The sequence below is a fragment of the Serinus canaria genome, chromosome 4, assembly GCF_022539315.1.
Source record: "Serinus canaria isolate serCan28SL12 chromosome 4, serCan2020, whole genome shotgun sequence".
Classification (NCBI taxonomy): domain Eukaryota; kingdom Metazoa; phylum Chordata; class Aves; order Passeriformes; family Fringillidae; genus Serinus; species Serinus canaria.
Genome location: NC_066317.1, coordinates 44462369 through 44606547, shown reverse-complemented (window position 1 = coordinate 44606547; position 144179 = coordinate 44462369). Strand labels below are relative to the sequence as shown.

Genomic DNA, 144179 nt, shown 5'->3' with positions numbered 1-144179 from the left:
TTCTAGACGGTGGCAGGGTGAATGACTGCCAACCCCACCGCCTCCCTCAGCTCCCCCAGACATCTCTGCCTGCCGGGAGGCTGGAAAGGAACCTCAATGACCCAGCTCCATCTAGTGTTTGGGAAACAGAGCACTCCCTGACGCCCATCCTGCCCGGGAAATGCTGCCAGGTTTCTATTTCCTCGGGAAGAAAGTGCCTTGCAGAGCGGGCAGGAATGGCAGTGCTGTGATGGATATGGGTGCTCGCACACCCATGAGCATGGCCAGAACCACCGGGTTTCTGTGCTGAGGATCTTCTCCTATAGCCGCGGGTCTTGCTCGGATCTATGGACTGCGGGATATTGGTAAATACTTCCAAGATGAGCAGGTAAAGGAGCAAATTGTACTGGGTATGCTTGGCTTGTGCAGGGATCTGAATTTCCACTTGAAGATTTACCAGGATCAACAACATAAACCCATTGTTCCTCATCCAAAAGAGGTGGCCAGGAGGAGATGGTTTGGAAGCTCCTCAGGAATGCACCAAGGTGTGGCATTCAAAATGAAAATGCCTCTGGATTTCTAGACAGAAGCAAAAGCATCTAAGCCAGTCTTCTCTCCCTTTAACTGCCCTAACAAAGGCAAGCCTGTAGAAAGCAGAACCCAAAGAAATTTCAAGAGAAAAGGTTGTCTTTGGGGCCTTCCAAAGATCTCCTTTCTGGAACTGCTGACAGTTGCCCTCTGCTCACTTTCTCTGGCTCACAGGTGACTTCTCTTTGGCAGCCAGTAACTGAGCTCTTAGAAAATGTGCAACAGCTCAGCTGCCAGTCACATTTCTCAAGTCTGACATGTTTCAAATATATTTCCTTAAGAAGGAAATGAATTTACAGCTCTGGAAATAGGAAACTGTGGCACTTTGCTTCCAGTACTTCATTCTGAGCATTTTGAATAGTGCTGAGATAGAGCAGTTTAAATAAACAACATGACAGTGTTTTCAAGAATGAACCCACCATAAGCACTTTCCAGGAAATACTTGTAAAATTTCATTAAAAATCTCCATTCAAAGCCAGCTGCTTTTCTTTCTGGTCAGCTCAGAATCAAAGTTTCTTGCTTTTCTCTCTCCTTAATAATTTTATGTGATTTGTTTGGCAATGCACTCTAGCCAAATTTCATGGGTGATTCACAGTTTGGTCCAGCAGAATGGGGATTATTCCTACTCAGGCTCTAAAGATCAAAAAGCTATCAAGCTGTTTCTTCTGAACAGGCTGAATTATAAACTTCAATCAAACCTTGCCCCTTACTGCAATGGGGTTGCTTCACTGAATGTGCAGAAGGCTCTTTTCCTGAGCTGTAACAATAGTTGTAACGCCACAACAGCTCTGTACTCTCTGCTTCAGGGTATCTGATTTGCATCATAACTAGAGAGATGGTTATTGTGGAAAAACATGGGCCATATGCAAATTCTTGCACTGTGGGAGGATGGCAGCCTTGGGAACCAGTTTTAAAGAAGAGATTTGAGTAACTCCTTCACATCTGTTTTTGCAGGGATATGTTGCCCACGAGCTATTTTAAGGTGGTGCAGCTACAGGCCACCAATTCTCCAGCCTTCTGCTGCCTTCACAGGCTGCCTTGCTGGCCCTACCCTCACACAGTTTAGGGAATACCAAGGAATCTCAGACTGCTCCCCAGGGCACCGTTGGCTCATGCACTGGGTTAGCCTGGGTGTCTCCTTGCCCCATGGAAGAGCATCTCAGCTGCACTTCCCAAACCCAAGCAGTGCCAAGTGCCTCAGCCCCACCTCCAGGTTTCCAAACAATATTGCAGGATTATCAATGCACAAGTCTTTTCCACAGCAACGTGTTGCTCTGCTCTCCTGCAGCATGACTGGATCAGCAGCACCTCCTCCTCTACCTCGTCCTAACTCCTGTTGCCTCCTTCTCTATAGTCTCCTTTAATCAGCCTGAAACTAATCCCATCCATGCCTCAATAAATGAAAGGTAGTATAAGCTTCTTAGATTTACTTAATGGCCCATACCTCCTCCTCCCAGCTTCCTTCAAACTCTCTGAGCTAAAATATAATTCTCTTCACAATAATCCATAAAACAAAGCACATTTGTAGTTCTTTAGCCGTCCATTTTGCAGATTTCCAGAATGAGCACTTTGCCTCTGAAGAGTGACAATCAAAAAGGAACATGCTTTAAGACCATAATTTTGCACTCCTTTTCTGCTTCTCTCTAGGACTAAAGTAGCAGACAATATTTGGTCTGATTAGAAAGTAGCATGGGACATTTTAGAAAGGACTTTTTTGGGGCAGAGAATGCAGAACAAATTGCAGATATTGGTAACTGGACTTGGATTTAGCTTTACACTGACCTGCAAGGAGCTTAAGCAATGCAGAACTGAAGGACAGTCAGCATTGCTAAGCCTTTCTACTATAATATCTTTCTGCAGACATTAGCATCTGTATATTGCTTTATCTAGGGGGCTGCTGTAGGTATCATGAGACCTATTAACTCATGATTATTAGTAAAGTCATAAACCCACAGTTACATTTATCTACAGTAAAACATTTTGCCATCTATGCTATCAAAACAGAGCAGAAGTCAAAAGAAAATACATAAGTCTTTATCAGGATCTGCAATGTTTTGGAGTAATTACAGCTCAGTGAAATCCACACTGGAAAACAGCTCACACATCCTTAGGTTATTGGGATTTTACTTGCTTACACAGAAGATTCCAGGGCATAATTTTAACATGGCATCTGATAATTTTTGAGGACAAGTTTTCTTGAAGACAAGTTTCTGCAAATTTGTAAATCATAGCAAAAACCTAAATGTAGGAATAAATCTGAACCTTTAATAAGAATGTACCCAGAAGGAGTTCACCTTCCACTGTCCCCACACTGCAATTCTCTCATTTCTACACTTCTTGGGAAGAGAAGTGGTTTTTTTTTGTATTTTGCTCAGAACAGACCAGGAAGTTTCAGAATTCTAGATTTAAAAAAAAGCCTAAATATAAGCGATTTCCGGACAGATTTGTCAAGCTCAAAGTTTCAAATCAGTGTGGCTAAACCTAAGATAAGTATTTTAGCTTGTCTGAATAGTTCCCTACCTGTACCCTATAAAATTTAATGAAGTCTTTTGGGTTGGACTCTAGACTGGAGAATAACGAGTGGAAAAATCTCTTTGTTGTATAAATAATCACGATGGGGACATTTGTTGCTATTATACAAATATTTCCTAAGATCTCTGCTTTTGCATAGAAGAATGTTGAAATAATTTGTTTCAGATGAAATATTCAAACAGAACACGTTATTCTCCTATTAATAAGAAAGGTAAGCTCATATTGTGGCTGCTCAGGTGTCAGCTGATCTCCTGGGGGGCTGCTGGCCCTCCCACCTGTCCCAGTAAGCCCCCAAGGCAGAGACACTGCATCACTGTCAAAGCAGGGGCAACCTCCCCAAGCCCAGACTACCCAACACCCCAAGCACAGATCTCAAAGTACAGCAGCTTTTGCAGCATTCAAAAGAAAACTGAGGTGTTTCTAGACACCCTGAGGGGCTTAGTCACACTCCCAGAATCCTCCAGGGAAATCCATCCAATTCTGGCATATGGCACCATCTCCCAGGATATTTCTTTAAGCAGAGAGGAGGGGAGTGTTCTGTTCTTCTTTTCTCCTTGGCAGGATTGGTCATAGCTAGAGATGAGGAAAAGCATCTCCAAACCATGGGAAATAGCTCTGCAGTAACATCTGGAGAGCATGCCTATAAAGGAAAGTGCAATTCAAATCATGCAAGAAGGAAGGGCAACCACTGAATAACATTTAACTTCTGACACCTAAAAACTCTGGCTGCAGGTCTGATTACTGATATCCCCTGGGTGGGCACTAGAAGCACCTGATGGGGTGATTACTGATATCCCCTGGGTGGGCACTAGAAGCACCTGATGGGGCGAAGTTTTCTGCCATGTCAGTGAGAAGGATCAGCAGCTGATGCCAAGAGGCAGGAAGAGAGGTTACCACATTCCCAGATGGCTCAGCCCAGAGCTTGTTTCACCCTCCTTCTCCCAGCATGCTACTGGCTACTCCAGGAAATTATTGAAGCAGTATGTGATGTGGAAGCTACCAATGAATGCTCTGCTGGCATCTTGCAGTAGCAAAAGCACTGCAGTTTCAGCTACTACCACTCCTAAGCTCTGTCAGAACGAAACAATTTCAGTGGAAATTGTGGGTGGTCTCTGAGTTTTCCCATTGCCAGCAGGTCTAGGAGATACTTGGCAGAGTTTCCAACGCAAGACTGATTTCCATTGGACTGGCTGAATTGCGCTGGCCATGAGAGGATGTTTCTCTGTAAAAAATAATTTCAACCTTCACAAGACTCCTGTAATTCCTCCTCTTATGCAGATGGCAGAGGGTCAAAATAAACCCCTGTGCACTTGAGGATCAACAGAAGTTATCCATTGTATTGCATCATGTTCATTTTGTCCTGGTTCCTCATACCCACAGTAAGATGCCAAATGAAACACTTGAGAACACTCAGAGCAGCAGCAGAATATGACTTTGAGAAGCTACAAGGAAATTGGAGGTGTCTGCTCCATGACTAATGTGCTGATTATAATATCTGCCTGCTGAATTTTGCATAGGACATGGGAGAGAACTACAGAAAAGGAAGTCAATGGGCTTGGATCACTTTGCATGCAAACATCTCTGCTGTGATCTGCTGCTGCTGCTGAACTCACACAGAACTGGTCAAAATGAGGGAGCTGTAGAGCTAAGCTGGGCTGCTTCTCTGCATGTGTTTTCAGATCAGTGCTGGGGAACTGGAAATAGATGAGTGAAATTAAGGTTATATTTGGTTTAAATGTAATTATATGTTGCTGGCTTGATCTGTGCTTTACAAATGTGCGTTTATGAATTTTTTCTCATGATTAGCAATTTCTATTTGAAAGGGTGAGGAAGTGCTTGGAAGAGTGAATTACTGCTCACCGTTGCTGCCAAGTCTCATGTTTTAATTTCAAGTTTCATGATTTTTGATGCATTTCTTAAAACTTAACATTCTTGGAATAAAGATTCTATAACATTTCCAGCTTTTTTAAAATGTAAAACTTGAAGAGATTTTACCTAGGAGATTGGATCTAAAAGGCAAATAGAAAGAATCCAGAATGTGTTACTTTAAGCATGCTTTATGATGTTATGTTAATCTGGTGGGACCTGGGAGGCCTGATTCCTGAGGGTTTAAGGAAATTCTGGAAGCCTTCCTTAGCTGGTTCCTTCTATTCTGTCTCAAGCTCTGCGCACTTGCAAAAGTGGCTTATTCAGAGAAATACCTTTGATCTGAGCTAAGGTTCATCCTGTCAATGCATAGACAGAAATTAGGCTTTTATATTCCTGGGATTTGAGATTTCTATTCTCCTCCTGCCACAGATCCAATTTTCCTACTCCAACCAAGTCCATTTGTCAGTGATTACTGCAATGCATCAGCCGTTACCATGTAACTGAAGAAATTAATGCAGATTAAAGAGTACCTTGCCATAGGAATATTCCATTCAGTCCTAGAAAGACTAAAACATGTAATTGAAACAGCATCAGGCCAGTCCCAGTTTCTTGCAGCTTTCTTTCCCATTTCACTAAAGCTCAAAGCTTATATAGTGTGGAATATGCAAGAGTGTTAGAGAGGTTTGCAAAAAACAAGATGAAAGGAATGAATTAAAAGGAAGAAACAAGATGGGGGAGACTGCTCTTATCTGGGCTGATTGTGTGAACGCAGCATGGTGTGTTATAAGAGTCAAATGACTGTAAGTGTTGCAAATTTCTGCGTGGCATGTCAGATCGAGGTCAAATCCTCGCTTTCTAACAGATGCTTTACTCTTGATCAGCATTGATTCTTCATGCAAACAAGCTCAGGCTTTTTTTCTTATTCATAAAGGTCAAACATAGGTTCTGTAAGCTTTGCTTCCCTTTGTCCTTAGTATAAAAAGAGGCTCTTCTGAACTTCTCCCCTGCCATATCTCTCTCAGTGATCTTTTCCTCTAACTTCACAACATTTTTTTCCACAGCAATACTGTGCTAGCCCTCAGCTGGATGCAGTACTAGCATATGATCTAACAGGATTCTTGCTCCCAAGAGCTTGCAGTGTGGGTAAAGTGGAATTATGATACAAGAAATACACTTCCAGAGCAGTTATAAAAAAAGAAAACTTCAAGTCCTCCTTCAGTGAGGCATGACTGAAGTAAAAAGGAGACTATGTGGACAGATTTGGCCCCTGAAATACATCTGTCCCTTTTTGCTGCCTCTCTTCTCAGGAGAGAGGTCACTCACTGCTAACAGGACTCTATTTTGTCATGTTTTGGGGCATGTTCTGGAGGCTTCAGGTTTAAAGCGTTTCTTATGAAATCCAACTCTGATCTTTGACATTTAGGACCTGAAAGAAAGGAGATATGGGTGCAATAAGGAAATTCTGGTGAAATGCTGTAAATGTTTGGATTAGGACACATAAGGTTCAAGATCACACAAGAGGAAAGATGATTCCACCTGAACTTGGAGTGATGGTTTCTGCCCTGTTTACAGCGAGTCACCAAATCGTGGCTCTTATCTTGGAAAAAAATGTCCTCAATTCTACTGTTATTTAAAGAGCTGTGTCACGAAAGCAGTAGGGAGATTAAAACAAACAGATTTTAAGCTTGTTAGCTTCTCACCTCCTTTTGAACCCTTCTGTTATGTTATGAGGCTCTGTATTTTCCATTCTTTAAAGTCTCTTTTCAGCTGCCTTTTCTGTTCTGTGAAAGACCCACGCCAGATAAGGGATACACAAATAACACTATCTGTTGCACAGACATAAAAAAATTATCTTTTGTATCATTTCTCAGAATAACCTAAGCTTCATACAGCAGAATGAGGTTTCTTAGAGGTCCCAGAGGTGCTTTGAAGGCAGCCAGAGGAGCAGAACTGCTGCTTCTCTTGTCCTCTTGCCATCAGAGTAGGAAAGAGGATGCTTGAGCTCCCAAGTCCTTCCCCTAATTTCTCAGCTCCAGCAGCAACAGTACAATGAGAGGCAAAGGAAAGGGTCATAATGTGGTTTGATAGTCTTAACAGACAGACTTTACAGCCAGTGCAAAAACATATCACAGAGCAAAGGAATAAAAAGAAATTAAAGCTTCACACCTGTCTCTTTGAACACTATATTCTGTGACCTTGGGCTGCTGCTTTTTCATTCCCAGCATAACTTTCCAGACTATAACTTACCCTTTTAAGTGTATAATTACTACAGTGACCACAAATAAAAGTTTTTGATGCATGTAATGTGGAACTGAGCACCATTTTCTTTTTGAGCTTTGGTGCCTAAGTGTGCTGGGGAATGCATTGAGCTTTTGAGACAGGGAGGGGAGATCACAATTCCTACATGGCAGGATTCTCTGTCATGTTTACACTGATATTCTTGTCTGCAATTTGCTTTATGTTGGAGTGCAATAGAACAGTTAAACTTAAAGGTCACTCTGCACAAAAAAAAAAAAAAAAAAAAGGAAATACAACAGAAAAAATTCTAACCTAAGACATCAACCCTACCTGAGAATCCTCTGGTTTAAATGCACAAGACAAGTGGACTTGGGAGGAAGAAATCATGCTTGTTACTCACATCATATAAGAATATTTATGAAGAATACATTTTTAAAATGTCAGAACATTTTCTTGTTCTAAGATATATTTGACCCATATTTTGCAAAGTGGTTCTCTGTTGATCCTGTGGAGTATCAATGGAGTGACACATAAAATAAATCTGGTTTTCACAAGATAGAAATGCTCAGAGTAGCTTAAATAAGTCTCCAGGTGAGCATCCAAAATAGCTCAGCTGGTCCCACCAGTGTTTTGATGTCTACCGGCTCTGAATGTATTTCTCCCATGCCTGTTCATACTTATAGTACCAATATTTTACTTGGCTGGGCAAAGTTCACCTTGTTTGGTCTAAACTGCACTTGCAAGCTGCTGTCAGTAATGTGAAAAAAAATCCTAACTTAGGCATGGTGCTGAAAACTGTATGGCAAATATAAGCCCACATTAAAACAGTTCTTTTGCTAGCACAGCTTATTTTAATTGGCAAAAGAGTATGACCTGGACTGACAGAAAGACTTTCTTTTGAACATAATCTGACTCACAGCAAGGAAGATGTACTGCTCTTACAAAACAAAATTAAACACTTTCTAACATAAACAGGGTTTGGAGGTCAAATGCATAAAGATGCCAAAGTACTCAACTCCACTGAAATTAGGTGGGACAATTGTTTAGCCAAGTTTCTATCTGCAAAGAAGCCAAAGAAGGCATGCCAAAGGTTATTTCTCCAACCAGAAAATACTGGTAAAATAAAGATTGCAGCACACTTAGAAGTTTAAGGACATTCATTAGGAGGCCTTAAATCCTCTAACAACATCTACTTTTTGAGCTTGCAATATCCTTGCATGATCCATGTATGTTTCTTTGCGCCGTGTTAAAGCATCACAAACTGAATCTTCCTGGTGAGAATAATATTGTGAGTATCTGTGTAACCTTACCCTAGTCCTGTTGTTTCCTCTGCCTGTTCCTGCCCTAAGACTGTAGAGGCATTCACCCTTCTCTGTAACTGCAAGTCATGCTTCCTTCAGGGATGAATTTCAGACAAAAACCCCACCCCCAAACCAGCATAAACCAGCAAACAGGGTAAGAAGAGGCAGTGCTTGTACGCTTTTAACTTTAAGTCCAGCTATGTGAGGATTAGTGGGCTGTGTGGAAATGCCACCTCTGCTGATTTCTGAATGCAGAGAAGCATTTCCCCAGAATGGGCTCCTGGAACCCCCTCTGGTTTGTCAGCCCTTTCACCAAAACTGCCTGCACACCTCGAGAGCAATAAACTCTAAACTGGGCAGGAAGGACTGAAGCAGAGAAATGAGAGTAACCATGCACTGTGGCTAGGAAATCCTGGCTGAATTTAGATCTGAGTTTATCTGATGACTCTGTGTTTTCAGTGTTCAAATGTAATTTAAATGGGGAAATGCAGGTAGCTAAACATAATGCTTTTGGAGATGGCAGCAGTTGCTGGAGTCATCTAATGTGTTGGCAGTTTTGACACAGGATTTATGGCAGGATTTGTGCCCTGCTGGAGCAGCAGCTGCAAGCCAGACGGGCTTCTTGGAGCATCTAAAATGACATTAGACAGCTCTTCTTATATTTAGGCACCTGAATCTCTTTAAATGTTCCTTTCTTGGAAGTAAGTGTTTTAGCATCCATTCAATGCTACCTCTAAATTACAGGAATGGTACAGTTGTGTAATCAAATACAGAACAGAAAATTACTGAAAGAAGGGGCCTCAGGCAGTCTCAACGTGTCTTCTTGCAAGTACACATCTTGACACAGTCTGTAGGATATTGGATGATTTTTTCTGTGAAACCCACAATGCATTCAGTTTTTGGAAGGTCGATACTTATGCAAAACTTTCCACCTTTTAATTACTGTGTACCTTTCAGACTCTGGAGTGAATATGAAATTATTAATTTCCTCATGGCAAACTATTAATGAATACTAATGAATACAACTTTACAGTGCCTTTCCCTGAAGAAAGAAATGCCTCAATTCCCAGGTTACTGTGGAAGATATGATGTCAAAATCTTTAAAGTGAGAAAGGGTGGACAGGCACTGTGGGCAAAGTGCCTTGATGCTCCACCTGGGTGGTGTCCACATGGGTCTCTCTCAGAATACTCCGGGGTTCATAGATTAATATAATAAGGCTTGTGCAGTTAATATGATTCACAGTTACATGCCACATGCTATTACAGCTTAATGGTGGTTTCAAAATGTGTTTTATGTCACCTTGTCCTAGAGAGGGGTACTGGTGAAAGGGGATGATAAAGTTCAAGTCGTTACATTTACACTTGCAGTGTGAGCAAATTAGGAGTGACAAGACAAACCAGTGTGATATAGGAGTAAGGATGGGGATAAGTGATTCAGATGAGAGGAGGTGGGTAGGGAAAGGGGAGGACAGCACATGAATTGCTGTGGGAATGCTTACTGCCCATCTCCACAGCCTGGGCACACTGGGGGACCTTGTGGTGACACACACTGAATTGGTACAGAGAGAATGTTCTTAAGTGTAGAACAGTGCTCTGTTTAACCTCTGATTGGAATCTCTGTTTCCAATATTAAAATTATTAGTCCTAAAAGCCTAGGCTTAGGTCCAAAATGTGTCCTGTACTTAATAGGCAGGATGAGCCTCAGGGAAACTGAAGATGTTGAGGTGCAATCTCACAGCAGCAGCAGTGAATCAGCAGAGAGGGAACCTGCAGTGCCCACTCCTGGCAAAACAGGAAATCCTGCCTAGGATGGATGTTCCCATGTTGTCCTTGCTGCCACAAGGCCTGGAGATGTTCTGCAAGGCCCTGAGTGAACCCCAAGATGCCCCAAACAGAGGGTCCAAGGATGGCAGACAAGCTTAGTACACACAAGTCTTAAATCCTTTGTAGACTCAGTCCCAGTCCTCTGGGGCCACATCCAATAGAAGCCTGTGCTATTTGCCTGTAAACCAGTCTCCTTCACAATATGTCTTTACAGTATCTTTAGAGAATGAAATGGGCCCCAAGGGATTTAAGGAAAGTGTTGGAGAGACAAAGCAATAAAGTATGTGTGTAAAGGAAGTCAAATGAAGGCTGCACAGGAAATCTTAATTTTCCCATTTCCTGATTTATTTACTTTTTTCATAATGTGGTATTAGAAAGAAAAAAAATCCATCTCCTACTGTCACTCAAAACCAAATCCAAACCACAGCAAAAAAAAAAAAAATCCATGTTATGACTCAGGCTTTAGTCTTACCAGTGTGGCTGGGACCTTTTTAGGTCCATAGCAAGTCCTCTTCTGTTTTTACATTAAGGTGAAGAGTTTTGTCTGCCATCTGCACACCTCAGAGGCAGGAGGGCTGGAGGCTTTGCAAGGTGTCTGGGCCATTTACACCACTGTAACTGTGCAGACAGAGAGAGACATCACAGATTGGTCCTGGAAATGTTCATGCTGCTTCCTGCTTTTAAAAAAGAACAGTGCTGGAGATGTATTTCCTGATGGCTTTTATCAGACTCCTCTTTAGAAGCTTAAAGAGCAAACGAGTTCTTTAAAGCTACTGTGCCTAGTGTTTGATACCTGCCTTAGCAATTTTTCACTTGGCCATGTGCTTCAGCGATTGCTGAGGACCTCCAGGGCTACTGCCAAGAGGACCTAGGAGCTAAACCACCTCCCAGTGCTTGCCTCAGCATCACAGTATATATGAAATGATAGCTGCAGCTGCAGGGCTTGGCACACACATCCCTGAGCAGTTGTGGGAACCCTTGATGTTAGGACCTGAGCCAGCTTCCTCAGCAGAGGCTGCAGCCTCACCATGGGGCTGCACATCCCTCTGGATCACATCACAGCCCTTCTGGGGAGGAGGCTGAGCAAAGCCTGATCCAGTCACCCTCTGCTCATGGTTACTGTGGAGAGGTGGATGTACATTTCCCACCCAAAGCAGGGTGGGGCTTTGAAGATAGAAATTCACTGACCCAGTGGTGCAAATAAAGTTCCATTCCTTGCTGCCAGTTACGGATCAATTAAATCTAAAAGACAAGGTAGGAGAGGCTCTGTAGAAACTCTTCTTGGGCCTTTCCTGTGAACTAGGGTTATAGGCAACTTCTGGCAATTTATTTATTTATTTATTTTTCTCTGACCACTGAGAAAGCTGAATGTGGCTTTTAACATATAAACTGGTAGATAAATAGGTAATAAAAATCCAGTGGAAGGAAATTGGTGGTCTACTTGGTAAATCTTGAAATGTGGAATTTTTTAAAGGTGAAAGTGATTAATCACTAGAAAACCATGTCAGAGGATTGGTGAAACCAAGCATAAGATTTTTAATTTCATTTTTAGTCAAGACTACCTGTTTTCTGAAAGGGATTCTCTAGTTGAAACTAAAAATTACTTGAAAACATCTGGTAGTTTGCTCTGGTAGGTTCCACAAGACACCAAGTCAGGTGATGAGAACTGATCCTTTTTACCCTATAATTATTTCAGAAATGCTCACTGCATACTTTAATATCTCTGCTGGGTTACAGACTAGCTGTTCTTTGCACCTTAAATGTTGCTGTGTGAACTCAGAGAGTGATTTGAAAATAAGGGTGCAAAACTGTGCTTGTATTTTCCCGGAAATTCTTTAGCACTTCCTTTTGAATATCCTTCCCTTAAGACAAAAGGCTATCAGCTGCCACCTATTACATGTAAATTCCACTCAGTTCTTGATAGTCAAAGTCCATCTCAATTAATGACACTAGATGAGAATTTCTTCCTCTAAAAGAAAGTCACAAAACCTAATACTGGAGAGCTCGTGGCTTTAGGTAAAAAATGAGCAGATAGATTTCTAAATCTGATATGTTCCCCAACTTTGTAATTCTTCCTTAGATTGCAAAACTGAAATATCTCTGTGAGCAAAGATGAACGTGTAATAGCTAAATTTGCTATAGATCAACTGATCAGACATCCATGTGTCATCATGTGAACCCATGAGGAATTTCCTGAGTATGAAAGATACCATATCAACACACATTTATTATTTTGGTGAAATATAAGTGTGATATATTTAGATAATTCTTTTTTTTTTCCCCAGTAATGTAGTCCTGAAGTTTATTATATGAAATGTCATTTTTATTTGCAACTGAACAGATAAATTTTTATTTTCCTTTTCCCTTTCTCCTTCAGTTCAAGTAATGGGTTACTGCACATGCACAATGTTTGTTACTTAGCAAAATTGTACTCTATAATATTTGTAGATCCATCTATAAAATTAAAGCAAAACCCCAAAATGTGTGACATTTTTCATGACACTAATGAACAGCTGCACCATACCTGTTAATGTGTTAAATTCCACAGACCACACCTTCTCTCACATTAGAAACTGTCCTACCTACTTTCAGACAGGTTTTCTTATCTACATCCAGTTCAGTTCCAGGCCATGTGATAATTTCCACAGAGGCCTATGCAACATCTTTTTTTTGTAGGACTGCTATTTACTTGAACCAAATGGTTAAAAACAAATTGTAGCTCATGTTAAAGCACAGTTTAGGGAATAGGTGATATCCACTGACCTCCCTGGATAATAAGTGACTATTATCAAAGGAAGTGCAAATTCCCAGCAGGCAATATTAGCACAATCAGCTGATCATACTGGTTCTGTTTGGTGCTGGTGTACATCCCAATGCAGGACACACAATAGAAAGAAATGTCTAAACCATTTGATTAGTTTTCTTTCAATCTTGAAATTGCATTCAGAAATGTACAAAGTTCCATTTAAAACCCCTTTCCTCTTTCACATCAACTCAGTTGCTGGTAGAGGCTGCTGGAGAACCTGTCTCTGCCCATGATCAGCCTTTGTTACTTCTTTTAGCATCTCCACTGGCCATATTTGCCTAGTACAATTCAATGTGAATACTCTGATTGCTCCCATTTATTTTGTGTCGCTTTGGTTCCTCAAAGGAACCAAAAGCACAAGGAAGAAGGTGATGCCTGAGAAGGAACTTAAAGGACAAACTCTGTTACAAATGTAACACTTATGCATCCTTGGTCCAAGGTGCAAACATGAATATTCAGCATCATGGCATCCTCTAGGAGGCAAGCCTTTGCAAGTTTCTGTGACAGCTGACACCACAAGGACCAAGAGCCACAGGCAGTTTACATGCTGCTGACTGCCAGACATCAGCTCTTTACTGTAACTGGGCTCTCTGTGTCACATTCCAAAAACAAACACTGCACCTAAGAGAACACCTATTCTGCACCATGCCATATTGCTACGTGGGGTAAAATGGCACAGAGGCATGTTTTAAATCAACAAATTCCAGTTGGCTGTCCAGTAATGGGGCAGGCTGTTGCATAGGGTGAGATGCTGTCACCAGTACCAGCTCCAGGCCAGCAGCCCAGCACGGTGAGACACACAGCAGATACAGCAGGGTGCACTCGGAGACTCCATCCACTGCACTGCAGAGTGAGGAGCAACAGGAGATTCTTGACTTCTTCCTAAGTGCTAAAGAAAAGGAGCAGTGTTGCCAAGGAGGCATCTCTCCATCCTCCCTATGTAGCCTCAGATCTCCCATTTCCTTCCTTCCTTCCTTGGACAGCCCTGAACAACCATTCCTTTCACATCCCACCCTGAATTCCCTGCCAAGCAGAAGAGGTTGCAGAAGACAGTTTTGTCATCTTGGTACAGAAAGAATACATCACATCCTAGAGAGCTGCCCCCTTCAGAGCTGGACTTCCACCCCACTCTTCACAAAAAATGTGTTTTCCCACTAATCCTACAGAAAACTCTATCCTTGACCACCTAGAGATACACTGGGGGTGGCTGCTGGCAAGGGCATCATACAGGGGCAGGACTGCTGAGTTTGTCTGTCTGTCCTCTATGAAGAAGAGCAGGTTGCAGAAACTTTTCCACCCCTCTGAACAGGCTGCAAAACCTCTTTTGCACCTCTACCCCTGCCCCCCCTACTGCAGTAGGCATGACACAGGTACATCTAGAAGCCCATCCCAGAGGGAGCACTGCTGGAGTGAGAGGTGTTTTAGAGGGTAAGAAGCTGGAGGAGAGAGGCTAGGGAAACTGAGGCAGAAAAGGATCCTGTTTCTGCAGGGCTGACAGCACCTCCTGCCTGCCTGGTGACAGACCAGCAAAAGCCTGGAGAGGAGGAGTGAGGAGCTGCTCTTCCCCTGTTTCTCAGTTTATAGCCTATGTTGCCTTCTAAAATTGTCTCCCTGACCTTAGGAGCTATGGACAACAGTAGTGCCCAGGATATTGAGTTTTTCCATTTAAGCATTCATGAATGTAATGAAAATTGGGTGAGAAGGCCACTCACTTCTCAATGGCTTTCTGTTTTTGCATGTGGGATGGGTGCACAGATTGTGTTCAAGCCAATTTTGGGAAGCTAGTCCTTGATTTTTACTGTAACAGTTTTCTCCCATACATGCTCCTCTTTCTTTCATGCATCTGGGAAATCTTCTGCTGTGTTTTTTAATATCCTTCACAAGTCTAACTCAGCTTGACTTTTGGCAATACTCCTTTTATTGAACACAGATTTCTTTGCTGATCAAATGCTTTTGCAATACTTCTGAGCTCTCTGCTACTCTTCATGTGACTTCTGAGATGCTGACTCAGCTTGCTTATTCTGGAGACCTTTCTGACAGATTTTCTGGTTTTGCTTGGGATATAAGCTGGAGATTCTATGGCACTTTTGGCTTTAATGCATTTCTTTCCATTCATGTCTTCTATTTCTTCAGCTGTTAGAATTCATTTCATGACACAAAATTACCCTTTAGAAAATGAAAAACTTTAAAGTCTTCCAGTGAATTTAAGCAGAATCAGGTTGTAATAACAAACAATCTCATAATTAGAGAATATAGAGGATACTTTCTTCTTTTTTTCTGAGAATTTCTGTATTATATAAGCACCTTTCCTGAGCAAAATAGTCCAGAGTCCCTTTCCTCCCTTCCTTCTTCCATTGCAAGTGGTCCAGGCTCCCCTGTGTTTCACTCCTCAAGGGTGTCCCATGAGTCTTAGCTTTTCACAGAAAATCCTGCCTATCAAAAATCCTGATTAAAAACCAGCTGTCCTTTCCCTGGCTGTAAGCTGTGAGATCTCTCATCTGTATGATGCCTCTCCATAGCACATTTCCCAGCTGCAGGCACCAGCTGCAATCCATACTTGCCTGCAGACCTGAACCCCTTGGTCTCGGAGCACTGAGCCACAGGAGCTGCCTTGTTCCTCCCTGCAGGTCTCCGACCCAAACATATCCTTACCCTGGCTTTTTCTGCTTGTTTACTGCAGTCCAGTACAGCCAGGTACAGCTCTGAGGCAGGGCTGGAGCCAGGGCTGGGAAGAACTGAGGACAAGCACTCCAGCTGTAAGACAATGCTGAGGGCTCAGGACATTTTTATCTTATTTCCTGATGCATTTACTAAGTCCCGACGGAAGATTGTGATTCTGAGGATGATGTCTCATCATTAGCAAATTAGATGCTGTAATCTGCTTCTAAATGAATCTTCTTAGGGGGTATTACTCAGGGTCAGATTAAAATTAAGTGAGAGAAAGACTGATTAAAATGTAAGGTGAGCTTCCGTTTTCAGCTTCTGGCGGGTGCAACACATGAAACCCTTGAAAGGGCAGAAGTATTCTTAAACCTTTTTTTTTTTTTTTTTTGTGGTCTACCCTGGAACTGTCTCTAAATCCTGATGACTCACAGATCCCATGGTGATGTGCATTTCCTTCTCTCTTCTAGGTGCCAAAGGGTGTCAGAGTAGGAGACCAGGTCTTCACTGCTGGATGGGTCCTTCAACAGCTGCAGTAAAGTCTTGTCCTGGGGGTGCAATCAGCAGCAGTCCTTCCCATACTTGTCTAGCCACTCTGGCATGCAGGGCTGTGGGAACTTGGGCTAGCAAAGGGTTGTGGCTACACTAGCAGTGTTTCCTTCAAAATAAAGATCCCAAGTTATATGCTTAGGGAGGAACAGCTCCAAATATCTTCTTGGCCTAGATGTTCATTTGTTCAGTCCTGCTCTGGTTTCTGAGAGGGAAATAACCAAAACCAGCAAACAAGAGTCTGTGAGAAACCAGTTGCACTTTACCAGGGACCCAGATTATCTGGTATTGTATAATGGCTGTTTTTTTGGTCCTTGTTTCCATTAACCTTTATTTACCTTTTGTCATCTAAGATTTATTCTGTCCAGGTTCAGATGTCATGCTGATGCCAAGGTAAAATGGAGATCTGCAAATGGACCAATATAATGTGTTTTGTTTTAATTTTTACTGAAATAAATGACTTAGCTAGCTACCACATATCAAAGCTTTGCTATGGCAGATCAAAACTGTCCTGTTAATTAGCTGCCATGTTAATTAATTGGACATGTGTGAGCTGATGTTAAGTGCAGTCAAATAGCAGCGTATTTATTTTTCTCATGGTGTATAAATTTTTTATAGTTTTTAGTTTCTCATCTCAGAGCTGCTGCCTAATTTCATGACTGAACATGAAGGCTGTTTATGATGAATAGTGCTTTAAACTTTTCTGGCATGCTCTCCTTTCTTCTTATTTTCCATCCCATAGGACCAGGTGCACAGGTTTCTTCTGCCCCATGCCCACTGCCTGCTCATGTGGCCCCATTGCCACTGGATGCCCTCATAGAGTATACGAAAGGGGAGCATCTCCAAAAGCCTGAATACAGCCTCCTTTGCCCAAGGCACTCACCTCATTGCTCAGCTTTGCACTGAACAGTTTCATGTCTTGTGTTCCAGCTGCTAAAGCTCCTTGTAGTCTTGGTAACTGCAGGGGGCATTGCCTTTCCTCACTGCCAACTGGTCTGCACCGGGCTCTCCCGGCTGGTTACCACTGTCTTATTCAAAGCCCTCCTAATCTAATTAGGTGTCTCTTGTGAACATACTGACTACAGAGGCCACACATCCAGAACTATTATTTGATGCACAGAACAAAGTCCATTTGGTAATTTTTCTGTCAGGGCTTCTAATAGCCAAGCTCCAAGTTTACTGTGTAATATATTTTAGGTTTTCACGCATGAGCCAATTCCTACTGGCGTCCATATAAAGGCCCCTGCTGACATTTGGCTGGGGCTCAAGACCTACATCTTTATCAGAAGGCTTCGTTGTCTGCCAGCATTTTTGAGCCTAATGCACAAATACAGCCAAAAGCAGGGACAGCTGTGAGAATCATGCTAGTGAAACCAGACAGGTACATCCATAACCCAGCTTCAGTCTTTTTACCTGAATACCTGACACAACAGATTTTAGCCTTTTTGTTGAAATATCTGAAAAACAGATTTAAAATCTGGCCAATTTTCTAGATATCATGACAAAATTACCATTTCTTTTCAGGCCAGAGAATAATGTTGTCACACTTAAGACAAAGTCTTAAACAATTTGTGTGTTGTCACTAGGTCTGAAGTGAGGCGTTAGAAAACAAAAGAAGATCTTGCCAATAAATGGTGATAGCTATTCAGGATGCAGTGTTTTATTCTCAGATTGGTGGAAGTATTTCACTGGGAAGTGCCCAACAGCTTCTGGCATTTCTGTTGCTTTTCCTTTTGAAGTTTACTGTATCATAATCATGCACATATATACATAAAGCACCCATAAGATGGGATCAGACATAAAAGTAGCAGATGTAGAGGGTGTGCGTGTGTAAGGGTGGGTGTGCTGTTGTGTGTTGGACATAAGTCTCTCTACAGCTCATTTTGAAGTATGAAAAAACACCACAGGGATATCAACTATCAGGATAGGACAAGGGCAGTTTTAGATGAGCCTGTGCTCATGAAAGTGGAGAACAAACGGAGCAGTCTAAGAGAGGCTGAACTCAAAAAGCAGAAAAGTAGTACTTGTTAATAATTTTAAACATGATAGACCACTAAAAGCATAGCCACCAAACAAGTGGCTAGATAATAAGGGTCCCATCTATTGTTAAATGATAAAGAGGAAAGATGAAAACTACTAGGCAGACACATTCAAAATCTTAAGAGACAGCAGGAAATAAAGACTTTAGAAAGATACACTTTAAGAGAGTAGCAAATGAAGCCCCGAGTGGGCAGTTATGTCCTGCCAGCTCTATGCAAAATGAATGTAGCTTTATAAAAAAAGCTTTTTTCAGGTATTTTTTTAATCCTAAGTTTTTGGGAGTATATTGAAGAAGGCATTGGGAGAAAACAGGCATGAAGCTTTAATGATCAGGTAATAAATGGTCCAGGATGAATTAATTCTGGTAAATGATTGGAAGGAGTTATGGATTGGCTCATGTCTGATTTCCACTGCTACAAAGTAAGAATTACTGCACAGTTGTCAGCGGGATACATTAGTGAGAAAGGGAGAATTAACACCTCAAAAATGTTTTTCAGTTTCAACATCCAACTACACTTTAGCAGTGCTTTGGGATCCAGTGAGATAAAATGTGCTGTACAAATGTAGATGTGTCTTATTAAGTGTCTGCTAATTTTATTCAGGGAAATAACCCTTGCTGCTCTGAGTTCAGCAGAGATTTGCATAATCTCAGGTAAGTGAATCCAAAATGTCTTTTAAAAAGGAGGCTCAACCCTAAAGAATTTAAAACTAGAAAGGACTTTATTCAAACTCATCTGAATTTCTAGGTGATTTTCTTTATATTTTATCTTTCCAGGGGCATCTCAATCCAGCTGCGTGAAAGAAATGAAGGAGAGGGGAAGGTAAAAGACATAAACAAAACCCAGAACATTTGAAGGAGAAGTGGCATAAATGAAGATTGAAGAACTACAAAGTAAAACACACCTATGAGAAAAAGCATTTCTCAGTGAGTGTTTTAGTCTGTCACAGAGAAATTACATTTACAGTGTCACAGATAGATGGGGAATTTTTTTAGATGCTAAAAATACAATCCTTGAGTTCCATTCTAATGCCATCATTTTTGCTTTGGAATGTTTTACATTTTTTTAGAGCATAAATACGCCTTGACCATCCTTCCAGGTTCTGCCTCTTTGTCTGAAATGTGTTGACTAACAATAAGCATGAATGCATAAAAGAACACTGAAAAAAACCTTGAAATCACAGATGATACTCACCTGAACTTCACTGAAGCAAAGATCTCATCCAGAGAGTAAGATTGCTGAAAACAGCACAATCCTTCATGTGCCCTGGGTGTTTCTGCCATCAACTAGTTTCTTTGTATTGGTTTCTGCAAATTTTACAAATGACAAATACAAGCCATGGGAAGCCAGGAAAGAATTGTCTGGCTTCAAGTTTTTCTTCAATGGTCTTTTAGCCAAACCGCCCCCCCCAAGCCAAGATTTTGGGTTTAAGTTAAGAAAGGTGTCCCTGTCTTGATGCTCGAAATAAGCAAGCCTGCTCTTTTGGGTTAGTAATTCCATCATTGACAAAGACCTTCTTGTCAACAAAATGTTTAGATTACCTTTTTGCCTGCATTATTTTAAAAAGCAAATGCATGATACACTGGGAAGCTGACTATTGTCATTCAGTCACAACAAGCTCATTTTAAAAACCTTAGCCAATTTGCTTCCTTACTCCAATCAGATAGAGCATTGGAGGATGAGAACTTACTTTTAATTCCCATTCCAAATTATTCATTGTCACTTTCCTCTCATTTGTCCTTGTGCCAGTGTTGTCATCTTACTTAAATAACTTTTAATTCTTTAATGACTACCTGGTGATTAGCCATTTAACAGACATATATAGAGAAATCTTAACTCTGTATTCTCTGTATTCTAGTCTAAACCACCCACGCTCTTTTTTTCTGTTCTTGGGAAATGAGAGCTCCACTTCTCCTTTCTTTTTAATGACCCTTTTTTGCCCTTCTTTCACCTGGAATTCATATTTTTGAGTATGAGCTTTTACAGAGTAGATGGGATTCTAAAAGTCCCTTTGCAATGGCATGCACACATCTCCCAACTACAAGTAACACCTCACAATTATGTCTTTATTTTCCTGACTGCATTACATTGATTGATTGATTGATTGATTGATTTCATCCTGTGATTGCCTAAATACCCAGGATCTTTTTTCTCAGTCTCTTTACTCTGAAAGTTTTGTTTTCCCATGCCCAGCCATTTAATCAGAATGACATGTGTGCAATCAGTGAGTTAGATCCTTTCACACACATCACCCCCAGTAATCTGTCTTGAGAGTTGAACCCAGCCTCAGAAGAGGCTCACCATGGAATATGGTGATTCCCGGAGGAATCACACAACAGGAGAAAGTTTCTGTGATGGCTACTCCAGCTCTTCCTCCAGCCAGTGCAGTGGTGTCTCCTGATGCTTTTTTTTTGGCTGCACAGCAAGTGTCTGGGGGGTTCCTTTGCAAGTGTTCCTTGATTATTTTGGTTCCTACTGTGCTAGACATGCAGCTCCACCAGAAAAACATTCACCTCCTGCATTTGCAATCAACCTTCTGCAGTGAAAACCTCCTGTCCATCTAGCTTTGAGTAGTCTTGTCCCTCACCTGTTTTTATGGCTTTGGGTCCTAATGTAACTCCAAGAGGAGTTTGATTTTATGACTGAAAAATACCTGTTATGGGAAACTGCAGAAGTCAGCCAGGTTTCACTTAACTTTCTCAAGGGGAATTGCAAACTCATGGGAAGAACCAGAATACCTTCACTCAGAATGCTCTATAAAACCACATGTACCTAGACAGGTTTCTACACAAGACCACAAAGAACTGAACAGGATGTAGTATCAGAGCCTGCTGGTTATTTTAGAAGTCGTGCTGACACTCAACCTGTCCTCAATTCTGTCCTTAGACTAAGAAATAGGAGGAGGTTCTTGACTGTAAGACACTAGGAATGAGGATGCTGTTTGCATGGATATCTCTGGGTCCTGCTGTCTGTTCACAGAGGTCGACCTAGTGCCTCACTTACTTTGGGAGTGTTCACACTGTTTAAAACCACATACATGTAGTGCCTGCATGCTGTGCCTGTTAAAATCCCATGGCAGTGCCCCTGGGGCTGCAAGATACTTGGTTGCTCAAATATGTTTGAGAAGATTTCCTGTTATCATCCTCCCTTGCTCCTGCTGTTTTGCTACCATGTTCTTAAGACACAGGAGGTTTCAGTTTTTAAAAAATTAAGGAAACCGTTATTAAACTTTGGAAAATGTCCAGCATCACTTCAATGAATGTTATTTAGAGCAAGCTTCAGGAATCCAGTCCAATCCTAGTGTAAGTCAAGGAAAACTTAGATCTAGCTGATGTACCAACCCAAAAACAAAACAGTAACTTGCAGTTAACGGCACACATGGTGAAGGCACACAATGTCATCAAAACATTGATGACAAAGATAAGCTTGAGTTTCTATAGAATAAATCTCAGTAAATGACAACCTAAGCAGGCACAGTACAAAGCACAAATCTCAAAGGAATAGCTGCTGGTTTTTACAATATCTTTTATTTATCCAGCCATTATATGGACAGTTATGACAAAACAGAAATGATAATGTCTTCCACCTGCAGCAATGCCAAGCATGAGTTAATGATAAGGAATTTGATGGGAAGGCCATTTTGAAAGGAGCTTATGGATGGACAGGCTCATCTTGGAGCCTTTCCATCCATATGGAAAGATGGGGTCTAGAGTACCTTCCAGACCAGAAATGAGTCCTCTGGTGTGGATTTTACATGATCAGATGTAGACAGCTACAATGAAAACACCTATGGCTGAGCTGGTTGTTGGAAGAAAAGAATCACTTTGGGTATATGAGCTTTTTAATATTTAGGCAGATATAAACAATGTTTGCAATCAATTGCTCCTAAAATCCCTGGTTTTCCCTGTCAACTCTTAGGGGTTCCTAGTCTGGTGGCCAGAGGGAACAAGCTTATTTGTACTGGAGATATAAATATACATGAGATCAGCTCACCCTGTTGCCTGCAGCTCAATAACCTAAAATAGTAATTGCCATTCTACAGGTAATCTGCACTGTCTGCCTGATGAACAGTATGACTGTGGGATGTGTACAAGCTCCTTCCACTATTTCTGCTTCTCCTGCAAAGGGACTGATGAGCTACAAGTCATCAGATACCATGACCTAATTCATTAGTGCATTGTATCCAACACACTTTTCCATCACCCACTGAGACAGTAATTTAAATTCTGTGTTGGGGCAAAAGGAACAGACAATATAGAAAAGGCAAAAAGGAGTTTATGCAGCTTGTAATCAAACCAGATCAACATTATTTTGCATTTAAGATGTGCATTTTTTCAAAGGATGTTATGCTTTTTTAAAACAGCATATTAGGTGTAATTTAATTTAAGGAAACAGAGGTTAAAGATGTGATTCCACAGTATGTCAGGCTGAGTACTGCACTGAGAGGAAATGCTGCACTGGGGTCACAGAAGCATGGTCCTGGGTGGTGGTGCCAGTGCAAATCTACCATAAAACTTAGGCAGGGAAAGATCAAGTTACTCTCCTGCAGCAGAAATCACAGAAATAGTTACACTCTTCAGCAGGCCACAGTCAACTGTTACACTGCAGTCCAAAAACACAGGTATCACAGGTATTGCAGCTGCTTGGGATTTACAGTGCTTGTCTCCATAAAGTAGCGGAGGAAAAAGAACACACATGTCCTACCAAAAGCAATGGCACTATGTGCTAATGGGAAAAGCAACTCACCACAAGAGAAATCCATACTGGAAAATACTGACTATGGCTGAACAAGGGTCCTAATGGTACCTACACGGGAATGATTTGGGCACGGGGAAGCTACTATACTGTGAATAAACCTCAGAGAAAACAAGCCAGGTTTGTTTTTTTCTCATTTGTTACAGATGCAGCAGGTAATGAAAGATACTTGTCTCTAAGCATGTCGTTTACCTTCCTTGCCTCGTTTTCCTTTTTCGCTGGATTTCCACCACATTTCAGGGGGTATTTCCTCAAAACACACCGATATTGGAGAAGTGTCCCTTGAAACTTTAAGCATAGAAAGAAAAGCGGGATTTTTTTGTACATCTGGAATAGCACCACCTCAAAGTCAGATCACCAGTTAGAAAAGAGATGCTGTCCTTGCAAGAACAACATTGCGAGGGAGTCTTGGCAAAGCTCACTTCAAATGGTGAACAAACAGGTCTCCTATCAGCTGAACACACTCACTTACTTGTCAGGAATGGACAGGCAGCAGGAGCAGGTGCTTGCAAATAGTGAGTATGGTGCCAAGTCTTACCACCAAAAAAAAAAAAAAATCAACAACAACAAATTATAAAAATCCTCACACTGAAAGAAAAAAAGTTGCTATAAAGAAAAAGAAGTGATGTTGAGAGGATGCTGTCTTTAAGTTCCCAATACCAGCAAAGCAGTGACATATTTTTGACCAATGTTGTGCTAGGTTATGCAGGACAAACATTACCTATTCCCAAGTGCTACAGAGACATGAGGACCGAACTGACTCCAGCAGCCTTTGCCCCAGAAGTCGGGGTTCACTCATATGTCCATAGGCAGGACTGAGGCCCCACCAGGGGTACCTCTCCAGTTGTTCCATCAACCCCAGAAGGTGAGAATGGCCTCATTTTCTGTGCTGTATGTGCTGAGGAAGCAACCCCAAACTGAGGGATTGCAAATAATCAGCTAAAAAATGACAAGCAATCACTGATCTGCCAGGAGCTATAAAATTAAGGCTCCTGTTTGTTATCCTCTTCTTTTCTACTCTTTGAGGATTACTGTATATGCACAGCCCATATCCGAGCTTTTATCTACAGCCATTAGGACTGGAACTTTCCTTTTTTAATGAATGCTGAGATTCTAACATAATGACAAGAGCTGTGGAAAGCATCAAATATTATGAGACATGTGAAAAACATCTTAAGTTGGCAGTACTGCACATAAAAAGAAACAGCTCTTGTCTTACAGAGCTACAGTCTAAACAGAAGACAAAGAGTAGTAGAAAGTAGCACTACCATAATTTTACAGATACAGCAAGATTAAGGAAAAATTTGTCAAAGGAGAAACTGAGGAAAAAATCTGAGATGTCTGTTTTTAGAGCCCTGGTAATAGGGACACATTTCTTCTTCAATATACAGCCTTAACTTTCATGGGGAAAATAGAATATTTTGCATGTTGCCAGAGGATTATGTCTTCCTTCCTAAAACAGGCAAATTAGGCTATTGTTGTGACAAATCATACTAACATATTGCTTCAGCAGGCCATAAGCTTTGCAAATAGAATTTGCTGTGCTCTGGCATATTTGTATTTTCCAATGAAATGAATGAAAACAATGTTATGGCACCCACAAAAAGCAACTTTGAAATATATTCAGTGACGATGTCTTGGATTATTTGTGCAAGTGTATGTATGTGTGCAAAAGCAAACAAAATCTCACCCCCTGCAATTCCTCAAAGCATCAGGAAAGTGACAGACTGTGACACCTCTTCTTGCATTGCTCTGCAGAATATTATCTATTATCGCAGCACTGACCACAGAATTTCATATAGTAAACAAATTTTACCCATCAAAGTGATGGCATCAGTTTTACTACAGGGTTAATTTGCTTCTGTTTGACAGATTATTTTAATCAGAAACCTAGCCAGTTCTCAGCTGTAGCTTATTTTGACAGTCAGTGCCAACAGAGTGTTCCTTCAAGTTGTGGGCACATTGATTATGGTGGTTATGAGATGAGCTAAAGCTATATACACTTGTTCTCTATTATTTAATGAGTCATTGAAATTAATAACTGCCATCTTCTTATCTTGCATTACAGTTGAGAAAAACACTGGTTTTAGCCAAAAATAAGTTGAAAGCTGGTTGTTTTGTTAATGGATCTGCTGTACTTGTGCACTGTAGAGTTGTCATTCAGTTCCCAGAATTTTACTGTCTTTGTGTTCTTTAAAAATTTCCCAGTACCCAGAGGCTATTTCATAAATACTAGATCATACCTTGTTTCAAGTTAATGGAAGCATATGCATCTGTGCTAGTATTAACATAATTCAATTAATCATATTGAAATCTATTTGCTGGTATTTGCATTAAATAATGAATTAACGTGGCAGCATATGCCTTATTCATAAATTATTGACTTAAAAATAAAACCAATACTGAAGTGAGACTTTGAAGCTTTAATTGAGTAAAAATGTCTGAGCATTTTATTGAACAACAATCTTGCAATAAAACTATTGAATCAAATACAACCTAACCCTAATTATACTGTAGCCCTTCATGGCACTTGTAATTCTGGATTTTGTTGCATTCTGACCCTCTTCCACCTAAGCTTTTATTTTAAACGTCAAATGATGAGTGTGTGAACTAAAACTATGTAATAATTACGTTGTGCTGCTTACCTTGTTCACATTGAAAAAATTGCCTCTTAGCAAATGGGGTGACGGTGTCAGAGCCTGTGCTGTGGTGTATGAAATGCAGGGAATCTCCTCTCCACCAGAAGTTTGGCCTGTGTGACACTAAGTCTGCTTTGATGTCTTCATTCAGGGGAATTTGATATTTTGAAACAGTCCATTGCCATATCTTTCCTTCATGTACTATCCTGCATGAGTAGGACTCATGGCTCCACTCTAGAGTATCTGATAAAAGCATGTAGAAAAAGACTTTTAAAAATGATGGAACACTTTCAAGTCCTTACTGAAGCTGGCTTTGTCTTTCTTTTTACTTTCACTGGATAAGTACTTCAGAAAATTGTCTCCTCAGTTGCCATAGAAAAGTACCATAAAAGATGTCCCACAGGTAAAGATAAGTTCATACCAGTGCTCACTTGCCCTCCCAATTTGTTCAGTCCATAGCTATTCCCTCCTCACTGTCCCCTGTACACACAGCAATACTCTGGTCAGCCAGGAAATCTCATTGCTACAAGGAGGCCAAAGAACTCACTTTCCTCAAGTGGTCAATCTGATTGATTTTCCTTTCAGTGTCTACTGATAGCAAACTTTCAAGAACATTGCTATTGTCATAGATGCCTCAACAAGGGAAGATGTAAGGGAGATGTAATAACAGTCTTCAGGTATGTGAGGAGTAGGTGGGAAGAGGACAGAGCAAACTCTTCCTCTCCTCCTAGGTGGGCAGAGCAAGAGTTTAGGGCTTAAACAAAACCAAAAGTGATTTATGTTAGACAAAGGAAAACTGTTCTCAGTGATGAAGCATTAGAATACATTGCTGAAAGAGGCAAAGGATCCCTAAAAATTCAGTTGGACAAACTCCATTGGTAAATTGTTTAGGGAAAGCTGTACGTGTCTTTGCACAGAAGAATGGTATAAATGACCTTTCAGATTTTTTCCAAGCACTGGTGCCCAGTGGAAGACAGACTTCATTCACAGACTCTCCTGAGGTTCCACTACAAGTTGATGTCAAAATGGACATGACTCACTTTCATCACCTGAGATCAAATAATTTTGTTGAGGTGCCTCTATGGTGGCTACAGCAAGCAGCAGTACTGGTGGCAGTCAGAGAGCATGGCATGAGGGCAAGGAGGTGGCTGCAACAGTGTTTACAGGCCCCCCCAGCTTCTCCTTTCCTGTGGACAGACAATCTGCTCCTCCCACAGCACCTCTGCACTCTGTGTCCCAATGCCTGCACAGCCAAGTGCAGCATCATGACCACTGCCCTCGCTCTAGACCTTCAATGCAGCCACTCTGCTTCCCACTCTGGTTGTCACTGACTTCCACAGACACTGGACAAGGAATCTAATGGAAGTCATTACACCTGTGGTCTGAAAGACAGAGAAATGTTGCTTTCTGCAGTGAACCATCTCAGCCCTCTGAGGCAGCATGTATGGCATCAGAACTCCGAATTTTTCACTCCACTCCACTACCCTTCTGTGGCTGATGGCACTGGCACAGCCCCACGGACAACATCAGCTGGCAGCCAGGCACCCTCTCCTTTCCTGACCGAGTGCAGTGCTTTCCCACACCTGCAGCATCAATGCTAACATTTCTCCATGTTAGACTGCAGGATGTTTTCATCTTCAAGGTGTCCTGGTTCTGGTAGCGAGAGTAGCTTCGACTGGGCTGGTGCAGGGGCTGTTGTCAGATGTCTCCACGCTGTGTGCTGAAATGACATCTCATCATCACATGCAGACAGGAAGCAGCAAGCAGGCGAGAAAGAAAATACAACAGAAAGTATTTCTCTGTCTGCCAAGGGAACAGTCCGTGCACAAAATCCTGGCTGCTAAAAAGGTAGCAGTGTCAGTAAATGATAGCTTTGGATTTTTAGTGCCATCTTCTTACCTGAATTTTTATTGCATATCTATTAACTAATAACATGGACTTGAATGAAAATGTCATGTGAATATTTTATAGGTTTCCACCAGTTTGTTCTTCCTAAACATTATGTTTTTACTTCTATTTATGCATCTAGGTATTAGTTACCTGTATCACATTCAAAATACATCATAGCTTTTCTCTGTTTTTCAACAGATATATTTTTTAAAAACTAGGTACATTAAAAATCACTCCTTTTTTACAAGTGAAATAAAAATTATTCTCCATTTATGTTTCACCCCTGGATTTAAATTCTCACATTCCTCTTTTGCTCTTAAAAAAAAAAATCCATAAATTTATTTTGTGGCAGTTGTAGTAAACTGTAGCACTTTAGAAAAGACCTTCTGTGTTTTCTTTTAACATGGATCCTGTTCCCAGAAAAATTTATGCAGAGGCTAAAAAGAAAATCACGCTATATTTTTTTGTTAAAATTTCCCTCTGATTTTAAGCACTAAAGTGTTCATAGCCTGGAAACTTCTGAAAAATTAAAATCTCATGAGTTTCATCCAATTTACAGCCTTCCAAAAAATGTTGGCATTTTTTTTTAAGCAGCCACTTTTGAAAAAAAAAAATCATCTACGTAAAACTCCATTTTCCTGATAAAAAAGACTTGGAAGTTATGCTTTCACATGCTTATCCAGCTCCTCAGGCACATTAGGAAATTATTCCCTTTAGAGAGAAACACTGAGGGTTTGGGACAGGAATAAGCAATCCCACTGCAGAGCACACTCAATGGTGCTGGGGCTCAGGACTTTTCTCTATGGAATGCTATGTGGTGTTATGTTGCTGTCTTCTCTACTCTTTATCTCCCTCATTTTATTTCAAGATTTATTTGAAGAGGACATTTTAGTCCCAAATAGATTGGGTTTGGGGTTTTGTTTTGTTTTGTTTTGTTTTGTTGTGTTTTGTTTTGTTTTGTTTTGTTTTGGGGGGGGGGTGAGGTGTTTTATTTTTTGGTAGTGTGGGCATACTTCTCTTTCAGTTCCAGCTGGAAGACAGAAAATGCCATTTTGTTTAACACAGAGACATTCAGACATGATGAACACACTAAGCTGGTGTTTGGCCAGGGAGTATATCTGCAGCAGCAGCCATGCAGCACAGCAGGAGTGAACTGCAAAGCAAATCAGTTCGGGCAGAGGACCTGATGCTTGTGATATGCAAGTTTTTGAAGGTTTCACTTCAGACTAGCTGTAGTTCTACCATCCCTTTGGTAGATGGAAGATCAGGAAGACCTGATCTGCAGTGTCTGGTTTAGGTTAATCCCAGAAGAACCTAGCTAGTGTTTTCCAGCAGTGCTTCCCAAAGCATGCAGCTGAAAAGAACTCCTGATCCAAATAGAAACACTAGTGAAGATCCATCCTGAGCTTCCTTGGGTTATACCTCCATGCAGAACTGCTGGGACCACCAGAGGACTCTGGCTAGACTAGATTATTTTATTCATTTCAGTGATCCTGGGAAGAAGCACTCTCTCTTCCAAATTAAGCTGTGCCTCTCTTCCTAGAGTTCATCAATACACATGTGCACTCTGTTAGTGGCCACTTTCTTATGTCAGGAAAGAGCCTCAGCAGACAGGGGTTTGTCTCTATCTCCAGCCTCCAGGGATACCCACGGGAAGCTGATATAAGGTGCCCAAGTACCTTTGTAGATCTCAGACATGCACCCTTTGGCTGGTGTTAGGTGCTGGCAGGCAGTGGTTAGAAAACTAGAGATGTAACCAACCCTAAACCTGGGCTTTTCAGACCCATGAAAAGTAAAATGAACTCCACATCTCCCACCTTCATGGTGGCAACTCCCAGTCAAGGAGCAGACTTTTTAGGTGCCTTTGATCATTTGTGTCCATTTGACTGTGGAAACAAAGGTATCAGCTAGTGAAAACTCTCAGCTGAGACTGAGGGGGTGATTGCTACACCCACCAGTGAATTAAATACAAATGCAATAAGACCAATTTCATTCCACATGAGAAAGTCCATACAGGATGAACTAGAATTCATCTACTTTTCTCAGTTTACAGTTCTGGTGAGTTTGGACCAATGTAAACCAAACACCTCTATGAATGCATGAACACAGGCTTTCTCCCATCCTCTTCAGTGAGGCTGTATTCATGCTAATTTCCTCTGCTTTCTCTGGCAGTGGGGAAATGCAGCCCTTCTGCCACAAATTAAATGAATCCTTCACAGATAAGATAGTCATTGGAGCTTCCTGCATAGAGCCCAACATTTTCATCCTGTTTAATAATCAGACACTGTAAAATGGCATTTTAAATGTGTTCACAGCTCTCAAACATCTGGTGATACTGCTGGTGTGCAGCAGACGACTAACTCGTATTTATTTCTGAGCATAAGGCCATGGACTATTTAAGAGGGAATATATGAGAAAGAACATCCCAAAGAAAGGCTTATTGGTGAACTTACCTGCCACTGCCTTTTACTCATTTGTTGGGACAGTATTTGCATATTTGCATAACTTGAGCTGTTCAGCAGCAAGCAAAGCCATCACTGTCCTGCTATCATTTGTTTTGTGTCATTTATCCATTTGCATGGGTGAGCAATATGGGTCTTACCTTTTTGTGTGTTTCAAAATTATTAGCAGAGGAGAGAAGGTTTTGTCAGAAGTGTTCAGTCTTTTTGGAACCTTTTCTATAGGTTTTGGCTAAGCAATTTGAGTATTTATTTAAATTTTGTGGTCTCAATCCAAACATGAAATTTCTCATGATATAGAGTTTCTGCAAAAGTGGTAGTACCATGTCATCTCCCTTTACTTTAATAACTTGTCTCCAGCAATGGTCAGTCTCATTACAAAAATATATTTTAGTTTGACAAGGTTTTTTTTCCATAAACCAGTTTTGATTTGAAACAGCTTTCTTTTTATCCTTAAAATCAAGTCCTAAACTCACAATTCAACATTTTGTTTTGCTTCCAAATAGCTCTGATATGCTTGTAATATCCAAGCTTCCTGCTACAGGTTTTTAAAATACTGACATGCCATTGACTTTCTCCCAGTCTTCTGGACACTGCTGGAAGTTTTCCAGCAAGCAGAAAATCACCATCTTTGCTCCTTGGTTAGCTGTGTTAAAAATCACAGGTGCAGGTTATCCAGAGCTGCTGATTTAAAATGTTTAATCTTTGTAGATGCTGTTCAACATCATCTAGATCCATGCTTGGAATGACAGTCTACAGAGGGAGCTGTGATGTAATCAAATTTTAAGCAGCACAAATTTGAACACACACTGGCCCAAAAGGCTTTACCAGAGGCAGTCTGGTTTCAAGATAAAAGGCTTAGTGGTATTTCTGAGAGCTTAGACTAGGCTGGTACACTGACCTACAGAATATATACATACACACACACATATATATACATACACACACACATCTCAAAATCCAGCTGGTGTTTCATTTTTATCAATGAGTAAGGCTTTTGCTGTAAGAGCTGAAAAAAAAATCTTGCAAACACTAAATGGTTGAGTGCCTGGAGCTATAGGAAGCCTTGGACAACTACTTGGAGAAGTCAGAAGTATTTTTCTGTCATAAAATGTGAACTATGATGATGAGGGACACTAATCCTTATCTCAGCATGTATAATGAACTTGCTCTGGAAGAGGAAAGCCTACTTGACTTCTGTCAGAGTATTATTAAGAACTCTCTTGGCAGTACTTTCTATGAAGATAAGCCATGTATGAGTTATGTCCCCAATGTACTTGACACGAAGCCCTGTCTCCCCTGGCATATTCTGCAGCTGCCTACCAGCAAAGCAATGACTTTGAGCAGACATAGCTGAACAATTTTAAATGTCGTGATTTGGAGAGGGTACCTCACTTTCACAAACTATTTTTGATGGTGGTGTCTTTTCACCTTCTCTTCCTGCCCATCTTGGCAGGTTATCCTAGGACAGTGCTAATTTTTGCAGTAGGCAGGAGGAGGCATAGGTAGGATCTGGTTATTCTATACCATCTGACTCATTTTCTGGGGACAGGCCACAGGGTAGCCTGGTGGAAGGAGCAGTCAGTTGTTGGTGAGAACTCACATGCAAACTGTTCATTTCTTGTACATGCTTTTATTAGTATTGTTGCTGTAACTCTTTATTTTCTTACCACATTGCTGTTTCCAGTAAATTTTTCTTTTCTCAACCCAAAATATTTACCTTTTGTGCCTCCAATTCACCTTTCCATCCCACCACAGGAGGTGGGAAGGTGGGGAGAAAGGAGTGAGTGAGCGGTGCATGGTTTGGGGTGTGTCAGTGGGAACACTAAACTGGGGAATGCCTTTCCTAAATCAGGATGCAGGTGTATTTTCCTACAAGAGAATGTAGAAAATTGCACATGGCTGTCTTTGCCTCTCCAGGGCCCAGACCTCTACTTCCAACATAACATGGGAGTCGGCACATGTCCAGAACAAGACATGTCCAGGTTTCCAGACTGAGATAAACACACTAACAAATCAGCATGTCAACAGCTAACACCCCACCTCTACCACACTCACACACACACACACACACACACACACACACACACACACACACACACTCTGTTTTATTTGCAAGCAAATACAGGGAATTTAGTAAGTATATGGGTTTAAACACTACTCTGGACAGTCAACACTTTGATGACACTACAGTTTATGATAAGACAAACAAAGATGGCTCTGGGTCACAGTTCAGGCAGTGCTAAATCTTCCATACTGTTGATGCTTTTCTAGTTTAATGTGGTTTACCCATACTTAACACTGGGCATTATGTGCTGTGTAGAACCCAGCCCCCCCAGAATGACTCCTTTTAACATTTGAGACAAGACATCTGACTTAGAAATTTCCCAGCATGCAGGTCTCTGGCACAGTGCTTGCCTTTGAAGTGAAAGAAAACTGCAGCTGACAGGGAATGCTTTGATGAAACAGTTTCTCATGAGAAAATGTGGATTCATAAACATGGAAAATTTTCATGGAAACACATGAGGGAAGAATATAGCTTAGAGTGAGGATACATTCTGGGGTACAGGGAGACTCCCTCAATGGTTGATGTGTTGGCTGGGATGGGAGGGATGAGTGTCTTTCAGGTAGTATTCTCAAGGGTATCTCAGGCAGTAAATACGCTCAGGCAGAGTCAGAGCAGTCAAGTGCTCATTCAGTGCTTGAAAATGGCAGTTAAAGTATCAGATGGAAAGTTTTTCAGCACAGAATTTGCTTTATGTGTTGCTGATCAGGGGGTGAATTTGTGGGTCTCACAGCTGAAGTCTAGTGAGGGAATTATAGAGCAATTCCCATGGATAAGTTGTTGTCCCCATTCTGTCTAGAGAAATTTGCCATGTCAAGGAATGTTTGTCACCTGCAGCAATACATTCCTTGTCCAGGTTTGCAAGTCATTCAATCACACATCATACCAAAAAGGCTGCATATTATGGAGCTGGAGACCATCAATCAGAATCAGTGGAGCATTAAGGTGTTCATGGAAAGACCTACAAATTAACAGCACCAAAGGTGTTATGGAAAGCAAGGTGGGAAGAAGGGTCTTTGGATTTTTGTCTTACTCATCAAAACAAGTTTCTCCTCTAGCCAGGCTGCTGTCATACATGCTGGCTCAGCCCATGAACTGCTTACTTGCAGCCATAGAGGTGGCTCAGCCTCAGAAGCACAGCCAGGACTGCACCAGAGCAAATAAAACTATTTGAAAGTCTAGCAGACAGCTGAATGACCCCTGAATTTTGTTCCATCCTGCTGGCCCTGGGTGCAGATGCAGCTAGTGTGTGACTGCCCTCAGCAAGCTGGCAAGCCCACAGGCATCTGTGCAATGAGATCCTTCTGAAAAATGCTAGAGCCACAGAAAAGTCCATCTGCAAAACTCTCCTCCAAGCTTTGTATCAATGATAATCAAAATAGGAAGTGCTGGGGAAGATGAAACAGGAAAGCCTTACAAATATGATTGCCTGGCAAAAGATTTTAAGAATATAGAAACTATAAGCGAGACTGAAATGAAAGCAAGCTTTGAGATCCCTTAGTTACTGAACAACGGGAAAACAACAGTGTGGCTGGCTGAAGGTAATCCCCTCTTGATGAAACAAGACCCTCTTCAAGCAGGCAGGTCCAAGGGTCCGAGCAGACCCTGCCAGCTTGGCAGAAGGGGTCCGAAGAGTAGTTTTTAGGGTTTAAAATGTACCACAATATGGTAATGTAGTGATTCTTACAGGATGTATGTAAATGCTATCGGATTTGTATGTTGTACTAGATTGGTTAGTGAGAATCAGAATATTCAACACAGAAGATGATTTACTGTATTGTAACGGGAATTTCGCTCTCTTACTCTTACTCTTACTCTTGCTCTCTTACTCTTACTTACTTTTCTATGCTCTTAGCTCTTGCCTTTTGCGTTATTACCCTCTCACCCTCTCTCTTCTCTCGGGCCTGCTCCAAGCTGCAGCTGGCAGCTCCCAGCAGGGCCCTGTACCCACGCCCTTTGCAATAAACCGCAACTTCCACGACCTGGCTTCAGAGATCTCTCGTCTCCATTGCTCCCGACTGTGCTACCCCCCGTCTCGCCTACAAGGAAGCACCCAAGGGTGCACATTTTTGGAATCTCAATTAGAACAATCCTTAGACTTCATAAAACAGTCATAAAGCATATTGGTAACTTTTCTCACGGTTGGCTTTTATTCACATGAGATCTCACTGCTGAACAGACTTCAAACGGGTACTAATAAATGTCTGTCCACATTTGAAAATCCATTGGTCACGGCAAACTCTCATTTCCTGAGACATGTCTGTTCCCTGAGATGTTCCTGAGCAACATCCCTAATCTAAGCAGCCTGAGCTGGCTCACAGTGACATTTCCAGGTGGGCAGAGGGGGTGAATGCAGCTTCATGTCCAGCCCCACCAAACTTGTCCTATATCTCAATGATGGGCTCTCAGACAAGCTTAAAAGACTAAGCTGCTTCTGGAGGTCAAAAAGTCAGTTTCCAGACTCAGGAAGAATTGACCCTTTTGGTCTCTGGGCTGTACAATACAAGGGCAAAAGTATTGTCCTCCTGACAGCTTCCTTTCCTCTTTTATTTTCCAAGAGGATGCTTTAGAACACAGTTTGTTTTCTCACCTCCCAAGACAAGGCAATTAGCCTTCTCTAGGTAAAGCCTCTTTAACTGGAAGCAGTTAATGTCAGTCATTGTAACGCTGAGAAGCCACCTTGCCTTTACCTGGCATTGGGAATTCTGTCCTGTTACAGCCTGTACCAGAATGGAGTGCTCACAATCCATATACTTGCCTTACTTATTTACATTACAGAAGGGACTGAATAATTCTGAAAACATTTCAAAGATGAGGAATATCCCTTTTATTTGCTGAAGTTGTGAGTTCTGTGCTGCAATGTATGACTGTCCACAACAGTGACACCTGAAAACACATATCTAATTTGATATATGTTCATAATAAAGTATATTTAACTACAAAGATATATGTGTCTGAATGTACACTTGCTATTAGAAGAACATCGGAGCCTTATTGCCACCGGCTCTAGAAATGCAGAAAATGCTCAACAGTCCAGTGACATAATATTGATTAATAACTTGCATTTCTAAAGTACCTTTAACATACTTCAAAGGAGGTTGCTGCAAAGGCTCTTCCTTTGAAAGTTAGGGCTCCTCTTCCATCATGCAGACTGGAATAGAGGGGAGCATGTCTAAATACTTGGCACTCTATGAATAAAACTTATTTATTTATACCAATCATAAATGGTATAAAAATAATTCTATACAATTAAAACAGGATTAAGCAAAGGAATCTGGTGTAGTGGATTTTGAAGCAGCAAGGAAAATTAATGAAAAAAAGCTGCATGTCTGTCAGGGAGCTGAAGACACTCCAAATAACAGAATCCTGGCAAGCCTAGAACTCCCAAGGGGTCAGGCAATATTGATCTGGCTGAATTTCATCATATAGGAAATCTTACTGGCCTGTATGTCTTGAACAGTTACAGAGCTGATAACATTTTCTAAGACTTGAGTTCTCATGTCTGGACCACAGCTCTAGGAACAAAGATTTACTGTGTTTTGGAAAGTTTTTCCCATGGAGGACAAAAGGCTTTCTGGTTGTGAAAACTTTATAGATGTCCAATTTGGTTATGCTTCAGGCTCACATTTTTCAAATTGCATAGCAATTTTTATGGCCAAGCTATTATAAATTAATTTTAAGAGCAAGGCTTTTCAAGGCACTGTATCAAATGTTGTTGCTGTTTATAATTTAAATTACCCCTACCATGTTTTTTTCAGTTGCTAATTTATCAAAAGAATTAAGAGCCAACAAAGAAAAGCTATCAGGTTTCTCAAGCGAGATTTGATCTTTATGAGAAAATGTCTGCATAAGTTTCATTCTTATTAAACACTTGTGAGCATCCAAAGATAATGAAAATTAGGCTATGTCTTCCTGATTTCAAATGTGTAACTCAGGGGCGAAAGGCGCTTTGAGGATGCATCACAGAGAGACTAGATCTGTGAGCTTGACATTAATCATATTTTTCATGTCATGCTTCACGGCTGCTCTATTGCTACATTATTTGCATTATGCAGTAAGCCTCAGTCACAAACAAATATATCTGAAAATCTGTATTGTGAAGGTTCAAGAACTGCTTGAAGACACAGTTCATACTGCAACACTTAGGTACATTGAAAACTGCTGGTAATTGCAGGAAACATTTTGAACTTTTTGGTAATTTCACTTCCCCCCTACCTTTTCACTTTCCCTTCTCTTTGATTGAAACTCTTAATATTTTAGAGATAATATTTTTGCATTCTGCAAAACCATCTTATGAAGTTTTCCTACCAAACTAGGTTTGCTGGAAACATACAACATATGCTGATGAAAAGTTAAATTACAATCTGAATCCAAATACAACAGGTAGTGCCTGAAGAAGCTGTGAATGCCAGCAGGATCTTCCCCAGCACAATATAATGCTGGACATGTTTGAATCAGAAGTTCAGTGCCTTTTCCAGACAAGTGGAGGAGAAAGATACTTTAAGTTTCTTTAGGAATACTTCTGGAGGAATTAGATGCTGCAGAATCAAGCTGCCCCAGACATATGACCTCTTAATTGGCAGGAAAATATAGGAATTCAGAAGCTAACCAAGCTTTTCTCAGGTCCTGTGTTGTGCTAGACTTGGGGCTTGCTTACTTTGCTGACAAGACCCAGAGAGCCCAAAGTCAGCCTTGAACAGCATCACACGCATCTACCAGAGCTGAAGCTCCAAGAAAGGCTTTTGAAAAGAATCCCCCCTCACATTTTTCTCTCTAGGAATTATGAAAAGTCTTTCAAAACGTGACCTTTTTTGGTGCAGGAGTTACTAGAAAAATGAGGAAAGACCCTACATGGTTCCCACATACAAAGTATTGCCACCTTCCCATGTATGCACCTCTATCACGGGCAGCAGACACTGGCCCATCTCATTAAAGAGACACTGTAAAATTTAAATCAATTTGAGCCAGGGACACAAAAGCAATGTGCCTGCCCACAGGCTCCACTATCACATCTGGAGAAAAAAATGCAATTATTAGCTTCCTTTATTCCAACCTTTCACTGGGGTATCAAAGGCCAGGACAAATGATCAGCAAGCCATCTACAGGGCAGCGCTGCTTTCCAAGCTCGAGTGAGCTTGCAGCAGCTCTTTGCAGGGTCACCAAACCTGGCAGAAACTCAGCTGTTTATGCTAATATTTGGGATTGCAGCAGGATTCTCAAGGGGAAGCTCCCTCAGCTCTGTCATATGATAGTAACAATGAAACAAAAGCTGCTGTAGTGCATCTGGCAAGAATAGCAGCTGCTAGAATAGTGATTTCTATAATCTGACATCATTTTTAGTAAACTTTGTCTGTCTAATGTGCCCAGTGGGATTTTACAGAGGTTAAACCCTTCTCACAAAAAGCCTGCAGCCTTGGGCTTTGCTTGCAATGAAAAAAAGTGGGACTAATGTAATAGTTTTCTAACTAACTGGCTCCTAATCACGTGCAGAAATTGCACCAGATCCAGGTCTGTGTTAGTATGATTGCAATTTTATTTTGTTAATAAATTGGTTTTGGTTCTTTTCATCCAATTTGTGTGCTACCACTTTAAAATATGTGTTATTAGTAGGCAACTTAATCTTGAGCACATTATCCATAAGATTTAAACACAATGCATGCTCTCTTAAGTTTGGTTATATCTTCTGTGACATTTATATTTACTTTCCCTTTTTCCTATGCTGATAAGTTAAAGATGCCCTCAAGCATTTTTAGTTTATATCTGTGTATTTGTTTCCATGGAATTACACATTTCATGTTGCACAAAAATATGCTTATCTGGAGACTGGGATTTTTGTTTCTTTTTATCTTGCAGAATATCAATAAAACCAAATCTCTCTGTTTCTCTTCTAGGTTAATAAAAAAAAAAGTAATTGTCTTCCCATTAATGAACGTTATTAGTGATGTTTTCAGTTTCCCAATTTAATAGTCACCTCCTGTGTTGACAACTCTTTCTTTCTTCACAGAACAAGGGCACAAAGCATCTCATATAGGGAGAGCCTATGACAGATTGGCCCTTCGCTAATGGGGGCTCCAGATATATGACTGAAACATTTACATCAGAAATGGATTGCCTAGACCTAAATTTTTCCCACTTCAAAGCCTGAGGGTGACCAGATCAATTCACAAATACATCTTTCTTCTTTCATTTCCTTACTGTGTCATCATCATGTGAAAGTCTTAAAGGGTTAGATCAGAAATAATTAGGAAATTTTTATATATAATGGAGTAGAGAAGCCAAAGGGAAAAAAAAATTAAAAAGGAAAATAAAAGATGAAAGAGACCAAAAGGAAACTGGGGGAAGTCCCAGTAAGTCTGCTTAATAGATAGGAAATAGGTCAAACAAAGAAGGTAATTTGTGTGTGTCTGGGAGAGATTTCCTAGGGTTAGCAGAGATACGATTTCATTGGCATATCAGAAAAAGTGGAATTTACCTTCTCCTACTTGGATGTTCACAGTCTGGATAGGGTGTCAGTATCTCACATTCAGCTTAGTGTAGCATCCCATTCTGAACACCTGCAGAGACGCTCCTAATTATCTAAAGTTGAAATAATTACTCACTATTTTAGCTTTCAGAAGTCCTTACTGTCAGTAAGGCAGTGTGACAGGAGAAGGGGCTGGAGAGGTAGATGGAAGGGTAGGAATGAGAAAGGATAGGCTGGAAACAAAAACAAATCACAGTAACATGAGGCAGTTGGTGGAGGAGAGGAATTCATAGCTCATAATCATCAGTAACATCAAAGTCTGAGCTCAGGTCATACCCCATCATGGAGCATGGCTCTCCATGTCAGATGTGGGAAAAGACATCTTCCTGCAGCAGGAGCTGTGGAGACCCAGCACAATGCAAGAGAGAGCTGAATGACCTTGTGAGTCTCCCCATGAGCCATGGAGAGTATTAAAGGTAGAGATCTAAGACTATAGTTTAAGGCTTTGAATATTTGACTCTTTCTACAGTTAAACAAGCACACTCATATGCCTCTCATTTAGCTCAAAGCCAGACTTTAATCAACACTGACATCAAAGTTCCATATACTACAGCCTTCCCCTGGGTCACAGGTAATGCTCCAGCTCTTTACTATTGCCTGGGAGAGGAATTTTACACTTGGTCTTCTTGCACACTGAGCATCATTCTGAAGACAATACATCTTCAGGGGCTGAGATTCTGTCCTGAGCCATTAGTGGCTAAAAAATCTGCACAATTTCCTGAGGACTTTAGTTAAATGAGATTTAACCTTTGTGTGCCAGCTGGGTGTAAAAAACTGCAGCGCTGGTTGCAGCAAGAGCTACTGGTCATAAACCATTTCTATGTCTAGAAAATTTATAAAAAAAGTTGCTTTTAAAAACTTCATATTTTGCCATGGGATTCATTCTCAGAGAACAAAGACGTGTTTGAAGAAATGGCAGTGGTATACATATATGTATATATATATATGTATATATATGTATATATGCAGTGTGTGTCTCCTTAAAGGTATACTGCAATGGAATTTTGGCCCAGCATGTAGTTGGAACATTGGTGTATTTACAAACTTAATATTCTATAAGGAAAATATACTTGTTACATATTTTCTGCATACTGTTTCCATGTGTAAAATGGAATGTCACTTCTGTGCTAGTTCTCTTGGTTTATGCTCCTAATCACAGCTTTAGCTGAGTCCAAAATTTTTGATGAAATAATGATGTCAGGGTGGAGTCAGTAATACACAGCTCTCAAAAACACAGTCGTGCTTGCAAATGCTGGGACGACAAAATTGTTTTTGGTATTGGTGCTTCTCTTCAGAAAACTGGAACAAGCTCTAGTGGGAAATCACTTTATTTTGGTGCAAGCAGTGATTCTTCATGAAGGTTTGCCAGGATTTCTTTAGAAATAAAAGCACTCTTCTAGCATAGACAAAGACTTTGCAGTTGATTTTTTTTCTTTTTTGGCAGAGATGTCTTACAATTCCACGTTGTATTTGCATGTCTTGACTCTAATGACATTCTAGTTAAAAGTAAAAACATTTCTTGTTGCCTGGTTTGATTTAGCACAGAAATTAGATACAGTTTATTTAAAAAAGAACTTTTAATTGTAGCTCAAAATAGAGTGAAATGGCATAAAAACTGATGTCACGGTCCAAAAATACTATTCTATTTTGAACATCTAAAAGATGTCTGGTCTTATAAATGTTCAGATTATCATAAAAGTAAAAGAGAATCAGAAGAAAACTGAAAGTGCTCTTTTATAGATTGGGAAAATCTATAATTTGCGTAACAAAAAGATGCCCTCTAAAGATATGCTTGCTGTTAAAACTGAGATACTGTTGCATACTTGTTTTAAAAGGAGTTAGCAAACATTTTCCTTTTTATCCAGCTGCAGTCAATCAAATAGTGCAAGCAGGCCATGAATGAATTAAAGTTGTTTGTGGGAAATACAACATGTAAATTGAGCATTTAGTTCCTGAGAATGTACCCGGGTCTAGCAGCAACTTGTGCACAAAGAGTTTGTTTCCACGGTCCTTTCAACACGGGTATATTTCTGCCAGTGCTCTTCAATGTAGTGACATCAGGGATGTAACATTTTTGTCAAAAACTGGGGTATCAGCTTTGTGGTAGTACCCCTTGCAAAGGGGACCACGTGGACAAGTCACAAGTAGCCCAAATCCTCTGCTCCCAGCCCGCCAGTGAACTGACACAGGTGAGAGAGCTTTTGGTGTAAGTTGGAGAGCACTCAAGAGCTACTCCCTGGAGGAAATCCCTTTTTGAAACATAATAGTGCAAAGCTTCCTGAGTTCAGACCCTTGCTGCCACTGCAGGAAAGGTAATCCCATACTATCTCTGACTGCCTGGGGAGCCTTCTTCACCCCTCACCTGCTCTTGCCCCAAAGTGCATACTGCTTGATGATGCTCCACAACTGTACGGTAGATTCAGTGAAGATGAATCCAGAAGAGCATTCCCCGTCTGCCCTTTAGTTTGTCTGTGAAAAAGTAGATGCAATTTATCTCAAACATCTTCTGCAGAAGGAAATTAAATCTATATGAAACCTCAGCCTAGCTAAAGGAGCTGAAAACAGGGGCAGTGGTCAGAATTTGCCAGCGCTGGGAAACAACAAAGACCTGGAATACAGCTGCTGGGGCTGCACTCCACAGCGCTCCTTATTGACAGTGATGCAAACTTAATCAACCCTGTTCTCTACCTCCCTTTTTGTATTACAGTAATGCTTCAGCTCAGCTAGTTCCCTGCCTAGATCCACAATGTGGCCCCACAGAGCTGTGCCAAGCACAAGGGAGGGGAGATAACCAAGTCACAGACAAGGCAGCAGCAACTTACTGACACCCATCTATGCCCTGTCCCACTGGGTTACAAGCACTCCTAGACAACTGTGACAGTGTACACCAGTGGAGGAATTTACCTACAAATAGAGTTGCTAGGCTTGCTGCCTCCATCAGGACATTCTATTCAGCCCCCATCACTGTTAACAGCAGCACTGTTGACTGCTCAGGTAAGGTACTTTGGGAAGTACAGTGGGATGTTTCAGTGGAAGAGGGCATCTACAACCCACAGTCTTTGTGCTGTGTTGGTTTTGATGCATAGAAAACAGAGCAGCTTCAGAGAGCAGTATGTATCACCCAGCTGAGGAGGCCCTCTGGAAATGAATGCAGCACACTGGAGATGCTCAAAAACTGTTCTGGGAGGCTAATACCTAGCTCTACATTGCCCTCACCAGCCACAAAACACAGAGAAGGTAAATACACTTTATAGCTGGACACACTGTGGCACAGAGAAACTTCACCAAATTTCTCCAGTGGGGCAGGGCAAGTGGGGTCCAAAATCCCACTGCCATATGGCAGTTGCAGGTTCCTTTTTTCCCACCGAGAAAGGAGACTTGCAGACCTGTTTAAGACTGTGCTGGTCACAGCTGAAATCAGCAAAGGGGTATGAAATATAGCTGGTAGTGATAAAGATCTGCACAGCTCTGTGCTTGTAACTGAGTCTCTATGTACAAATATTTAGTTAGTTTTTATTTAGATTTATTTGCAGGGAAAATTCATTGCTTGTATTTGTCCACCTTATTGGTTTTTAGGCATTTAAAAGAAATGCCTGTTAACCTTTAAGACTAAACAGCATATACAACTTTCACATAATTTCAGACAACTAAAAGTGAGATATCTCTCTAAACCAGCTGTCTGCATACCCTCTGAGGAGGAGAAAGACATCTCCAGAGGACAGTTCATCCCACCTGCAACAGGTTGGGTGACTGTCACTCCAGAGGTGCCTGCATTTCTGCACTAGATATAGACAGCAACAAATAGTCTAGCTTAGACACAGGTGAATTTTAGCCTCAGCTGGCTCATTTCAATAGAGATCCTGTCTTTATTAAGTAACTAAGAGAAGCAAAACTCAATGAGCTTTGAATCAATGATATTTTATCCACTGTAGCTGACCACAGAGCAATATGACATGAATACAAAATGAATGTGACGCCCAATTGATTTTTGCCTTTTTTCTTTTATATATTTTCTATATTCTTTACACATATATTTGTAGCTCTGTAGCCTATCATACCATTAGTAGCTAGCATTTTACCTATTTTATTAGACAGAAAGACAAGGTAAACTCCCCAGTGGCTCCATGGTTAGATTCTCAGGGGAGGTTGAAACTAGCTCTCTGAGACACATTTTCATAAACAAAGAAAAGTTCCTATCTAAAAGAGGGGGAATTCAAAGAGGGCTGAACTGAGGGTAATTACCTCACTACTTATGTCTCCAATTGGGGATTTTTGTCAGAAATGCTAATGTGCTAAACATATAAAAATTGTATATGTGTTATGCTATGGGCGCATCTTTGGTGTTTTCCACCTGGCAAATTGTGCACCTAAGAATCCTGATAAAAGTAACTCCTTTTTATCACCTAACTGTGTCTGGCTCATGATTTTAGGACCAGCAAAAAGGCATCAAATGGACAGTTGATTTCCTGATCCAAGACCCTGCTATTGCTTTGAACACAGACTGCAGTTTTCTCCTGTATCAGTGACTGATAACTGGTTAGTTTGCCACACTAAACCAAGGACTGTGATGTGTTGCAAGGTCTGTATGCACCCAGTGTTTATTTGAAGGATTCCTGAAATGACTGAAAATCAACTTGACATGTTCATGTTCTTTCAGGCTTTTAAGGGTCAAATAGACACATCCTTGATCATATGATTATGATAGAGAAACCAAGAAATCATCTGTAAAAGAAGATGAAAGAAAACTTCTAAATATTGTTTACATTTTGTGTATGTTTCTGTTTATCAGCTGAACAGCGGCTGTGCAGTGAGGATTATTAACATGGCATCAAAGTTGTACAGATAAAAATGCCCCAAGACTTGACCGCAGGTTGAGACTCTGACTCAGATTCAGCTAACAGCCCCTCTTAAATTTGCCCTTGAAAGGAACTACCCTACCATGTTATTTTGATTTCTTGTTGCTGTCATAAATCCAGTGCATGTTGTCATAGACTATTGAGCGGGCATTTGCCACAGCCACATCCTAATTACAATCCTAATTTCATCTCCAAAGCCCCAACCCAAATGATCCACTTCTGACACAGGAACTTGGGCTAAATCTGGGAGGGAATTGCTGCCTGCTCTCTGAGGTGTAGCAAGAAAAGCAAGCTGCTACAGGGCTGACATGTGTGTTAACAATGGGCCATATGCAGGCTGTACAGGGAGAGCTGGTAACACACCCAAGATCATGCATTTCACAGATTGTATCTATTACTGACATCTTGTATAACATTTAATGTAAGGATAAATAGAGGCAGCAGCCATTCGGACTGGGCACAAAACAATCAGCCAGCCAACCTGAGGCAAGGGAAACAGCTCCAAGATAACCAAAATAAAAATTCCTAGCAGCAGCTGACTGCTGCCTTCCATTGTTTCAAGCACCCTGGCTATTTAGCTGTGCACCTACAATGGGGAAAATCACCTGCAAGTACCTTCACATGGCTTCAGACAGAGGAATTATGGCATTTACTTTGGTATTTTGGCTCCAGTAGAAAAACGTGTTTGCTTGTATGAGATGCTACCTTTAGCAGCAAGCCAGTGTAATTTCCTTCTCACTGCTTGTTCTCATTGCTTTTCCTCCCTCAGTTTGGCAGTAGACTTGTTCACAAAGCCACACAGTAAACCAGATCACAAACAAGATTAGGGTGGAAAGTAGCCTTTTCTGTGGTTCCTCAAAATATTTGTGACAGCAAAACAAAGAGCTAGCAAGTTAAAGTGCCTCAAAAAGGGACAGAAATAGGGCAAGAAGGGTCAGGAACTCCCTAAGCCTATTTCATGGCCAGTGTCTGACAAACCAACGTAACAAACAGACCAGAATGACACAGGAGTAGTTTGGGATGGACACAGACACAGAAACCATGCTATCAGCTGTGAAAACCCAGTCCCAGTGGATGCATCTCCCCTCAGCAAGAAAGGCCTGGAGGGGTAATGGGCTCATAGGATGCAAAGCTGACATTTACATTTGCATTATTTCCAACAAGGAGCAGATGGCAAAGGGATGCTCTGTAATTTCCATCTGAACCCTAAAGAATCCATAATCTCCATTTTAGCTGGGTACTTTTGGGTCCTAAATCAGTGCTGTGTACTGCCAGGTGACAACAGCTCCCTCCTCAAAGGCAGCTGCCGTTCAGCAGGGGATGGCTGTACAGGCAGTTAATTAGGGACCCTGACTTTCAGATATAAATGTCTGTAAGATTTATATCAGGCAAAAGCAAAATCATGGCTTTGCCACTGCAGGTACAAAAAGCTGGTGAGCTCTGAAAACACAGCTTGGTACAGCTGATGCAGGTCACCTCCTAAAAGGTGAGTGTGGGAACCTATACACAATTTGTAGCCTGGCATGGTGTCCACAGCTGGGATCAGGGGCTTTCCAGCAGTGCTCTCAAATTGAGAAGCAGAAACAACACATAAGAGGGAACCAACTTAACATACCATGACAAAAATAGATATGGTCTTCAGAATTTTTTTTTACACTAATGCAGGTGTATAAGACAGATCTGCATATAAGACAGATTTGTAGGGAGAAATGTTTAGAAACATCTCGATAAACTGAACACCTAAGTAACCATCATTTTAATGTCAACTGCCTAAAAGAACTGAAATAAAATAGGAAAACGATCACAGAAAATATATCCTGAAACTCATTTGTCTGAATTTGAGCATACTGAATTGATATGACCCTAGTAAATTTGGAAGAAGAGGAGAAAAAATGATGAGTAGCCATCTTATTTAACAGACTATCCAAATTCTCAAGTCTTCTAAATCTCGATGATTTCATTAGTATCAGCAGGATTTACAATACCTGTCTCACAGGGACAAATACCATTTTTACTGCTGAGCATCTTCACTAACTCTTTTTTCCTTCTGGTTATCCAGACAAACTAAATCATCAAATTGCAAATTTACCAAGGTGCAATCCCTTGGTGCAGGCCTTTCCAGGTGTTGGGCAGCAAGCATTCATTGTGGAGCAAAGTGTCTGCAAAAGCTCACTTATGCTACATAACGGGCTGCTGACTGAAATTTCCATCTCATTGCACCATCCCATTTTGAAAACCCTTACCAAAAAAACTGAAAAACCTTCCACAGGTGAAAAAAGAGAGGACTGGATGATAAATGTGATGGGCATGACTTTCTTAATGAGGGGGCATTTTTGACAACCCTTAACTGTTCCAGTGTTGTGCATGCCTACCAATACTGTGGGCATGGGGTTTATAATATATACTGCATTCACAAATACACAGTGCTGGAAAAAAAAAAAAACAAAACATCTCAAAGCCTCTGGCAGTACAAGATAGCTGTAGGAAAATGGAATAAGACTGATAGGAAAATAATCTCTTAGAAACTTTTGGTTACCAAGGACTGTGAAGGCAGATAGTAACGAGAGCCTAAATACATACATACCTGCAGTGTGGTTCCCTAAGACACCACAGCACTGCCTTGGTAAGGGTCAGCTACTCCAGAGGGAGGGGCAACAGCATTTACAGCATTTTAATTTAATAGGGATTACTCAGAAAGGTTGCAGGCGCAGAAGTGAGAGGCAAAGTTAGCTCTGTGGATACTTCACCCATCTGTAGTGCACTGCAAAGCTAGCTTTCTCAATGATGGGAGTTACCCTCCCAAAGATGGAGATGCTAACTAATAAGTGTCTTGCTCTCTAATTAGTTCAGCTGCCCATAGTCATCCTGGGAACTGAAAAAAACTGAGCAGAAATTGAGACAAGCTTTGTGGAGAGGCAGCCAAGAGGACCAGGCTTCTGTGTCTTTCAGTGAAAAACAGCAAATGGGTCACAACTCGAGTCTGTTTACTACTCTAAGAACTGTCTTCTCTGAAATAAATACCAGCTGCTTTTAAGGCCAAACACTGATATCCTTGTTCCAGACAAGGTGGTAGCACTGTGACAAATCTACCTTGTTTTGTACAAGGAGACAGGCAGAGCATGCACTGCAGATGGGACGAGCACAGAGCAGGAGGCTCATGTGATGCTCTTCTGACAAAGCCTGAAGGCTCCACAACAGACATGTGAGAGCAGCACTAACAAGGGGAGTCAAAACAGGCTGCTTGTCCATAAAGTACAACCAAGTTATTAACAAATTTTGAAGCTGAATATGGGGGAACTGACACATTTCTTCAAACTACACAAAGCTATAAACAAAATGGTACCAAAAGAGCTTTGAAGATACTTTGCAAACCTAAAAAGGAGCCAAGCAATTTATGATACACCTAAAGAATGCTAAATTAAAATATGTTAAAGAAAGATACTTTGAGAGGCAAGGTGACAAACAAGACATGATAAAAACCCAAGCTTTTTAGTTCATCTACTTAGGGAACACAGGCAAGAGAAATACCCTCTTCTCCACATCATGCTTTTGACATATATTATCTCAATCAAGGCAGTTTCTTTGCCTTTGTTTTAGTTCTCTTCTTATTTGATCCACAGATTTATAAGCAAAATAGTGCAATTTAGCAAATATGTCAAAGCAGTCAACTGGATCTCATGTGGCTTTAATCACCTCAGAGAAAAATGCCTGACAAGCCTCTCTCTAGCCATTTATTTAGATTGCAGATATGGCAAAGCACTGTAAGAAAACACAGAAGGACTCTTTATAAACTGAAAAGCAAAGTTAGTTCTCATCACGAGATTCAGAGCCTGGATATGGTTTCAGCAGCCAAAACATTAATATCCTGTGGGGAGCAGGCAGAGAGGACAGGACAAGGCTCTCTGGGTCTGCAGCCCAAAGCTGCTGTATATGTGAAGGCCGGGGAAGAATGGGTAGGGCAGCAAGCTGGGAAAAGAGAATGCATTTGAGGAAGCCACATCAGCTGTTTCACCCCAAATATTTTGATATGCTCAACTCATGGAAAAAAAAAAAAAAACAACCAATAACAAAACAACCCAACAACAACCCAGCAATAAAATTAAGTAAGACTAAACAACACTGGAAAAGACCTAGGTTGCTGCACTGAGTCAATTCTCAACAGCGGCCTGTTCAAATAAAGCTGCAAGTGATAAAGGCAAGAACTACACTTGGCAGGTCATAAAGACAAATCTCTTTTCTTAGTAAGATTGCAGGCTATAAACTAGCAAAAAAAAAATACTATCAAGAAGATTAGAGCCTTTATATTCCACTTAGGCTTAGACTGATAAAACAGTGTTTACAATAGTGTGCTATGCATGTGATAATACAAGATGTCTTCAAAACCAGCATATATTTCAAGCTTCAATGACAACTATATCTAGGCTCTCATTGACATTCAGTGCTGGAAAAATCTTTAATTAACTAGGATGACAATGCTGGTTTAAGACCACAGGCACAATGGGATTTAGTGAGTATTCTCTACAATTGGATTAAAAAGGGAATAAGATAAACCTCTCACTTTAGTAATACTGAATGGATTCAGTTTGAAGATTCATATTCCAGGGGGAATGAGATAAAGGTGTCCACTTTATCTGAATTTATTTTAGTGTCATCCCTCTAAAATAACAGACGTTTCATCAATTAAACTGCATGAAGACATTATAATCCTGCCATCTACAGATGAAGTCTTAAGACATGTGCCTATCAAATGCTACCAGTTTTCTCCACTTACCCACCCTAACACATCAGCATGAAGAGCAGGAGACTAGAGATTAATAAAAACAAGGCAATGGGATGTCCCAAAATCTCAAGGTTTCTAGAAAACAGGTCCAGCTGGATTATATTTTCCTGTACCAACAGTTTAGCAGATTACACAGACTTTTTTTTTTTCTAATTAATAAAACAAGAGGCTGAGAAAATTCACAGCTACAGTTTTGCTGATTAGGATCAAGATACAGCAGAGTGCTGAGCATATATTTTTGCACATGGTCATATGACATTTCTAACAGTAATTCTTCAGAAATGATGTTTTAGATGAATGCACGAGGCAGAAATTTAACCACTTTTTACTTTTTAAAAGCTTAACAAACTTTTATGCCTGTGATTAGATGGGTTTTACAGCAACACTGGTAAATCAATATATGTTTCAAACTCTTGTAATTTCTCAAAGCCTTCAGGAATCACAGAGGAGTTAATTCTGGAGCTGTCTGATTTGCTGGGGCTGCCAGTTTATATGAAAGAGCCATGTTCCAGCCTAAAGTCTGTCAATCTGCAATTTAGAAAAAGGAAACTACAGCCTTATAGAAAAAGTTGTTATCGTGGGCTATCAGGAAGGATTCTAGCAAGCATTGATTGGCTGTATCAGAAGAGTATTTCCTCTCTTCTCAATAGATACATTCTGTCATAGATAAAAAGATTCTAAGATTATATATGCTGTAAAAAAGGTTTTTATAGCTCTGACAAAGAAATTGTTTTAAACCATGAAACTTGCTCATTTCCAAATGCATTTCCATTCAGATACAGAAATGACAAGCCCTTCATTAGAGCAGCAGTTTTTTGATGGCATTAGCTTAATCTTACCAATATTATTGACCTACTCAATGTTTAGTTCAGCAAGCATTCCCATGCATATCTAAAAGCAATATTTTGAATTGACTTTTCAAAGGAGCGCGTCCACAAATTTTAAATTGTTTTCAGTCTTTCAAGCTGAAGTGAACTTTTCAAATATAATTTCACATATTTCTCCGAGTTTATCACTCTTATCTCCAAATCTGTAACGTGTCCAAAGGCTGTAGATCTCTCTTGTCTCTCTCTTCATTCTACACTCTCCCAAATGTCAACCTTCAGTTGTCAAACTGAAGAGAGGAACATGTGAGGCTAGCTGCAAAGCCAAAGAAGAACCTTTCTCGTTTATGATCATGTATTTCGGACAAAGGTAGTAAAATGACCTAAGAGAAACCTCCACCGCTTAAGAAACTTTTTTTTGCTTCTATAATGCAAACAGGATATAGACAACAGAACTTAGAGCATTTGGTGCAATCCACTGGAAAGGGCAACTGCACTTATTATTATAATTATTAAAAATAAATGAAGGGGCAAGGTTAAATGCAATTCACCTTTGTTTCCCACTTACTGTTGCTATTTTTAGTCAGTCAAAGCACGTGGAGAATACTGTTGCCACTTTGATTTTGACATCTAACATTGAGCTAATGTTTGTGAAAATGAGGCATATGATGCAGAGCCACGCGGAGTTCGGATTCATGTGATCAGGGATGTGCAGGACCTAAAGGCAGGCCACTAACTGAAGGAGCACTAATCAAGGAGAACAGGGTAAAACCTGCCACAATAACAACATCACATGTTCCTTGATAATGCTTTAGTGAAAACCTCTTACAGTATACAGTGCCCTGACTTTGCATCTTTAAGAAATTAAACGCTCCAAGTGTTTACATTAAAAAATTCCAGCTCACTTTTTTCTCTTACAGAAATAAAATCCAGAGACACCAGGAAAATGAGTGGGACAGTAATAAATTGAGTATTTCAGTAAATTTTTCCTCCCTAAGATTAATTTGATGAGGCTAGCACCTAGTAAGAAATATGATTTTAAAACATTATTTGATTTTGAAATTGTTGGGTTGCTAACAAAAAAGTATTCCATTTTGCAGCAGAGGAAGGATTCACCTATCAAAAGAGACTGGCTGTCGGAGATGAAAGAGAGTAAAGAAATGGAGAGAGCCATTTTAAACATGTAAGACAAGACTTTCATCTCATGCTGGACCAAGTGGGACAGCGCTATTAACCTTGGGAAAAAATCTGACAGGAGTGAAAAAGAAAGGAAGATGAAGAAAAAAAGAGGAATATTTTACCTTCAATAGTTTTTCTGATCTGTACTGACACATTTCAAGAAGTCTACATTTATGCTTTTCCAGGGGTGAAAGTTTTTCCATGTGTCCTCTACATCTTTCTGTACATCCAGAAGCATTTTTATGGGTATTCTGACAGTCTGTGTGTCCTTCACCCACCTGTCTGTTCAGGGGCTGCCTGTGGATACCTTGGGCAGAGCGTGGCTGCTGAATGCATGCATGACTCCTTTGCCTGGGTCACTTGGTACACCTTTCTTCCACCTCAACAGGGTGTGACACTGACTGCCAAAGCAGTGTTAAAGCTAGAAATTTGTGTAGTTTGTGTTATTTCTGCCTGCAGAGCAGCTCCACTCCAGTTCTGCAGCTACAGAAGTGAGTGCTCCCAGATCCTCATCAATGGTCTCATCGGTGCTTAAAAACTCCCTCTGTGGGATTCTACAGCCCCTTCTTGCAATGCATTTGTAGTCTAAATCCTCCTTGCTCTTTGCAATTGCCTTCCTTACATTTAAGCGATTTTTCTTCCTGAGAACTAAGTGGATAACTTTTTATCTTGCCCTTGAGGAACATGAAAAACAATTGCTCACAATCCTTTTCTTAAGGACCATTTCCCCGTTTAAGCTCCCTGTCAGTTTTCTCTTTTCCATACCAAACCAGCCACTTCTTTCAAGTCTTCGCTTTGTGCCACAGCACACACTTTTAAGTCTCACTCGAGGTGCTCCGGCCCTTAATAGGTGGTGGCCCACAGCGGGCTGAGTCGAGCACTCAGCGGGCCAGGGCGGAGGCGATACCTTTGGTGTCTCCAGAATCTGCTCTAACACCTCCAGGAGCGATCAGCGAGGATTTCAAAGCTAGACAAATGGCTTTGTACCTGCCCTTTAAGGGACGCTCTCTCCGTTTCCAGCTCCCGTGCCCAGCCCGGCCGCTCCCCCCCACCTTTCTCCGGTCCACGTTCCACTTGGGTTTACGCGGCCCCGATCCCTCGGGCGGTCGGCACGGCAGAACGCTGCCCGTGAGGAGGGCGAGTTCGCCCCCACGACAGCACCATGCGCACATTCAGCCACTGGGGTCTGTCCTTTTTTCTTAAACCATTCTGTTTAGGGGCTTTACGGTGAGCCCGCAGGAAGCACCCGGCGCGCTGCCCTTCCCCGGGGGCGGGGGAGCTCCTCACCTGCGCCCATCCCCGCGGCGGCGGGGCGGGGGCGCGGCGCGGGCGCGGGGCGGGGCCGCCTCTACTCCGCTCCCTCCTGCAAGGGCTCGGGCATCTCCGCGCCGGGCGCTGCGAGCGGCAGCCGCGCCGGGATGGAGGGCGCGATCCTCGCCCGGGAGTTGGCGCACACCGTGGTGCTGCTACTGCTGCTGAGCCTCTTCCCCGCAGGTGGGAGCCGCGGGCGCGGGCGGGCGCGGAGCCCCGCGGGGCCGGGGTCGGCACGGGCGGCGGCGGGGAAAACTTCGGTGCTGGCGGTCCCTTCCACGGGGCAGCGCCGCGCAGGGGGTCGGGCGGCAACCCGCGCTGTGCCCGGCATCGCCCCGCGCTGCCCTTGTGGGACGCCCCGCCGGGGAAATAAAGTCCTTTGTTTGCCGTGCGCGGCTATCCGGGGCTGGGAGAAGAGCGGGCAGAGAACCCCTCCACCCCCCTCCACCTCCCCGGCCGGACTGTTTTGACAATAAACTATCCGGGGATCAGTACAAAATGTCCCCGCGGTTAAGTGCTCGTTGAACAATGGGCAGGAACGAGCAGCCGGCGTCAGGTGTCCAGCGCTGTGCAGCGAGGGGGAGCAGGTGGGCTCGGTGCCCTCTGCGTCCGCCGGTGCAGCCCCGAGTGCCGGGTTCGCCGCGGGACAGGACATCAGGGCTTGTCTCTTGCGGCACTGACGGACCTTTGCGGTGAAGAGGAGGGCGATAGGAGCCTTTCAGGCCTTTGAGGGGTCAGCTGGTGCTAAAACTTTGATGTGTTGTAGGTTCCCTTCCACTCGTTTCTATAAAGGGCGGTTATTTGTTTGACCTCTCAGCCCTGGAGCGCAGGTCTAACGGTTTGAATACTGTATCTGGCTGCAGAGCTGGGCAACTTCGCGCACGCCTTTCAGAGCCGCCGTGCATCTCCTTTCGTGGTTTGTGGGCTTAGGAGGCGTTTGGCTGTGTCCAGGGAAGGTACTGGAAGGAGGTCGCTGCTAGACCTGGGGAGGAATTTGGCCCTGGGCACTGAAGTCTGAAAGGAGATAACATGAAAGGTTCTTCCGCTGCTTATCTGAGAACGAGCTTAGGATCCAGGGAAGCGATGCACAGCGATAGGTGTTTAACGTCTGCTGCCCCCACCAGAGAGGAGCCTTGCAGAGCACCCTCTGTGACACAGACGGGGAGGGTTCCGCTAGCCTCTGCCCACGGGAGCAAATACCGCTAAAACCAGGAACCAGCAGTAGCGACAACTTAACCTTCTTCGTTGTAAAACACTTCAGATGCCTTAATGGTTTTGTTTAGGTAACTTTTTGTGTTTGCTGCCTTTTGTTTATTGGTAATCTGAGTAAGTGTGGTGTCTGGCAATTTGGGCTTTCCTATTTAGAAGTACCCACATAAGGCTGGAAAATGCTGTGGCCACGGGAGTGGAAAAGTCTCCTACCGATAAGTTATTCCTAGAAAGAAATTTTGAAAATGTTGAAATGATTAGTACCTGCCAGCTTTCTTTACTTCATTAATTTCTTGTCTGCACTTTAAGGTTACCCTTCATTAGTTTGATTGTCCTTAAGGAGAGGGAAACAGGTCACACTGGCAGCATGTCCTGGAAAACAGAGATGCAATTTCCAGAGTACTGGAGAACCAGCGAGAACCAATGAGAATCTTTCTAATGTTCATTCTTCTTGTTCTGGGTTTATACACTTATTTGTGAGAGACTTCAGGGTCACTTCAGACAAACTGAACAAAACTTGTGTGAACAAAACCACACCATGCTGTAAGAAATAACTTGCTACTGCAAAAGACTGCTGTCCTTATGTATGTGCATCATCTGTGTATCACACAGATGTAGGAGTATTCTGGGCTGGTTTTGTGGTTCTGGGCGAGGTATCAGTGTGATGGTTCGAGTCCTGGCAGCAGCATAGGAACATCAGAAGTGACAAGCTGGACAGAGCTGGTGTGCTGTTCTGGATTGCTCCGGAGCTAGTTTGACCCTGTGCTACTTCTGGTTTTCCCTCAGCGTAGAGGCTTGGCTGGGAGGATCTCCTTCTTGAGACCTATCCTGTTTATCAGTGTACAGGTTTATAATAAGTATCTTTTTTTGGCTGTTGGTCAAGAGCGTCTTCCTTTGGTTGCAAGCTGGGAAGGAGGATGTAGAAAACAGCTCAATGTAGCTTCTCCAAGGGTAAACCATTCATCTTTTCTGTCCATAGTCCCTTCCTACCTTTTGTTTTACTTGCAAACTAACATGCTTCCATACTTCCTTCCATTTGGGACTTGCCTCATCCTCATTTTGACGCAATATTCGGGAATGATCTTTTCTCTCTTCTTCTCCTTTCCTCCCTCAAGGCTTGCTTTGTCCCCCATCATCCAGCACTCTGCCAGAGTCCCTTGCATTTCCATCCTGTGGCATGGAAGACTGGACATGGTTCCCTTCAGCAATGCAACTTTTTTTTTTCTTCCCCCAGTCAGCTGCAGAGTAATAGGAGACTTTCCCTTGCCCAGAGGGAAGAATGTCTGTTTTCATGATGCTCCCTGCTGCCTATCAGCCATGAGGGAGGAAGCTTGAAGAAGAAAGATTGAATTTGATGAGGATTCTGATTGCTGTCATTCAGTCACTGCCTTGACCCCCGTCAAGCCATCTGAGTATCCTGCCCTCCCTACTCACATTTCCATCTCTGCTCTCTCCTCCTTTTCCTCCCTCCCCTGTGGCAGTGCAGAGTCTCCTGTGCAGAAATGTAGCCTAAGGCCACTGCCAGGAGCAGAATGGAAATGTCAAAGCTTGCTCAATATTCAACTCTTTTTCCTTGCACTGCCACTGGGAACCTTTTCCCTGCAAGTGCATGAGTGATTTTTGTTCGGGCTTTATAATAAAGAATGTGACAAATTTGGCAAGAAGTGAGACTCCCATTTACATCCTGTTTAAATACCATTCATAGAGACTGAAGGCATTTCCATGTGCTTATTTTGCCAGAGAGAGCCTCTTGTCAACAGATGACTGCAGCTGTAGTACTGTTGGGTTGTATTGGCTCTCTGTGGGTTTTCCATCTCTCTCCAGCTCTCACAGTGATTGTCCAAACAGTAACGCTTCTTTGCAGGTGCCTGAATTAAGCAAAGAATCCTGAGTCACCTCCAGAAGGGACGTGCTGCACCAGGATACAGGTGGAATTGGAAGGGATATGTCTTTAGCACATGTAAACATGAGCTAGGACAGGTCTTGGGAGAAACATTTGAGTCATATTCCAGACAGTAGGAGGCTCTCCTAGTGAAGCTTGTCCTTTTCGCTCTCTGGTCTCTTCTGAGAGACTAATCCATCTCTATAGTATTTGGATTTCTGTCTGAACTATAATTTGTTGTTACTGCAAGCTATTAGAAAGATTTTTAAGGACTGTCTGGAGCTGCCAAACTAAATGCCAAATACTAGGCATTTGTAGTTTGAAGGAGAGCTGCTTTCTAGTCTGAACAGTAAACAGTCTGATGGAATCTGAAGGTAAGGAACAACAAATTCTGGATAAAACAAGAACCACGCAGCATCAAAGAGTTTCAACAACATGTATGTTTATCTACAATACACAATGACTGATATAATCTCATATCAATCTTGTAGAAGAGAGGCAGTAATTGCTCAAGGTTAATAAGCCACTTTTCAGCTTTTTTTTTTCTCTGTCTATGAACATGAATGCCATTGCAGAGATCAAGTGTTACACATTGTCTTGCTCTATGGATGTGACACATGATTTTACAGATGTTGTTTTCTTTTTCATCTAGTACAAACATCTTCCAGGATTTTGACTCATTTCCTTAAGTCTCTTTCAGCTGTTCAGAGAATGGCTAGAGGAAATGAGGTCTGATATCCTAATGCATTGCATTTACTGTAAGTACCCTCTCAGTTTAAGTACATAACTTTACCTTTCTAAAATTTTGGAATGTCTTTCTGACTGTTCCCATGCACAAGAAACAAGTTGCAGATGTTTCTGTCCCTTGAAACCCAGCTTCCCTCAGAAGCCCTTGTTGGGGCTTCTCCGCTGTAACAGAGCTTAAGGTGTTCATTGTAACTTTAGGCGGGAGAGAAGAGCTGATGCTGTAGCCCCTAAGGAAAGTGTGTTGCATCTTCTGGTCATTTATTTAAAACAATCTGAAGAGAATCCACACAGAAATTATGAGAACTTGGCATAAAAAGAATTTTAAAATTACTAGTATTCTATATTATCGTCTTCTATAGAATTGTGCTAGTCTTTTTCAGTGACTTTTAGGAAACTAGAAGGCTTTTCTTTCCATCAGGACCCTGTTTGACAATGAATCCTGCAAATAGTCATAAATGGACGTAATTTTACGTGTGTGAGCAGTCTCCTTGGCTGGCTGCCAAACCTAATGACAACTGAAGTGTATTGTTTGTCCACTGGCCAAGATTGCTGCCGTTAGTGATAAAAGCATAAGGAGAGTGTAAACATCTGTGTTTGAGGGGAGAACGTGACTCCTATTTTCTAGGGGATACCAATTAGAAAGCTCAGTAAATGTTATTTTCTCAGTGGATTTCCTCTTGGGGATTATATTGATTTATTCTGAAAACACCGGTTTTCAGATTTAATGGATTTTTAATGATATTTTTCACGTTGCAAAAGACTTTTTTTACAGCATGTCAGGCTCTTGACTTTACCAGCAAAGAGACATGTAAATAACAGAAAAATTTCTAATGTTGCTACCATGCTATGCAACTTCTGGGCTGCTCCATAGGGATCATTTCTGGAAATTGAGCTAAAAAGGAAGCATCACTGGATACCATTAAGAGCTACAGGGTTTTTTGTCACTGGGGGAGCTGACTGCATTCAATGTCTATAATTTTAAATGTCATCTTGGCAGTTGAATCTGTAATCATGTAACACAATCAAATATCTGATATGGAGAAGAATTCTCTGGTCAACTAGGCACTGGCAGTTGTAAATCTAAGTGATAAAGAGGATACGTGGGCTGATTTAAGTTAAGAAGAGATGAACACTGTGGCAGGCAAATGTGAAAATCAGAGAGATGCATCTCTTACAGATTCTTTGGAAGCATGGCAAATGCCAGGTTAGTCCTACATCTCCTGTGTTTTCCCATCAGTCCTAAGCACTTGTTCTCTGCCCATGCTGGGTGAACGTGCTCCTCATGAGGGACCAGAGGGCTGGAGCAAGTCTCCTGTAAAGACAGGGGCTGAGAGAGCTGGGGCTGTTCAGTCTGGAGAAGAGAAGGCTGGAGTGGATTTGTTTTACAGAAAGGCATTGTGCAAAAGCCACACAGGAAAAAGAAATCAAGCTCGGTTGATTATAACCTGTCATTGAGAGCCTGCATGCTTTGAAGGGGTGGAAAATCCCAGTGAGCTGTGTAATAGAAATGTTTTGGGTGTTCACATACCTAGGCCATTCAGTACTAACCAGATTCCTGCTGACAGGTATCATGAGATTTAAAACTTGCTCTTGGCTCTCTTATCTAATCTGTTTTTTGTTCAGGAGTTAATGGCTGCACTGGATGTCACATGTTAAAGGTTTTGTCTGCAGGCCTCAGAACTGGAAACTTCATTCTTTGCTGTGAGAAATCTGACTTTCTCATGCATTCATCTTCTTCCTGCAGCTGGGTTTTTAAGAGACACAGCAAGTCTTTGGAAGCTCCCATAGAACTCTAGGAGTAAGGCTGGAGGAGACCTGCAGAGATCTGCTCTGTCCCCAGCTCTTCCTTTTAGTCAGATGGAGCAGATCTCCCCACACAGATTTTTGTTCTAACCTGCTCTAAGGCAGATTTGTGCTGCAGACTCTTACCACCTGTTTTTTCTAGTAAAGAGGTATTAAAGGTCAAAAGCTTCTGATACCTAATCTCCCTTGCTGGTTGCCTAATTCCATCCTTTTATTGTCCTGGTCTTTTGGATATATGAACTACTCATCCCCACCCTTTTTCTAATAATATTTTACACATTGATATAAATCTTGGTATATTATACACATTGATATATACACATGATATAAACCCTTTGGCTTCTCTTTTCTATGGTAAACCTTTTCAGACATTTTCTTTTGGAGTGTCTTTGCAACTCCTTCCCCTCCTGCTCTTCTCAGCCTTCTCAGACTTGTTTACATTTCTTCCAGAAATGATGTGTAAAACTGACATCTGACTGCAGATGAGAAATGCAGTGTTTCCAGGTTCAATAAAATGGTCACCTCCCCTTGTCCTATGTGCTTCAATTTGATTCAAAGCATTGTAAATCTGATTTTAATAATGATTTAAATCAGCCAACAGTAAGCCTCATTTTAACTGTTTTGCATTTGTACTTAATCATTTTGCAAAGAAAGGTTTAACCTCCTTTATTACCATTGAGATAGAGTTTTAATTAAATATAGCCTTTGCAGTTAATGTTATACTCACTTTGATTAATCACTGTGCTTGTATTTAAGCAATTATGTAGCTTGTTATATATACACTGATCCTGGTTCTTCATGTGTATGTTTTAGTATGAAAATAGAAAATGTTGACATTTCTTGTATTAGATAATTGATTTTTGCTGATGATTTGCATCGATTACAATGACGGAAACAAGAATTCTGAAATGTTCTTCCGATAGATAAAAAATAGCACCACATAGAAGCCAGCCAATTCAGAAGAAAAAACTCATTGAGAAATGTTTGGAAAAAAAAGAATTAATGCCTGAAAGGCCTATCTGTAGTCAAAACTGGTGGCTTCTAATCACTGTGCTACAAAAATTTTAGAACTAGTCCATGTCATTCTTTCCTTGTTTTTAGAATAGCAATGGAAAGAAACATTCATGGGTTTTTTTCAGCTCCAGATCAGTAGCTCCTCTTTGAATGGACTAGTTGCTTAATTGAGTTGTGCTGAATGAATTGAAATAAAGAAAATATTTTCTCTGCACCTGCTAGGAAACTCCATGTGTCAAAGGCTGGTTTATTGCTGCAGCACAACCTGCCTGAAGGTGCTCAGGGGCTGACTTTGATGAATCCAGTAGTTATATTATCTTTAAAATGTTGACAGCAAATCTACAGCTTGAATAAATTTTTGCTTTTATTTTTTTTAATGATTAGAGGAGCTGTAAGCTTAAATTTACATTGTTGTATTTTCAAAATCACTGTTGAGTATTTTTACCTTTTAAAAGGAAAATGTGCATTATAAGAATGCTGTGGTTTTACTTTTTCATGTAATATTAAATTAAATATGCAGCTTAATAGGGTATTTTTACCTGAAATGGTTCTGTTTGTATGCCTTCTATACAGTTCTATGCCAGGACCTAATCCTGAGCATTCATTTTTTGCTGCTCAGTGGCTGGCTGATTCTCTTCTTCACTTTTGATGCTGGTTTGCTATTGTCTGTATCATGGAAGTGCTTTCTATACCTGGGTGAGCATAACTTTTATACTTTGAAAAGAAATTGTTACCTTCCACAAAATAAAAGCTTCCTCTCAGTAGTGTTCATTTTAACACAAGCTGTTGAAGTTTCCTATTCCATAGCATGTCTGACTTCCAGGTATTATACATAAAATTGCTGACTTTGCGGGAGTATTAATGTTATCATACCTAGGATTTGAGGTATGCAGCACAATAAAAGAGGTCAAATGGAAGGAGCAGAAGTAAGCCATGTGTTTCTGGTCTCCTCCTAGAAGCTAGATCTATTCAGAAGAGTGCTGGAATGGGATTCCCTGTTTAAGCAGGCACTCAGGCTGCACTCACATTAAGTAGTCCTCTGTGTATCTTTCCTGGAGCAGGAAGAAGGACTACTTTTCAGTAAGCAGCTACCCGTGTATTTGTAATGTATATGCAATTTCTGATAAGGCTTATAAGTAAACTAGAAAATAAAGTACAATTTAAAAGCAAAAAAACTACAAGTTGGACTTCTGTGATATTGGAGGGTTATTTATCTCATTGCCAGAAGACAGGAAATGAAGCTGAATTGTCAGAAATGTATCCAAGTCTCTATATTCAAAGCACTTCTGTGTAAGACAATATCAGTTTCAGATGTTGCTGGGTGTTAGTGAGATTGTCTGAGGTGAAATTTTTCATCTGAGGATGTTCTGAGAAATGTGCCAATGACTGCCCCAGAAACTGTCCCAGTCATAGTTTGAGGAGGCATATGCAAAGATACATATCTAATATACTGGGTACCTCACTAAAAAGCGACTTCTTAGATTTGGTATTGTCTGTAAAACAATGCTTTTACAAAACTTTTTTACCAACATCTTAATAGAAGAGTTTAAGTGTTATTTAGACAAGAGAAATCTAAGTTCTTGCAGGCTTATCAAAAATCTCTGAATAGATACACCTAATTTATATGGACAAATGATGAAATATCCTAAAATCTGTCTCTTAAACACTGGATCCTGTGCCATGTGCCTGTATGACATGATGGAATGACTTTTATTTTGGTAACATAACTATATAAATATTCTATCTTATTACTATACCCAGAATTTTTCTCATTAATCTGTCAGTTCTTTCAGTGAAGGAAAAGAGACTACAAAGTATTATGGACATAAAAGATAGCTGTGTCTTTTCTGCAGAATTTGGTGAACATGTTAATCTGAAAGTCTTGTTTATTGCTGTAATCTTCTAGGAAAATGTACTGAACTAAATATCTAGAGAAAGTAAAAAGCAGTGTTCCTCTTTGTGGTATTTAATGTGGTCCATCATAAGAGCAGTGATAACATAATTATGCAATTATTGGGATATTTTCCCCTCTGGAGGCCTTACGTAGATGATTACCAGTGCACCTTTTAATGAAATTGCTACTATTTGATAAAATTACTGCCAAGACTTGAAATAATTAGAATTTGCATTGCCAAAAGTCTTACATCTCCTTCCTCAGTTGAGCCTTTTCCAAATAGGCATTAATTCAGATTGCAAAGCGATTTACTGTCCTCCAGTTTTCTTGTTTCTCTTCATTAAAATTACCTTTTCACTGCATTTCAGAAAACATGCTTTCAAGCCTGTGTTGCTCATTACAAGGAACATTCGTTCAAAATGGAAGTTGAAAGACACTGCACCTTTTAATGTAAATGTCAGCAAAGAGAAGTGAGAAGAAAGAGCCATTAAAGAAATAGATGGGGCACATGACAGCTGAATATGAATACACTATGCATTAGTGTGCTTTTTCATTCCTTCTAATCATTCTCCATACTTACTTCATAATTTGTTTATTTATGTGTCTAACAGCTGACAAAACTAACCATGGGGACAGCTGGTTAATAAGTAATTTTGGAAATTAGAGGAAAGAAGGCAGTAATTCAGTAGGAGTAAGAATCAGTCTAAATGTATAAATCTCAATGCTGACAAGCACTGTGGCATACAGTTGCTCATTTTTTTGCAAATCTACTTGTGTGTGTACGTACATATTTAGCTGTACTCTGTGTTTCTCTTTGAATAAGAATTATCAGGTAGTTGTTGTAAGCATAGACCATTTTAATTTAAAAAAAAACCCAACCTGGCAGGTCAGTCATGCAGTGGGTTTGGTTTTATTCATTAATACATTGCCTGTAGATTCCTTCCATGGTGGGAAGTTTAGGTATAAGAGACCACAGTGCGTCAATGTAATATAATGAAATGAATTAATCACCTAGAGTAGATTGTCACACATAGTGCTTCAAGATAAGTGACTGGGCTACTGTAGTGCATGTGGTACTCCTTCAAAAAACAGACCCCAAAACAACAGAAAAAGCCCCAAAGCCATGTCTTTCCAAAAAAGGAGGATTCAGGGAGGTACCGTACTCAGTCCTGAAAAGAAATGTGGTGTTTGATTCTGCTGTAGCCATTTAGTATGTGTGTTAAACTAGAATTATATTCAGCTACATGTCTGCCTTTGACAAATGGCTCTATTTGCAGAGTGAGGGATGCCTGTCAGAAAGGGCAAGCTGCTCAGCAGGCAGGAACAATAGCCTGCTTGCATGGCTGCATTTTCCTCATCCCAGCAAGGGAAGGAAAGCCAGCAGGGAAGAGGAAGGTGTGTCTCTGTCTCTAGAAGGTCCAGTTGCTTCCCCCAGCCCCTGGCCTTGAGCAAGTGTTGCACTCGCATGCTTAGGGCAGCTCTCACACGGTTGTGGAGGTCATGTGAGGAATCTGCTCTGCTAAGCCTGCTTCTGAAGTACTGAAGCAAAGTGCTGTCAGTGCTGCATCACTAATTGGTGTGACAAGACCCCCTGCAGGAGAACCTGCTGGTTTCCACCCACAAGCCAGGGATTGTCCCAGGTGCTCCCGTTTAGCCTGCCTGAAGATTCTGTGAAGGTTTCTCCCGGACACTGCGAGGTACAGGGTCTATAGAGCTGGCTGGATTTGGCTTCTTGCTACCTGTCTCTGATACTGGCTCTTCCTGATTCACCACATCTTATTCTGGGGGTGCATAGCCTCTTTCCAGGTGTAGCTGGGTGTCCCCTCAGTCTCCTGAGCTCTTTTCTCACTTGATGCTTTGCAAGTGCTAAGCATCAAGTGCCTCTTACTTGTTCTGTGAAATGCCCTGCCAGGGCGTGAGGTATATCTTGGGGCAGGTCCATGTAGGTGCAAGTCCAAACTATGGAGCTCGAAGGTTACCATGGGGCCTCACTGCAAAGGGGGTGCCTCACAGCCACAGCCTCTGTAGTTCCTCATGCTCATGCCTCCACAGATGATAAAGACAACCTTTGTTCTAACCTCCTGCCACTTCCTCTCTTGGGTTTGCCATGGGTGGGAATCAGCTGGCTGGTTCCACACTTGCTCTTTGTGTGGGAGATCTTCATTTCTCCTTGATGCTGTTTGCAGATGGAGTCAGCTTGGCTGTGCCTTTGAGTGCTGTGCTGTGAGCTCCCGTCTCCTGCTCTCCACAGTGCCCTTCCTCTGCCCCCTTTCCCTTTGGGGGTGAGGGGACAAGCAGGGCTGGCTGGGGAGACCGGGGTTGCCCTCATGCAGCTGTGTAAAAGTCAAAGCCCTCATTAATCCTCTACACTGGTCTACTGCTCAGTAATACACAGCTTCCAAGAATCCTAAACTTCAGAGTGAGCACAAGCTCGCGAGCTCTTTGTTTCTGCTTGGAAAACATGGCATTCAAGAGTCTGTTGGTCAGCAGATAGCACTGACCCTGGGAGATGGGTTGGAAACAAACTGCTTAGTTCTGCAGGGAAGCCTAATCAGCCTAGACTTAAGTATGTGTCCAGTGACAGATAATTTTTCAGTCTCTGAAAAGAAGTTGGGGCAGAGGAGACAGTCAGCAAGGATTTGTGTCGTTCAGATATGCTGAGAGTCTGTAACACTTGCAGGGACAATCAATCATGTGTTGGGTATTTTTTGGTCTATGTCTTTGAGGAAGATACTAGTGTGGGTGTTGGTATGGATGGTTTCTTTTGCTAGCACCTTTATCCCCACAGCCTGGCTGAAACAGGATCTGATGTAGCTTTCAGATCAAATAATTTAAAACCGACATTTGCCATTGCTAAACTTTTCATCTAGCATAAGGGAGAGTGTCTGTTTAGTGAAATGGAACAAAACAAGCATATGATACCATCTCTACTTTGAAAAATCTCTGAGATTTTATACATCAGAGTAAATTCAAGTTGTTTCAGTGCAATTAACATGAAAGTTTGACACTTCATATTTTTCCTTGGGGCATGAAATGGCAAGACAAAGAAAATGTAATTGAAAGGATCTTACATTCATGTCCATCATAGCATATGTCAACTGTCATAGTGGCTTTAACAAATAAGAAACAGAGTTAGAAAGGTGATATTCCTCAATTAGACCTGTGTGTAAATACTCTAGAGAGGATTAAGCAGGCTTCTGGCTAGGACCTCTACACTTGTGTAAAAGAGTTGGTTTTGCTTCTGCTCTTCTTTCAGACCTACAGGGGACTTGTGTGTCTGAAAACATGTTCATTTTTTCCAGCAGTTCTGGGTGTGCTGAAAGAGGATATTACTTCCCTGCAAGCCATGTGTTGCTGATATCCCTGGACCATTGCATCTACAGCAGTGCCACTACTTTAACTGATAAAGCATATCTCTTGTTTCTGCTCTCTTATGTTGCTGTAGATGAAAAACCACGGTGAGTGAGGTCTGTGTGATAGCCCTTGAAATAAAGTCAGTGCCCAGAATGTATAGGCACTGAAAAAAAATAGTCACCCCAATTGTACCCAATCCTCACAATCTTAGACAAAAGTTGTGGACATTTTGTCTCTTGAAGTTTAGCTCCTCTGTGCATTAATGATAGAAAAACGTTAACTGCTTTAGAAATCATGGTCAGGATCAGGTCACGGTCAGGTCACTGTTTTCGTTGTGCGCTGTTTGTACAGCTTAAATGATGATGACTATGAAGTTTATGGACAACTGCAAGGGGAAAAGGCAGAGCTCAGAAGAGCCTGCTATGCCCTTTCAGTGTGTCCCAGCCCTTGGGGAGGCAGGGTGAGGGATTTGCCCTTGCTGAGCAGCAATGAACCTGTTGGCAGGGTGCTGCCAGTGCCGTGGGCTGGGCAGAGAGGCTGGCACTGGATGTCAGCAGGTTGTGACTGCGCTGGAAAGCAGCACTCTGCCCAGGGACATATTCCACACAACTTGAGTAGAAGGGCGTGGGATAAGGCACAGGGTTTTTTGTTTTATTTTTCTTTGGAAGCAATCTGTTGTGTTATAGAGCTGCCACAAACTTCTTGTTCCTTTTAATGTTTAGATAAGAGTTGAAAGAGGAAGTGGCCACAGAGAGACCAACCTGTTGGCCTAAGGTTGTGCAGGAAATCTGTGGCAGAGCTGGGAATAAAATCCACAGTGTTTGACTCTTCATCTTACTCCATGGCAGTCCCACATCCTTTGTTTGCTTGGCAGCTGGAGATGGTTTCCAGTTGCTTGTGAGCTTGATGTGGACTTGCACCTGATGTGCTCTTCCATGCTACAACAGTGTTGTGCTGAGGCTGAAAAGCTCCAGCATAAACTGTATTTTTTTCCCAGGATGGTTCACTCCTCAGCCAGAGCTTTTGTTGTTTGCACATCCCTTAATTGTTACAGGAACATTCTGCTGTCCTTAATCATATCCCTGCAATTTGACCTGCATTTCCTATGAGTATTATCTACAGCTGTTTGATTTTCTAATTCCTGCAGCTTGGTTTTCCAGATGTTCCTTCTGCATGCAGAATTCACAACTGCTGTACTCCTCCTCTTTCCTCCCTCTCCCTTCATTTTAATATATTTATATATTCTTTTTTTCAGTTACACAGCCTTGTTCTCAAGTGATTGTTCCCAGCATCATAGTTTTTAATCCAAGTCTTTTATATTACAAAGAGAAGTTAGGGTTGTGGAAGTGAAGCTCTTCAGCTGTAGGACTCAAATTTAGTACATCCAGAATTGAACTTGGGCTGTCCAACTCTGAGCTTATTAGTTTATTTTAGGTTTGTTTTTTTTTTTTAAATTGTGACTTATTTGCCATTATCAGTGTATTTTTGTTAGCATATAGTAATTACATCCTCTAGTTGCCCTTGAGGACAACTCTAGAGGGTTATCCAGAATCCCAGTGTGGTACTCTGGCTATGCAGCGTGTGGGGAATGTTGAATGTGTCATGGTGGAATCCACAATCTGTGATCAACAGTGGGATCATCTGCACCACTTGAGACCACAGGACCTATTTGGGCAGAAGACAGGTTTCCTCTCTTCTTGTCCTGGGTTGTTCCTGTTGTCAGGTGAGCCTTACTGAGATGGGGACACTCAGCTGAATATTGAAGCAGTACTCCACCTCCTTTTCAAAGGTGTGAAGAGGAGGAGAGAGGGTGAGGGCATGCCTTGGTGTGGGGTAGGTAACAAAGTAAGGATGCATACCCACACCTGGAAAACTTCCTGCATCCCATTGCTCAGAAACAGTCCTGCTAGTGACTGGTAAAGCTAGGATCCCAAGTGGGATCATGAACACAGAGCTCTGGGAGGAGACAGCAAACACTGTTTCCCATGGGGTTTGGCACTTGGAGGTCCCTACTACCTCTAGCATATATACTGACAACACAACTGAGTCCTGAGTTATGGGTCTTGGTGTCGTGGCTGTGGTTACATGGTTGATGTTACTGGAGTCCCCGGGGCAACAGGGGACCTGGAAAGAGCCCCATCACTTGGGTGCCGTACAAATGGAGCAGTCTCAGACATGAGTCTGAGAAAAGATGAGCAGAGAGCAGATGGACACATGCTGTGGGGATTAGTGCACCAGATTACAAATTGTTAGTTAAACTCTCAGATTTCTGTCACTTAATTATTCCTCCAAAAAGAAGATACAAAGTCATTCTCATCTTTCTAAACACCATTTTAATTCCCTTTTAAAGACATGATATTTTGGTACATAATACGAAGCAAATCTAATAGTCATTCTGTTTACAACCGGTTGTCCCTACACTGTCATAGTTTTTTTGAAGAGACATGATTTTCAGAAGGCAATAGAAAAAAACCCTTTACACTCTGGGAATAGTTTGCACAAGGTATTATTGAATTTCTAAGTTATTTTGCTGAGAATTCATAGACTGCACAAAAGGAATCATAGCAAAATAAACTCGAAATATGAGTGATACTTCACCACATTGTTCTAGTTTCCTCATTTTTTTTCTCCAGCTCTGCTACATAGTGTATTTCTTGTGCCTCTGGACAGGTCAGGCTCTGCTGTGTTGTTTACTACCTTAAAAAATTTACCAATAACTTGCTAGATAGTCCTGCTAGTAAGTGTTGCAAAGACTTGAACTCCTAACCAGAATGGATAGGATTAGGGCTAGGGGAAAGAGTAGATAAGACTCATAAATGTTCCATAAGAATATGAAATGATGTTTTTCTAATCTTTCTGGCAATTATTTTTTTGTGCGATACTTTTTTATATGTTCAGTCATGTGAGTTTATATAGCAGATTAATAGAATTCATGGAAAATTTCTGGTGGTGCTGGAAAAACAGGCACTGGTGGACTTGTCTATTGGTTTTAGCACTGGTAAATCTCAATTGGAGGGAGATGAGGAGAGAACAAGGGCTTCCTCCAAAACCCAGACCAAAAAGTAATTAGTCTCTGCAGGTGGTCTGGCCATCCTTTGCTTCCTACTCTGTGGTGGATTTGTCAGGAAGAGCAGCAGTTACCTGACCTGTCTTAATCCGGTATATACCTTAAGAGCGCCTAAAGCTGTGAGATGAGTGAATTAAGTCTGGAGTGTATAACCTCATCCCGAGTAATTATCCGATTGTTTTTCCTGAACGTCTGTTGTTATCTGTGTGGGTAGGGAGATTCAGCCTCTGCATGGAGCTGCAGAGTGTGTTTTTGCATGCAAGTGGAGTTGGGTTTTGAGAAGTGTCCCCCTGACTGTGGCATGGCTGTTACACCTCCAGTCCAGCTGTGCAAAGCTGTGCTGTGCATCAGAGGGACACGGCCTTGAGTATTTGCAGGGCTATTGAGCTGGCCTTCGTAAGGGGAAGGGTTTGTTACTGCAGAACCTGCCAGCATTTACACACAACACAGTAATGTGTACGGTTTGACAAATCCATCCTCAGGTCACAAGTCAATTATGACATTAATCTTTATGCTGCTACCTGTAATGGGTCCTTTTTTCCTCTGCAAACCTGTTGGTGATACCCTACACTTGACCTTCCCACAGCCTGTGCCCTAGGGTTGGGTGCTTAGGTGGGTTTGGGAAGCAGAAGGCTGATGTCTGTCTGCCAGACTTCACAGGCCGGTGTTGTCTGGGCAGTTTGGAGCCTGCACTTACCCCGTGTGTCATTCCTGGGCTGGGGAAGTACCCAGGAGGGAAGTGGAGGGAGCAGTTCAGCCAGCCAGGCTGGCTTGGCGTTTCCTCAGGGGCAAGTAAATGAGTTTGTTCTCCGTGTAGCTCTGGACACTTGGAATGAAGTCTCCTCCTGCTGCAGCTGAGGCTGCTGCTGAAAGAGGGGAAGCACAGCTCAGGCTGGCTGGCTGGTGCGCTCATCCCGCTGCCTGCGCCCTGCCAGGGCTGGAGTTGAGGCCAGGCCCCAGCAGCACTCACCTTGGGCTGCTGAGGGAGGCTGCCCTGTGCCCTGGTTAGGGCACACACACGCTGGTGTTTGCTCCATGGCAGGGTCTGTTTCCCCTGCCCAGGTCTGTGCTCCTCGAGGCACTGGCAGTGGGGGCCATCCCAGCCCAGCAGCTCCCTGGCAGGGCCCAGGCTGAGGCCTTGCTGGCTGCAGGCGTGGAGTGATGGCAGTGAAGGTTGTCCACATCTTCTGCTTTCTCAGTGCTCCCTGACTGGTCTGCTAAGCTAGTGCTGGGATAGCTATACCACACCACACTTCTGCTGTTTTATGCAGCTCATGTGCTTTGTCACTTGAACTGCCCTGTGGTCTGTGGGGAGCGAGCAGGTAAGTCTTCCAAAGAGGTCCCCATGAAGGACCTGTGTGGTTGTTCAGGAGCCCTTCTCAGAGGTGTTTGCCCTCTGTCTTCTCACATGCCAGAAGTTCCTGGCTCTGAACTGAAGGGTTTGAAAATCAGAGGTGTTCTTGCCTCAACCCTCCTGTCAGGCACCTCTGCCCAGGGCAAAGGATTTTTCCATCTTTCCTGTTTACCATTCCACTGCTGGCTGGGACTCATTCTTCTGAAATCTTGGACTTTCACTCTTTGTGTTTGAGCTACTGTACCACAGCTCACACACACACCTGCACTTTGAGATAGCAGATCTGAAATTAAAAGTTGGTTTTTTCTGCCTTTTCTGGCAATTTTTATTTCTAGGATGGTTGTTTATGCCTTCAGTCATGGAAGCATATATGCAGGATTAGTAGACCTCATGTGGAAAATTGCTTGGTGACACTGGAAGAATGAGTGCCAGTTGAGTTTAACACTGATAAATTCTAATTTCAAGGGGGGCTCCTTTCAGACTGGAAACAAACAAAGTAATTAGTCTCTGCAGGTGGTCTGACCATCCTTTGCTTCCTACTCTGTGGTGGATTTGTCAGGAAGAGGAGCAGTTACCTGACCTGGTCTTAATCCAGTATATACCTTAAGAATGAGTAAAGCTGTGAGATGAGTGAATTAAGTCTGGAGTGTATAACCTCATCCCGAGTAATTATCCGATTGTTTTTCCTGAACGTCTGCTGTTATCTGTGTGGGTAGGGAGATTCAGCCTCTGAATGGAGCTGCAGAGTGTGTTTTTGCATGCAAGTAGCATTTTCAGTGGCATGACTCTGCTACTACACATGGATGTTGTACAGTCTTGTACAACTGTGTGGCATGAGCAAACAGCACTATTATTGTAAGCTGAGGATTACTCTGAAAGGGGAGGGGTTTGTTACTGCAAGATCACCTCAGTACTCACCTCAGTACTTACCTATGTTTTTCTGATATTCAAGTAGGTCCAAAACAGTGAGAATTTTTCTGGATTTTTGACTATGAACTGCATTTTTGTAGGTGCTCTAATACTTTCAAATAATGGGTATGCTAACTCAGCAACCCCCTGATTGGCTTGGCCTAACAGTAGAGCCAAGGAAGCCTAAATGTGCTCCTTTCTCTGTGTAGACAGCTGGGGAGTGGTTGGGAGTTGTGATCTGGGACTGCTAATTTTACAGAGGTTTATTTTGTGAGAACATTTAAAACGTTGTGTTAGGCTGTGGTGTTCAGTGGAAAAGCAGCTAAATTGTCAATTAGAGCTGCTTTGGTGACTGGGAGATTGGTGCCTCAGTGAAATTAATTTGGCAGCATTGGGATGGAAACTTGAAGACTATTTTGCATGGTTTTTTTATGTAAGCAATGTTGATTTGGCACTTCAGGTAAAGAAAAAAGCAAGTATGGAAAGCATGTTCTGATGCCTTCATTAAACTGGACACTTCTAATTCAAGGGTATGAGTAGAGCATCTGAATATATGAGAGAGCAGTTATAAAAAGATAACTGTTGAGCAAGGAAACTTTAGTTCTTGGCAACATACTGAGTAAATGACAAAGAATGATTAAAAGTGCTGCCATGTAGGATCAGACTCATATGTTCTTGAATTTAATTTTTAAATAGCTTGGGTCTGTTCCCATTCAAAAGCCAAAACATTGCAGAGAGTGCTGCATCTGAAACTTTAGTTTCCAAAGGTCTTTTAGAGGCCAGTTTCCACCTGCACTGGTTATTTTCTCTGTGTGCCAAAGGTGCTACAAGCCAAAAGTTGTCTGTAGAATTGCACAGTGCTGTTGCAGCTTAGTATTTTTAAGAAATAAATCCCAAAATATTAGTTGCACATACACAGCTATAAATAATAATTTAGCTGCAGGAAAAAAGGAGAGTGTTGTATTGACAGACGTTCTATTTTGTCCTTTTTTTTTTTCCAGGTGGTGCAATGTCCCATGTGGAGTCTTTACGGGTTGTGAATAAAGGAGAGGAATTAAGGCTGACGTGCAACGAGGAGGGACCTGTGACGTGGAATTTCCAGAACTCGGACCCATTGGCAAAAGCAAAGAGTTCCAACGAGAAAGAGTGGCTCACCAAAAATGCAACAGTCAGAGATATAGGCAGATACACGTGCAGAAGCAAAGGGAGTATTGTCTCCTCTTATTATGTTTTTGTTAAAGGTAAATATCAATGAAGGCATTATTTTTGCTTCCCACCCTTCCCCCCGCCCCCCTTCCACAATAGATATTGAAGGACAGACTGAATTTGAAGTACAGTGGGAGAACACAATCTGGTAAAATAAATCTTCCTCCCTGACCAGTAGGAAGAAACCTCATTCTCTGCTTTGCTTGCAATGGCCTTTGTCAGCAGCACAAAGTTCTGGATGAATTCCTCTTTACATCCCCATTAATTTTGTGGTAAAGTTTATCCAAGCTCCCTTTCTAGATGCTACCTAAGTGACCTCATTCTGTTGCATGAGTCAGTTATACAGTGAAGAAGCAAGAAATATGTAGAAATGTCTTTTTAATTCCATGACATCCATCAGCATGGAGTCATGTAAAGTTTGGTCTCAAGCTTTTAATTTACTGAGGCAGTTAGCCTAAAGGATTTGGTCTTTTGAGACTGTGCTCCCAGGCCTGAGCCAGCAAACATTGATGAGTCCTCTGCCATCAGCTTCTGATCTACCTTGTGACTGATCAGAAATGTCTCAGACAGGGAAAAAAGTGCTTCTGCTCTGACACATTTCTTAATCTTTTATTGCTCTTTGTGCAGTGGTTTCTTCAGATTTCTTCTCTGCTGATGTATGTCTACATCAGCTGCCTCTGAGCTCACAGTTTACCATGCCTGGCACTTTCCCAGGAAAATGATTTTTTTGCTTCTCCTTCACATAGCTCTGGTGGTCTTCCTAACCTGTTGATGGAAAAAAGTCCTACAGCATCACTGTTGAAGACAGCATTCCTTGACCAGCAGGGGTTGTCCCAAAGAGCCCCTTCTGAACCCTGCTAGTCCTTTGAGAATTACTGCAGGGTTGTTCTCCAAGACAGGGAGATACCAGCACAGCAAAGCACAGCACAGCATAGGTTTTTTTTATGAGGGAAGATGTCTGGCATAGAGGCCACACAATTTAAAGAGTGCTCCTTTAACTGCTCCTGAGTTCTCCAAATAGCCATGCAGGTATCATGGATAAGTTTTCTTGACTTTCTGTTTTTCTCTGAGACTGTGACTAAAGGAAATCTGACATGTATTTTACCTACATGTGATAAACAATCTTCACTTTACCTACCCTGATTTTTTTCCTGAATGTTATGGTAATTATCTCAGACAGCTATGATCGTAGAGATGTTTTTGCCTTCCGTTACATGAGTGACTCCTTCATGGCTCCTTCACCTCAGGATTGGAGGCAACTCTCCTGAGCATGCTTGCCAAAGCATCAGTGAAGTTGTGTGGCCCTCATGCAACATGTTATTATCTTTTTTCTCAAAATGTGCAACCTTAACTTTGACAAGATCCTGGCAGTAAAATAAGTATGTTTGTGAGGTCGACCATCATTTTGCATCAGGCATGGTTTAATGACATCTTACCTCACCTGTAAGATGCTGCCATATGCTCTGCTGCTTGTGGGGTTGCCACAAACACCCCATTATACTTTTCTGCTTGTAAGGTGGAGTGAAGAGAGAGCAGGACCAAGAACCTCGATCCTACATAGTGACACCTAAAATGGTGGCATCTGTTGATATCTTATGTTCTTCTGAACATATTTAATCCAAATTTCTTCTGTTTCTGTGACCAAGAATGACACAATGTTGACAGGCTGTGGATGTGTACCTGCTTCACCTTTCTCTTTTGGTAGAAAGTACCTGTGTTGTATCTGAAAAGCATATTTTTTCCTGATCTAAGCAAGCCTAGTCCAGACTCCTGCATAAGAGAGAAAAATTTCTTGGTTTTGATTTCAAGTTTTTTCAGATGGAAGCACTGATAAGCACTGTCATATCTTGTGTTGAAAACTGTGTTCTGCAGTATGCCCAGAAGGCGAGTGCAACCCAAGACATCCATGGGGTAGAAGGCCATGAAAGGAAGAACATGACCGTGTGCAGCCTTGTTTGTGTCTAGATACTCTGTAGGAAGTCCTTTCATGTCTTCTCACTCTGCTGTTCCCTTCCACATGGGGATTGAAGATGCAAGGGGAGCACCTCAGCAATTCTGTTTGCTCTGGTCAAGGCCTTGCCAGCAATTTCAGCTGTTAGTGAAACAGGTCTTTTGTTCATGCTATTTCAAGAATTTTTCATTTTTTGGTAGTTGCTGGGAGCCATACTTTCTGCTTAATGAAGATATCTTGGTTCTGTCCATACTGGAGAAAGAGGGAGTGAGTAGAAAGCAATTAGTTATGTCTGTTACCAGGGACATTTAGATGAGCACTTTTAATCCATCTTCTTCCTGCTCAGAAGTGACAGCTGGTCATAGCATTTCTTTTAAGATCTCTGTGTGCAAAATGGCACATTTTGCTTCTGTTCAGAAATGATTTAGATTTTTTTTCATCCTCTACTTCCAGACTGATGCTTCAAAACCTGTAGTTTGTGGGGGCTTCTTGGGTGATAATATCAAATTCAGCTAAAGCTACACCCTCATGCTAGGGTAGAAACCAGCCAGTAACTTCTCTGTTTAGTGATGAATAAACCCTGATGTAGTGAATTGCTTCCATAAACCTCCCAGGCTTCATTTTCAGTCTGGTACTTCTTGTCTTAAACCAAGTGCACATTGTCCATCATCTTAAACAAATTCTCTCAGTCTTCCTTGGTAAGCCATGGTTTGTTGATCTATAATCATTCAAGTTGCAAGTATGTTTGCAAAAAAGAAAGAAAACTTTTCTCTATGTTTTTGTTTTTCAAATTCATTCTACTGTGTAGAAAGGGCAGATGGAATCTCAAATAAACTTCTACGGAGTGTTTGTCTCACACATTCCTTTTTTTGTGTGTTTGCCAGCTTTTTAGCATTTCAAGGTCATGACATATCATAGGCTTGAACTTTGGTTGTAGAAGTGTTTAAAGTATTATATGTTTGTGTGCTGTGGTCGGCTGAGATGAAATGCTATAGGAAAATTACCTTGTGAAAGATTGCATGATTATTTTTCAATCAGATGTGCTGTTTGTATGCCCAGTTTTTCTTCTAAGGAGGCTAAAAATAATCTCTGCTTTCAGGGAGCGGAGAGAAAGAGAGAAGTTGTTTGCTGCTTCCTCTGGTAGCAATGTGTGTTCATTTAGATTATGTATTTTACAGAAGTGAAAACCATAATTTAGGTGCTTTTCAACTTCCATTTGCTCATAAATTTCTTTCAAACCCTCCCGTGGGCATGAAACCTTACAGCCCTGCCACTAGCTAAAAGCAAATTACTTCTAGTGGTCTGTGAAAATCTGTTTACTGTTGTGGGGATATTTTGGACCTAAACAAGGCAAAAAATGCCCTTCATCTCCAAATAAAAAAGCAGTAAGATTATTTTTAGTGCACATGATTCTTTAATGTATCTGGTATGGAATGCTACTGCATGTCTCCTGTCGTGCTACTCTTTTAGGAGAAAATTTTATGTCTCTTGGTAAACATGAATTAGGCAATACTCAGTTTTACTGGCTGAAAGTAAAACTTTCTTTGTTGACAAGTTCCCAATTGTAGAGTTAGGGTAATCAGAAGTTCCCATGCCAGCTTGTCTGACAGAACTTTGTGTTTCTTCACAGATCCAAATGTGCTCTTCCTTGTTGATTCTCTAATCTATGGAAAAGAAGACAGTGACATCCTGCTAGTGTGTCCACTAACAGATCCAAATGTTACAAATTTCACACTGAAAAAATGTGATGGGAAACGTCTCCCCAGAAATATGACGTTCATTCCCAATCCCCAGAAAGGCATCATTATAAAGAACGTACAGAGGTCATTCAAGGGCTGCTACCAGTGCTTGGCCAAGCACAATGGAGTTGAGAAGATATCAGAGAAGATTTTCTTGAATGTGAGACCAGGTAACACAGGATTTTTGCTTTCTTGTAGAGAACCTGATTCCCAAGAGGTGTAGAGAAGGGCTGTGAAGCCCCACTGCTGTCCAAAGCAAAGTGGTGAGCTCAGAAAACTTGTTTTGGGCAAGTTGCATCAGGGCACGGATTGATCTCGTTACACTTAGCTTGTGGCTATGCCTGGAAGGTTTGGCCATGATGAGTTTTATTTTCTGTTCCTGGTGATTTCCAGACATTTTTGAAATCATTATAAGAAACGTGGGTTGTGCAGTGTAATTCTGAGGGCAGATCAGCACCCTGAGTTTTGTACAGGTTTGCACAGGCAAAATTATTTCAGTGCCTGACTCCTGTTTCTGTTGCCCACAAGTGACAGTAGCAGGAACTGATTGAGGGCATTGAAGAAGAGGGATTTGGTGAACAGGCAGAGTTTATGGAAGGAGAAGGTCTTTGTCTTCATGATATTGAGTGAAGATGGTCACAACAGCAGCTGTGTGCACAGATGATGATGGGCAATGCATTGTGACTGAGCTGTTACATGCAGCACTATGCTTGGCAAACCTGTTGGTGATACCCTACACTTGACCTTCCCACAGCCGATGCCCTAGGATTGGGTGCTGGGGAAGTACCCAGGAGGGAAGTGGAGGGAGCAGTTCAGCCAGCCAGGCTGGCTTGGCATTTCCTCAGGAGCAAGTAAATGAGTTTGTTCTCCTTGTAGCTCTGGACACTTGAAATGAAGGCACCTCCTGCTGCAGCTGAGGCTGCTGCTGAAAGAGAGGGAGCACAGCTCAGGCCAGCAGGCTGGTGCGCTCATCCCGCTGCCTGCGCCCTGCCAGGGCTGAAGCTGAGGCCAGGCCCCAGCAGCACTCACCTTGGGCTGCTGAGGGATGCTGCCCTGTGCCCTGGTGAGGGCACACACACGCTGGTGTTTGCTCCATGGCAGGGTCTGTTTCACCTGCCCAGGATTCCATTTGGAGGTTGAGGAGTGAGGACCATCTCAAGCGTGGAGTTTGCAGTGGCAAGTTTACGTCTTTGTTTTCTGATGATTTGGAAATTCAGCATTGTCACTCTGTGACAATATTGTAATTACTGTGCTGCAGAGTTTGGTCCTTACTGAGTTCACCAAGTAAAACTCCCACTTACTCCTTGGCTCAACTTTTAAATGCATTGGAGATGCTTTGGTGGGTAATGTTTTTGTAGTTATAACCATGGCACTCAGACCCTCAGATGTGAGCTTCTGGTACAGAAAGACTGAAGAGGCATCTGGGAAACAGGGAGCTATGCAGGAGTACTCAGATACACAGCGACTATGATAGCACAGGGAGTGTTTATGTACAGCCTTTCTCAAAACCATGAGGGGCTTTATGGACTTAGGCCTTTTTTTTTGGATGTCCCGAGATGTTTCTGGCAGATGAGAACACAGAATGCCTTCTGCACTGGCATCCTTCTGTCTCTTGGGTATTGCTGATGCTAAGGGGGATTTTTGTGTGAGCCTTTATATCTAAAGAGAGCAAACATATTTCTTTGTTCTCTTCTGTAGCCTCTTGCAGCAACATGAGGAAAACATTATTGTTAAAGTACAAATGGCTGAGAAGCATGGGGTTTTCCTATGTTTTGTACAATTTACCTAAAATAACTACAAAAGTTATGTCAGAGAACGAGAGTCTGGAAGACCTTGTCTGATACATGCTACAGTCTGATATATTCACAGTCTGTCTTCCTGTGTAAAAGCCCTAGAGCAAAGTTAACTGGAGTATAATAAAAGAAGAAAATTTGAAGAAAGAATAAAGAAAACAGAAAAACAAACTAGGAAGGGAACGCAGGAAGAGTTGAAGAGCTTTGCAGAAGCAGGAGACGCATAGTCCTCAGATTCACCTGACTGTTGACAAAGACATCCTGAAGCAGAACAGGGTACAGCTACCCCATGTCTGCATGTCACCACCTGCTTCTTGGGTGACAAACTGTGAGCCACCACTGTAAGCAGAGATTATGGTGCTTTCAGGCACAGGTTTGCAGAATTCCTTGAGCTGTACCTGTCCTCCTTAGGCTGTCCATCAGGGACCTGTCAGTCAGTACTTTCTGTTGGCTGAAATGTTTTGTAATTAAAATCTGCAGTTAGTTCTGGGCTCCTGTTCTTCAGTGACTGAGCCTCACTGTGTTTTCAGTTCCAGAGTGCTACTTTTTAATCACTGTCACAAAATGAATCATCTCATTCATGGTTCAACATCATTCAGGTTTCTTCATGCAAGTTGCTATGCACTAACAAGTATTATCTAACTTTTAAATGTAATTTGAAGCAAAGTTGAAGCAGAAATGTGCTTGTTGTAAAGGAACAACTGTGTAATATGTTAAAAAATTTGAATACATCTCAGAGCCTTGATTTTATTGGAAAGTTAATTAATGACTGTTGATTTTTATCCCCCCCGGAAGAGCTGAGACTAATGAAAAGTAATAAACTTCTAAATTGTTTTCCAGTTCACAAAACTCTTCCTGTCATCACCTTATCAAAAAGCTATGAGCTTCTCAAAGAAGGGGAAGAGTTTGAAGTTACATGCATAATCACGGATGTGGATAGCAGCGTACAAGCTAGTTGGATTCCTCACAAAAGTGGGGTAAGTTCCTTTAATTCATGTATCATGTGTGCCTCAGCACGGTACACAGACTCTCTGTAGACAATCCCATGCTTGTCTTGGGTACCTGATGCTGTGTTGATTTGGATTTGTTGCGTTTACGAAGATTCAGTATCCCACAGAATGGTGAGAGGGTAGCAACTGTCCTGTGCCCTTGAGGATGGCTGGGAGAAAAAGCATCTGCATGGGTTTCTCTTCCCAAAAAGAAATTAAAGTTAGGCTCTTCAATGTGAAGTTCAGGTGACCTCTGTTGGGCTTCCTAAATACGGAAGCGTGGAGTGCCTACACATCACATTGCAATCAATGGGAACTGCAAATATCAACACATGGACTGCAAATTACATATTCTAGTTGTTATCATTAACAGTAAAATACCTGCTAATTAGCATGGGCTTGTGCGTGACAGGAATAGTAGTAGGCATTCATAGGAATGATTAATTCATTTAAATTACATGGTGTGCCTCACTAACTGGAAAAGCTCTGAAAAATGAACCAGTGAACTGGCTTCTGTCTGCCGGTGATAGATGAAGTTACTGACTGGCATCATGAAATTAAATTATCTAGAGGCTCAGTGCTCCAGAAGTTTCATACTGGCAGTGCAACTATTCTGCAGAAAAGGGGCAGAGAGATCCCCTTCCCTGCAAAGCCAGTGTGCTGCCAGCTGTGCCTTTGAAATGAGCAGCAGGCATGGGGTTGTTCTTGAGAACGCTTCTTGGTCTTCTGGGTATACCTTGAAATTTAAATTAATTAAAAGCCCTTGTGAAGACTTTTTAGTAACTCCTACCATATACTTTCCCATGCTAATTGACTGATCTTTTACTGCTAATGTTAGTGCCCAGAATATGTAATTCTCCGCCCACGTGTGTGGAAGACTCCTGTGGTATTTGGATAAATCACATTTCGGGCACATAACAAACAGGAGTCCTGTTCCCTGGGGCTGGGCATGCTGTGCTTAGCAAATCCACCAGCTCTGGCAAAGTTGTTCTTGCTAAGTGCTCACTGCTCCAGAAATCCCACCCCACAGCTCTGAATGTTGAGAAGGCCTAAGTGACATGAAAGTGGCTTGCGACATGCAGATCTGCTTTTGTTCCTTTCCAGGACCTTCATCTGAGAATTTAATTTCTTCTCTCATTCCCCTCCCTTTCCCGTGTTACAGATTGATGAAATTGAGGCCTTCCCTTCAGTTTTTGTGCTTTAGAACTTTTTATTTAATGTGTAAAAGCCACAAGGAAAGTATTTTACCAATAAGTTCGACTTTCCTGTTCTTTCTAATAAATAGTAGGGGCTGCTGTCTTTGAAATACTGACTATCAAATTGAATTTTGTATTGAAAGAAAATGCATAAATCTCATCTTTAAGTAGATTCAGAATTATATTTTGTCCTGAATACATGAGGGAAAAAACACCAAAATGCTTTTTCCATGTATGACTGAAGTTAATGCCACTTTTGAAAATTAGGAGACTGGCTCTTAGCAAGCACATCCATGCTGAATATACTTCTCATGTGATTTTTGCAATTCAGGAGGAATTAAAACTGCATTGAGGAGCTTTAATTTGCCTAGAAGCTCTTGGAACATCCAAGAATTACAATAATTAAATTAGAAAATTATAACAACTCCAGGTCTGCATTTGGTTTATTCAGTGTTAATTTTATCAGCCTTTCCAACCATACTGGAAGTTCTCACAGAGACTAAAGTCAGCATCACAAACCATTTATTTTTTCTGTGCATATGTATAGAATCATGACATATTTAAGAGAATGAAGTTTACAGTTTCCTTTAAGATTAATAAATTTATATTGCTGTGGACCAAGAATCAGAGTGGGTACCAGAGGGAGGATGCTGTGTATAGCCTGCTGCCAGCTGGGCTCTCTGCAGCTGGGCTCTCTGCAAGCAGGAGATGCTGTGGCCTTGGAACATAGAGCAACATGGCTAAAATGAAGCCCCAGGATGTTAAATTCTCTTGTCATTTGCTGGGAAGCATTGCAACTATTAGAGTTGCTGAACTTCAGGCACCGTTTGGGGGATGAGCCACACTTCTGAGATGCAATGACTTTGTACAAGAGCTTCAGCTTCTGAGCATTAGGAAAGTCAGGACCTAGTGGTCATTTTAAATCAAGCCCTACAGTTAAAAGTGCTGTTTGTGCAAATAAAACTTTCAGTTGGTTACTTGCCTTCTCACCAATACTCACCTTAGTACTGGAAATCCAGCCAGAATGAGCTGGGTCTAACCTTGGGCAAGACAGCCTTGTCAGGTAATGGGAACATTTGATGAAGCTAGAGGTTTAGTTCTTTTTGTCTTGGGTTGGCCTCCTCCATTTGGCTCTGTTGGGGCAGGTGAGCGTAGTCCCAAATTCACCCCACCCCCACCCCATGTCGCTCCACATTCTTGCCTTGGAAGGGAGCTTGAGGAGAAAAAAAAAAAAAAAAAAAAAAAAAGAAGGGGAGGGGATAGGACTTAGGAGAGGACATTATCTCCAAAAGGCAGCTGATCACACACTTGTTTTGCATGGAGAGACTCTAGTGACAGGTTTGTCGTGCTGGCTTACTATTCCAGTTTAAAGTTATGAATATTAATATGGCAAAGTTATAATTACTTCTATTTTTAATTTATCTAGGAAAGATGATGCATACACAGTGTTTTAGATGTTAATTGTTTTTTACCGACAGATTGTTACAAGCAAAAGCAGAAATTTGCGTGATTATGGATACGAAAGGAAATTAACATTGAACATCCGTTCAGTGGGAGTTAATGATTCTGGAGAATTCACATGCCAAGCAGAAAACCCTTTTGGAAAAACCAATGCCACAGTAACCTTGAAAGCTCTAGGTAAATACTTCTTGTAGAAATCTTAACATTTCTAAGAGCAGGTGATGAAAAGTGAGAACACTGGGGAGTCTCTCCTTCCTTCTCTCTCCTTTTCCCCAAACCTCAGCAAGTTAAGTTGGTTTTCTGTAAAGGTTTTTGCTGACTGGTACAATATGGGATGGCCCAGGAAGTTGTGGTCTGTATGACTGCTTTAATTTCTATAACCCTTTGCTTGTTATTGGAAAGTAATACTAGAACAACTACCCAGCAGTGTTTCTGTCCCTCTGGTTTGTCTCATCCTTCCTGGTTTAATCTAAAATTTAAACCAGTTTTACAAAGCAGCTAATTTCCCTGCTCCTGGTACTGTCTCTATGCCCAAGTAATTTGGCAGCACAAGTGCAAAGCACATCTTCAATACCTGCGTTCCAAGCATGGGGAATCTCATTCACAGTGTGTCAATGCCTTGATGTAGAAGCTGTAGTTGTACCTCTATTTTAAGTAATGCTGTGAGCAACATCATGGTGCACAAAGACAGCATGAAATTGTTCTGTAGGTCACCCCCTTGTTAAACCCCCTATCCATCACTTCTACATGTTTTGGATCATGTCCCTAAACTGAGCAAACTCCCTTCCTCCTCTTGTTTAATAACAGATGTGTTTAGAGTCTGCTATATATTAACTTGGGTGACACACAGTGCCTTTTGAATTTGAAAGCTGCTGAAACCTGCTCATTTGAAAAATTGAGTACAATTAAGGACATATTGGTATAGTTAATAAGATCATTCTGGTTTGTGTAGTTGCTACAATCGTTTCAGTTCCATTCAAGGGTGTAGTAACTAAGGGAAGTGTAGCCCTGGATTCTTTTTTTCTTTTTCAAATCCGTTTTTCTGTTGCACAGACTTGCACTCCAGCCACACTGCTTGTTTTGCTTTCCCTGGTAACGTAAGGAAAACAGAAGTGTTTGACCTGTGTGGGTCAGATCTTCAGCAAACAGGCAGAGGTTTGAGTGCCCTTAACCTTGCTGTGGTCGAGGGGGTAGGGCTCACAATGAAAGGGATGTTTTCCTCATTTTTTTACAGGAGAGACTACATTCATATGTAAAAGAGTGATACAGTGTGAAGTATGAAAGAAAATCTTCTCCCTAAGGGGATCAATGTGAAAGCTTTTATTATAAGAGGAGGGAAGTTCTTCACTACAGAAATTCTTAGTACTACTACATATGCAAATGTAGCTTTAAAAAGGATTGACTTTGGAAAGTCTGGGGTTTAAAATAAAGCATGTTATTATAAAAAGTAGGAAATAAAATTTTTGTTTAGTAAAATACAAAGTTTGTATTTAATAAAAAATGCCAGAGAAAAAGTGCAGTGTTTCCTTTCTGAGATAGTTTTCTCTTTCCACCCTCTCAAATTTGACTTATTTATGGTCCAGCTTTTGGATACCTTTCACCATTTATTGTCAAACTGACTATATTTACCTGAACTGTGCCAGCTCCCAGGGTCCTGGGAAGTGGTGTATGGTGCGTACCTAGAGATCTGGGATTGCAATATTTATTAAATCACTGTGGCATTAACATTAGACAAAAGTTTTACAAGAAATAATGTGTGTTTTTATGTAAAATTCCTAATTGCTTTTTCTGTCAGGTAATTTAACTGTAGAAGGTACTAGAACTGCATTACAGGGACTGATAGCATTTTAATAAAATTTTATTTGAAGGGAGTTGGGTCTGATTTTGAATATAGCTTGCATAGGGAATCCTGTGTTTATACAGAGAACTGAAAAAAGCACTGCAAAGGAACTGCAAACCTTTGGTTTCCAGATTTAAAATCTTTTCCTATTTTCTAATGCTGGAGACCATTTTAGAACATCTCTGCCTGCTGCGAATTTACTTCATCCTTTCTTCTTCAAAGCATCTGTCAAGCGCTCTGGCAGATCCATATGCTTTCAGCAAGCCCCACTGGCTCTGGCTTTCCCAAGCTCGGGTGCCCAGCTGGCCACAGCAGTTTGATTACTAGAAAGTGGGAAGAAGCAGAGCTCTGAGATTGACTTTAGGTCTAAATTCAAGCTCTCAGTAAATGTGTTTCCTTGTAATTGCAATCTGCCTGTCAAACTGATGATTCCCTTATGAATTTCTGTAACAGGACTAAAAACTTGTCTTTTTAAAGTGAATCCTCAATCTGATGAGTTTATTAATGAAATTAAAACCACTACAGCAAGGATGTTGTTAGACATGATATTTTGGAACGGAACTGCGCAGTGATAAATGGTATCTGCCAAATGAAAGATTAAGACCCAGCAGCAGATGTACAGAAATGCTTTAGTTTAAGATGATTGGTATCTAGGCCTGTGGACTTAGCACATTTTTCTCTAATTACAGTTTTTAATAGCTTAATTTGTAATGTTGTTCTTAATTACTCTTGACAAAGAAACCTCTAATACTCTAGTATACTGTAATAAATGATTTTATCTTGTTTTTTTCATAATGTTCCTTTCACACCAGACAGTTAGCCAGTCAAATTTTTGGAAAAATAGAAATACCTGAGTAGAATCAAACACATGCTTGCACTTTTCCAAATGCATATAGAAGGTATTTGCCACCAGAAGATGGAATTATTGGTGCTAAGGCACTCAAGGCTGCTTTAAGTTCTGTGCTGCATGCTACATGTAGCTAATAATGTTGGTTTTGGCAGGTGAGGGTTTAAGTACTGCTTTGCAGATAAGGTCTCCTGTTTCACACTTGGATGCTTGATTACTTGATCTTGAAGTCATCTGAGTGTGGTTAGAGGCCTCACAAACTTCTAAATGGCCATGAAATTGTGTTTCTTCTCTTCTTGCGACCATCAGCTAAAGGATTTGTCCGCTTGTTTGCAACAATGAATACCACAATAGATATAAATGCAGGACAAAATGGAAACTTAACAGTTGAATATGAGGCATATCCAAAACCAAAGGAAGAAGTCTGGATGTACATGAACGAAACATTACAGAATTCCTCAGACCATGATGTCAAGTTCAAGACTGTGGGCAATAACAGGTAATATGCTTGGCTGTAGTGTTGATTTCACTCTGGAACAGCAGACTAGAGTCTGCTCTGGAAAGAGGAAAGTGGGGATGGTGAGAAAATTGTGACTATAAAAGATATAGTACGTGTGGCTTGCCACAGTAACTGGTGCAGTCTGCCGACCTACATTTGGAATAGCATCGAGCTAACCGCACCATCTGAGGACCAGCATGCTGTTTACTCACAAAACTACATTTCTGTCCAATAAGCAAAAAAGAGAATTAAGGTTCATTGTGTGCAGAAACTTCCTTCACTGCCACAGCAGACCCCAGTGCTCTGGAAAAAAGCTTATGTTTTTATTTCTGCGGAGCACTCTTCTCTCCTGATCCCTTGTCTTCCAAAACTCCGATGAAGCACCTAGAACATGTGGCCTAGGTTGAGAATCTGTGTTCCTTCCTCAGTGAGAAGAGGAGCAGGCTCAGACTGTGATGCATGCGCAGTCTGAGCCTGATTCTCAGCTGCCATGCAGGCACATATCTGGGTGTTAGAAGTGGCCAAACTTCTGTATCTTGGCAGTGCAATGGCAATCATAATGTAAGATGAGAGTGTTTGCGTGAACGATGTCTGCAGAAAATTCCCGCCTTCTTTTCCATGCAGCAGTTGCCTGTTCAGAGCAAGTTGTGAGTGTTAGTAATGCTTAAATTTTTGCTTTGCAGTTACACAAGTGAACTTCACCTTACACGCTTAAAGGGAACAGAAGGAGGCATTTACACATTTTTTGTGTCCAACTCTGATGCCAGTTCCTCTGTAACATTTAATGTCTATGTGAAAAGTAAGTAAAGTGAACAGTCTGAAATATTTCATTATCATAGTCATTGTATTTTATACAACATAATGTATGCACAAGATGTCACAGTGTGGTTCAGCATATGAGAGGCTTTCTGAAGTGAAGCACATGCTGGAAAACTAAATGTCAAGATATAAAAGTGCAGAGTACTCACACAAATCCACCTACTATCCAGCATGACCTTATATTCTAGTGAATGTATTCCAGAGATTACCAGAGAGCAGATAGGTTGTTTATACAGAAAAAAAATCCTGTAGCACCTGGAAACATGATCTCAAAAATAAGTATGTATCATAAACCTTTTATAATGTGAGGTGGAGCAGGATATAGAGGGATTATAATTTGCATTTTTGGCAACCAAGTTAAGCTTTTAATTGTCCTTAATTTGTTTGAGTTGTATGCAGAGTTTGAAAGCTTGTCAAGAGAATTATTCACATTTAGATGCCTTTTGGCATCTAAGTACTTCTGTATAATAGTAGAAATCACCATTGTTTTAGAGAAATCTGCATAGCTTTACAAATGTGTTTGTTGTCATCTTTGGGACATGCTTGTTAAGACAGAGCACTGGCCTCAGTTCCAAATAGCATTCTTCAAGACAAAAGCTAAGCTTCAGAATTAATTCAGGGAAACCTTCAGAAAACCCTGTGCTAAGCAGAGCTGTCTTCTTAGAGCATTTCATGCACTCAGCTGACAAATATTGGCTGCTGCTAAAGGCCAGGCTTAAGGAAAATTAAACCAAGAGGGACTTTGAGTCCAGCAGGAGGAACTGTATCAAAAATAAGTGGATGTGCTGCAAATGGAGTTTTGTGTGGCTGCTATACTTTAGAAGCAATGTGTCCTTTTTCAAGCACAGTTTTATCCAGAGGATTGTCAAGACTTCCACAAATGCATCAAGTCCTTGCTGTTAATTTCTGAATTCTTCTCATTTATCATTGAAGATCAACATTTGTAGCATCTCTATTAGCAGTGACATAACTTGTCTAGAAATGTCACTTGGGCTCCTTTCAGAACATGGTATTTCTTCCTTCATCTGTGAATGATGACACTTGCATTTTGCCTTTTATGTTTCCTAGCTCTGATTTCTGAGATAAGGGCACTGGTGATCTCAGATATCCTTTGTCTCAGTGAGTGAACGTGGGTCACAGTCATGAGGGATACTTCTAGTGTTTAAAAGATTAATGGAGTAAAATGTTGAGCCAGGAGTTTTAATTTCTCTGAAGGATTGAGAGAAATTGCAGGTTGCCTGTAGTCTGGGCATAAGAACTGAAAAACCACTATCTCACAGTTTTGGCATAATCAGGTGTCAGTTCTCAGTGCGGATCTCCATGTTGCCTCTTTTGAGAAATGTGCTACTTAACAAAAGCTGAAAATCCCTGTGGATCATGGTTAGGAAACCAGGGCAGGAAGAGAGAATAGAGAAGCAGAATGGACAAGGCAAGAGGGAGCACAGACACTTCTGTTCTTCTGAATGGCTTATCCATACAACTGGCAGCATTCTAGTCTTTTTCTTTCTTCAACTACTGGTCTTGTAAGTAGCAAGATCAGTCTTGGGATGCTGTGAGGACACTTAAGCAGTCTCATAGAGCCCATGCTATCGTGCACTGTGGCCCTGGGTGGATTGCAGCCATGGCTAAAGCAATTGGATTTGATGCATTTGACTCAAAAAGTTTCTTTTGGCATTTTGACTAAGCTCCTGTAAACATTTTTTCATTTTGAAAAAGAGAGATTAATAGATTGATCTTTCTAGAGGTTGTTTTTAACAACAACAACCCCTAGAAAAGTGGTTTTCTCTGGCTTATAAAATGCTCATCATTTAGCTGTGAAACACAAACTGCATATCAATGTACCATATTATTTGACATAGCAGAGAAACTCCCAAAGGTGAGTCATGTCTGGGTGGGTCAGATCCTGATCTATTGGTGTGTCCTCACCTGACATTGTTGTCAGGGATTTTTCATAAATTGCTTAGATGTAGCTCGTGATGTTTACATGTCTGGCTTGGGCATGTAATCAGCAGAAAATAACCAAACAGGTAAAACAGGATTCATAATCAGGAGAGTGTCTTCACATAAACAAATACCAGTGCTGAAGCATTTGCTAAAAGACATGACAAACCCAGTGCAGAAATACTTGGCTTGGATTTAAACATATTTACCAATTGCATATGCTAATCTAAAACAATACTAAATTGCTTTTAAAATAGTGTAGTAATTCATAATAAAGGTATAGATGCAAGCAGCTCTAAAATTAGGAGCCAAAAAGAAAATTACAGCTTGACAAGCAGCATACTGTACTCAATTACAATTAAGAAGCTGTAGAAATCTCCAGAGTGGCAAGGTATTGTGTATGTAGCAATTAGCAGAGGGATCTTCCAACTAGTAACTGAATTTAGTGCAAAATAATATCTCAGCCTAATTACAGTCAACAAAACATTATCTATGCAGTTAGGGCTCCTGCTGCAAAGAGAAAACTGGTCATGGTATTATAGATCCCGTGAAGCCAAGCTCAGTTATTTTCCTGTTGCTGGACTATAGAGTAAACCATGAGGAATCACCATGATATTGTAAAAAGAATTGTTACAATCCAGAAAATGTAGCTCCAGCAGGAAAAAGCTCTCTTTTTGTCTGGGATGACTGACAATACCTATTAAGTGTTACTTTTTAGACATTTACTTCATTAACAATGAAGGAAGGGAAACTGGCAATAGAAAGCAATTAAATGCAGAATTCCATTATACAGAACATTGAATTAAAATGGAAGTGACCTCTTATATGTCGTCTTTGATATATTCAGAATCAACATTAATAAAAGTTGAAAACCAATTAATAAACTTAGTGAAATTTGAAGTTTAAGACATTTAATGCCTGATTACAGAAGGCAGTATGTATATATGCTGAGCAATGTAATAAAATATTAAATATTTAAGGGGCTAAAGTCAGAACAGTTAGCAACATCTAGTCATTAGAAGTCTGATAGCAGGAGGGCTGATTAGGCAGTGCAAGCCATAAAATCTGGCACAGTAAAATCCCTTTTAAAAAGAAGACATGTGGTGACAGCGTGGCATGTCTTTGTGAAAGCCAGTCCATCTTTGCTCCAGTATCCCCTGAAGGACCTACACTGGTGGCTGAGGAAGGTACTCTGGCTGCCAGAAGGGGCTGCAGGTGCTGAGACGCGTGGCCTGAGCTGGCAAAGGAGCAGCCGGTGGCGATTGCAGTAGCAGCCGTCTCAGTCCCCTTGGGTACTGGTGTGGGGGGCTCTTTGCTGCCTCAAGTGAAATGCATCCCTTAATATCTCTGAGCCAGAGGGGCTTGGGGAATCTCAGTGCTGGTGAGAGAGGCTGATCGTGCTAATTGCCACATCAAAGTGCTTCACTAGGCATATGACAGGCAGAGCTGCTCTTAGGTCAGCACTTCTCAGAGGCTGCTGCAGCTCAGCTTCCCGTGGCAGCAAGACTGGACCGCTCTGGCTGCGCTGCACAGGCTCTCATCTCCTCACTCTTGCAGGGTGAGTCCATGTGGCCTCGTGGCCACATAGACAGGCTTTTATTGTGCTAGGTTTTTACAGTGGAAAGAGCCTAACTAATATGGGCATTTTCATTTCCCTCACTCAGCTTCAGATGTTACATGGACACCAACTCTGGCACAGTACTTTTTCCATGGCTTAATGTGCAGATGCCTCTTATATTTGACTTCTCAATTCTCTCATTTCTTGAGTTACATTGTGCTGTAATGTTGCCTAAAACACAGCATATACCTAAACAAATAGCACATGGGTTGCAGTTTAGCTAATTACAATTTCACAATCCAGCCATTTTGATTGGAATTTCAGAAATGTGAAGTACATGTGTTCTGTGAGCACTGAGGCTGGGTGAGATGCTATGTGCTCTCAGAAAGTTCTTCACCAAATGAGTAATGCTGAAAATCAGTCTCAACATTTTGCAACAATGTTTGGTTCTTGGTGTTTTGTATAAAACACAACATGCGGATTTAGAAATGAAAGAACATTCAGTTCCTGTAACATGAGTCACGAGGAGGTGGTATGTGATTGAGAATATACGTGTGCTTTGTTGACTCTAATTTAATCAGAGAGTAGAATATTCATTAAAAACTAAGCCTGTGCAGTCTTTGTGCATGGGTTTCATCTGAAATACATCTATGTTTTCCCACTGCAGCCTATACAGCTTCACTACTTTCTAGAATTAGGAGTTCATCTTACATTTCTGTAAAGCTATATTAACTGATAATGGGCTCTTAACTTGTATCTATCAGGTGAGCAGAATCATTGCAATGTAGTCTTTCATAGTTTCTTTCCTTCTGTTTGGGTGATTTTGCAAGGAAGCTAAGGTTGTTAAGGGAAGTAAAGTTTCAGTTTCATCAGGAAAAAACCTTGCTGTGTTGGTGGTACTCCTGGCTGAAGCCTATAACACTGGACTAATGACTCTGATGTCCACCTGACTGCATGGGTTTCCTGCCATACTTGAAACAGGAGCTCTTAAACTAACTGCAGGACTAACTCCTCTGCAAGATGTGACAGAAGGCATTGGCTGGATTAATTGCTTGGTAAACTACCAGAGCAGTCACAAATTCTCATTTGGAAAGCTAATACATTCAGCCCAGTGTTGGCTTCCTCTACCTGCAATGTTTCAGAGAATCAGGCAGTTGGGCAGCTCAGTATCTTAGAGGGATGTATGTCCTCTCTTGGGAGGTCTGCACTGGTTGCCTTGTATTGTAGTTCCTTGCCTGGCTGCAGTGGTAATATTGAATACACAGGGCAGATGTAAGAGGGATGTGGTTTGACAGATTTAGTATGCTTTTACTGGGAAGAAACTGTCCTTTTTACAGACGGGTAAAGTCATGCTGTGCAGGACTGGGAACTTTACTGTAGTTCCAAGGACACACTTCTTTGGGTTGTTTAAGCTCTTAGTTTTGGTGGTTTAGGATCTTTCATCAAATCACATACTCAGGAGATATGAGGTATTCTTCTAATGTCCAGCCCAAGCATTCAGTGTAAGAGCTAATATTTTCACAGATGTTAGATTTTTGCAGGACTCCAGTTCAGACCCAGACATCCTTGAGTACAAGAAAGTCTTGCTCACCTAAGTGATTGCATGGATTATGAGGAACACAGGTTGCTGGTGTGAAGAGCAAATAGCAGTGTACATTCTGTGTTCCCCTAGTGGATGACTGTTGCTTTTCTTTATTGCAGCAAAGCCTGAGATTCTCACTCTGGATATACTTAGCAATGGTGTTCTCCAGTGTGTAGCAGCTGGATTCCCAGCCCCTACCATATACTGGTATTTTTGCCCAGGAACTGAGCAGAGGTAAGTTAAGTAAACAAGAGTCTCCAAAGGTTGTTTTAGGTGCAACACATCCAGTTGCTAATTACAAATTAAGAAAATGAAATGACTTGGTAATAGCTACATTCAAATGTTGCATCGTGGTTTTCATCCTGTTTGGCATTGCATTTTTTGCAGAATTTTGTGAGAATGCAGGGATACATTTCATTTTTCTCTTTTGTATCCTCTCCTTGAAAGGGGAATAACCAACGCTTTTGCTGTGTAAAAGTAAAAGCCAAAGTTTATGCTGCAAGCTAGCTATGGCTTTTACCAGCTTGGCCCCAGATGACACATGTTCTATATGCAATTTCACAGAATGGCAATCACAGAATCACTTGCGAATATGGCTGCTATAATTTGTTTTATTATGTGATGAAGTAATTTTTCCAGACATAATGTAATTAGATTTCTGTTCACATGAAACATATGACAAGTAAACAAGTCCAGTGTTGTTATGGATGAAGTTGAATGTTTTTAAAACCAGGTGTTTATAAGAAGATTGTAGAATTTCACTGTGAAGTGAGTGAGCATTTGTGAAGCAAGTTTTAAGGTTTTGCTAGACTTCCCCCATGGTTATAGATATCATACTAGCAAGTAATGGGTCTCCACACCGGTGCAATTTTTTTTATGTCTAAAATAATTGTTATTTTCTTAATGATTTCAAATAGTACCTTTTTTAAAATCTTAAATGTGTGCTCATGTAGTAAATATGTGACATATGAAGGAGAAGCAACATCTTGAGAGAAAAGAACTGGCTATTTTCTGTCTGTATATAAGCTTCAGGGTGTTAGTATATCATGGACTTCTTTTGTGCTGTAATAAGATTATGCTTGGGGAACATTTTCAGAAGTGGGTAATAGACCACAACTGCTTGATAATGAAATTGAAAATATATGTTGAATGGTATAAAACCCATAGAGAAGTTACAGACCTGTAGGTATGTCTAACCAAAAGCAAATGCAAAGACATCATGGTCTCCAGTTGGGCAAGGCTAAGTGTATGTATCTTTTTTTTCCACTACATACAAGACATGAGTCACCGTGAGTAGGCTGATTCAGGGTTTAGATCTTCAGCTGAATCCATTTGTGGACCAGAGTTGTTCAGTTCTTTGTTGGTCTGGCACTTCAGGTAGCAATCCATTGCAGGTAACTGTCAGTATTGTTTCTCCAGGTGTTTTGATTCACCAACAATATCCCCCATGGATGTAAAAGTTGGTTACACGAATTCATCAGCACCGTCATTTGAGCGGATCCTGGTTGAAAGCACCATTAATGCCAGCATGTTCAGGAGCACGGGCACTGTGTGCTGTGAGGCCTCCAGCAACGGGGACAGGAGCTCTGCTTTCTTCAACTTCGCTATTAAAGGTAACGGTCACAAAACATGGGTGGTGTGTGGCTCTTTCTGGAAAAGGATTTTAAGTGGTTTAGCTGTAAGAAGGTTTACAGTACTGTGGTTGAGCACATGATAACATACTACATTGCATGTTCTGCCTGTCAGTCTTGCTTTAATTTTTCAATGACTATTGTAGTACTGTCTTTTTATGGCACCTGTTCTGCAGTGGAATGGGTAGGTGGGTTTCGTCTGTCTGTGCAGAGCAGAGGAAAACCACCTACAGCATTACCCTGACTTTCCCCCCTCTCTCTCTCTCTTTTGTTTTCTTGTTTCTCTGTTTTGACTATTTAGGCCATCGCTTCTTTTTTCAAAGAAAGATTGCATTTTATTTTAGGTTTTTACAATGTCTCAGGAAAAATGCGGTCCCCAACTTGCCTGGAGCCTTAGTGTCCTGCTGCTATAAAAGAAGTAACAACATACTGCAAAAGGGCTTATGAGTTTTGTAGTGGTATTTGTAGGTTTGTGGGGGAGAAGAAAAAGCCACTAGAACATAGATGATTTGAAATGTGTTTGTAAAGCTGTACTCTTCTGTGCAAAACCAAATGTTCTGCTTCTTTTTTTTTCTGTTACACCCAGATATAACATACAAACAAATACACCAGATTTGGGGCAGATGGGTTGTAGTAGAATGGTATTTCTTCACTACTTGGCACAACCTCTCCTTGTAAAGACCCTGCTGCAGTGATCATGCTTAGGTGGAGGGCAAAGGGGAGGAGATGAAATTGGGACTTCAGATAAAAGCTTCTTTCTTTAACCTGACTTGATTGAGATCATGCAAGCCCCTTGCATTAAGTGATCTTGGTGCCAAACCGCCTTAATTAATGAAGCTGAGACTCCGAAGGCATCGAACTGCATGGTTTCTGTGCCAGCTCCATTCTCCCACAGCTCATTCAAAAAAGACATTCTGATATACCTGGGGCACATCTGTGAAAGTCAAAACCCCAAACTGTATTTCACAAAGAGAGACAAGGAAAGGATTTCCCCTGCATCTCGTAATTTAGTTTTTCTTGTTCAGTATTTTTAGGAGAATTTTCTGGGTTTTTTTCAGAGCAAATCCGTACACATACCCTTTTCACCCCTTTACTAACTGCATTTGGAGTTGCTGCAGGACTGATGTGCATCATAGTCATGATCCTGGTGTACATATATTTGCAGGTAAAATCAGAAGCCCCTTTGCCCAAATTAAAAAAGCGTGTGAGCTGCTTGTTGAGTCTTCAGTAGTAACATCAGTTCTCTTTCTTTTCCAGAAACCCAAGTACGAAGTTCAGTGGAAAGTTGTTGAAGAAATAAATGGAAACAACTATGTTTACATAGATCCAACACAACTTCCTTATGATCACAAATGGGAATTTCCTAGAAACCGTTTAAGTTTTGGTTAGTTTAAATTTATTTAACTTCACCTGCAAGATGGAACCTTCAGGTCTCATACTTTGGTGAAACACAGCAGGGTTTTGTCACAAAGTTGTTGCACAATAATGCAGATAGTGATAATTGCTTATTCTTGCCTTGGGACAAAAGGCAAGAAGGCGTGTCTGCAATAGCTTCCTTGATATAATAAAATAAGATGTTGAGCACTACAGGAGGAAGTACTCAAAGTTGTTACAGAGTATTTTGTTTGCTTTATTAGGTAAAACCCTTGGCGCTGGAGCTTTTGGGAAAGTTGTTGAAGCCACTGCTTATGGTTTATTTAAGTCTGATGCTGCTATGACGGTAGCAGTAAAGATGTTGAAAAGTAAGTTGCTGTAGTATATTATACCATGTTTTCTCTCTTCCATCTGGTGGGTGTGTTACGTACTGAGGGCTGTGCTTTGCCTTGCAGCAAGTGCCCATTTAACAGAGAGAGAAGCCTTGATGTCAGAGCTCAAAGTGCTGAGTTACCTTGGAAACCACATTAATATCGTGAATCTGCTTGGAGCTTGCACTATTGGAGGTGGGGTTATCTACAGATTATTGATTATTTCTGTTCTTTTTTAATTGCCAGGAGGATGGACTTTTTGAGGAAGAATCCCAGGTGCAGTTCTAAGTGTAGAAATTATAAATTTCATCAAATCTTATATTTCATGCTTAGACAGGTTGCAGATCATCATGATTATCACCTGTGATTTACTGAATCTAGATTTTAGGCTCATCGTAAAACCAGTAGTAAGACCAGTGTGGCTGCAGCTAAACAGGATGGTTGCTTTTAATCTCTTTCATGTGAACCTTTGGGTGCTTCTTGAGAGATGACAAAATGTACAGTATAAATTTTTACGTCCACCACATTAATGAGAACTAGTTCCTTGTTGGTATCCAAGGTGAAGTCAACAGGCTTGTCTTGTCTAGTCTTTCAGCCTTCTGTTTAAACTGCAAGTGTACCTTAAGGCAACACTAAAAGTACAAATTCTAAGCAGCAGAAAGTTGAGTAGAGTAATTTGCCGAAAAAACTATTGCACAAACATAATGTTTCATATTTAGTATTAACTCCATAAGTTTGTTTTCTTACACAATAAAACTACAAAACTTACAGCTCCAAAACCTCCTGAAATGTCAATAGAGAGAGATAGAAACCTGTATTTTTAATTGGTATGCATTTTAATATGAAAGATGGTATTCCTTCTTACACAGTTTTCAAAAAAAAGGAACTTGTAAAAATTCATAGTTTAAGACTAAGGCAAAACATTTCTCACAATTAATGATTTAAAAATAGTATAAAACAATTTTGTTCAAGTGTCCAACTAAGACGACTCACTGGCCCAAATGCATGTCTCTCTCGGTGGAAAAAAATGTGGTGTCTGTAAGAAAATCACACCACAAACACTTCTTTTGCTATTGTGAAAACTATAATTTTTAACTGCAGAAAAATTGAAATAAAGCGATGGGGTTAGGAAATGATGGTACAGAGTAAACTTAGAGTTGAAATAACATGCAGTGTAATTACATATTCGAGGTCCGTAGCTGGAGTCATTCACTCAAAAGACATATACTTGATCTATAAACATCCATGCTGAAGATGACTTGATTCCCTTCTCTGATTTCATTTTAATATTCTAAGACCTTGTGCAATGTAGTTTTCTGTCGCAGCGGGCTGTTCTGTTTGAATGATTTTTCCTATTATACTGCAGAATATAACACTCTACATCATTTCCAAAACATTACTGAAGGAGTGTGAAGCTCTACTGTAAACAGAAGTGAATCAAAAGGATTAATGTTTGAAGCTTGAGTTACTCTTAACGTTTGGAACAAATAACTTCCTTCAGGAAGTGAGCAAAATCAAACAGATGTGTCTGGCCAGAAACATTATCACATGAAAAAAGAGAAAAAGACTTATTTGTTTAATTTTTATACAATGCAATGCTATTGAGGGGCAGAATATTAATTGGGACACAGCTTTAGCTGGACCATAGTTGTTCATCTGTGAAAGGGAAGATGCTGGGCTACTTTTCTATAACTTTTCAAGTCTAGACAGTGCTAGACAGTGTGATTTTTTTAATAGTCCAGCCTGTGTGCTTCACTGAATGCTAGCTTTATGTAAGATTTTCTGCTTTAAAAATGATACTCACAGCTTTCTAAATCTTACATACATCTACAGGTCCCACTCTGGTCATTACAGAATATTGCTGTTACGGTGATCTTTTGAATTTTCTGAGACGAAAACGAGATTCATTTATTTGTCCAAAACATGAAGAACATGCAGATGCAGCTGTTTATGAGAACCTTTTGCATCAGTCAGAGCCTGCAGCGTAAGTATGACCTGCTGAAATGTACTTGTGTTTTTGGAAGATTGGGGAGGAGGAGAAATCAAAGTTTATCAGGGATAAGAGGTGTGGAGAAACATTTAATGCAGCAGGCTTTGAAGATTCTCTGCTGCACAAGAAAACAATTTAATTAAGAGGCTATTTGTTCAGGGGGTGGTTTATTCCAAGAGTGTCATTGTATACAGAGTGGATTGTATGCGCTCTTTGTTTTTCTTCTTTATCAAATTTTCTGCAGTTGTTTCATGCACCTCCTTGGCTCCAATTTTTGCACATATTTGTGTTTATTGTTATTAAACCTTGGTAGTGCTTATTTGGCAGCTTGAATGACAATTTCCCCAGTGTCAGACCGTTAGTACCCTGAGTTCTCCCAAATTCCTGCCTTCAGAAAGGACTTTTTAAAAAATCAAACCAGTGTCTTAAAATGTCAGTAGCAGGCTGCCACTGACAGCTCACTGTGTTTTGTGGTGAAACAACCTGTGTTGTGGCTCTGAGATTGCTCTTGTACTTAATTCTCCAGTATATTTTTAACTGCTGTGTTTTATATACCATCCCAGAGTTCTTTCCAAGGGCGTTTCCAAGCAGATTTCCTTCCGTTTGCAAAGTGAGAGACAGCTTACCAAAACCTAGGGGCCATTTAAATACCTGCCCATTCTAAATTTTAGTCTTTTTATTGCCCCAGTGGGCCCATTACTCTGTGTTGGCAGTAGCAAAAGGAGCAGGCGGACTCTAGGAGGTGGAAAAGTTCTTTATCCCAGCAAGGCATAGTACTGGTGAAGCTGTTTGTGCCGTGGCAATAAATGGGTAGCTGGGGACGCCCCAGAGAGGTTGGGACCACTGTGGTGATGAACATAAGGCTGTGGTTGCCATTGGAGGTGTGCCCTCTGTTCAGTGAAGGGATCGTGCTGTTTAAGCATATTGAGTTACTGTAAATTGAGTTTACAAACTGCAAATTGTAAATTTAGTTATTAACAGCAGAGTATTTACAAGATTCTTATGTTAGTATTTACTGCTGCTGAATGTGTCAGATGTGTTTCTAAATCTATTGGTGATCTCATTGCTCCTTCCCATGTTAGCTCTGTGGCTGCATTCCTTGTTCTTAAACTAAGCAGATGTTTCAGGCTAAGGAAGTATATGAATTCTAATGGTAATGAAGTGAAAAATGCCAAAGTACATCCATCATTTCTAAAGGTGCCTAACTGTATATTTATAAACCATATAGTATGAAAATCGGTACATTTGAATTATATATAGCAATAAGAAAATTTAAACTTACAAGATATAGCAGATGGCTGTCCCAAGCCTTGGCTGATCTTTTGAAGTACATATGGAACTTGGGAATTTCTGAATTCAACATTTTTTACCATTTGTCTTCTGCATTTCAATTGCTAATTGAACTGCTGAAATAGTCTGGTAGAAGCTGGCCTAAGCAGAAAAAGGAAGGACTAGCAGATCCTGTGAAACATCTGGATGTTAATATAAAGAGGATAAAGTCTGTATAAACAGTATTTATGTGAATGGTTGTGTTTGCTCACCTGAGCCAAACTCCAAACTTTGAGGTGTACCATTAACTGTACCAACAAACCTCTCTTTCTGTACAGGCATTTCCTCATTTTTTTCACACACCCACGAATTTTCAGTCAACTGATAATCTGTAAATCAATTATTCAGAAGCTTTGCCTGATGTTGGCTTTTTGTTTGGTTAGCTTTGAGACCTTTTTCACTAAACTATGTTTCTTTTGTTCTGCTGCCTCTGCAGTGATGTTGCCAATGAGTACATGGACATGAAACCAGGAGTGTCATATGCAGTCCCACCAAAGGCTGACAAGAAGCGACCTATAAAGTCTGGTGAGTTCAGTGACAAGGAATTTTGTTTGCTGATGGGAATGCAGGAAGACAGGCTTCATAGACTTGTTCAGTTTTAGCATATTTGTCCTTTGTGAATGGGAACGCTTAAAACTCAGTAATTGATGTGGGAAGGCTTGAAAAAGAACAATATGCTAAATTACAGTGTCCTGTATTTCTTCACACTTAAATGTAGTATCAGTATTTTTTTCTTTTTGGTGATGGGCTATTTATGTGATTCTAGACTGGTACTTACTAAAATTACTGTTTTGTTTAATGTCAAAACAACTCTGCATGATTTCTACATGATTAGACTTGCTTAACTCAAAAGCTGTTGTTGTTTACATTGTGTAGGATCCTACACTGATCAGGATGTTACCCTTTCTATGCCGGAAGATGATGAACTTGCTTTAGATGTAGAAGACCTGCTAAGCTTTTCTTACCAGGTGGCAAAGGGCATGAGCTTCCTTGCCTCCAAAAACGTAAGTTAAAAATTTTTCAGAGATGAACAGAATCAGTAGGTTTTTTTGTCACTTTCAGTGTTTTAAGGTGGTCTGTGTGTTTAAATGCTGAATATTTCTATGTTCTTTTCAACAAGCACTGCAAACTGATAGGCTCCCTCTCATATCTGAAGCTTTACCTGGTGTTGGAGTTGTGTACAGAGCTTATTGGCCAAAAGTGATGTTTTATATCCCCTAAAAGAGAGGTCAATGTGAATCAGTGCTATTGCCTATCCACTGCTGAGGGTAGTAGAATCAGTGCAAAGGTATCTATTTGCATGAGTTTTAAACAACGCTGCACTTGCTACTTCTCTCATGCAGAATATTGCCTTAAACAGCACGCATTGTGTGCTCTTTTTTCTAAGCATGGTTTAAGTCACAGGAGATGTCTTGATTTTTAGTTTTCTGGAAAGATAAGATCAGCTGAGAGACCCACAAAAAATCTTCATTGGCTAACTGAACATTATAGACATTCCTCTGGGTTTCGTCGGAGAAGTATTGCATAAAAGAAGGGGATTTGTAAAGAAGTCTTAAGCACAGCATAATTAGTATCTCCCTGTGGTTATTCTTGCATTTTATTGCAAAAATGGCATTTAACATGTAAACATTATAACTAATGTAACTACTACAGGTGCATCTTAAATAAAGTGCAAAACCAAACTTAGGGAATTCAAGGAAAGGAAGACAATCCTGGAGTCCTGTGTTACTATTGGGAAATGTATCTCGAATTCTGCTCTGAGGAAAGTGCACGTTAAAACTTTTTGCACTTGTGTTTTTTCTCCCACTGTTCCTTCTTCTAAACCAAAGCATAAGCTTCCCTTTAGTTTATTTTTCATCTATCAACGCATTCAAAACAGTCCTGACATGCAAACATATCATACTACAGATGATACACAGATTCACCACACTCTCACATCCTTCACTGCTGAGGACATGCAGTGCTTGGCACACTCATTCTGTATTTCTTCTGTTTTTCTAGAGACTAGCCCCTGGATCCACTATGTATTATTCCTGGTGACTTTTTCTTTATAGTCCTTCCATTTTTACAGACACAGTGGCGTTAAATAGCAAAGGCAGTAAAGAATGTAACATCAGCTCACCTTGAGGATGGGAAGTAATGCAAAGCATTGCTCTGGCAGCACCCAGTTAACACCTGTATCACAGAATTAAACTGCAAGGCACTAAGGTGTTACTGGTCCTCTTTAGTTGTTGTATACTTACACTCTTTTGGCTCCAGCAGTTAAATTAGTTAATGCAGACTGCTGTGGGCTGGTAGATAAGGTACCTCAGGTTGCCTCACATCCTTGAGGCAGGAGGGTCCATGAAGACCAGCACGCAGAGTGCCCAGGTGCTCTTCCACAACTTGTCAAGGCTGTGCAGGAGTTGGGATAGGAGTTTGTTCTGGGAGGGCAACTGCCTTAAGCACTTGGTGCCTTCATCAGAGCTTCCTCCCTTGGACAAAGTCTCTATATTCCATGCAAACTGTACTGATTCTGGAGAAACAAGGCAAAGCCATACTGACTCTTGGCCATTCCTTTGCCATACTGCTTCAGTGCTGTATGACAGCTTTACATATGCAAAGTGCAGAATGCATTGTATACAGAGGTGAATGAGAGCCTACCAAAACAGTGGAACTACTAAAAATTGTTCCTCATGTAAGCATGCTAAAGAGACAGAGATTAAGTTACTTCTGCAATCTGCAGTTACTTTCTCAGCTTGATTTTCATAACCTTTGATATTTTAGGCCATTTTTTGGCTAGAAATTCCAAAAGTTCTGTATTTCAGAGAAAAAAGAAAAATTGAACTGTCTTCAGTTATATTTGGCTGTGGCCTGCATGGTAAATACCATCAGTAAAGCTGAACCTTAATACTCTTCTTTCCAGATGAAAGAAGAAATCATTTAGTTAGAGAATTACCTCCATTTTTTAACAAACATATATGGGCCAGTGATTATTTCAATAAATCAGAAAAAAGGGCATTAAATTTTAGCTGAGAATGTGAAACACAGCAAAATTCAATGACTGTGACTGGTATTTTCTAAACGAAATGCATTGACAACCTTATTATTGTGGATTGATGTAATTATTGTAAAGATACGAGATCAGAATGTTTACTCATCTGAGTAAGCTTATTAGAACATGGCTTCATTGTGATTTACAGCTTGCCTTAAAATGCATAGTACAGTAAGTTACATTGCTAAGTAAACATGTAACCAAGCCTGTTAGGGATATCATCAACTAGTTTTGTTTGTTTGTCCATTATTTAGTGCATTCATAGGGATCTGGCCGCAAGAAATATTCTTCTAACTCATGGTCGAATTACAAAAATCTGTGACTTTGGCTTGGCAAGAGATATAAGGAATGACTCAAATTACGTGGTCAAAGGAAATGTAAGTATACAAGATACTTAATACACTTGTTTTAAGCTAAGCAAGTTCCTGTTGTCTTGATGTGCAAATAAAAGTCTTTTGTACTTAGATGGAAATCTGGATTTTCCAGTTCTGGTGTGTATACATATATCTATATATATATATATGTATATATCTCCATGTTGGCTGTGAGGGGAAATTTCTGACATAGATGTGTGTGCTGAAAAAATCCTTGGTTTATACTTTTTATACTGGAAAATATGTGCTCATAGCTGAATGTGTGTTGTAGTGGAAGAGATGTTTTTGCTGTACCAGTATAATGTCCAGTCTTGTTATTACACATGAATGTACCTTTGAGTACTTACTCTGTAAGTAATTGCTAGTTTTGACATGGAAATTCTCTAGTATCCCAGTCCTAAATTTTGGAATTATTTGGAAACATTTCCCCTGGGCATTGGACTGTTTGTCCATTATAGTTTATTTTAAAAAATATGTAAATAATCAGGGTTTTCCAGCTTCTCCTTTTCTGTAAGGGAGCACTCAGACATTGAAAACTGAAGTATGAATTTACTGATTAGAGCATCAATGGGAGGCAAAACCATCTTGATTTCCTCTGATTCAATAGAGACATCCTGACCTTGTATGTGTAACAAACACAGCTTTTGCTTGCAGCTGTAGTTCAAACCCTGTAACAGGGTTGGAGCAAGACACTATATTTTGATGAGAAAAGTTTAAAACCTCCCATGTAGAAGAGTACCGACTTTACAAGTACCTATTAAACCTCTGGAGGGGTACAAAGGCACTTTGAAGTGATGCAAATTACCTTGGCAGCACTTGCAGCCCCCTTTAAAGTGCCAGAGCAGTAAAAAGAGCCCTACTACAAAAGAAATTTGAGCTTCTCTGTGGTTAAGCTGGGGAAGTGTTTATGAAGTATAGGTATTTTGCATCTCAGACTGATTTATGCTGCCTGGCTTAGTGTTTTAAGTCTGTGTCAGATAGGTGCAGCCAGCTGCTGCCTTCAGAGTATGTATACTTTCACTTGCACAGTTTTTCAAAGGAGAAGATCCCTGTTCAGCAAGGCAGCCCTTGTTCCCATGAGGCCTCTATGATCTTAATGATGAGGGGCTGGTCATTACTTAGGGGTTTGACGGTACATGAAGTAAAGCTTACCTGTCCTGGCTTCAGCAAGCTGATAAAGAGAGAAAATGCCACGCCTGAGCATCTCATGGCAAACCAAAGGGATTTGCCATGCAGTTAACTTCAGTCAATCCATGGTACCTCAGGTATGACATAACTCTGATGTTGTGCTGTTACCCAGCAGGCCTTGATGTCTCAAGTACATACAGCATCCTTATTTTAGGCTGTGAGACAGACAGGTTTATTGGTCTTCAAAACAATGTCAGTACCAGCCCCTGGTTCAGGTTAGGGAGCAATAGGAGCTGAAATAATTCATGAGTGCCTGCTGTGACAACATATTGAGTAGTGTTTAGTGTAACGAAGCTACTTTCAGGCTCAAGGTCAGGTCAAGAGCTGCCTGATCATAAAGGGTCATGGGAGTAGGAAGTTTAGACCAACACTTTAGGAGGGAAGTGTGCAACTGTCTAGGTTATTCTTTAAGTTCATGAGTTCATAGAATCACAGAATCATAGAATGGTTTGGGTTGGAAGGACCTTCTAAGATCATCTAGTCCAATCCCACTGCCATGGGCAAGAGCATCTTTCACTAGATCAGGTTGCTTAGAGAGCCGTCCAATCTGACCTTGAACATCTTCAGTGTTGGAAATATTGCCCAGATGAAGTATCCACAACCTCTCTGGACTACCTGTTCCAGTGTCTCACCATTCTCTTCATAATTTTTTCCTTGTTTCCAATCTAAATCCATGCCCTTTCAGTTTAAAACCATTTTTCCTTGTTCACTTATCACAGGCCCTAGTAAAAAGTCTCTCTCCATCTTTGAGAGCCTTCCTGCCCTCCAGCAGATCAACACTTCTGCCCAAAATATATATATATTAATATATATTATTTTATTTGAATTAAAATTTTTCTACTGATAGACTAAGGAGCTAATGTATTGACTAAAGCCTTGAAGCATCTTGACTGTGTGAATCTTATCTGGCTGCCTGTGCCAGCCAGTCCACCAAAGTAGACTTGCTTACATGCTTAAGTAACCATGCCATGAGCACTTATATTATTTTCCTCCGACTTCCTGATATGCTAGGAGTCAAACAGTATTCAGAAAATCAGAGTGCAAGGAATAGTATTAGCTTGGTAGACCCACAGAAAAATGGATCACTAGCAATGCAGCACTTGGAGACTCTAAAATGCTAAAAGTTTGGTTGGATACTTCTTGATTTTAAAAATATTTAAAGCTCATAAAAAACCAGAAGGAGTTGATTTTACCTTGTCAATTCTTTATTCCTTTTGTACATTGTCTTAATTTTTTCCCTGTCCCCTGGAAAGGCTCGTCTTCCCGTGAAGTGGATGGCACCTGAAAGTATTTTCAATTGCGTCTACACCTTTGAGAGTGACGTCTGGTCGTACGGGATATTGCTTTGGGAGCTCTTTTCTTTAGGTAAGCTCCTTCATGGTGTGTACTTCATATCTGTTTCATTTTGGGGGTTATTGTAGATGCAGAAATCACATTGCTCACCTGCTCTCTCAACAGGAAGCAGCCCCTATCCAGGGATACCTGTGGACTCCAAGTTCTATAAAATGATCAAAGAAGGATACAGGATGTTCAGCCCTGAGTGTGCACCACCTGAAATGTAAGTGAGCAACCAGCACCTCCAATCATCCAAACATCAGTAAAGATGTGAAGAAAGGGAAGCTTCTGTTCTTGCACTGAGGCTCATTGCACTTTCCCATTGTAATTTTTTGAAGTTCTTCTCATGTTTTAAATAATTCATGTACTCTTAACTAGCAGAATACATGCCTGTGTTGTCACAAGCAATGAAATACGCTCGTGCCTTGTGCCATCTGATCACTTTGTCATGGCACCTGCTCTCTGTCAATAAATTATTGACAGATCACAGAACATAATTCAACATTTTTACTTCAGATAAAGAAGTCAGTGAGATGTATCACCAGACTGTAGAGCATCTGCATTTGTGCTTTACTTCCTGACAGCAAGAGGACTGGCTACTGATTTCTTTATGAGACATTCCTAATTCACTATTTTGTAAATGGATTGGTATTTAACAAGCTGCCAAAGAACACTGTGTCCAGAGTCTCCCATTAGTGGTGAGTTCTCTGTTTTCACAAACACAGGTGTTAGCAGCAACATTCCTGTTCTTAAAGTCATTTGAAGAAGATGCAATGATTTTGTTTCAAATAATAATGCAGGAGAGATAAGAGCTAAGGATTTCTTCATGACCAGTATTTAATTTTGGTATCTTTGCAGGTATGACATAATGAAGAGCTGCTGGGATGCTGATCCCTTACAGAGACCCACATTTAAACAAATTGTACAGATGATAGAGCAGCAGCTTTCAGATAATGCCCCCCGGGTAAGTTATGGATTAAGCAGTTTCAAGCAAGATGTAACACTAGAGCTGTGAGAAGCAAAGAGCCCAGGCACTGCATTTCTGGTATTACTTATGTAGCTTTGCAGCATCAGTCTGGGTAGTAGGAATGATACTTGGGCTATTCCTTTAGACAGCATCTATCTAAGCCCATATCCAACATTTATTAGCTGCAGAACATTTTTTGCATTACTGATGTTTCTCGCTCACAATAGACCTGTCACAGCGATTTTGATGTTACAAAATGCAGTGGTACTGCATATATTCATCTTACCCTAAACTATAAAAATTCTGTTAATCTGAGAAACATCTCGTAAATAAATACAATTAGTTTTTATTAGGAAAGCCATTGGATGAATAGGTGGAGCCTTTGACACTCTTCTGTATCTTCTCACTTCCCTCCCCTAATACCATTTACATAACCTTGGAGGTACATTTTCACAAATTGTGTGTGCTGCTCTTTCAGCCATTTCATAGTGAAAGCTTATTCTGAGCAGGCAACTGGAAAAAACTGTCCAAAGAAAAACTAGAGGCACATCCTAAACTTGGATTTTCTCTCTCCATAACTTCGTGTGTTACTGGGGTTTACAAAAGTACATTTAAACCTCATTTTAAAATAAAGCTTCCTTTTACCTTCTGGATGCCTCGTTTGGGCAGAGAGTACATGGCTTCCTGACAATTTGAGAAAAGAGGAAACTGAAAGCTGCTGGTGTTCGATTGCATCCTGTAGAGTATTTTTGGCAGGTGCAGGCATTACTAAAACAAAAGAAAGAATCTGAAGGAATCATTAGTGAGATTTTTGGGGGAGCTTAGTAATAACCTGAGCTATTTCTTTTTTTTTGAGCTCAGCTGAAATTTGGCATGCAGTTGGAAGGTAGTGTTTTTAGTAACTGAGATTGAACTTTGTGATTCTTTAAAGTAGCAGTTAAGCCCAAGACCTTGTGACACTGTTTTGATTTGCAAAGAAACTCCTGAGCTGGAACCCCTCCACAGCAGTGCATAGTACACGGTGGGAAAAGGCTAAGAAAGGAATGCTCTTCAGGAATGTGTGAAGGGAGCAGACTGCAGAGTATTGACACCAGTCTTTGGCTTCTGCAGGTTTATGCCAACTTCTCAACCCCAGCTTCCAGTCAAGGAAATGCTCCCGATCACTCGGTGAGGATTAACTCGGTGGGCAGCAGTGCTTCCTCAACTCAGCCTCTCCTGGTACGCGAAGATGTTTGAGTGGCATGTGAAGGAGAGGAGATCAGATGTGTTAGCTGTTTGTCTTGTGCAGGGGCTGAGAGAGGGACAACTTCAGTAATTTCTCTTTCTTTTACTCACTACTACCACTGTGTATCTGAAACGTTGTTGTAATACTGTCCTTTACCATGCACTGTTATACATAAACTTTATCTGCTGAGCACGGTTACAGGCATCATTGCAGTGTTAATTGAAGCTGTATATATTTTGCTATATTGTGTGTATTTGCAGTAGAGAGCCAGATGTGAAGGAAAAAAACATCCGACAAAAGAAATCCTAAGCCAGGGTGTGGAATTAGATGACTGTAGATCAAACCAAATCTGCAGTGATTCGTCTCTGGATCTGTGCCTGGAATGCATACAGTCATTTTCTAGTTAATCTTGTTTTTCTGAATTTATGAAATAAACAAGTATTAAGTTAATGGTTTTGTAAACCCCTTTCCACATCCAGCCATGCCTGAAAGGCTTTCCCAGGCAGGTATTACAGTTTGGAGGCCAGTGAGGGTGCTATATTTACCTGGGAAAAAGAGGTGAAGGAACCAAGACCCTTCCAAAGCTGATTTGCACAGCTGGAAACTCTCCTGGGAGCTCTGGGGTTTAAACCAGAGGAGAAAGGAGGAAGAGCATGGATTTTCATTTTTATGAAAAATGAAAATCCATTTATCCATTTTCCCACCTGAGCTGTCAGCCTTGCAGACCAGTTGCACTGTTTCCATGGATATATGCACTACTTCCCACTGGTGCATTCCCTGCCAGCATTAAGCTGCCCATTGCTGGGTCTCACACCACCATGGAGCCTGAACTGCTTCTGTGGCCCTCTGCCTGGTGTGCCCAAAGACTTTGACATTTGTTTTGCTAATAGTTGCATCTAAAAGTGTTCACCAAAGATAGGTGGGCCCTGCCAGATTGGTCAAAAAAACAGGAGGAAGGCTGCTTCCAGTAAACTGTGTGTCCGGAGAAGAGGTCGTTTAACGAGTCATCTTATCTAAGGGAGACAAGAGAATAATAATGCTCTCCTGGGGGCCCTTTCTTTATCTTGTCTTCCCAGGTGAATCTTTCCCACAGGCAGTCTTGGATAGTGTTAACTGGAAAGGACTATTCTCCTCCACCCCAAGTTGTTTCTCTGGTAGTCTGGAGATGATAGTGAAGAAAAGTCTAACTGAGAAGTGCCAAATTTATAAATGGCATAAAAGAAAGAATCCTTTCAGTCTTCTTTGAAACACATGAAGTTTTGGGGTCAGCATCAGTTGAGCCCAGGGTTATGCCTAAAAGTCTTTTCTAACCCCTTTTCTTCCCACCAGGAACACTGCTGGTTCTTTTCTTCCTTTGTTTCTGACCCCTAAAAATAAGTAAAGGCATTGAGAGAAGTATTTCTCAGAGGCAGAGTACTACTTGAGTACCAATTTATTTACAATGCACTTAAGCACTCTGTTACTTACTTTACCAGAATTTTGGTTGAGTTTACATGCAATTCAAATGTGTAACTGCCCAAATACAAGGTAATTGTAAATACACACGCTGGTAGTATATTTTGGGTTACGTGGAATACCGCGCTCCTTCTATGACTGTGCATTTGGTTTGTTGTTACAGGAATCCGTCTTTCAGAGTTAAATAAAAAAAAATTAGCCATTTGCACTGAACTTAGGCTGTTGCACCTTTCCAAAGTTAGCCATTTGTTTGGATGCACTCTTATGCATACTAGTTGTTGAGCATTTTCAGTTTAATGCTATAAAAGCTCTTTTGTAACGTGTTGGCTTTTGGAGCAACTGTAGACAAACTAGTTGTTATAGATGTCTCGGTACTTTACAGACACTTAGCTGAAAGAGGTTTGGGTTTTTTCGTTCTTGAAATTTATATTTTTATAATTTTGGGGGGTTGAAACTTATTTTGCAATGGCTTGGTGTTTTGAATGGGTTTATGCATTGTTTTTGTAAATATGGAAATGTAGCAATAATGTCCTTTTGACTATTCTCAGTCCTTGAGTCTCAAAAATATTTTTTTATATATATATATGCAAAAACTATATGTATAAATATGTAAGTGTTTGAAAGTTTATGAAACACTTATGGATATGTTGCTCAGTTGTAGAATTGCAGTTAAGAAAAGTTCAAATAAATCTGTAAATATGTATTCAAATGCTAACAATGTGTATTATGTTAAAACTGAATATTTTCATGTAAGTTTTAATAAATTCCTGGGTTGAAGCAAAACCTCAGTGTCTGGCCACACACAGGTCAAGTCTGGCATTCTGAAACACTTTTGCGAATACATGCCAAAAATTATTTGCTCTATAAGTTCTTTACCTGCGAATATGTGGGACAAATACTTGAAAATTCCAATGCAGCTTTGTTCTGGAAGAAAATTGCAGTTAGAAGATTGATCTTGTAGACTGTTGGTGCAGTCTGTATGACATGCATAGTATTTAAACTGAAGATCTCTCAGTATTGCTAAGGAAATGGTTGCAGAGGCAGTTGGAGCCACTCAAAGGCAGCAGTGATGCTGAATATTCCCCCTTGCTTTAAAAACTGTCCATGCACTTGGCCCCTCTTTCAGGCTGGCATGAGAGCTCGTGCTGGACTGGCCGAGATCAGCACTGCTGGGAGGCAGCAGGAGATACCTGGGGCTGCTGCAGTGGGAGGGTCACAAAGGGAAAGCTGCCCTTGCTTGAGCAGGTACTCTCTGTCTTAGTGAGAGACACTCTGATGTAGTTACTGCAGGTTTGAAATCTGTGACTCCCCATCTCACATTTGTTCTTGTGCTGCTTAAGGGTTTTCCTGTTTGGTATGTGATTTAATAGTAGATATAGAACCTATAAGTCTGTAAAATTACCCTACTAAAACCCCTACTAACTTATATGGGAGACAGACCTCAACTGTTTTGGTTGAACATTCCTGTTCTGTCAGCAGACCACCTTGAAAAGCTCCTCTTCTTCAGCTTCCTTTGTAAAACAGCTTCCTTTTATCTTTTTTTTTTTTTTTTTTATTCTTCCATACAGGTCTTCACTCTGCTTGTTAAAACTAATTAAGGAAATTATAACCTGGTTTTGTCAGGAGCCATGAGATACAAGCATTGTTAAAACTGGCATTGTCATTGTTTTTAATAGTGCTTCAGAAGATGGTGTCTGATATGGAACCATTTTTTTTCTTGTCCACCACCCCCACATTCAAGCACAGTTCATACTGCAGGATTCCTGCAGCTAAATTGTACAAATAATTTGGGAATTCTCATTTAGCGTAGCCAAAGGAGCTATTTCATGCATTTATTTGGTTAGCACATCATTAATTTTATTTTCCTGAAATGTTTCCCGTTCTGAAACACCCTAGGATATTGCATCTCTGTTATCTGAAAAAAAAATCTTGCTTTTATTTTCTTATTGCAAGGCTTGCAGTGATTACCACTTCCATTCCTGCTCATGGTCAAACAGCTCATTTCCTTCTGAATTATTTTATTGTGCCAGTTCTAAGGAATAGCTTTCATGGAAAAGCCCATATTGACATTTCATGTCTTTTATCTGCCCTTCAAAGCATTGTTGTACCCAGCTCTAAAGCACCATGTTATCATCATGGACCATCAGGGCCACAGACTGTCATGGACCAAGTGTCTGAAGGGAGAGGGCAGAAGTGGCTCAGGCTCTTCACAGTGTGCCCAGTGACAGGACCAGAGGCACTGGGCACAAATGGAAATGTGTAAGTCTCTCTCAACATCAAGAAACACTTTTTTCTTTACTGTAAGGGTGACTAAGCACTAGCACAGATTGTCTCAGAGGTGATGAGGTTTCTGTGCTTGGAGAAAATCAATAACTGTGTGGACATGGTCCCAGGCAAGGGGCTCCAGGTGCTCTCCCTCCTTAAGCAGGAGAGTTGGCCCAGATGACCTGCCTTACAACCTCAACCCTTCTGTGATTTTGCAGTCAGCGAGGGGCACTTTGGAGAATCTCAGCTGTAACATGAACTTGGCTAGAAGTAGGAGAGAAAATCCCCCCCTGGATTTCACTGAACATTAGAGTGTGATTTGTCCTCTGTTCCCTTTACTAGCTAGAAAAGAAAATACTTGTAGGCTCTGTGGGAGAGAAGAGGAAAGATCATGGAAGCACTAGGGTATACATGGAGTTAATGATCAGTATCATATGCATCTCCACCACATTTTTATGTTTCTGGTTCTTCTTTAGATCTCTACGTAGCTCTTTGGGAAGGCAAATGGAGACATGGTCCTGGGCTAAGTCACCAGGGTATGACCATTAACACCCTGGACCAAAATGTTCACACTGGTCGCTGGAGAAGCTGGACAACAGTATCCTTAATTCTAGTGTGTTGTAGGCTGAAACCCAGAGAGAGAAATGTTTCCCTCTTCCTGTATATATTCCTATATATTAGGGAACTTCCTACTTGTCCTATAGGGAGGTCTGAGTCTCAATAGAGGAGAAGGAATAGTTGCAGTCTTTTTAGCTTCTGGTTTAGAACGTAAGTTGTAACAAAAATGTGATAATCTACTCTGCAGTTCAGTTGTGGCTTACAGAAATTTCTGTAACTATGAGTAATTGTTAAATATGACCTTCAATTGCCATATTTCCTGTGCACTAATTTCTTAGAAGATTATGCTGTAACTAGTCATTTTCTGTCCAGAAATTGCTCTGAAGCTATGTTTCCTGAAAGATTGTCCATATTTCTTAAATTGATTATCATTCACTCTTCTTGGTGAGGATCATTATCTGTCAGTTTTCAGCCAGGCAGCAGAGATTATTTACTAGCAGCAGTAGCTCCAGTCACTTGATTTTTCTGTCTGTGCCCTAGAAATCATTTTAGCTAAGTTGTCACAGGCAGCAGAAACCAGTATAGCCCAAAGGGGCCGCTGGGCTTTGAGCGTGCTCTCCCCCCTAAGCACTGTCAGCACCATCAGATAAGGGCTTTGCACGGCACATTTAGCACTATCCAACCATCAGGTCCCCACACGGGAAGGCACAGCCTGTAGCTTCCCTTATAGACCAGTAAACATCAGTGGGTAGCACAAGTTACCCCCAGGACTTTCTTTCTCTAGCTGCAGAAAGTGCCAAATTTGTTCATTTTGGGATGTAGGCGTGCCAGTGGCTGGCTGCTATTCTGTGAATTGTACTGCTCATATTTGTAACTGGTTCAGGTACCATTACTGGGCAGGGGGCCTTGCTCTTCATGTGTGGTTGTGGGGGGAGCTGGTGTGGCCATCAGAACCCTTCTCTATGGCCTAAAGGGTGCCCACTTGAGAGAGAGCTCCTCTCCTCCCCTCCAGGGGGGTTACCCAGCAACAGAGCCTTTCTGTGCATGTGCTGCGTGTGCTGTTACTGCCAAGGCGTGTGTCCTTCTGGTACTTTTCCATTTGATAATCAAATGGCAGATTTATAATCCACAGTTCAAGAAATGAAACTAAACAATGTTGAAGCATTAATATTTTAAAATTAAATCAGTTCCTCACAGCAGTGCAATATAAAAGGGCAATTGCAACCTCACAGATGCTGGTTTTGGCATTTTCTCTTTTGAGTTAAAATAGCAAAGCCGATTCAAACTTATTTATGAGATTAAAGCATATTTGTATTTTCCCCTTCAGCCATTTTTCATTCAAAAGCTGTTTGCATTTTTCTTCTTTTGCTGGGACTAAACACTAGCTAGTTACTTCCAGAAATTAGCACTATTTGAAATTTCCCATATTGTTGTGTAACATATTTTGGGTTTCAAGTCACTGGTCAATAGGATGTCTCTGAGCAAAGGACCCACAGGGAAGGACTTGGACTAGAAACAACAGATCAAAAGTGGCAAATGCTGCACCAAAAGCAGTAAGTGGTTGCACAGCCCCTGCTGTCTTGGGACAGCCTGGAGTTGCTGCATTGCTAAGAGAAGCAGAAGCCTGTCAAGCCTCTCGGTCTGGATACCAGCACATGAGCAAGCCTGGCTGCAGCAGAGGAAGAAATGGTGGCCTTATCCCTTCAGAAGTCAGGCCTGTAAAGATTTCCTCTCTAATCCTGGTGCTTGCAAAGCTTCTCTTTTGAGGGAAGAGGGAGAAATGACTGGTGTAATATATTTTAGCTGCTCAATCTGAGAACACTGACACTAAAAAGGGTAGTAGTGGGGAATTAAGTGTATTTTACATCATCTTCTCTTTTAATAATGAAAACAAATGTTTGTAGGGAGTGTTTGTCTGCATCCTTTGAACTATATTGATGAAATAAAGTAGGATAAAATCTGATAGCTTCATTACAAGCAGTTGTCTAAATTTTGAAGTTTTATTTTTTCCTTTTTGAGCTTCTATCATTATGGGGCATGGAGAAAATAGAAAAATATGTGCAGTACTGATAACCCTTCCCTCCCCAGGAAATTAATCGAACACAAGGACTACAGTTACCTTTCAGAAATTTATTGATAAACTCCTGGAGGCTTCAGAGGCCTGGGGCAATAGCAGGGAATACCTGAGCCTGGTAGTGGGGAGTTGCCATTCAGAAGTAGAACTCTGGGTTACAGGGAGGCAGCTCCCTCAGGAGCCAGAGGACATGACTGACCAGTGCCTTCCTGCATCCCACCTGGCCATCTGTCAGCTCCTGAGAGACTTCCTAGCATTTCTCAGACCCCTTTGAATGGCAGCAAGCAGTTGTTTTGAGTTTCACATTTAAGGTTGCAGCAAAAAGATCCAAGCTGATTTGATTTTGGTCATTTGGGTGGAAGAAAAAAACAAAACCTTTTTTTTTCATCAAAAAAATATTCTTTCAAGATTCTTCCATTGACTGCAAGTAGCATTGCACTGCCTGCACCCTGCTGTGTGGCTCCTTCTGGGAGGCACCGGCAGGACCAAGGCAGCAGGAGGAGTGGGATTCCACCACGGGGATGAGCATCCCCACCAGCACTCACCAGACAGCTCCCTGTGGAGCCACATATGGCACTTCAAGGGTCAAGAAGAACATCTGCACTGTATCCCATTGGCCCCTTGCAAAGATGCCACCAGCACCGACAGGGCACAGTAGCTTCTCTAGTACTGGGAGGAGTTAACCCAGAGGTTTTGCTTCCCAGGTAGTCTCTGTTACTCTGTCAGTGAATCCCAGCAGGAAGCATATTATCCACTTCTTTACAGCCTCTGCCCCAAAGAGCTGGAATGAAAAAAATATTTTAGGATCTTTGATCCTTCTTTGGTTTTGGTGGTTTTCTTTCTTTGTTTTTGTTTGTTTGTTTGTATGGGGTTTTTGTTGGTTTTTTTTTTTTTGGTTGGTTTTTTTTTGTTTGGTTTTTTTTTTTTTTTTTTTTTTTTTTTTTTTTTTTTTTTTTTGTTGGTTTGGTTTGATTTTTTTCATTAATCCTTTTAAAGTTTTCCTGCCCCCCTCAGCTCTTGCTGGGTTCCATATTTTTGATTTTTCTGTGAAGGAGTACAGTCCTGGAGAGGATCCTGGTTTTAGGCAAGCTGCTCAAGGGCTCTCTCTAGCAAAAGGAGGCTCAGCTCTCTCTTTGGGGTGTGTGTGCTGTGCAGGGCTGTAGCTGCAGCAAGCACTGTCCTGCAGGCAAGCACACTGCCAGGGCAGACAGCTTGTGTGACCCAAGCCTCTCTGGCCTCTTCTTTGAACAGCTTTAGGAACAAATCTGCTTTTGATCATCTTTGTAAGCTGTTGCTGCAATTACGCAGGATCCTGAGGCCGTGTGATAGTCATGTGTGCCAATCACCACCCCAGTGCTTTTCCAATCACAAGTAATAGATTGATCCACTTCCTTGGGTTCAGAGCAGCACTGTCAGCTCTGCCCTGAGCAATGGCTGCGTGAACAACCATGTGACAGTGGTTTGGATGTGCTCTTGTCATTTGTGCGAAGCAAAGAGCATTCCCCCCGAATGGAAGGAGGGGAGGGAAGGGAGGACGGAAGAAGAACCATGTTTTTCATGGCAGCAAAATAATTCAGACTGAATGCATGCCTGCTTCATTACACTTTGCCCTTAGTTCAGAGTTAGAGAGACAAAAATGAGGGCCTTGATAGAAAGTCAAAGTATTTTGCATTATACATTACAGGATCATGTAGTAATGTAGTTACATGTTAGTAATGTAGTTACAAATGATGAAGAAAATATCTGTGAACCAGTTGGAAAGCAAGAATTTCAATGCTTTCATTTACCATCTAGTAACTGGACAGTCCAAGGAGCCACTTATGTGACAAGAGAAATATTTTCAGAAATAAAATCACCCAGGATGTTTTGCTGCCCACACATCTTGTTGAGCACCACGCGTGGCTGGTATCACCAGCCCAGAGAGCGCGTGCAGATTCATCATCTTTTCAAGATTTTTTCTTCTGATATCAAAAGCCTCTCAGAAGCAGAGCCTGATTTATGCCCAAGCCCATGGATATGCACAAATGAAAACTGTGGACAAGTATCTGCACACCTTGTCTGCCTACCCAAGCCTTCTTCTTCCAGTCAAGAACAGACAGGAAGAAACTGTAGTTTTATACATGTGTGCAGCCAGTTCCAGAGCAAAGATGGCACAGGGAACCACAGACCCCTCTTGTGCTGTGCCATGAGATCCTTACAGTCATATGATGAGCTATCTAGATAGTTTGGCACCCAAATTGTAATCTGTGGTTTCATGTAGGCCTAACCACAGCAATACCTGCAAATATGGTCGAAGCCGATCTACAGCATATCAGCTAGATAAAAAAATGTATCTGCTCCTTTGCACAAGGAACTTTAACAAAAACTGTTTTGTTTCTTCTCCATGACAAAAAACAGCCTCTGGGGCTCAGTGGAAGTTTTAGAAAATAGGCTAAAACCAGCTTTCCTACACTGAAGCATTGTTATCCTCTGGGATATCTTTTCCTCCAGTAAAAAAACTGAAGAGCTCAACCATCAAGTCAATTATAATTTTAAATAAAAAAGAGTAATTTTTCTGGTGGCAGATTAAACATGAATTGCACACTAGCACATATTTTTCTAGGTTCAAATTCATATCAAAATATGAAAGTTTCTCAATGCATCAAAAAGTGGGAAGGAGAGGAGACAGGAAAGCCAAGCATTGTGATGTCTGAGCTGACTGGCTGGGCTGAGCCTCTCAGAAGGCAGTTGGACCTGCTGTGAAATCCAGTGTAGCTGGAGCTCATTCCTTCAGTGAGAAGGCCAGGACAGACTTTTTGCAAACTGGCATGAAAAGGGAAGGCGAGACAGCAGCAGTTTGCAGGAGTGAAGGAGTCCTGCAATAAGGCTGAGCATCCTGAAAATGTGGTGTCAGACACCCAACAAAGACCCCAAACATGGGGAGATCCAGCCTGAAAGCTGATCATCTATAGAAACTTCATCTGTTTCCCTGAAAAGTGATTTCTGGTATTTGGCATTGCAGTCTTGGACAACAGCTCCATCAGCTGCTTCGTGGGAGGTTGGAAACAAGTGGTCCATCACTGCACCTCGGGAATAGCTGCCTTATGGCAGGGATGTATTTTCTTAAACCAAAGCAGTGACCACTATTTGGTACTCTGCACCACAAGGCTGGATATTTCTTTTAATTTTCCATCCTGCCCAGTGTCATGGTGAATAATTGTGATGAATCTTTTCCACTACATTTCTTTTTTAAGAGCCTGAAAGTAAGAAAAGCCTTCTTCAAATTAAAACTAGTCAAATATTTCCCTACTTCCCTGAGCAGTGCTGTGCAGACTTGATGCAGTTGGTAATGAGGTTCCAGGTCATTTCTTATTTTGGGTACCATCTGCTGCAATGGGAAATAACAACCAAGTGTATTTTATAAACACCATATGAATACGGTTCATTTTGTCTAATAATGTCCAAAGCCTCTCTCCTGACTAAGTATATGCTGAACTTGAAAAGATCATTCCTGAACATCCGTAAAGCTTCAGAAAGTCTATCACTTCCAAGCAGACAGACTCAATATAATTCTTTCAAAATAGATGTTAGCATTTTACCCCAAGTGTAGAAAGTGGGCTCTACAGGGCTGCTGTGACAGCCAGATCTACGTCTATGCATCATGACTTATGCATATTATGCATATTATGACATGACTATGCATGGCAGACTAAGCATGGAGACTGTACAGGAGGAAGAAATACTTTGGAATTTGCATTGTTCTTTCATCTGTCCTTTAGGTGCAGCATTTTTAGTCTTGCTGTTAGAGGCCTTTTGTCGTGGAAAAAAATCTGATTATTTTTGTCAAGTGTGTCAAGTAAACTATTTCACCAAGTGCCTGCAGATGCAACTTGGTAAACTAACTGTTTGCTTCTGAGGATACTGATTGTTACTAGGATAGCTCCTGCCAATGCATCTTCTTCATTACATCCTTACCAGTGCATTCCCATACCCACCTGCAGTCACTGCGCAGCTGCTCCTCTCCTCCGTGCCTAGCACGGAAGTATGTGGGAAGAAGTATACAGAAAGGATAAAAGTAGATAGGCTAAATGTGTGGAAGGCATGGATTCTGTGCTATTTTGTCCACGCAATCTGAACAAGCTCCTGAAGCAGTCTGGCACAGGCAGCACTGTCAGACACACAGCTCCCTTGGGAGGCACTCCACAGGGTTGATGGCACCCAGCTCCACTGCCTGGAGGAGTTGCTCCCAGGACAGGGAGAGAGAGCAATTTGGGGTAATTGCCCAACTAATTTTGGCTGGAAGGAAAAAAGTCTTCCTGCCAGATAAATAGTTTAACTACTGGCAGCAACATAGTATGTACCTTCCAGTTTTGTTTGTTTTTCAGCTGTAATTAATTTACTACTTTGTAAAATTCTACATCATAAATTATGAACTATATTAAATAAGCCCAGGTCTAATACTGATGCTTGTGCCATTCCTTTAAGGGCTTTATTGAAACAAAGGTAGTGCCCACTGTTGTTTTTCTTAAAGAAGGCTTCAGTTCATACTTAGGCACCACACAAACCAGCATCTGGAGCTGGAGCAGGTAGGATTTTGTGCTGCATGGTATGAAGAACCAGCTGAATTGAAGAATTTCATAGCCTTTGCCTCCCAGTTTGCTCTTTAATCTGCATTTGCCTGTTGTTCAGGGAACAGTGACCTGTGCCTGTGACTGGAGGTGGATCACTCACAAGGAATATTTTTTAACCACATTAAATGTATTCTAAGATTCAAAATCAGGTAGATAATGACTGCAAAATTACCCCTTAAATGAGGTGGTTTATAACCATGTAGATTACCTCTATGATTTTTTTAATTTAAGTTCATCTTCCAAGATTTAGCATTTTTATTGCACTCTTTCCCACATCCTCAGTAGACTGGGCAGAGGCAGCACAAGGAGGAGGCAATGCCACCAGGCTGGGACAGATGCCCACAGCAGAAGTGGTGAGAGTGTCTCCCTGTTGCTTCCCACAGGAAATGTACAGAGTCATTTCTGAGCACTGACCTCTTTCACGCTGAGCACAGATTCTCTTTTTGATGCCCTTATCTTTAGTCTGCATGCCATGACCAGCTGTACCTTATGGGATGTTTTCTTCTGCTTTTCCAGCCCAAGTTCCTGTTTAGAAACAGATCTTAGTTATTCTATCACTAACCAGATTGGCCACTTCTTTCTTCTATTTTCCTCTTTGCTGTGACATTTTATTTCAATGTCTTATTTGCAAAACTAACCATAGAAAAGATCATTCTCCCTCTTTTAGTCTCAGACATTACTTCATCTAATTGCAGCACCCTAAATGAGGATCTGGTATGTGGGATTGAGTAGCAGGGAGCCCATTTACACTACTGGCTACATCTGATCACAGCTCGCTTCCTAACTGCCTCCTACCTCAGGCCTGGCCATAGTGAAAATGTGAACAAGGGAGGAGAGAATGTACCCACAAACATGTGAAAAATCACAGAATCACTAGGTTGGAAGAGACCTTCAAGATCATCAAGTCCAACCCATGCCCTAACACCTCAACTAAGCCATGGCACTGAGTGCCACATCCAGTCTCTGTTTAAACACATCCAGGGATGGTGACTCCACCACCTCCCCGGCCAGGCCATTCCAGAATTTTTTCACTATTTCTATAAAAAACTTTTTCCTAATATCCAACCTATACTTCCCTTGGTGCAGCTTAAGGCTGTGTCCTCTGGTTCTGTCAGCTGCTGCCTGGAGAAAGAGACCAACCCCCACCTGACTACAAACACCTTTCAGGAAGGTGTAGAGAGTGAAATAAAGCAATTTGTTGTTTAATAAAAAGTAGCTGGCAAAACCAAGAACAGGAGCTTTCAGACTTCAGTGAAAAAATCAGCAGTCCGTGGTGAGATCTGATTTTCAAACAGCCTCCTCCTTGGGGCAGCAATGTCTGTAAGTGGGAGGCTCAGCCTCACCAGGTGTCCTGAAGGACACCAGCCATGCTGTCCTTTGGCATGAGAGTGGATGCCCTCTCTGCTCAGGCTTTGCCCACCAGCAGCATGCTCTCCTTGACACTCTTGCTGCATGACACCACACCAGAGGTGGGAAAGCTCCTTCTGCAGGGAGCTTTGCTCTTGAATTTGCAGAGTAAAAGGATACTTATGCACTTGGTAGGAAAGCTGGTCTGCACAGACCTGTGAACTGGGACCTTCACCACGCCTTGGTCATAGTGGTACTGGCAGAGGGCAACAAATCAAGATGGAAAAGCTAATAGGCTGAGATAAAGGATGATGATCACTTACTAATTACCATCATGGCAAAGAAGACTCTATGAGGAGTTGTGGTTTAGTGGTGATCTTGGCAGTGCTGTCTTAATGTTTGGACTAGCTAGTCTTGAAGGTCTTTTTCAGTCTAAACAACTCTGAGTCTGTGAAGTCGGTGGAAACAGTCAGTTCAAAGTTTCATTTTCTTCGTAAGTTTTGCTCTTTTAGTATTTTCTGTGCTATTTTTTTATCCCTAGATGTATGTTGGATTGGTTCCATTTCAGAGGCCAGGTTTTGCTTAGTCTGTTACTTTCCAAAGCATTACCCACCCAAACAGGTTTTCAAATGCATTTGAGTCTAGCCAAGATCACAGCTTTTATTTATTAACTTTTATTTAGTTACCTATTTACTTTTATGCATTTGTTTTCCTTTATTTGAGTATCCATTTATTTATTTAATGAAATAGCCACATACTTTGTAAAACATACATAAAATACTGTTATTTTGGGGCATAGAAGCAGAATCAACATTTAAAAACAAGGTTTGAAAGACAGCACATGTTTTTGCATGTGTGTGTATGAATGGATGCTCTCTGGGTACATATTTTGTCTGGATTCGAAGGGTGTGATGCTAATTGCAGTGTGCTGAGTTCTTTTGAACACGGCCTTTGTGTGTGGATTTCCCCCTCCTGAGTATAAGACTATTTAGGCTGCATGTATTTTTAAAGTAAAATTAGATATCTGTGGAAGATTTACAGTAATTCACTTTCAATTTAGGGCTGGTTTTTGAACCAGAACAAATAGCTGAGCATCTGTTACCCTGAAAATGTTACAAAATGCAGTCACCAGGCAAAAATCAAGCATCTCTGAAAATTATTATTTTGGCTACATAATCAAGCAAGCAATTACTGCATTATCTACAAAGTATGATCATACATTATTAATACATTTTCAGAGAAAAAGGTTTCAGTAAATGCAGTTTTTCTGGCTTTTATGATACTCCAAACCCAGACGTAATTCTAGCTGACTGAAAATACTTCATGGCTTTTTCATTTCCCAGTTTAAGGCGCAGTTTGGTTGGACACGAGAGACAGTAAAGGAGGGAGCAGGAAGACCAGAAGGATATGGACATTTGTGTAGGTGATTACAGACATCCTTCCTATGTGTCATGCATATCCAAAGCCAGAGAGCCAATTTTCCAGTGGAAAAGGATTTAATAAGTGCAAACAGTATAGTGTGCTGTGCTATATACAGGACTTTGTATTTACATGTTCAGATATACAACCGGGAAGGCATTTTTCACTGAGCACCAGAGTTTCATGTGATACAAGAGAATATTTTCAGAGCTGAGAGAAGAGCCCAAGAGAAGTGCTCACTGACCTTTGATGTTCTGGGCTGCCATGACTTTACAAACTAATTCCCATCTTCAAAAGCATCTTAAAGAGCGATTAATTTCTGTTAATTTTGGCTGTCTGAACGTTAGGCATCCTAGCCAAGCTCCTGCCCTGGTTTATTTCTGCAGCCAGCAGAGAGACTGTTTCACCTGTCTTGGATGCTTACCCTGTGACAGGATGAATCACTCAGGCTCACAAAGAAGGCATTTATACTGCTGAGGCTGTGGGAGGTGAATCCGTTAAACATTAACAGTTTCAGTCAGTTTGTAAATGACTTTTGGAAATGGAAATTAGTTTTCCAATTGACCTGGGGAAACGAGTGTTACCTCAACCCTGACATGACGGAACCATACGTTCTTGCTGAGTTGCACACCATAACCTTATGTCACCAGCTAGAACAGAAAGATTCACAACCTGGTTTTGGACAGGTTCTCTCTGGATTCCTTTTCTAAAAGATGGCTGAAAGTGTATCCTGAAATGTCACCAGGAAATACTTTTGCCTTACCGAGAAACAGCCCAGGTTGCTTGGGAACTCATCTGTCAAGACTGTTTTAAAGATAAAGAAAACATAAGTGAGACCTAGCTGGGAAAGATCTGCTCAGAACTTGTGCTAGTGCCAAGAAGTCTTCTAGAAGGAAGTTGGTATAGAGGGGAGTGTGTGTGTGGGGGGGGGGGGGATTGAGTGTGTGTGTGAAAACATTGGCAGGCAAGCAGGCATCACAATAATTAGTTATACAAATTACCACTAATGGGTGGCAGCACCGAACACCAGGGGATAAATTTATCCTTGGCATGAAGAGGAGTAATTAATCCTAAATGCACCCTTGTGATGTAGGTAAGTATTACTATTACCCCAGTTTGACAGATGCAGAGAGGTGGTGTTTTGCCCTTGGCAATTCAGCTTTCCAGAAGACTGACTAAGATAATTTATGGTGGAGGATTACGTTATGCTCTTTAAATGACATTTCTTATAGCATTGCAACAGCAGCCCATAAAGAAATGCATGGGGTTGTCAGAGATTTTGGAAGCTGATCTACAGCCAGAAAATTCAGCAAGCAGGTTCATGTTGGGGTGATCTGGAAAACCTCTAAATACACAACACAGCAGTGTTTATGCTGGCACACATGCGTCAGAAGGAAAACTTGCTTTTCAGCAATGGAAACTTTCTGAGTGTCTTTTTTCCTTTGAAAATTCACACTTTCAGTACGTAAACAACAGCACTGCTCAGCTTTTGAGGTTTACTATAAAACAGTCCCTGATTGGGCTATAGGCCTTTCCCTGCAGCATGTAAATCATCCTAAGGCAGTGCCTGAGCCTGTTCCCCTCCCCAGTTTATTTGCTGGTAGAGACTCGATGACCATCAGCTCAAAGAGCTCTGCTGCACATTGGTAAATCTCCCAAGGAACATTTTAAAGTCACTCCTTCAAAGATGTGCTATCCATAGCGTGAGGAGACGTCAACTGTGTACCATATGTTTAGCATATAAAGGTTTCAACACATAGCAAGTCACAGCTGGACAGACAGATTGCATGTTGAATTTCCTCCATACTGATCTGTAAAGCCCACAAGCTATTTGCATTTCCCGTATGTTTTCATTCTGTGCAAATAATTTTGATAATAAAAATCAAAATCTACTAGGACACAGAAATCTAGCTTTCTTGACTGAGAATAAAGCTTTGGAACAAACAACAAGCAATCTAGATTGGCTGGAATTTAAACAATACTTTGGGCATATGCTTCTAATGCTAGGATGGTGGGGAAAAGAAAAGCATCTCATTACAAGACAAAAGCACAATCAGGCTGAATTATGGCTGCACAATGTTTACTTCATTACACAGGGGAAAAAAAGGGAAAGTCTCCATTTCTTATGCCTATTTCAGCCTTTAATGGTCGAGCCAATGAGTTTATCCCTTAAATTTTGCACTTCCTTATGTTATAAAAATAAAAAAATGTTAAAAATACAAATTTCTGGTTTCTTTTCTCAGAGAACTGTTGCTTGGGACCATTCTGAAAGTCTCAAAGGAAAATAGTATTTGAATGCTTTCTTAATATTGAAACTCCTGGTACAGGACACCAGTTTTTTGGACTAACGTGCATTAGTAGAAAATGTCTTACCAAAAATTATTTGAGACACCACAAGGGACAGCTCATCATAACATTCTCATGAGTACATTCCTTCTGTGATGTACACAATCACCTTCATGTGCAATGCAAAAAAGTTTTAAGTTAGTCTTTGGAGAAATCTTAGGAGCTGTGAGCATTTAGAAAAATATTAAAATATATTAAAATAAAATGTCTTCTTAAACATATAGGTATCCTAACAACCTAAACCCTGGCATTCAACATTTGGACAAATGCCCATGTCTAAAAACAGTGCCCCTGGGCCGTGCCCCCCTGCCCAGTAGGCTCTCAGGAGGGCAGGGGGCTGAGAGGCTCAAGTTCAGGCTGGGGCAGATTAGAGGGATGAGAAGTGCCTGGGACCGCTGAAGATTCCACCTGCTGGCCCCATCAAACACGTGGTTGTCAGCAGGAGTGCCCAGGCTGGCCACAGTCTCCTGTGAGGAGCAAGGCAGGAACTGCTGCCCAGAGACCACATCAGGCTTCAGAGATAAAGCTATCCCTTAAACTTCTCCTTAAATAAGCTGGAAACGAGGCTTTACGTGCCACAAATGAGCACCTGACAGCAGCCAGGTTTTCCCCATCTCCAGCTGGGGTGTCACTGCCAGCTGCTTTCCAGGGCAAGGTGAAAGAGCCCTGTGTTGAGAGCCTGAGCACCAAAAGGTAGCCCAGCTCTGGCTTCTGTGGTCCCCTCTCTGAGCTTCCTGAAATCATAGGGAATGGAGCCACCTAAGTGCCATTTCTGTCCCTTTCTGAGTCTCTGTGGTCCATATGTGGGACATTTTGCAGCCTGCAATATCAAAGACTCCAAAAATGCTGGCTTTCCATCCATGCTCGGAAAAAGCCAGGATGCAAATCATTCAAAGGTCTTCAGAAACTCTTGGGAGCAAAATAAGAGTTACTGCTTCTCTCATGGAGGCACTCTGGTTAAAGTTTGAGCTGTGTTGTGCAGTGAGGAAAGAATAAAGGTCCAAAATGCCTGGTAAAGAGAATTACAAGAGACCTCAAACTGAGAAAAAGAGTGTAGGAATTGGACTATCTCTTCTCAAAATTATATCCCACCACTGGGAAAATCACCGCTGCACTGCGCATTTGTGTGCACTCACACACACACACGTGTGTACACAAGGAGAGAGGAAGAAGAGAAACCCAGCAGGCGGTTTCAGTTTAGCCCCATTGCAAAATGTAGGTGGTTTATTATATTTTTGTCTGGGTGGAAGGGAAGCAAACGGCCCTTACTGGGAAGGCGGTGGGGCTGCCTGTCCCGTGCGCCGCAGATGCTCAGGAAGCCGGAGCGCTGGTGCAGCTCCTGCATAGGAAGCGCTGCCCTGCCGAGCCCCCGAGCCCACCGGCCCCGCTGCCGCTGCCCGCCAACCCCGGCGCTTATCTAAGGTACGGCGGCTTCCTCGCACCCCGCCGGCTGCTGTGTGGCAACCTGCTGCTGCTCATTGCATAACAAAGCGGTTGCATAAGAGGATCTTAAGAAAGGATCAAATAATTAACAGTGAATAACTGCCACTGCGTGTTTTGACAATCTGAACCCGGACAATAGTTAGGGGCAAAATAAAGCGGCATGAGAGAATCTGTTTCCTGAAACGGTGCACGGCTGATTGAAATCCAATGTCACTTTTTCCAGCTAAAGACCCAGCCTTAATTAGTCCAGACCAAACCAGCTGAGGCTTAACCATTAGCCTATGTATCTAATGTTGGTTATCTTTCACAATCCCAAGGAAAAACACAGATCCTTGCTCTTGTGACCTCTTGCACATCCTCTGGGTTCTAGCCCAGCACAGCCTGATGTGCCCCCGGTGTCATCCTCACCACAGGACCAAAGTGATGCTTGGTTGGTCCACTGTGAATTATTGCACTAAAGGTACCCAACCATGGCTTTGTCAGGTACAACTTTCTACAAAGAAAGAGATACAGAAACTTGCCCAGAGATAGGGTAGATGGCATCAGGAGGGTCTTCTCCCACTGAAGCAGCTGCAGACAAGAGCTCCCCTGTAGCTGCTCAGAATATGTATGAACACAGGGGACAATTTGCAGAAATCCTTACTTTGCAGGTAAAGTACCATGGGGGTATGAACAAGCAAAGACTCTCTGTGAGTCCTCACCCAGATGACAGAACAGGAGACAATTTCATTTTTTTTGTTCACTGTTGAATCACCATATCCTAATTCTGTAAGATAATAATATCCCCAAACTTTGTGAAATTAGGCAGGTGAGCATGCAGGCAGTCAAAGAGCAGTTAGAAACCCTAGAATAGATAACAAACTGGGAATAAGATACCTAATACATGGGCATTCATTAAGACTTGTCCACTACCACATTACAGCAACTTTTATTTGCAAATTAAAAAAAAGATTTCTCATTGAAGAAAGCATTCTAAGTCCTCGAACAAGGAGCTTTAGCTCACAGTTCTTAACAAGCGCTGCCAACTTACAGCACAAAGAAGAAACCCCTCTTTTCTGCTAATGAATTCCAAGTCTTTGGATGGGATGGTCAATGAGGCCTATTGCTAGGAGCCTGAAATGGCACTACCTGGGATCAGTCAAGACCTTGTAGTTGTGTTACTCACATTTAGCACCTGAAGCCCTGGCAGAGGATAAGAAGAGGTTTGGGAGCCTTCTTCAGCCTTTTGGCAAGGGCAGGGATAACTCTATCAAAAACATGTGCAGGATACTGCCCCTGCCTCAGTGCTAGGTGGCAGATGTGTGCCAGGGTGCTGGGCAGGATGAGTATTCCTTCCTTGGTATCCTAAGGCAGTGTTCAGGCACATAAAGAAAATTATCTGTTATTATTCATCATCCATAATAAAATGGTATTAAGTCAGAATCTGCTATTAACTCTTTAGTTAGACTTAGATTCTTCCAGCATGAGTTACACACTAATGCAAAATGCATTATGCTTTTATGGCAAAATCCCACTAACTGCACCAAGAGGTTAATTAAACTGGGGAGAAAAAAAAAAGAAAAAAAAAGAGGCTTTTAGAATGAATTATTCAGAAGGTCATTAACAATGAGGCACACATGAGAAGCATGATACTTAGAAATCCTAAATGTAAACACACATTCCTGGATTTATGTGAGATTAAGAAGATAAAGAGAAGTTGTGTTGCTGTTAACTATTGTTAAACAGCAGAGTTAGCCTGCATGCCTCTAAGAACCACTTCATGGAGGACATTTCTGGTACTGAGGGCTAAGAAGGATGAGATGGGTGCTCTAAGGGAAGAAGTATCAAACCTCAGAAAGCTTCCTCATTCTGTCACTTGGGTTTCCTTTTGTCATGGACCTCCTTGTCCCTGCTTCAGGTAGCACAGGTTGGGCACAGTGACTGCAAATGCATCCTAACTCTAGTGACCAAATCACCAAGTGCCACAATCCCTTACAGCACCTGGCAGAGCCCTTGTGGGGTGTAAGTGGTCAGTGCCTGCCTTTGCCAGCCATTGATCCCTGGATGTGCAGACTCAGGGGTTCACACAGCCCAATGGCACTGACTGCTCCTCAGTGGAGGAAACCAAAACATATAGAGCCCAGGTTTTCTTGGGGGAGGCAAAAAAAGTGGCAGTAGCCTCCTGCTGCCTTAGCCCCAGCATGGACACGACTCTAACAATGGGCCATTCTTCCTTCTTCCCACTCATGTGACTGCTCTCTGAGATGATTTTGACCAAAGCTGGCCAGCTTAACTCTACAGCAGCCCCGGCATCCCACGGTGTGTGAGTCACCTCCTGAGCTGTCTGATGAATGAGAAGTCTCAAATGCTTTTTCTCTGAGAAGACTTTTCTCGATGAATGCTGTGGAGATCAGCAGATTCACCAAGACAGGCCCTTGCAATATTTTCTGAACACTGAATACTTTCTTTGTCTCCCCCTATGAAGCTACAGTGCAGCCACTGGTATTTTCAGCTACACAACTGCCATTTCACACTTTGAAGAAACAACAAATGGATGAAATAATGTGAGCTTTCTGGGCCTGAGTCTCATAGTTAGCAAATCTCCACTGGGGCAATGAAAAGTGAAGCTATATAGGCTATATAATATAAATTATTCTGTATTTGTGGTCCCTTTTTACAGTCAGAAATATACCAAAACGTACAGGAACATTAGGCTCCCAGTCTAGATTTCATCTGTTTAAGTCAAGGGGACCAAAGGAGTTTGCAGTGATCAAACATGGTGCTTATCTCTGGCTCTGTGAGGCCCTTTGTCTTAAGCTCTCTTGAGGTGCAGTCTGCAGATCATTTTAAGAGGGGGAATAGGAATAATAGGATATTACCATCCCAGCCTGGAGCTGTACTCTGTTACTCTTCCCTCTCTGTGCTTAATAGTAAGACTTGATAATGCAAATTCTTCAGTGTAATTTCTTTTCATTATAAGCCAGCTGAAAACAATCTATTCTTTCACGCTAAAAGTAACTCCCTTGTATTTCCATTGAAAAAATGGCTACTGTGAAGATGAAAAGATCCTGCTTTCCTCAAGCAAGCTCAAATACTTGAAAATAAATACTGCAAAACAAGCACTTGAATTCTTCTGAACAGACTGGATTTCAGGTTGAAGAGCAAATAGAGAACAAGTCTTGGGAATGCTGTGTCCCAGTGCAGTCGTTCAAAATGACAAATGTTTCGCAAGTTCGAGGATGTATGTCAAATCTCTGCCACAGAGAAGGGGCATTCTTGTAAGGTCAGCTGCTGTCATGAGATGTTTGCTGTGATCCTTCCTCTTAAATGGATTGACATTTCTTCAGCCTGGATTTGGCCTGGATAAAGGGCCAGAGGTATAAATTTCTAAGGGAAGTGTCGCAACTGGACACGAAAGAAACAGACGCACACCCTTGCTCTGAGGTGAAGAGCAAAAAAGAAAGTTTATTTTTTGACTTCAATATTTATAGTTTTCCAAAAGTGACAGTGGATTGGAGGGTGACAGTGCCACCTCTCCAATGCCACTGGACAAACTAACAGTTTATCAAGTTTCTCTTCTTTTATAAAGGAATGCAAAACAATGTGTTATCTACAGAAAGTGTGTGAGAAAGTTCTCTACAAGGAGGTAAACATCAGAAAGCTTAGAAAATATTAGAAAATCAAAGCGACAGGGAAGCTTGAACCCAAGTGTTTCATGATGTTTCACAAATATATACTCCATAGAAGAATAATTTCCTACAACCAGAGAGACACCCACTTCTCTGTAGTTGAGACAGAGACATGACATTAAAGTTTTGAGGAGTCTTTCAGATCACCTTTTCTGATTGGATTTTTAACGTGCAAGATGAACGTTATGTTTGAAGCTAGCTAATTCACAGACCCTGATACCTTAACCAACATTGTCACCTGAGAGGCAAACCACTGAGTGCCCAATAACAACCTTGGAAAACAGGCTCCTCTTTGCTCCTGAGTTCAGTCTACTTTGCTAATGGTGGCCACACTGGCTGGGGAGCTGCTGCTGTGGAGCTGACAGGCTCTGATGCCTGAGCATCCTGCACAGGGTCCAGCCACCACAGAGGCCAGCTGGGCAGGCTGAGCTGCACTGGGGGGTGTGCATGGGCACACAGAGTGGAAGGGAGGCTTTATGGCAGGCATTTCTGCTGACTGGTCTTCTCCCAGGGGAGTTGGAGGAGGGGCAACAGGGCATTGCCAAGCACTTTCTAGATTTGCAAGAGAAAATGGTGGATGAGACAAAAGGGGACCGAGGTCTGGGTGAGCTCCCCTAAAGCTACCACCCTCCCTATAGCCCTCACTTTGCATGAACAAAGTTGTTGCTTTGCCCCACCAAGACCTGCACCTCAGGGCTATTTCTGGAAAGGAGCCTGTCTCCCCTGCCAGCCTCCCAGTGTGCTGGCCAACCATTCCTCAATCTGCTCTTGCTGCCTCCCACTTCGACGTACGGATTGCCAAGTGCATCCCACTTTTACGGAGTCCCCCCCTCAAATTCTCTGACAGGAATTACTGCTGATTCACACTCACCACCCTGATCCTCAAAAGCATTTCCTCCACATCATGAAAACTCACATAGCCAATTTTAGGAGCATTCTGATATCTCAGGTACCACTGGTTTTACTCATCTTAATTTAGAAATCTTTGAAATCTTTGCCTAGAGTGGTGGATACCTTCAGTCTATGCAATGCTTCTGCCTTAATCCTTGTGACTATAGTCTTAAGACTTCATGGTCTAGCAAAGGCAGGGCACAAAGCACTCCATGAAAATATGCCCCAGGATATTTTTTTTTTTTTTGAAGGGCAGAGTCATCTACATACCCTGCTATTGTGGCTTTAAGTGCAGATGTCTCACAAATGTGCAGAATTTTTTCGCTCTTCCTCCAAAAGAAAAAAAGAAAGTGACACGACATGTGCTGTGTGCCAGGGTTTGTTTTACAGGAGAGGATAGGATACGTGCCAGGACAAGGTGTCACCATTTAACTTACTTTCCTGAATATTCAGATGAAGCTGGTGGCACATCAGCTCCCTGCTTGCTCTTGGCATCGAGCTGTCCTGCTCGGTAGCTCCCCATATTCTGCTCGTTGGCTGCCGAGTTGTCTGAGCTCATTTGTCCCCTCAAGACGGTGTGAGCTACACTCTCACTGTTTTTTTTTTTCTGTTGAGATGTGAAATCTTAAAATGAGATCTTAATAGAGTTAAAAAATCTGTTAGCTATTCTTTTTCACTTGCGTCTTCTTCTAGCATGGCGCAGTAGCTACACTAAGGCTTCTATGCCTTCTTACCCAACCAGCTATCTCAGGGGTTATGGGGATGATGGAGAGTGATGGAAGAAGTGCTGAAATTCAGTTCCTGAAAGAGAGTTTTAGTTGTTCGTAGGGGAAGGCAGTCAGCCCAGCTTGCAGGCAAAGATTTACCTCACTCTTCCAAAGTGCCTTTCCAGCATGAGTCAGTCACGTCATGCAGAGCAGTGGATGCCAAATGCCCTTGAACACAACTGAGTGTGGTGTAATTGTCTCCAGACTGTTTGGGTGTGCCACATAACAGCCTCAGTTGCACAGGTGAAACGCAGGAAGGTAATCAGGGAGAGGCAGAAGTGTTGGGTGAGTGTTGTTCTGCTGGAGGGCAGGAATGATTTGCAGAGGGATCTGGGGAAGCTGGACTGATGGACTGAGGCTAATGCCATGAGGTTCAACAAGGCCAAGCGTTAGGTCCCTCTTGGAGCAGAGTGGCTGGGAAGCTGCCCATCGTAAAAGTACCTGTGGGTGCTGGTCCACATGGGCTGAAAATGAGCCAGCATTGTCCAGGGGATCAGGAAGGCTCTTCTACCCTCATGTGGGATCTGTAATTCTTAACCTGTTTCTGGGAGATATTTTATAACCTGCCCTTGAATGCTCCAGGATGGCATTTCCACAGCCTCCCACATTAATACTACAGTACTTTACTCATGGGCAGAAAGTAAAGAAAAAAGTTTCCTGTTTCCTTTGCTACTGCTTCTTGTCCTAATCACAAGGCATGTGGAAAATAGTAGGTTTTTGGTACCTTTTGAAATGATCACTTATTTGGCTTTTGTTTGCCTTTTAACTGAGATCAGCAAGAAGTCCTCTGTGAAGGAGTGCAGTTAAAACCAGTGTGCACATGCAGCCGTACATTCCTGGAGGCAGGGGGCTCGCTGCTTTTCAAAACCCAAGCTCTGTCTCAGAGTGAAGTTCCTGCCATTTCTGCATTCTTAGCTTGTCTGCTTTGGGTTTGCTATTCAGACAATAGTCTGAGACTGCTTTTGGAGAAAAAGCCAGGCATGTGACCACTGAACCCCTCCTGTGCAGCAGCAATTCTTGCTCAGCTGACAGGTTGGTGGTGAGCTGGGAGTGCAGAGGAAGGGGGAGAATATCTGGCCACTTGTTGCAGTGCCTGCTTCTTGTCTGAAGAAGAAAATTGTGGAGAGCACATGAGCTAAAGGACCTCTGAGGCTGTGGGCTTTCAGGATACCTTGAAGGAGCCTGTAGCCAAGGCTTTTCTCTCCTCAGACCATCACCGAAGTGAATCTAGAATGACTTTGAAAGAAATTTTACTTTGCTATGATCCAGGTCTTATAATACTGAATGTCCTTATTGTCAAATAGACATCTTGTGATTTCACAATAAATGAAGGTCTAACACTACTGGATATTCATAAGAATAATGAAAAGAGATGTCCAGCGCATTGCAGAAGAAAATATAGAAGCTTCTCTTCCTCTATTTCAGTATTTATCACTAAATCAGATGTGTTTGAGTCATGTGAAAGCAACTTGCTGGGCAAGATGTACATCTACAAAGAAATAGCACATGACCCTCTACATAGGGTCAACATCATAACATGTAAAGAACCCCCCCAGAATATATACTGATATCATTCTGACATTTCTGACCTTTCACATGAGTGGCATGAGGCAGGAGATTGCCATCTTTATAATGCCATTTAAATATGGCAGGGTTATGTGTGTGAAAGTAAGCCATCATCTCAAAGCATGAGGGCAATAGGTTTTATTGAGGGACATCATCTTTTTGCAGTAAGACAAGCCAACAAGTCCTCTCTTCCTCCAGCTGTTCAGGGAAAGTGACTCCCACATTGGAAAATAACATTCCCAAATTTATTGATATTCAACAGTCCTTAAAACTACTGAAAACAGATATTAAAAATACATTCTTGAATAGCCCCAGTGAAAACTTATGCTAGGGCTAGAATGAATTTAGAGACTAAAATCAAGAGTTCAAATTTTGGAAGAGTGGAAAAAAATCACCTTGAAACATAAGTATCATGTTAATTGGTAATTATGGCTTGAAGTCAATGCAGGTGGAACAGGAAAACCTAAAAGTGAACTAGTAAGTGAATTTACTAATGAGTTCCTTTTTCCCAGGAACTACAACTCCAAGAAAAAAAAAAGTAACTCATGTACTAGGAGATTCACAATAAAGTTGCTGGGGTTTTTTACATTACTTATGATGGTGGATATCTGCACTTTAGACTGCACTACACACTGGAGTAAATTGATTTTTAATAACTATCTCCTGTTTACCTCCTATTCCTCATACACCCATGAGACAGGAGCATTAAAACAGCAATATCTTGTTATATTCCAACCTCACACTCTGCTGAAGCAGAGCTTGCAGTTGTAGCTGTTTGGGAAGTGCTGTGCAAAATTAAGCCTCTGGGCTGTTTGTTGTACACAAGCCTCCCAAAGCTGATATAATACTTCCAAGCTTGAGAGAGGGAGCCAAGAGGGATATGCAGCATCTTCATAAATATTTCAGTTCATGTTTACATAGTATACAACTTTGCAAATAACACATTAAACATTTTTGAAAAATGTTTGAAACAGAAATCTTCAGGTACTCTGCATTGATGTTTGTTCATGACAACCTCCTCCTCCTCCTCCTCCTCCTCCTCCTCCTTCTCCTCCCCTCTGCTGAGATCACAGATGCCAAATACAAGATCCTAATACACTATTTACATTCCTGTGCTTTAGCACAGAGACCCAGACTTTTCCAGGCACTGAGTTCCTTGGCTTCCTCAGTCTCAGACAACATGCCCATCCAAGGATCCTGTTCATGTGCCTTTCCAGAGGACATCCTTCTTACCAGGGGCTGCAGGGCAGGGTCTTCCAGGGGAGACTTGAGAATGCTGAATGAGCCATCAGGCACGGGTGCCTGCATTGGGATTTTGCTAGGACAATTTAACTCCTTTGGGTCTTTTCTGAATTCCTGAAAGAAAGGAAAGAGAAAAAGTGAAGAGTTTCTGTCTTGGCCTGTCGTCTGAAGAACCACCTTCAGGCTTATATTCCACAAGAGAGGAAAGTTCTGCTCTCAACCTTTCTGATCATGAGTAAGGAATCTGAATCAAAGCCATACAGAAGTCCTAAGACCTGTCCTGCATACTTTCACAGATTTTTTGTTGTTTTTTTTTTTTTTAATGTGCTGATGCTATTAGCTGAAAGAGGAGAAGGCACATCATTAGGAGTTAGAAAGGCTCTGTTCTACTTGGGTCTGGGCCTGTAGCAGGCATGTGAATAAGCTATGTACTACAGGAAAGCTACTGATCATTTTTAATTCCTGCTTTTCCTCTTCAGACCATGCCTTGCATTTGGCTATTTTTACAAAACACTGTTTTAAAAATAGCTGGTTTCCTTCCTGACCAGGACACATAAATGACATTTATTGGCAATCCTGTATGCTTTACATTTTGTTTCTCTAGTCACATTATCATCAAGTAGATGTGTATGTATGGGGTGGCAGGGCAGTCACTTCCAAAAGAGCACACTTGTGTTTCTGAGAACCCATTTGTTCAGGTGCCCATATATTCACTTCTCTGTTAACAATACCTATTCATAAATAAAAGACTGTTCACAAATATCTATACCAACAATTGCATTAAGGTAGATGAAAAGAATGTAGCATGGTTGATTGAATTGTGAATCCCTGGGAAAACAATTTTCCATCAATCACCCAATTCTATCCACTCGATACTTTGAGAAGCATGTATCAGTGGACACGGTAGTGCTACACAACTTGGCCTCCTGTCACATGCTGCACTATCAGCACCCTCTGCCCACCATTCCCTAGCCTGATTTAGCAGTATCCATGCAGCAGGCTATGAGCAAGCTCCAGTACAATCCTACACCAGGTATGAGCACCAACTGACCTCTGTCCAGGACCATCCAGGCTGGTTTGTTTCATGGTCACAGGAGGATGCACTCACTATGTCACTTACAGTGTGGTCCTCAGCTTTACAGGGCTGGTTTGAAATAGGGGCTTCTCTCTGGAATGCCAGACTCCCTGAGGTACAACAGCATTTAGCTGCTCAGGGCCACCAAAGTGTTCTATGTTTGGTGCCTCTGTGCAGAACTGGAGCCATCCATTCAGCATGGTCCCAGCACCCCCAGCTGAGGGCCCAGTGGGAACTCCTACAAGGAGGTCCTACAAGACTGCCCTGTTAGGAAGGTCTATGTTTTCTCTAGACTGGAAGGCTTGTTCAGCCTGAGCACTTATAAACTCCATGATTTTAAATTCCCATTCGCTGGTCTCAGCCAGAAGTGATAATTAAACCCACTGATGATTCTTTGTCACTGTGGTTACTTTGCACTTTTTGACCCTTAAATGAAGTGTGCACAGTACTCTTGTGTTCATACCCAGCTGTTAGCTGTTCTATGACTTCTGGGATGGTGAGATAGTTGAGAAGCAGAATGAGCTGAACGATAGCATCGAGGTCAGCAGTGAGGTGTCACTTTGGTTTTGATAAACTTGCAGAGCGACATAAGCTTGGTGCCCTGACCCAAAGAGCTCATAACCTACTCGAGCTCAGCCCAGACACAAACAATGCTTAAAATTTGGGAGAAAGGGAAACAAGTCCCTTAAACTTGTGTGTGTACCTTTGACAGTTTCTAAAGTAAAATTTCCATCACAGAATAGACTCTCTATAACCTAAGATCTGTGAAAAGGCAGCATCTACACTTGGCAGAGCAGTGCAAACCTGCACTATTCCAACATCAAATTTCTCATTAAAAATCTGACACATACCAAGAAATTTAAGGATTCACAATGGATATTGTTTACTTGTTTTTAGCATTTTAGGAGCAACAGGGAATTGTGATGGATTCAGTACAATTTGAATTAAAAAGCTAGATGAAGCCTCATAGGCCTTTCAGACTGATAGCTAATCCCTGTGAAAAGGGCTGTGAAATGAAATGATAGTTTCAGGGCTAGTTTCATTTGCTTACTTAACCCAAAAACCTTGTTAATGCCTATTAAAATGAAATCCAGTGAACAACAGCCTCTCATGTTTATGGGCTGTCAAGTTAATTTCCATAGAGCTGAGCTGTCTTCATTGTCATTGTTGACCAAGGGTTAATTCACTGCAGGAAAAAGTGCGACAAAATACATCACTTTAATCCCTTTCTTCTTCTAAGATGAAGCAGTAGGAAAGGAAAAGTAACAACTGGGAAAATGTTAAGATCCGGAATTTTTTATATAAACTTGTCAGCCATTCCTGACGTCTTCTGTAATAAACACTCGACAATAAACAGTGAGGACTTTTCTTAAATCTCCATAACATAACAACTTTCAGAGGAAAAAGAAGACCTGTTCAAAGACTTTTGCTGAATGCATTTGCATTTCCAGGCTTTGTTGTGTTATCTACGTAAAATGAAGCAGTTGCTCTTTCACCATTAACTCTTTACAGAATACTCCTCTGCACCAAAGCAGAGGAGCATTAACAGAATTTGGAAACTGTGGTATGAAGACTGGCAACATCCTGACTTTTTGGAAGCTTTGTACCATAATTGTCCCAAACTGGGAGAGTCTGCATTTAATTCATTTCTTCCACCCCTGCAGTTTTTTTTCTCCAGCATTGCTGTACCTTTTACTGAACTGAGGCTCTCCATAAACCAGTATTTGTGAAACTCCTGGCATTCCTTATCCATTCCATAGTTCACACACCCAGCCATCCTCCCCTATACCAAATCTCATCATACACCATAAAGCCTCTGCCAGCAAGTGGTTTGTGTTTTCCAAGTCCATTTCCTACCAAATAAAAGGCAAAGGCTCTCTACACCAATATTTACTTTTTCTATATTATCTGACACAGGCTCTAATGCTCGCCCAGCTTTTGCACCAAATAGACCAAATGAATGAACGAAAGGTTCAGAGGCACAGATGTTTTCAGAATAAGATGGGGCACTTGGTTCACACCATTGTTCTGCCTTTTTTTTTTTTTTTTGCTTTCCTGCATGGTTGTTTCCTGTGGAGTGTAGGATATATTAACTTGCAGCCGCAGAGTACTTGAAACGCATCTACTGGATCAGCCTAGTGCATCAGTGAAAGATGGCTAACAGTCTTCCTTTTCCTGTGCAGCTGTTGTTTGCAGAAAAGGATAATTTTTAAGTTGATTTATTTACCTTAGCCTTTTTCCCCCCTTCTTTTCTTAATCAGTAATCATCAGCACGCTAATTGTTACTAGTAGCTTTGAAACAATGAGTAAACCTCATTGATACAATTAGGAATTTAATAGAAAAACATCCTTGAAATGCAGGTGGAAAGCTAAGGACTTTGTCTTCAGAAATGTTGATATCACAGAGTTCCCAGTAAAAAAAAAAAAAAAAAAAATAGAAACAAAGGTCCATATATTCAATTAGTAAAACCTAGAAAGTCCTCATTCTGGTCTTTTAATATAAGGGACAAAATTTATGTATGGTTTTCATGGTTTTAGTAAATCCCTATCTGCTGTAAATTTTTCCTGCTCTGATTTGACAGTCCACTGTGCTAGGATAGAGTGGTCTCCACCAGCAAGGTCCCTTGGTAGCAGCAGAGGGTGGGCTCAGGAATCCCCCGGGCTGTCCAGAGAGGGCACAGAAGCCATCAGGACAGGTATCACTGCTGTCCTGGTCCTGAGAGCCAGCAGCTGCAAAGGTAACGCTGCCTTTTCACACCAGATCAAACTTTTTGCATTGGTAGGTCAGGAAAGTTTAACCTTGTTACAGTGTGTGAAACACCTCGCTCAAACACTGCCTCCAGCCAGGGTACAAAGAGCAGGGGTGCCTCGGGAGGTCAGGCACAGCCCCACATCCCGCCTATACAGCCCCTATTTTCCATTTACTGATGCTTCCTGCAAAGCTCCTCAATCACATTCACTGCTTTGTTTTTTAAGGTTTTTTTTTTTTTTTTTCTCTTTCTGGTGTCTTACTGGTGGAGGCTGCCTCTCTGTGGCAAGAGCATGCATGGAAGGTGGTTCTGCACAATCCCCCTGGCTGTAGCTTGTGAAACGTGCAAGGGCATCAGTGCACTCCTGGGACAGTTTTCATAGCTCCCAACAAAACACTGAAAAGCACCTAGGAAACTGCTTGTTGTGCTTTCAGGAGCTGAGGGCTTGCACGTTTCCTGGTTATTAACTGGACTGCCCTGCAGTGTCAGAGAAATCAGAGGAATCAGAGGAATCAGAGGAATCAGAAAAATCAATCAGAGGAATCAGAGAAATCAGAGAAATCAGAGCAAGTATTGGCTTGGAAGGGACCTTAAAGATCTCTTACTTCCAACCCCCATACCATGGGGAATATAAAACTGGTAAAAAGGGTTTTTGGCAGCCTGAGATCACAAAACACATTTGTGCTCTGAGGAGAGATGGGGTTTCTTCAGATGTGGGTTTGTTCACCCACAACTGCTCATTTCACTGCAGAGAATTTCACAAGTAGACCATTCAGGGGTCAACATTTTGTTATTGCAATGGAAACCCTCTCCTCAAACCAAAGCATTTTTTGCTTTTAACACAAAAACATTTAGCATTTGACCTTAAGGGACTGAATTTGGCTGTAAACAGATATGAATCAACTTTCCACTGAACTGCCTTGCATGGGAAAGTGCCCAGACTTCAAGATGAAAAAGTTTCTGAGGAAAGGCACATCTTACTCTCTCAATGCCACTTCTTGACCACTGGCTTCTGGAGAGAGCAAGGTACCATGACCCATGGCTCCCAGGCAGGCCATACACTTTCTCTCTAGAACATTAATTATCAAACTACTGAGAGTTATAGACACTGATAGTTATCAGGTTGGGACGGGGGGTAGGTGAGAGAGAAGGCTCAGACAAGAACATTGTATTTCTGCTGCTTTTTAATGCTGCTGATTGACCATTATTGGCACGATACAGCAATCCAGTCTCCCCCAAGCCAGATTTTGTAATTCCAAAAGGAAAAAATAAATTGGAATTAAGTTGATTCTCTTCTAACAATGAGTGGTCACTGCTCTGTGGCCCATAGAAAGCAGGGCTATCTGCAGCACAGCAGGCTCAAGGACTTGGCAGGAGCCACCAGGGCCCTTTATCTGTTTTCCCCTCTCAGAAGAAGGAAAGCTGCTGTTTTTCCTTTTCCTGTTTCTTTGCTTGGGGAAATCTGTTGCTTCCCTCAAGATTTACATCCTGACCTATGTAAATCTTTGAACTGCTCTCTTTAGCATTTCCCTTAGGGAGGCTCCTTGCTGAGAAACAAGGCTTCAGGAGCACGGGATAGCATTATTTATACATCTGACATTAGTAACCTATGAGGCAGAATTCATCAAATAATTGCTTAGGTTTGTCCGAGCTACAGGCATGCTATGTTGCTCACAATATGGGGTGATTTTCCTTAATTAAATCTCTTGCTACTCTTTAGAACAACATCCTAAATATGCTATGCTATGTTGCCTGATTCCCCTTGTTTTTTAAATCAGGATTCATCCAGAACTGAATATTGGTTTAGGTATACTTCTCATTGTATGATTTTTTTATATGTTTGTTTTTTTGTTTTAAAGCAGGGCAGAAATTCCCTTTATCTAAGAGAAAATGCCAAAAAGAAGCTTTGTTATTAGCCTGTGACCCTGCTTCAGGTCTTGTACAGGTCCTGCAATCAATAGCAGCAGAAAGAAAAAGGACTCTTGAGAAAGGGCAGCAAAGATTTCTGCTTACCTCTATAAGCCCTGTGAAAGGAAGGTGCAAAGAAGGGTGAGCTTCAGTCAGTAAGGAACTGAGATTCCTAATCCTGTCAGCAGTGGAGAAATAATCTCTTTCTGAAAATCTTTTGCTTTGGCACTGTTTTGGTTATTTCTAATAGCATCTTCTTAATTACTCTTGTAGCAGTTGTACCTGGTCATCTTGAGGAAGCTGAATTAGATATCTGGACCACATTCATCTTGTCCAACATGATCCATCCACCACAGCAGCAGCTGCCTGCACCTGCACTGCCTGCCAGAGAGTTTGTCAGCTGAGGTGTTGTAATCCACCTGGGCACATCCTGTCAACTGCTTTAGGCAAGAGGAATTGCTTTCTACATGTCATTAACTCTGATGACTCTAAAGGGTGCTTAGCTGCCGAGCTGGAATGTGGATGTGCCTCAGAGGCACATAAAGTCAGGAGAAGAGTCATCTCTCTCTTATTACACCTTTGTATACAACAATCACCTGATTGCTGACCCAGGCATTTTTAAATCTAAGCCTCTAGTCTGCTGTGTTTACTGAAGTTCATTTGAATGCTTGAGGATTGTTTGATTGCTTAAAAAATGCTGAAGGACAGCACAAAATTCACCAAACAGCTCAAGCGGGCAGTGTAGGAGGAGCAATGATGTGCAGAGTAGAGGTGGAATGCGTCTCTGCCAGTTTCAACAGTTCTATTTTAGAGCTACAAAATATGCTGCAGCATGGAGGAAGGTTGTGAGGGGTTGTGAGGGTCTCCTAGGGCTTGTGTTTATCACCTTGTTGCAGAGTGGCATCTGCAAAGCTCCAGAAAACTGGCAGTGAAACACACTTTCAATAATTCTCTGTTAGTTCAGAGAGACTCGGGGCTCTGGTTACCAGTGATTTTTCAGAAACAATCAATTCAGTGTCTTGGAAGAAGGGAACTCCCACTCTGTGGGGCTGTTGGCATTGCTTGGAAGAGAAAAGACAGTGTTTCCCAAGCGCTGGGCTTTTTACTAAAATTGAGCAATAATCTGCCACCATGTCCTCTCTCTTGCTATCAGCCCTGAACCCCACAGAGAACAAGGGCAAAAGACTACAGTCCATTGTTTTTTTTCATTGGAAACGGGGCTTTTCCATCAGCTAAACAGCATTTGAACATCTCACATGACCTACTGAGAGTTCCTTGCATCATGTGGCTGTGACCCAGCCTGCAGGTGCAGAGAAAAGAGAGCAATCCATACCTCAGGAACACATCCAGAGGAGCAAATTGCCATCCTGGCTACACCAGCTCAAGTCTCCCTGCAGAGATTAACAACTCTGGTATGAAAATGGGCCTCGGTGAGGAGAGATGGAGAGAGATCCCTCACTGCCACTGGTGGTTCTCTAAGGACATCAAGTGGACCAAACAGCTTTTGCTTGCAAACCAAATGTGATTCCCAGGAATCTCTGGCACCCACTGTGGTGAGACCAGGCTCTTAGTGCCTGGGAGAAACAGCAGACAGATCAATCATGACCTTTTGCAGAGGTAGGACTTGGTCCCAGATAGAGTGGATGGTGGTTATATTACCACTATAATCTCAGTGTCTGCTTCCAGATACTGCTTATGTTTTGACAGGTATCTTCCCTATCAATTCCTGAATAAATTTCATTCATCTCTTCATCTAACAACTGTTGCTGAAAAGGAAAATATGCTACGCACACCTCTTTGCTGCACATGAATTGATGGGTTAGTCTAGCCAGCAATGGCAGTAAGACTCCTCGGTGCTACCTGCCTCTATTTTATAGACAAATACTGTCCTCATGTCAGGCTATGGTACTGGTTGAGATTTTTTGGGATTAATCAGTTCCTGATTACGACCAAAGGTGCTAGTAATTAGTGAGGAATATCCCAGATGAAAATCCCTATTGTTTATATTCAAGACTTGAAGGTAAGCTACAAACAGGGAAAAGGCAGTGTAGGTTCATTGAAAGGCAGACAGTGCCACACCCATCCAGTGTCTTCCTTTGACAAGACAGATGATATTCCCAGCAGATTTGCTCTGTTATGTTTTCAATAAAGCATCTACCATGGTGCCATACAAGAAGCATCAGTTAAGAGAGGAGCTGTATCAGAGCTGTGACCTGCCAGAGCTAAAGGGCAATGAGACACAGGCTACTGAGAGGGGGGAGCACAAGACCACAGGGCAGTCACTAGAAAGTCTCGTCAAGGATTGGTCTTTAATTAGTGGTTGCACATTCCAGCAGTGGGGGAAGGCCACTGCCAGTGCCATCAAGAACTCCAGACTGAGCTTTGTTAAGATGGGAGGTAGGCAAGGATTTGGAACTGAGCAGCAAAGGCATCTGCTGTGCCAACAGTTCCTGCACCACCTGTGCTGGGCAGAGCATTCAGTGAGCATAACCCTCACTGTCAGACCACTGCAGACATTCTGTGTGTTGATCCAAATACCTTTTCCACTTGGGATACCACAAAAGCTTCCAGCTTCATCAGCATGGGATGGTACCAGTGAGCCAAGAGCTAACAGTGCTGCTGGCTGCAGAGATCTCCCAGCCCCTGACTTGGCCAACAGCTGTGTCTTGGAAGATAGAGGAGGACCTACTGTCTTCTTTGAAAGTAGGGAATGCTCAGGTGATCACATAGGGCATGACATGGTCACATCATATATACAGAGAACCAAAGGAGGCCCAAGGGGTTTAAATGTGTGTGTGCTGTACTCAATGTGCAGAAATGGCAGTTTTACATTGATAAATTACATTTCCCCTCATGTATGTCACAGAACTAAGGAAAGGAAAGACTAAGAAGGAAAAAACCCACATTGGTTTTGAGACAAATGAGTGAGTTTTTTCTTCTTAAAGTAATCTCCAGTTAATGTAATTGTTGATTGCTGGGTAGCTAACACAAATAAAAGCTGGATGAATGTTTTATTTAAACAAATTATATCTTTTTGTAGAATAGCAGAGAAAGAAACAGATGTTTTATGTACTGGAGAGGATCTAGCACCTTCCACTCACCAGCAATAATAAGTGTAGCTCACACTCCATGAGTAAGAGCTGCCCTTTGCAGTGTGACCATCTGTTTCATATTTCCACTTTTCCACTGGGACATCCCGTTATGTCCTACCAGCTGGACACCATAGAGCAGGCAGTGCCTGGGTCTGCAGTGTGTGTGCATGTATTTACTTACAGTCTGCTCAGTATCTCCTTACTGTTAGACCAAATGTACCAAGAACAGCTGACTTCATTAGATGACTTGTCTCTCTCCAGATATTCATTCATGTCTCTTTCCATCTCCCAATGACTGATTTTCAGGGGACATACAGAAATTTCATATCCTTAAGACTGCTAGCCTCCCATCCAACCTGCCTAGCAGGTTCAGAAATTACTACTGGGAGACAGACAGTGTGATCACACGCACTACCTCAGCAAACTAGCCTAAAAATAAAGCCTTTCAATGGAAATCCAAGGTTGCCCATCTCCTGTTGAGTGCTTTTGAGATTCTGTTTGGCTTGTTATTTTCAGATCCTAAACAGAAGCATGGGTGATAAATGCCTTTCTTTATCTAACATGGATATTCACATGTTTAGGTAGCAATATCCCTCCTATTGTCAGTCCCTTTCAGGTTATCATCTACACATGCCTCTGTTCTTGGATAGCAGCTTGTCTGTCATTTATTTCTTCATCATTTCCAAAGCAGATCATGAAATCTGCTCTAGCTGGAGTTGAGTATAAAGGGCATCCCTTTGAGGCCCTGTCTTTTGTGGGATAGAGCAGCCTGTCTTTTTTGGGTCATATTGGATAACACATACAACCACAAATACAAATGAAACACAGAATCAGCAGCCAAATCCTATACAGTCAAATCTGGTTTTGAAATAAGGAAACTTTCTGGCTGCAAGATTTCTTTTCTTTTTTTAATTGTTAATTAATAGACCCAGAACAGTCATCTACATGAACACTTTCTGTTGACTTAGAGAAGTATTTTGGTCACAAAGTAAAATTGCACCTACATTTAGCTGACCTGTTCTTCAGCTAATCTGGCAAATTACACAGTTTTAGTCTACCTCTAAAATAGTCGCTATCTTGTATCCAGTGACTGAAACTTTTAGCAGAAAATGTGCATGCTTATATACTATAGAGTACTCCTGACCCAGAGGGACAGCAGTGCTCATTAGCCAGCTAGAACTGAAGATGATGTTTCCCATTAGACCCTCTAGTCCTCTTTTTCTGAGCTGCCCACACTCAGAAAAAGAGTGTGGGCAGCTCACTCACTTCCTTTGCTTGCTGTGCTCTGGGTTGTCTGCAGCCCTTCAGCTGTCTCTGCCCTACCTGAGGTGGTCAACCAAGCTCAGCACCAGGTTTGTCATTTGTAGGGCACACACATCCCTCGTTCTGCCCTAAAGCTGCTCTAACAAAGCCTTGGCTGAAGCAGTATCCAATGCTGACACACCTCTGGATAAGAGGTAAGACACGGAGACAGATCAGGAGGAAGCACAAAAGCATGGCAGAGAGGTCCCACAAACAGCCCCAGACAGGACAGCCTGTGAGAAAAACACCTGCTTTGCACAGAGAAAAAGCAGAAGAGGAAGCACATCCACCAACAGGCAAATGATACAACAAAGACAGCACCGGTCAAAAGTGCCTCCTTTTTTTCCAACAAAGGACAAAATGGAGCCACTTAAACTTGCAAGAAACAGCCTGAACCTAGAGTTGAGAGCAAACTTCCCTAGTGAAAATGAGCAACCACAGGGGAAAGGCCAGCCAGACAGAATATAAATTCTTATCTTTTGAATAGGGATGTTCTGGATGTTTTTTGGGATGGGACAGAGGTACATCTACTAGGGCTGGCTGAGGCATCATTGACCCTGAGGTATTGCAGAGAACTCAATAAAAGAATCTTTGGTGAGATCCATCCCTATATTCCATCGGTTTGTGTTCCTTCCTATTTTCTATCCTAGGGAAGAAATACAGGAAGTTGGATATGCCCTAATTTGTGTATAGGTAGAGCATAGTCCTGCCATGCCAAATTTCTAAAGACTGAAAATAAAAGGAAAAGAAAAGAAGGTAATGCAGAGAACAAAAAGAGGCCTGAGAAACAGCGATAAAATCTTTTAAGATATGGAATGACAACACATTCAAGGAATTAAAGAGTAAATGGAAAGAAATTATTTATGTGAGAACCTTGTTCATCTGACACTAGATGGCTCTGCAACCTCGAGGAAAGCTTGTCTTGCTGGATATCTTTCCATTTACTTAGGGAAATAAATGCAGCAAAGGGAAGCCATGGTGGTGAGAATGCTTCCAGTCTGTCTTTACAATAAAGAGGAGCAACACGGCAGCTGCAGATCTTCTGGATTATGGAGATCAATTATGTCAATCTATTTTGATTGTGTATGCTTTGTGCTTCATAACAGCCTTTAAAATACTTTATTTAAGGTTATTGGGTGCAGTGCTACACCAACAATATAAAGCTGGGTTACTCAAAGTATGTGAGAAAACAGGTTTTAACTGCTTGGGCTCCTAGGAACCTCCTAGCAGGTTCCTAAGGATATGAACCTGCTGGAGCAATCCCAGAGGAGGCCACAAAGATGAACAGAGAACTGGATCACATCTCTAATAAGGCAGGCTGAGAGATTTGGGGTTATCAGTCCTGGAGAGAAGATTCCAGAAAGATCCTGTAGCAGCCTTCCAGTACCTAAAGGGAGCCTACAGGAAAAATGGAGAGGGACATTTGACAAGAACATGTAGGAGTAAGACAAAGGGTAATGGCTTCAAATAGAAAGAAGGTAAACTTAGATTAGATATTAGAAAGAAGTTCACCGTGAGGGTGGTCATTCACTGGCATAGGTTGCTCAGAGAAGGTGTGGATGCCCCATCCATGGAAGTGTTCAAGGGCAGGGCAACCTAATCCAGCGGAAAATGTCCCTAGAGGGGACATTCCAACCCAAGAGGATTGGAACCAGATGATTAAGTCCCTTCTAATCCAAACCATTCTGTCATTCTGTGATTTTATGACCATGTGGATCTCATAGAAAGGTTCCTTATAGTACTGGCACATTGAAACATTTTAATTTAATATCAGGTATGGCCAATTTTACAGAAGGACAGTGAGCAAGGAGTGAGTAGTACAAGAACACCAGGAGATCTAAAAGCAGTTTGGGTTTAGGGAACTTAAAACCTGTCTTTCATAAAAAATTTTTAAACAACAAACAGTGCAAAATAAGCATGTTAGTTACAAAATAAACATGTTAATTACAAAATATTTATATGCTTTTTCTTAGTATGCTTTTTACTTATATCAGAGCTGTAGAAGAAGATCCACTGAAATCAGAGTATTCTATAATATGTTAAAAAGCACCAGTACTCACAAAAAGCATTAGCAGAAAGGTAATTTAGTTTATAAGGATTTGGTTTCACTTGGCACAGAGTCTGTCCTTATTTTAGCATACTATATTAAGCTACTAAAAATTCTTAGATTTTTGTCACTTTGCACTTATCTTTCTGTGTTTTTGTTGGTCTCCTAGTAGGGAACTACACCTTTATCAATCCATCCAAACCACTGTTGCTGGGGGAGGTCACCTTCCTCTTCTTCTGTTCTCCCTTTATCACTTCACTCTGAAAGCTGTCACTGGCTTCCTGTCAATTGGTGCATCATATATATATAAATTTTCTAAATTTTAGGGGCTTATCTACTGTTTTCTCTATGCATACAAGTTATGAAGAGAAATTACACAACGTTGCATAAATGGTTTATTTTTTAGAAGCTTATTAAAGCTCATAATGGAAATATTTGCTAATAGCATGAATTACGTGCATGAGTGGCACCTGAATATGTTTTATTATATTGTGATTTGCAAAGTTTTTTCATTTCATTCCTTAGACACCTGGTTGAGAGAGAAACATTTCTTCATACTGTGAGGTTTGAAATCTCTATGGTAACTATATCCAAGTTTATTTAAGTTTTATTCCTATTTAAGAGTTTATTTTATTCCTATTTAAGAGTTTATTGAAGTTTTATTCCTATTTCCTGTTGCATTCTGAAATATCTATTAGTGATGACTTGATTAAAAAAGACTTTTGATGCTGTGTATCAGAGTGAAGAAATGTGAAATAAAAGTCCAGGAGGAATCTCTGTGAAGAAGGTGTTTCTGAGAGGGCAGAAGGCACTGGAGGTGAGGCAGGAGATGAGTGTTTGGGATGGTATGAGACTGTTATGACTTCTGCAGAGTTCCTTCACACATCTGAATATGTACATTTGAGTGTACAGACTCAAAGATTGAGGCCAGTGTTTTTTCCATGGGCTGAACACAACCCAACAGACAAGAAGAAGGAAAGGCCCTGCTCTATTGCCTTGAGCTCAGATGGTTCAGTATCCTGGTAATTATCCACAGTAATTATTGTGCATGAAAGATAGTCCTGATGGGTAGCAACCCCAGAGGTTCAGTGCAAAGTCTGAAGGCATATGAGAGGGGGAAGCAGCAGAGACCAGTGCTTCCTGTGCAAGGCAGAGATGAGGGTCATGTACAGGTCTGTGCTCACATTTTATGGGAGATATTGCAGTTCATGAGAAAGGTGCAGAAGAAGGAAGCAGTAAAAGAGGGAGAATAGAAAAATGAAAGGTGGTGTGATTACACTCAATTTACCTTGACAAGGTAAAATATTTAAGGTCCAGAGACAGAGCAAGAGCTGGCAGCTGGAAGGCAAAGCCATTCGTGTCTGATCTCAGTGCTTGATCAAGGGCAATTCTCTGGTGAATTCTCCAAGCCTTATTGACTCCAAATGAGTGCTGGACCTCTTCCAGAAACTGCTGAGGCAGGAGCACTCTCAGGAGAAGAAGTGGTCATGCAGAAAGAATGGAGGTGAACATGCTTCATGACTGATCCTTGTTTGTCTGGGCCGTGCCAAGGGATGCTGTGGGTGACAGGGAGAACCCCAGCAGTCCCCAGGGGCAGATGGCACGTCATATCCCACCTGCATGGGTGCATGTCCTCACATTGGTCATCCCCTGACTCCATCCAAACACCACTCAGCGGAACCTGAGGTTCTCATACATGTACCAAATCATGATAGTGAAATAATGACCTTCTCTGGATGAGCAGTAAAGCCAGGCTGTTTACAAAGAGTTGTGGAAGGTCCTTGAGGCATCCTAGCCCCTGCCTCCTGCAGAGCAGGCAGGAGAGGCAGCTGGATAGAGGTGACATGTGTGACCAGGAGCTGAGCTGGTGTGTGTGGTGCTGGCTTGTCCCTCGCCACGCTGCTGGCACAGTGCACAGCGCTCCTGGCTCTGGGTGATGAAGGAGCCTGCAGCCTAACTGGAAAGGGAGCCTCAGGAATAGATAGTTTAAAATTTCCTTTTGAGTACGTATAAGCTGTTACTAACTGGGTTTTTTCTCCTCTTGGGTTTTTTTTGAATAAAAACTCTCCAGCAACCCTGCCTTTGGGAGCTGAGCCAGCTGCAGGTCCAGCTGAAGGCCAAATGGCCGGGACAAACCTCATTCTGTGCTGAGAGCTGGGGGAAAGAAACACAGCAGGTTTGTTCCGAGTCAGGCTGTTCAAATAAGGCTGCATGAGCTTTCACACTTTATGCTGTTTGTTATGATGTTTTCCGAAATGAACCACAGATGTTTTACTTTGCTGAGTTTTTTTATCCCTGGTTGAGTCACCTATTATCCAGGCCACATCTGGGCAGCTAAAACAGGAGTCTCCACGAAGAAGTCTCAGAAAGAAAGTCAATACTTTATTTGATTTTTAGATAATCCTCTGCACATACCTAAAAACATAATGAAATAAACTTGATTTCTACGAATGACACGGTGTAAAATGTTGGGAATAATGAATCTTATTCAAACTGCTTGAATTTCCCATCACTTAAATCCAATCAATGAGGATGAGTTAGGATTAAATTTTGTCTATTGCTTGCGGCTTTTCTTTAAATATTCTCTTCTGATTACAACATGGGAGTAGAGGAAATTGAAAAGTTTCTGAAAAACTTTAAATCTTAACTGTGTATCTTCAGCCCTCTTGAGCAAATGGGATCCAATGAAGCAAATCAAACTGGAAATATGATGTAAAATGTTAATATGGTGGCAAATGGCCAAAGTCATCTTCTGAAAAATGCCAAATGTCACAGCAGGGCATAGAAAAAGCCCTTACTTCTCCTTTTGAAAAAAAAAAAATCATATATTCTCTAACAAAACATGTCAACAGGTTATGGCAATATCCTTTGGGGTTAGTCTGATGTGCAGGAAAAATTAATGTAACTCAGTCAGTAGTCTCCTGAGTCCTTCCTAGAAAGGAGAACAGAGACCTAGCTATAGAGAATATTTTGAGAGTAGATGTCAGTCCATTTGAAATGAACGTTCTTATGCAAACACATCCCTGTGATTTTTTACTGAGTGCTTCATTTGGTTTATTGTTTTCAAAGAGTTGCATAATAATACGTCCATATCCTCAGAATACAAGTTATAGTTTTAACAGAGCATTGTCCTTGGAAAGTTTTCAAAGTGGTTCTGTATATTTGCAGTATCTGTAGTTAGCACTCTCAAGTCAGAGTGATTCATTTCCTGCCCA

General features: G+C 41.5%; 1 protein-coding gene across 5 annotated transcripts; it reads left to right on the top strand.

Moving 5' to 3' along the window:
* The first annotated feature begins 51710 nt into the window (after positions 1-51710).
* On the top strand, positions 51711-104754 carry KIT (KIT proto-oncogene, receptor tyrosine kinase). Of its 5 annotated transcripts, none has more exons than XM_030239529.2 (21): positions 51711-51850; positions 69902-70141; positions 73688-73966; positions 76430-76566; positions 79253-79412; positions 82232-82421; positions 83105-83220; positions 88441-88555; positions 89741-89934; positions 91011-91117; positions 91210-91336; positions 91590-91694; positions 91782-91892; positions 93531-93681; positions 95453-95541; positions 95893-96020; positions 98305-98427; positions 100866-100977; positions 101071-101170; positions 101806-101911; positions 103025-104754. In XM_030239529.2, the coding sequence occupies exons 1-21, from the start codon at positions 51775-51777 to the stop codon at positions 103148-103150; spliced, it is 2892 nt and encodes a 963-aa protein (XP_030095389.1). In that variant the 5' UTR covers positions 51711-51774; the 3' UTR covers positions 103151-104754. The 5 variants fall into 5 exon arrangements, with proteins under 5 accessions (XP_030095389.1, XP_050829819.1, XP_050829818.1 ...); XM_050973862.1 differs by lacking the exon at positions 51711-51850 and adding an exon at positions 52819-52950; XM_050973861.1 differs by lacking the exon at positions 51711-51850 and adding an exon at positions 53679-53827.
* The last annotated feature ends 39425 nt before the right edge of the window (positions 104755-144179 follow it).

What these genes read in the sequence shown, in the direction of transcription:
- KIT (XM_030239529.2), top strand. Translation starts at nt 51,775, where the DNA reads ATGGAGGGCGCGATCCTCGCCCGGGAGTTGGCGCACACCGTGGTGCTG. An exon ending in TGCCCAGGAACTGAGCAGAG is followed by an intron (nt 88,556 to 89,740) that starts GTAAGTTAAGTA and finishes TTGTTTCTCCAG; the next exon opens with GTGTTTTGATTCACCAACAA. An exon ending in TGGAGCTTGCACTATTGGAG is followed by an intron (nt 91,893 to 93,530) that starts GTGGGGTTATCT and finishes ATACATCTACAG; the next exon opens with GTCCCACTCTGGTCATTACA.